The sequence below is a fragment of the Phyllobates terribilis genome, unplaced genomic scaffold (assembly GCF_046119375.1).
Source record: "Phyllobates terribilis strain yellow unplaced genomic scaffold, ASM4611937v1 Scaffold_4__5_contigs__length_816908805, whole genome shotgun sequence".
Lineage (NCBI taxonomy): Eukaryota > Metazoa > Chordata > Amphibia > Anura > Dendrobatidae > Phyllobates > Phyllobates terribilis.
In genome coordinates, this window is record NW_027362764.1 from 599,930,549 (window position 1) to 600,074,727 (window position 144,179).

The following is a 144,179-nucleotide window of genomic DNA, read 5'->3' on the forward strand; positions in this document are numbered from 1 at the left end:
GACCAAGCCTCTCGCCCTCCAAGGCTACTGGTATCTCAAACACAGGGGGGGGATCCAGCCTCTGCCTTCCAGGCTTCACCAGGCCTCTCTCTCTACGCCTCACCAGGCCTATACATATATACACACACACACACACATATACATATATATATATATATATATATATACAGTACAGACCAAAAGTTTGGACACACCTTCTCATTGAAAGATTTTTCTGTATTTTCATAACTATGAAAATTGTACATTCACACTGAAGGCATCAAAACTATGAATTAACACATGTGGAATTATATACTTAACAAAAAAGTGTGAAACAACTGAAAATATGTCTTATATTCTAGGTTCTTCAAAGTAGCCACCTTTTGCTTTGATGACTGCTTTGCACACTCTTGGCATTCTCTTGATGAGCTTCAGGAGGTAGTCACCGGAAATGGTATTCACTTCACAGGTGTGCCCTGTCAGGTTTATTAAGTGGGATTTCTTGTCTTTTAAATGGGGTTGGGTCCATCAGTTGTGTTGTGCAGAAGTAAGGTGGATACACAGCTGATAGTCCTACTGAATAGACTGCTAGAATTTGTATTATGGCAAGAAAAAAGCAGCTAAGTAAAGAAAAACGAGTGGCCATCATTACTTTAAGAAATGAAGGTCAGTCAGTGCGAAAAATTGGGAAAACTTTGAAAGTGTCCCCAAGTGCAGTTGCAAAAACCATCAAGCGCTATAAAGAAACTGGCTCGCATGAGGACCACACCAGGAAAGGAAGACCAAGAGTCACCTCTGCTTCTGAGGATAAGTTTATCTCAGTCACCAGCCTCAGAAATCGCAGGTTAACAGCAGCTCAGACTAGAGACCAGATCAATGCCACACAGAGTTCTAGCAGCAGACACATCTCTTCAACAACTGTTAAGAGGAGACTTTGTGCAGCAGGCCTTCATGGTAAAATAGCTGCTAGGAAACCACTGCTAAGGACAGGCAACAAGCAGAAGAGACTTGTTTGGGCTAAAGAATAGAAGGAATGGACATTAGACTAGTGGAAATCTGTGCTTTGGTCTGATGAGTCCAAATTTGAGATCTTTGGTTCCAACCACCGTGTCTTTGTGCAACGCAGAAAAGGTGAACGGATGGACTCTACATGCCTGGTTTCCACCGTGAAGCATGGAGGAGGAGGTGTGATGGTGTGGGGGTGCTTTGCTGGTGACACTGTTGAGGATTTATTCAAAATTGAAGGCATACTGAACCAGCACAGCTACCACAGCATCTTGCAGCAGCATGCTATTCCATATTCCATCCGGTTTGTGTTTAGTTGGACCATCATTTATTTTTCAACAGGACAATGACCCCAAACACACCTCCAGGCTGTGTAAGGGCTATTTGACCAAGATGGAGAGTGATGGGGTGCTACGCCAGATGACCTGGCCTCCACAGTCACCAGACCTGAACCCATTCGAGATGGTTTGGGGTGAGCTGGACCGCAGAGTGAAGGCAAAAGGGCCAACAAGTGCTAAGCATCTCTGAGAACTCCTTCAAGATTGTTGGAAGACCATTTCCGGTGACTACCACTTGAAGCTCATCAAGAGAATGCCAACAGTGTGCAAAGCAGTCATCAAAGCAAAAGGTGGCTACTTTGAAGAACCTAGAATATAAAACATATTTTCAGTTGTTTCACACTTTTTTGTTAAGTATATAATTCCACATGTGATAATTCATAGTTTTGATGCCTTCAGTGTGAATGTACAATTTTCATAGTCATGAAAATACAGAAAAATCTTTAAATGAGAAGGTGTGTCCAAACTTTTGGTCTGTACTGTATATATATATATATATAAATATATGGCAACTATTAATTTGCAGAATTATTGTGCAATCTAAATTGTTTATTTCTATCTGTTCAAGTGAGAATAATAACCAAACAATTCAAAATGTGCATAAATACATTTCTGACATAAAATAAAATATTAGTGACCAATATAGTCATCCTTCTTTCCAATACGTTGTAAGCCTTCCATCCATGAAGTCTGTCAGCAAGTCAGTCAAGAGTCACTGTGATCTCATCAGTCCATAAAACCTTTCAAAAATCTGTCTTCATACATTTCTTGACCCAGTTTTGACATTTCAACCTACGTACAGTACAGACCAAAAGTTTGGACACACCTTCACATTTAAAGATTTTTCTGTATTTTCATGACTATGAAAATTGTACATTCACACTGAAGGCATCAAAACTATGAATTAACACATGTGGAATTATATACTTAACAAAAAAGTGTGAAACAACTGAAAATATGTCTTATATTCTAGGTTCTTCAAAGTAGCCACCTTTTGCTTTGATGACTGCTTTGCACACTTTTGGCATTCTCTTGATGAGCTTCAAGAGGTAGTCACCGGAAATGGTTTTCACTTCACAGGTGTGCCCTGTCAGGTTTAATAAGTGGAATTTCTTGCCTTATAAACGGGGTTGGGACCATCAGTTGTGTTGTGCAGAAGTCTGGTGGAAACACAGCTCATAGTCCTACTAAACAGACTATTAGAATTTGTATTATGGCAAGAAAAAAGCAGCTAAGTAAAGAAAAACGAGTGGCCATCATTACTTTAAGAAATGAAGGTCAGTCCGTCTGAAAAATTGGGAAAACTTTGAAAGTGTCCCCAAGTGCAGTTGCAAAAACCATCAAGCACTACAAAGAAACTGGCTCACATGAGGACTGCCCCAGGAAAGGAAGACCAAGAGTCACCTCTGCTTCTGAGGATAAGTTTATCCGAGTCACCAGCCTCAGAAATCGCAGGTTAACAGCAGCTCAGATTAGAGACCAGGTCAATGCCACACAGAGTTCTAGCAGCAGACACATCTCTACAACAACTGTTAAGAGGAGACTTTGTGCAGCAGGCCTTCATGGTAATACAGTTCCTAGGAAACCACTGTTATGGACAGGCAACAAGCAGAAGAGACTTGTTTGGGCTAAAGAACACAAGGAATGGACATTAGACCAGTGGAAATCTGTGCTTTGGTCTGATGAGTCCAAATTTGAGATCTTTGGTTCCAACCACCGTGTCTTTGTGCGATGCAGAAAAGGTGAATGGATGGACTCTACATGCCTGGTTCCCACCGGGAAGCATGGAGGAGGAGGTGTGATGGTGTGGGGGTGCTTTGCTGGTGACTCTGTTGGGGATTTATTCAAAATTGAAGGCATACTGAACCAGCATGGCTATCACAGCATCTTGCAGCGGCATGCTATTCCATCCGGTTTGTATTTAGTTGGACCATCATTTATTTTTCAACAGGACAATGACCCCAAACACACCTCCAGGCTGTTTAAGGGTTATTTGACCAAGAAGGAGAGTGATGGGGTGCTACGACAGATGACCTGGCCTCCACAGTCACCAGACCTGAACCCAATCGAGATGGTTTGGGGTGAGCTGGACATCAGAGTGAAGGCAAAAGGGCCAACAAGTGCTAAGCATCTCTGGGAACTCCTTCAAGATTGTTGGAAGACCATTTCTGGTGACTACCAGTCATCAAAGCAAAAGGTGGCTACTCTGTAGAACCTAAAATATAAGACACAATTTCAGTTGTTTCACACTTTTTTGTTAAGTATATAATTCGACATGTGTTATTTTGTAGTTTTGATGCCTTCAGTGTGAATGTACAATTTTCATAGTCATGAAAATACAGAAAAAATCTTTTAATGAGGAGGTGTGTCCAAACTTTTGGTCTGTACTGTATGTGTCTTGTTCAGTGATGGTTGGGTTTCTATATATTCTTAATTTTGAGAATAGTATATATCAATATGCATCATTGAGATATGTTTTGTTATATTTTAATTTTTTAGAGTGATACATTTTGAGGTATTTAAATTTGTTAGTATGTATCCACCATCTCAGTTACAGTGGGGGAAATAAGTATTTGATCCCTTGCTGTTTTTGTAAATTTGCCCAAAAAGACATGAACAGTCTATAATTTTAAGGGTAGGTTAATTTTAACATTGAGAGATAGAATATCCCCAAAAAATCAAGAAAATCACATTGTATAAATTAGATAATTTTTTTTGCATTTTGCAGTGAGAAATAAGTATTTGATCCCTCCGTCAAACAGCACTTAATACTTGGTGGCAAAACCCTTGTTGGCAAGCACAGCAGTCAGACTTTTTTGCAGTTGATGATGAGGGTTGCGCACATGTCAGTAGGAATTTTGGTCCACTCCTCTATGCAGATCATCTCTAAATCATTCAGATTTTGTGGCTGTCACTTGGCAACTCGAAGCTTCAACTCCCTCCATAAGTTTTCTGTGAGATTAAGGTCTGGAGACTGGCTAGGCCACTCCATAACCTTAATGTGCTTCTTTTTGAGCCACTCCTTTGTTGCCTTGGCTGTATGTTTTGGGCCACTGTCATGCTGGAAGACCCAGCCACGACCCATCTTCAATGCTCTTACTGAGGGAAGGACGTTGTTGGCCAAAATCTCGCGATACATCTTCCAGCAAGACAATGACCCAAAACATATATAAAATCTGAATGATTTAGAGATGATCTGCAAAGAGGAGTGGACCAAAATTCCTCCTGACCTGTGCACAAACCTCATCATCAACTACAAAAAAAAGTCTGACTGCTGTGCTTGCCAACAAGGGTTTTGCCACCAAGTATTAAGTGTTGTTTGCCAGAGAGATCAAATACTTATTTCTCACTGTAAAATGCAAATAAATTATCTAATTTAAACAATGGGATTTTCTTGATTTTTTTTTAATATTCTCTTTCAATGTTAACATTAACCTACCCTTAAAATTATAGACTGTTCATGTCTATGTCAGTGGGCAAACTTACAAAAACAACAAGGGATCAAATACTTATTTCCTCCACTGTACATAAATTATATTTAATTGTCATGAACAAGCCTCTCTTTATTTAATGGTGACTGATGTTAGAGTAAGAGACAGATTCCTTTAAATTTTAATATTCACACTTGTCTAATTTGTGTATGTGATTTTATTTTAGCCCCTCTCAATGAAAAATGGTGAGTATATAAAATATCTGTTTATTATTATTCTATTTATTATTATTATATAGTATTAAAGCGGATCTATCCTCAGAATTCACAATATAAACGTCATACATTATTAATTAGATCTCTTTGATCTCAAAAAAGGTTGATATACTAACTATCCATTGAGGAATGGCTGGGATATTTCTTTTTGAAAATTTTACTGCCTAAAATTAAAAGAAGAGATCTATTTAAAACTGTATGCAGCTTATACTGTGAAATCTGGATACAGATCTGCTTTAAACAGAGACATATTTCAGTATTATTGAATAGCTTTATCAAATTCTTGCAGATTTAAATTCATAAATTCAATGAATGGAGCCGCCGTAATCATTACACAAGTACTACACTTAAAGACAAGTACAGCATTCATTATTTCTCTTAAATTGGTACTGTATTCCCATCTCAAACATTTACTGTATATCCACAGGATGGAGATGTGGCTAAGCCCTTTTACATTTTTGGAACTCCTTTCGAAGTGAGTTGAGAGGGCTGTGCATGTACTGACTATAGAGATCATAAACTAAAACTCTTATGACTCCCTCCTGCCCCGGAAAACACCCCAAAATGATGACCGAGATAACGATAACCTTTGATAGATGTGATTAGCGACAGCTTTTGTTATTCTCATAATGAATTTGTAACCAGGCATTATAATATGACAAATCAGGGAGTCCGAAAAACATTATGCCACCACCGGATTCCCATTGGGCAAGTCCGCCTCCATCCTACCAGTTTTCCATTAATTTTTTAACTGTCAGCTGTGGCTTGAGGTTCTAAAAACAATTAGAATGAAACAAAAAAATACCAATATGAAAGGACTGTTCATGATGCAACAAGACAACGTTTTTCAGATCCAGAAGCTGGAATTCCAGGAAGAGGAGGGACAGGCAAAGAGATTCAAGACTCATCTGAAGGGGCATATCATCAAACTAAACGATAAGGGTGGGGGGGGGTGAAAGGGGCAGTATCACATTAGATTGACAAAACTTGAGGGACTTAAGTGATGACAAAGGGAGAAAAAGAGGGATTAACCCCTCTCAGAGCGCAATGCACAATCTAGAATAGACTCAATAGGGAAGGGGGGAGGCATTAACTTGCTGAAATAAAAGACCAGTTAGGAAGAGCTCCAAAAGTTGAAAGTGATAAAGCTAAATTACTCTGTGGTCAAAGACCCCTTCCGTATGTGATTTGCTGCCAACTAGTAACCTCGGCATTTATAGTGGTGCAAAATGGGGCCCTATCCTGAAGATAGGTTAGAGTCCAAGAGGATCCTGTGAGTATGCCCTAAGTGTTTGATATAGATAAACTCTTAACATTTTTTTATAAGCTGTAGGGTCATATTGAAGTTTTTGTATTGATTTTGTGAAAATAGTATCAGAACTCATGATAAGACTGCAATGTATGAATAATCCCTTTGAGTCACTGACATTCTTCCTATTTCTTCTTCTGCTTATTTCTTCAACAGTAAATTACACACTTCCGAAAGAATATTTGGATATTACCAAGATAAATCAAGGTGAGAAGCTTATTTTATTATTTTAGTTTAAAATATTTTTGTTTGATTTTTCAGTGTATTTTATCGTATATTTTTCACCTCTAGGACTGAATTTGTTTGAAGGCGATATTGTACTCCATGACGTGAGTACTTAATTAAAATGTACTTGTCCTTTCACAAAAAAACTGGTCTTGGTTTCCTTATCTTCCATAAGAAGCTAAGACTGCTTTTGGTTCACATACAGTGACAGTCAAACAAGTCCAGGACCTGTTCCAATTTTGACGCTCTGTACATTGCGATACACTACTTTTCAGTGGGTAGTTTCACTTCATCAGCATTCTCCCAGCACTATAGGTGTAAGAACGTCCTTGGCTTTATTTCCCAATAGGCATTACACCTGCCATTGTCCGGTAGCTTGCCTGTCCTATACTGAAAGTCTACCTCTCTGTTAAGCCACTATGCAGGTTGATAGACAGGTGAACAGGAGCATAAAGACAAAGAATCCCCCCCCTTACTTCTTGTAATCCAGTGATGAGCGTGTTAGACAGAAGGAAGACACCTAGTGGATGGCACCTTGAAGTGTGTTTTTAAATAATTTTTAAATAAAATAATTTGTAAATTACATTACACATGAGAGAAGGACGACATAATTGAATAATTTTAATATGAGTTAGGGTGTTTCTATCACAAGGAAATTATCAACTGTTTTTCTTTTTTAATAATTATAAAAACAATCATGTCCCCTTAAAAAATCCTTTCGTGCAAAAGTTGGATCTACTACCACTTTTTAAATCATAAAATTATTTTCATGGAAATGTTTGGATAAAAGAGGTAACAGAAATCAGAAATTATATAAAGACAAGGTATAAGAGGTAAATTGCATTAAAAAATGTTTTCTTTTTTTTTTATTAATTACATTATCACTATGTTGATCCATGACTATCATTTACTTATCGACTTAGGTAAAAGGAAGAAATACAATCATTGGAGAAAACTATAGATGGCCAAGAGTAGTACCTTATTACTTAGAGGATAGCCTAGGTAAGAATATTTTTACACTACTATAACTATTTGACAACCCTTCCTTTATGAATTGCATAAACAGATATTATTAACTATCATGCATCAATATTCTGAATCATTTCCTTTACATGTGCGATCAAAAGGGACAAGCGGCATAATTTAGCTTTCCATGTTTTTTTTGGCTTTTATAAACTGCTTCTTTGGAAAATTAGACTATTGTTAAAATCAAGGCTTTTTATGTCAAATGAACACATTTTTAATCATGTTTTTTTTTCTTCTAAATTTTCATATTGCAAAAATCTGAAATCTTGTAATTTTTAATACTGGTCATAAGGTGTAATATTAGATTCATACTTCCTATTCTGTTCATCATGCATGCACATAAACAGCAATGCATGAGCTCAGACCTAATTGACTAGAATAGAAGTTTTTCTGGGCAGGCACTGATCTGGACAAAGGTCATTGTAAAGAGGGGAGGAGGTGAGCTGTAACATCACCTTTTGTGAATGGTGGATCCTGTGTTTTCTACTATATATTGAGGTATTGCCTTTCATTGTAATCCTGTCAGTGACTTCTGTAAAGAACAGAAAGTGTGAGTATAGTATTATGCTTAGAGGCCTGTGTGAAAATGTCCGGATTTCAGATATTTTTTCAAAGCTAAAAGTATAGAAAAGTATTATCAAACTCTTTTTAGAAAATACATTTAACATAAAAACCTGATTCAAACAAAATACCATTTTTAAGGGAATCTGTCACCAGGCTTTTGCCACCTATTCTCAGAACAGCATAATATAGAAACAGAGACCCTGATTCCAGCAATTTGTCACTTATTCGGGTGCTTACGATCAGGCAAAATTTGAATTTGCGCAGATTTTCCCACTTCATTCAGTAAAAATATTAAACTTCCACAAAGATATAATGAGGTAAAGAATCCTACCGCACTTCTCAGTAGTTACACATTAAAAGCAGCTGTGTGTCTGAGTATGATAGAAAGAAATCTGCACGCTTTTCAACCAAACAAGAGACAGGGTGAGAAAACTAGTGAAGTGATAAGATCAAGTTACAATTGCATTCTATGGAAAAAGCACTTATCTTAATGGACAACAGTGTAATCTCAGAGGTAATGACTGTTGTCCATTACCAGTCACATTGTATTGTAAGATCACTCTTCATCATGTGATTAACAATGCAAATACCTTCGAACTACGTCTAAATCAGTTTTAAGTTATTAAAAAATGGCAACTAAAATCTATCACATTTACAAGGGCTCATAAAATAGAGGGGTATATTGTAGCCTGGAGGGGTGTCGTTTGGCCGACACTGTTTAATCTGGACAGGGGTTAATTTGGCCTATTACACTGGCTCTGATGAGGCATGGGACAGTTTTTGACATGTAAGGTCAAGCCATGACTTAGCACTCACATTCCCAGAACCGTACTGAGTCTCATTAGAGCCTAGCATGAAGACGCCCGGGATTTCAGCATAAACGGCCGTGATAAGAAGATGTGACGACGACTGGATGGGGGGAGATGAAGACTGTAGGGGCGGAAAATAGTGAGCAGTAAGGTGACTTTCAAAACTGTAGTAAGCAGCACAGTAAGTGATATATCACTGGAATTGGGGTCTCTGCCCCTACATTATGCTGCTTTTTATCTTTCCTCTCAGAGATATTAGCTTGTAAAGTTTAGGTTATAGTTTATGTTAAAGTGCAACTGGATGAGATTTGGAAGTGTTTGCAACGATACATAACTCAGCTCTGCAGAGTAACTTCAGAGATCAGTAAGGAGAGGAGGGCATATTCTTTTTTCCCCCTGTATGCTGCTGCCTGATTATGACTGGTAAACCTCATGCAGGGGAAGAAGTACAAGCCCAGAAACAAACCTCTGATAACGCTCAGTTGAACTATAACATAAATTATAACCTAAACTTTACAAGCTATTCTGTCCGAAACAGAGAGAAGAAATTAAAAACGAAATTTTGCTCAGCCATGCAGGTACTATTCCTTGATGTGGTCAGTTAAACATGCTCAAACTGGTAAAAGGTCCCCATTAAGACTGTCTAGTCTAAGTTTGAACAATTTATGAATTAGGCATTTTTGATAAATCGTTCCCATATTGTAGTATTTGTCTCACTTATGCAGTAGCAGAATGGGCGGCAACGGCCATTTTTACATATTATTAATCAAACCAGCAGGAGCGCTAATATTATAAATATCACATGGTATATGGTGGTCCGCTTATATACAGTATTTTGTATTGGGCTCAAGTACTTTTCATGTTACAACACACATTCAATAATAATGCATAAATAATGTATGGCGAATACATTGTCATGTGTTGCTATCTCACCATCTTTTTGGAATTACAGAAATGAATGCAAAAGGAGTCATTCTGAAAGCATTTGAACGTTTCAGGGTAAAAACCTGTATTAATTTCCAACCTTGGAAAGGTGAAAAGAATTATTTATCAGTGTTTAAAGGAAATGGGTAAGGAATATCATTGAAGATTGAATCACATTTACAAAATCATTAAGATTTTTGAAATTGAATACATTATGTTACTCTACATAAAAAAGTTTTCAGGGTCTCCACCAGGCTTGAACTGAACCTCAGAGGAGCAGGTGAAGCCCCCGGTGGGCTCGTGTGCAGAAGTAAGCCACTTATCCCTCAAAATGAGCAGTAGTTAGCCTAGTACATTTGATTCACTATATCCAGAAAAAAGCAGCATCTCATCATTCATCCAACAAACTACCCAGTTTATGATTATATAGAGGCAGAGTAAATTTGTGAATGAGGGTAATGTAAATATAATGTAAATATTTGCATATAGCTGAACAATGGGCGTCAAGAATCAATACTACTGGTGGGCCCTAGCCACCTGTGTCTGACACTGGTCCTCATTATAATATAGCAGTATTACAAAGGATTTTTAAATATTATTTTCTTTAATGGATTAAAATAAGGATAATTTAACAAGACAAGCTTTGCAAGCAGCCTGAATAATAACAGACACCGGCACAACACACCTCTGGTTCCAATAAGGTAACCCCAACAAACACCCCCCCACACACACCTTACTTGGCCTCAGGATGGCCCTTTTCTTGTTACTGCCTCCTATCAGACTTTGATCTGACTTCAATGGCTTCTCCCTGTAATGACCAGTGTTGTTACTAATATAAGAGCCCCCCCAAAAAATGAACAGACGTATCAGTTGGTATGCATGCAAAATATGAGCATATTCATACTGGCCATTAAATAGACAAAACCCAAGACAGAAACAAAATGAACATATACCCTGCTGTAAGTTTATAAGTAAAAACAATAGTGCATATAAATAACTTAGGGTACTTAGCAAACACCGTTTTTGATTACAAAAAGCGCAAACTCCATCCCACCAGTGTCAAGGTGTACCCAAATTATGTTTATATAGCTTCCCATTTGATGGGTACTCATATTCGGGACCCGGTCCTGCTCGGCCCTTATTGACATGGACGTCACTTTGACACATAATAAGGTTTTAATACTAGAGGTTAGGACCATCCCTATTGTGGTACACCTTGATGTTGGTGGGATGGCTTTCATGCTTTTTTTCGATCAAAAACAGTGTTTACTGAGTACCCTATGTGATTTATATGCACTATTGCTTTTACTTAATTACTTACAGCAGAGTATATGTTCATTTTGTTTCTGGCTTAGGTTTAATACAAGAGCCAGTACACATCGTGGCACTTCTTCCCCAAGATATGTCGGGGGGAACCCTGACTTTCAATACCTCTTTAGCAGACTCGCCAATGTCAGCTGTCTCAGCCTCTGCAGTACACACCTTTCCTGGCATGTCACACTGCCACACTCACTTTGTCTGTTATGTGACCTATTTTTTCACACTCCACCTCATGTCATGGACAATTCCCTCATTAACCCCTTGCAGTGAAGATCCAGCACTGGTCGTAAAGCAGAACACACTTATAATAAAAGTACTAAGGTGCAATTCAGTAGCCAACAAGATTACAATACAACATTTAGAAGTCATGAACTAGACTTTAATGTACATAAAACAGCAATATATGATCTTAAGTCAGCGTCACACATTGAAAAACAATATGGCATAAGAACCAGGAAGACCGACAATTCTCTCAATGGGGCTTTCTGATGCCACTCATTTCCGCATTGAATACAATTGTTATTTTATGGTTTCAGCCACCCCAGTCTCTCTATATACAATGTTCATACCAGTATTTTGTATATGATGGAGGCAGTGGTTCTTCGTCTACTTCCATTAATCAGCAATCATATGATAGCTGAGGAGAGGTTACATGCCCATGCTGCTGGGTCTACATTTTTAGTGCTCTCTTAACCTGTAACTGAAGTCTCTATAGTTATAGGGAAAACAAGTAATAAAAGAAATAAATAAAAAAAATCAAGTTCTTTAAAAGTCTTCTCCGACCTTTTGGGGGAAACAAATAAGAATCAAGTAAAAAATGTACAATATAAAAACATAATTAATCATGATTAATAAAACTAGTTTGATAAAAAAAAGCAACTGCTGGTTAGTTAAACATGGTAAAATAATAATGTCCTGTTTTCCATAACATCAAAAAAAGCAAAAATCACTGGAGTAGCAAAAAAAAGTAAACAAGTAATAGCCAATTGATAAGTACATGCAAAAAATGGAAATTGGCCAGTATCAGAGACCGTCACTACCAATCCCACCGCTGGCACCAATTTGTCAGGGAGATCAGGAAGATTTCACTCCAATGCCACCAATTGTCAGGACCATCACACAATGGACTGACTATTGATGGGCGATGCTACTATAGCTACTAGACAGGTTACTGGGCGCTTTCACAGTGAACATATAGTATATACTCATCCAGATCCACCATTGACCAGCAACCTTCCAGGAAGAATCCAACACATGAGTATACAGTCATATGAAAAAGTTTGGGCACCCCTATTAATCTTAAGCTTAATGTTTTATAAAAATTGGTGTTTTTGCAACAGCTATTTCAGTTTGATATATGTAATAACTGTTGGACACAGTAATGTTTCTGCCTTGAAATGAGGTTTATTGTACTAACAGAAAATGTGCAATCTGCATTCAAACAAAATTTGACAGGTGCATAAGTATGGGCACCCTTATCATTTTCTTGTTTTAAATACTCCTACCTACTTTTTACTGACTTGCTAAAGCACTTTTTTTGGTTTTGTAACCTCATTAAGCTTTGAACTTCATAGCCAGGTGTGTGCAATCATGAGAAAAGCTACTTAAAGTGGCCACTTTGCAAGTTGTTCTCCTGTTTGAATTTCCTCTGTAGAGTGGCATCATGGGCTCCTCAAAAAAAACTGTCAAATGATCTGAAAACAAAGATTATTCAACATAGTTGTTCAGGGGAAGGATACAAAAAGCTGGCTCAGAGATTTAACCTGTCAGTTTCCACTGTGAGAAACATAGTAAGGAAATGGAAGAACACAGTGACAGTTCTTGTTAAGGCCAGAAGTGGCAGGCCAAGAAAAACATCAGAAAGGCAGAGAAGAAGAATGGTGAGATCAGTCAAGGACAATCCTCAGACCACCTCCAGAGAGCTGCAGCATCAACTTGCTGCAGATGGTGTCACTGTGCATCGGTCAACTATACAACGCACTTTGCACAAGGAGAAGCTGTATGGGAGAGTGATGCGAAAGAAGCCGTTTCTGCAAGCATGCCACAAACAGAGTCCGCTGAGGTATGCAAAAGCACATTTGGAGAAGCCAATTTCTTTTTGGAAGAAGGTCCTGTGGACAGATGAAACCAAGACTGAGTTTTTTGGTCATACAAAAAGGCGTTATGCATGGTGGCAAAAAAAACACAGCACTCCAAGAAAAACACTTGCTACCCACAGTAAAATTTGGTGGAGGTTCCATCATGCTTTGGGGTTGTGTGGTCAATGCTAGCACTGGGAATCTTGTTAAAGTTGAGGGACGCATGGATTCCACTCAGTATTAGCAGATTCTTGACAATAGTGTTCAAGAATCAGTGATAAAGTTGAAGTTACGCAGTGGATGGATCTTTCAGCAAGACAATGATCCAAAACACCGCTCCAAATCTATTCAGGCATTTATGCAGAGGAACAATTGCAATGTTCTGGAATGGCCATCCCAGTCCCCAGACCTGAATATCATTGAACATCTGTGGGATCATTTGAAGAGGGCTGTCCATGCTCAGCGACCATCAAACTTAACTGAACTGGAATTGTTTTGTAAAGAGGAGTGGTCAAAAATACCTTCATCCAGGATCCAGGAACTCATTAAAAGCTACAGGAAGCAACTAGAGGCTGTTATTTTTGCAAAAGGAGGATCTACTAAATATTAATGTCACTTTTCTGCTGAGGTGCCCATACTTATGCACCTGTCAAATTTTGTTTGAATGCAGATTGCACATTTTCTGTTAGTACAATAAACCTCATTTCACGGCAGAAACATTACTGTGTCCAACAGTTATTACATATATCAAACTGAAATAGCTGTTGCAAAAACACCAATTTTTATAAAACATTAAGCTTAAGATTAATAGGGGTGCCCAAACTTTTTCATATGACTGTATATATACCTTGGCAGAGTCACTGTCAAGCTCCAAAATAGCCAAAGAAAATTAGCTGCCACCACCAATCGTTTATTACAGGTCAGTTGGACGCCCATAACTGGTAATGTTGAGCCTCACAATGCTTCAGAGGTAAGGTTTATATAGCAAGAGGAACAAAGCTATTACATTTTATATATTTAATCCAACAATTAGGCAGTGCTTATAAAAACATACAAGAAATGTTACATAGAGGACAATACAATACAGTATTTATAGTAATATAAATAAAGAGTTCAACAAAACAAAGTTACTAGACCTGTTGTCATAGGAATGGTACTGTTAGAACCTTGCTGTTAGGTTTTTTTTCCTTTGCTGGTCACATGACCTTGTTGGCCTATTTAATCCTGCTCCGCCCTTCTGGCTTTGCTGGACTTCATTGTATATCTACTTTCTAGCTAGCCTGTGCTCTGTATCTAACTCTGTCAGTTTGCTTGGTCTACGGACCTCTATGTTCTTTCTATTTTGTTTGTTCGTCTGTCTGCTACTATTTCTGTTAGGAGGTGTCCCATATTCCTCCCAGTCCTTAGTACTTGTAGGGATTCCCTCCCCACATCTATAGGTCTCCGTACAGACTAGATTAGGACTTTAGCAGGTCTGATCGCAGGATCAGGTTCCCTGTTACATCGTAGGGATTCAGCTGAGTCCTATAGTAGGGACAGATTTCCTCTCTTTCCTTAGCTTTGGTAGCAGAACATAACAGTAAGTCCAGCAAGCAAATTCTCTAAGGAAAGATTTTTCTGTTCCATCATGGTGTCGGTTCAGGATTTGGCTCATCGCCTGCAGGGACTCTCTCTGGAGGTGGCCGAGCTCCGTCAGCACGTGAGTAACTGTCCTGGAGCACATTTCTTGGAGCTTAAGGTATGTTTGCCGGATTTATTTTTTGGTGAACACCGAGAATTTTTTTCATTTAAAAATGCTTGCTTATTGTATTTTCGTTTGAGACCTAAGTCCTCTGGGGATGAATCCCAGCGCGTAGGGTTCATAATGTCACTTTTGCGCAAAGAGCCTCAGGAGTGGGCCTTTTCTTTGCAACCTAGTGATTCATGCTTCAGATCAGTGGATAGTTTTTTTTCTGCTTTGGGACTATTATATGATGATCCTGACCGTGTCGCATCAGCTGAGACTGAGTTGAGACGTTTAAAACAAGGATCGGGTAATGTGGAAAAATATTGTACACATTTTCGTCGTTGGTCCACTCAAACAGGGTGGAACGATTCTGCTCTGAAAAGTCTATTTCTTGCTGGGCTCAGTGAAAGGGTTAAAGACCTGCTAATTGCTTATCCTACACCTGAGGATTTGCAACAGGCTATGCAATTAGCTATACGGGTGGATAGAAGACTGCGTGCTAGGGTTAATGAGAGCAAATCCTCTGCTATGTCAGTTTCTGGTTATGATAATGTGTGTATTAACAGTGGTGAACCGATGGAGATTGGATCGGTGGCACCTCGCTCTCAAGAAAAAGACCGTCGTTTTTCGGAAGGCTTGTGTTTCTATTGCGGAAAATCTGGTCATTTGATTAAAGGCTGTGAGCTTCGTATGAAGAAAGAAAAAAAAAATGGTCAGTCACGCCCGTATTGCCTGTTTAAATTCCAAGGGTATATTTTTAGCTGCTTCCACGATTGCTCAGGAAAAATTGATGGAATTTCGGGTGTTTGTTGATTGCGGGTCTACACTGAATGTAATTGATGGGGGATTCGTGGAAAAACTCAATTTAAAACCTGAACCTTTATCATCCCCCATTGCTGTGGTTTCTGTGGATGGCTCCCCTTTGAAGAATATTACTCTCAAGGTCAGTGAATTTCCTCTCACTATTAATGGTGTTCACCATGAGAAATTGGATTTGGTAGTGTTGAATAACTTGCCTTCTCCAGTAATATTGGGATTGCCCTGGTTAAAATTTCACAATCCTGTACTGGATTGGTCTACCAGTGAAATTAAATCCTGGAGCCATAAATGTTATGACAAGTGTTGTAACGGGCGTATTGCAGCTTTGGATAGGGGAGAATTGCCTGTTCCTATTCAGGATTTTTGGAGAGTTTTTTCTGAGAAAGAATCGCAGGTTTTGCCTCCCCATAGAGACTATGATTGTTCTATTGAATTTGTCCCTGGAGCGACTCTTCCTAAAAGTCGTTTATTTAACCTTACTATTCCTGAGAGGAAGGCTTTGGAGGAATACATACAGACAAGCTTGGCCGCCGGTCACATTAGGCCCTCTAAGTCTCCTGTGGCGGTTGGATTTTTTTTTGTAAAAAAAAAGGACGGCGGTTTACGTCCTTGTCTGGATTTTCGTGAGATTAACAAAATTACGGTACGCAATCCTTACCCACTGCCATTGATTCCTGATCTGTTTAACCAGTTATTGGGGGCCAAGTGGTTCTCTAAAATTGACCTTAAGGGGGCATACAATCTGTTGCGCATGAAGGAGGGTGATGAATGGAAGACTGCTTTTAACACTCGTGTGGGTCATTTTGAGAATCTGGTTATGCCTTTTGGTCTTACTAATGCTCCTGCATTTTTTCAGAATCTGATTAATGACATCCTTAGACCTTTGATCGGTAAAAATGTGGTTGTGTATTTGGATGACATTTTGATTTATTCGCCAGATCTGGAGTCTCATTGGCGGAGCGTGCGTGAGGTATTACAGTTATTAATGGACAATTCGCTTTTTGCTAAGCTGGAGAAATGTGAGTTCGCTGTACAGAGAATTAGTTTTTTGGGCTACATTATCTCCAGCAAAGGTTTTGAGATGGATCCGGTTAAGGTTCAGGCTGTGCAGGAATGGCATAGGCCTATTGGTTTGAAATCGATACAGAGGTTTTTGGGTTTCGCCAATTACTATAGAAAATTCATAAAAAATTTTTCTAGTATTGTCAAACCTCTGACTGATCTCACCAGGAAAGGTGCTGATGCGGTTCAGTGGTCTTCTGAGGCCATTGAAGCTTTTGTGTATCTCAAGGAGAGGTTCACCTCTGCTCCCATCCTTATGCAGCCTGATGTTACTAGGCCGTTTTTGGTTGAGGTTGATGCTTCCTCTGTGGGGGTTGGCGCAGTATTGTCTCAGGATAACGGGGATGGATTACATCCCTGTGCCTTTTTTTCAAAAAAATTTTCGGAGACTGAACTGAATTACGATATTGGTAATCGGGAATTATTGGCTATTAAACTCGCATTTGAACACTGGCGCCACTTCTTGGAAGGTGCGGAATTTCCCGTTCAGGTTCTTACGGATCATAAAAATCTGATATATCTTGATGCTGCCAAGCGCCTGAATGCCCGTCAGGCTAGGTGGGCACTGTTTTTCTCGCGGTTTAATTTCTCCGTTACTTACATCCCTGGTACTAAGAATGTTAAGGCGGATGCCTTGTCTCGCAGTTTTTCTCCCATAGTTGGTGCTGAGAAAGAGGAAAACATTTTACAAGAAGGTGTTGTGATAGCTGCTTTAGACTCCGTTTTGGAAGATGAGATTCTTAAAGCTCAGGAGAATGCCCCATCTAACACTCCTCATGGGAGGTTGTTTGTGCCTGGGACCTTTAGGAGAGATTTGTTTGTTGAGTGTCACAAATCTCGGTTGGCAGGTCATCCCGGAATCTCTGAGACCAAGAGACTGGTGGGTCGCAGTTTTTGGTGGCCTGGATGGCAGAAGGAAGTCATTAAGTGGGTGCGCCAATGTACTATATGTGCTAGATCTAAGTCCTCACATACTCCTGCTGCGGGGTTGCTTTGTCCTTTGGAGGTCCCCAGTGCACCTTGGACACATTTGGCTATGGACTTTATAACTGACCTTCCCCCCTCTGAGGGTTTTACTGTCATCTGGGTGGTCGTGGACCGTTTTAGCAAGATGTGTCACTTGGTTCCCTTCGTCAAACTGCCCTGCGCTAAAACTCTCGCTAAGGCCTTTGTCAAGGAAATTGTCAGACTTCATGGCGTTCCTACTGACATTGTTTCTGATAGGGGTCCCCAGTTCGTGGCTCGTTTTTGGCGTGCCTTTTGTGACAGGTTGGGAGTTCATTTGTCGTTTTCGTCCGGATATCATCCTGAATCTAATGGCCAGACAGAAAGGAAAAACCAGGATGTTGAGCAGTTCTTGCGTTGTTTTGTGGCAGACAATCAAGAGGGGTGGTCTGAGTTTCTGCCACTTGCCGAATTTGCTCTGAACAATCATACATCTTCTTCTGCTGGTTGTTCGCCTTTTTTTTGTTGTTCTGGGAGACATCCGTCGTTTGGGTCGTTCTCCAAGTTGGGATCTGCCGTGCCTGAGGAGGAGAATTTTTCCGGTGATTTGGAAAGAGTTTGGACGGATGTGCGTGGTAATCTTCAGGAGGCCAACAGAAAATCTAAAGACTACTTTGATAGGAAACGACAGGAGGTTTTGTTCGCTGTTGGTGACATGGTTTGGTTGTCCTCTAGGAATCTGCGGTTGAGGATTCCTTCTAAGAAATTGGGTCCCAAGTTTGTAGGGCCCTTTAAGGTGCTTCAGGTTGTCAACCAATCTGCTGTTAGGTTGGAGGTTCCTACCTCCTGGAGAATTAATCCGGTCTTTCATGTCTCTCTGTTAAAAAAAGCTGTTGTGTCGGATGGTGACGCCTCTGCCTCTGTTCCTCCGGTGGTGGAGGACGGGGAATATGAAATTTCTCGCATCCTTGACTCTAGACGGTATAGAGGTAGTTTGCAGTATCTTGTGGCCTGGAAAGGTTTCGGACCCGAGGATAATTCTTGGGTGAGGTCAGATGATGTTTCCGCGTCCAGACTTATCAGAGCGTTTCACAGGAGATTTCCTGATAAGCCTGGTCCTAGGGGATCCGGAGGATCCTCTTAGAAGGGGGGGTACTGTTAGAACCTTGCTGTTAGGTTTTTTTTCCTTTGCTGGTCACATGACCTTGTTGGCCTATTTAATCCTGCTCCGCCCTTCTGGCTTTGCTGGACTTCATTGTATATCTACTTTCTAGCTAGCCTGTGCTCTGTATCTAACTCTGTTAGTTTGCTTGGTCTACGGACCTCTATGTTCTTTCTATTTTGTTTGTTCGTCTGTCTGCTACTATTTCTGTTAGGAGGTGTCCCATATTCCTCCCAGTCCTTAGTACTTGTAGGGATTCCCTCCCCACATCTATAGGTCTCCGTACAGACTAGATTAGGACTTTAGCAGGTCTGATCGCAGGATCAGGTTCCCTGTTACATCGTAGGGATTCAGCTGAGTCCTATAGTAGGGACAGATTTCCTCTCTTTCCTTAGCTTTGGTAGCAGAACATAACAGGTACAGATCTTGCGAAGGGGAGCACTTCGATTAGAAAATAGTGCAGTCCTTACAGCACAGGTCAGAACCTGCTTTTGTTAGGTACCAGCCACTCCGACCTACCTCCCCTAGTAAGAGATGGGAGTCAGTAAATAAGATACGGGCTTAAGAACAAAAATTATGAGATCCCTGATCTTAAGGACATCTGACCCCTCGGAGGTCCCAGGTGGAAGATATTAATGACATATTTCCTATCACAATTTTATCATTCTATACATATGAGATATGGCATATACAAATTTATCCACATGGCTGATGTTAATTCTGGCCTGATAGGCAGCAATGCAAGTGAGTGCATTCTGTTTGGCACTACACAACAATGCCGGAAATAGGTCTACCGTTTTTTAAAACCTATGACTGTCACAAAACAACAATATTCATATCTGATTCATGGCCTGGCAGAGTTTGTGACATTGCCCTGTGTTGTTTTGAAGTCAGTAAAAGCCTAATAACACAAAGACAGAAAAATGTCACACAAACCTGTTGTTTCATATTCGTACTGACCACTTAAAAGGATTTGGCTGCACACAAACCCTCTGCCCAGCAGGTGGTCATCGAGCAAATGGGAGGAAGAGATTGTCAGCTCATTTTATCATGGACCTGATTAAAAATTTATAATGAAGCCTTGCTCTTACGCTCTATATGAGGCTGTCAGTAATTAAGTCCCAGAGTTCTTCTGGGTGTGAATGGTTTAAGTTTAGCTGAGTGTAGAATAAAATTTCATGTTTACAAGACAAGTCAGTGGAAAGAAGCGGAATTTTTTAAATAGAAATTTGTCAGGTATGCAGAATTTTCTCAGGAAATTCAATTCACGGCGAATCAATTAGTTGCAAATCCAAAATACTCCAAGCTTCCAGTTGCCTTGAAAATTGTGTATGACACTATTCTGTTTTCCTCACATACTAATCTTCACTGCTGTCCTGCCAGACTTATATGTACAGTTTCTTCAGTGTTTTATGTTTTTTAGGGGAGTTTCTCTGACTTATGTCAGTTCTGTGAAGGAGTGACCCTGGTGATATATTGACCCTTTAAGGTACGTGCCAACGATCAGGAATAGAAGCGTTTTGGATGCAGCGTATTTTCGCTGTATCCACAACGCTGTGTTCTACATTGCAAACACAGTGGATGGGATTTATAGTAATCCCATGACCACTGTGCTTCTATTTAACGCTGCTTAAAATCACCCGCTGTGCGGGTTTACGAGTCATTAGATGCGGTAAATCTGCATAATTCCCTAAACACATGGTGATTTAAGTGCATGATTAGAACTCAGCATTTTGGACGCTGCTATTCCTGATCTTGGGCACGTACCCTTATACAAACTTTAAAAAATGAAAAGAAAAAACGGTAAAAATTATTCAAATGGTGGCTAAGTTAACACAAAAGTCTTTAACTTGACATTAAAAAATAGAAAAAATGGGGGCTCTACCATATATGGGGGCTCTACACTGTATGAGGGCACAATGTATGCCCCATCTGATAAAAGTAACTGCCCTAACAGTGCTCACATTAGACACTACACACTAATGACTGCACTAAACAGTGAGCTCTGGTGATTAATGATTAATGTCAGCGCTATTGGGGGGCCAGAGGTGTTACTCTCACTTTATCAGTGCCTGTCTGTATGCTCCACAGCAATTTACTCTCCTCAAGTTTGAGAACCACTGTGAAAACTGACACTGAGGGCTCATTCACACTAGTGTATAACTCAGTGTTATGCAATGTTTTTTTCAGATAGCACTCAGACTAATGTTATACTATGGGGCAGTGCAGATCTGTGATTTTTTTGTCATGCCGATTTGGCATGATTAAGTAATCGCAGCACACTGCGAGTGGCTCAGCAAATCGAACACAGCACTCATAAAAGTCTATGGGTGTGTGTGAAACATCGGATTGTGTAAAGTTGCCAAGAGTGGTAGTCATGACCAAGCTGCTGTCTGGTTGCGCTCTGGCACTTTACAGGAAAACAGTGTTCCAGTCCCAGTGTGCTGTCAAAACACAGTAATTCATGTCTCTTACTTCCTTAATAGAACGCATCTTCAGTTCTACCTCTCATTTGTCCTGGACTATCTCTAAGCCCACTGACTCTGCCAGCCTCAGGAATTTCCTGTCCACTTCAACAGTGCACCCGGGACCATCCACCTGCCCTTCATGCAATTCCACGTCCACTGACCTCTGTATGTCAGAAGATAAGGCACCCTCCTTAGTACCTGGACCGAGCCCTTGGCTCCAGACATTGCAAGAATGTCCACAAGGAATATCAGTATGGCCTCCCACTGCCTCGAACGATTGGCACATGCTGGCCCTATCAGCCCACTGCACTGGAATTTGACCTTGTCACGGTACTTCCCTATCTGACCTACTATCAGGAAGTGCCCCCTTTTCACTAACATTAGTCCCCACCCACTTAGCTAGTTCTTTCTATTAGCTATATCCTATCCTATAGACCAGGGGTCCCCAACCTGTAGCTCGGGAGCCACATGTGGCTCGCGGTCCCATGAATTGTGGCTCACGGCTGTCTGATAGCTTGGTGCATTAGCTCTTGGCCTAGCAAACAGGTATAAAGAGCACATCTCAAAATTGTTAATTTTGTGAGTAGCCCTGCACAGAATAGCAGATCTGGATGCATATATACTGGTCTTAGGGGTTTAGAGATAATTTAAGTATGGTACGCTGGAGACAGGATGATACTACCTGTCAGAAGAGGTGCTTGAAGCAGGATGCGGCACTGTGTTGGGAGTGCTTAATGGGAGAATACTAAATGAGGGTATTGTGGGAACCCCTGGATCACAGCATACTTCTTCAGGGTGATTTCTGTGTAAAAGTTTTGGTTATCACTATACCCGTAATGGGGGCTTTGGTTGCCACTACTGTGAGAGGGCTCACAGAGCTGAATGTGGCGCATGACCCTCTCTCAGAGCTGAATGTGGCTCTCAAGGTCAGAAAGGTTTGGGACCTCTGCTATAGACTAAACCTATTGTCCTTATTTTATGTCCTATGCTACACCACTTAAAGGAGTTTTCCCACAAACAAAAGTTATTATTATTCCCATATTTATTGATTAAAATCAAGTTCCACAATTGGATGTGTTTAAATAAAATGTTCCTGTGCTGAGATAATCTTATAAATGTGCCCCTGCTGTGTACTGTGTAATGGCTTTGTCTAACTGTGCAGGAACACGGTCCGATCATACCACATCTCCTGGACAGGGGAGGAAGCAAAAGAGTATACAGACATTACAGAACAGGATCACAATTGATTCTTTGTGTGAGGTAAAACATTTCCCTGCCTGGTTTTAAACAATGTTTTACATCAAAGAAAGAATCAGCTGTGATCCTCTGCTGAAATGTCTGTATACTCTTTTGCTTCTGCCCTGCCTAGGAACTGTGATATGATCAGACAATGTCCCTGCACGGTCAGACACAGCCATTACACAGTACACTGTAGGGGCACATTTATAAGATTATCTCAGCACAGGAACATTTTATTTCAATACATCCAATTGTGGAACTTATTATTATTCAAAGATCTATTGATTAAAATTAACTTTTGTTCTTGGGAAAACCCCTTTAACCCGAAGGTGGTTTGCATGTTAATGACCAGACCAATTTTTGCAATTCTGACTACTGTCACCTTATGAGGTAACAACTCTGGAACGCTTCAACGGATCCCACTGATTCTGAGACTGCTATTTTGTGACATATTGTACTTCATGATAGTGGTAAAATTTCTTTGATATGATTTGTGTTTATTTGTGAAAAAAATCAGAAATTTGCAACAGTTTTGAAAATTTCGCAATTTTCATGCCCTAAATCAGAGATATATCACATAAAATAGTTAATAGATAACATTTCCCACATGTTTACTTTACATCAGCACAATTTTGGAACCAAATTTTTTTTTGTTAGGAAGTTATAAGGGTTAAAAGTTGACCAGCGATTTCTCATTTTTCCAACAAAATGTACAAAACCATTTTTTTAGGGACCACATCATATTTGAAGTGACTTTGAGGGGCCTTTGTGACAGAAAATACCCAAAAGTGACACCATTCTAAAAACTGCACCCATCAAGGTGCTCAAAACCACATTTAAGAAGTTTATTAACCCTTCAGGTGCTACACAGGAATTTTTGGAACGTGAAAGAAAAAATGAACATTTAACTTTTTTCACAAAAATGTTACTTTAGACCCCAATTTAGCATTTTCATAAGGGTAACAGGAGAAATTGCACCATGCAACCCTAGCACAACCCTAACCATAGAGTGATTAGACGACTTTATTCTTCGGGTCAGTGCGATTACAGCGATACCAGATTCATATCAGGTTTTTATGTTTGCCAGCTTTTACACACTAAAAGACTTTTTTTTTGCAAAGACTAGTTTTTGCAATCATTTTTCCATATTTCGGCTGACAGAGTCATGTAAGGTCTTGTTTTTTGCAGGAATAGTTGATGTGTTTATTGGTACCATTTTCATGACGACATTGGGTCAGCACGGCAACGATTGGGACCCCGCACACAGAGCGCATGGTTTCCGATCCAAATAAGAGGGGCGCTCTTACCGCTGCTTGCCCCTTAAATGCTGCGATCAACTTTGATCGCAGCATATCGGGGGTTAATGTGCCGGGAGCGGTGCGGGACCGCTCCTGGCACATAGTACCAGGTGTCAGCTGTTAGAATCAGCTGACACCCCGCAGCGATCGGGCCCGCACAGCCTCTGTGCAGGCACGATCGCCAGGGTGTAATAATCCGTACCTGGTCATTAAGGCCCAGGGCTCAGGTACGTATTATTACGCCCCACGTCAGAATGCGGTTAACTATACGAACAGTACTTATACTATCCCAGGTCTAACCCTGTGCTTACCCTGCACTATGGCTTACTCACATTGCACATTAACCCTTTACATTGTTATACGCTGTACATTACCACAATACAATATGAAAGACGTACAGCACTATTCACATTACATGTAAAACAGCATGACACTGTACACATAGGATAAGTAGCCAAATTAGTGAAATCTCTCATTTATTGCAGGATCATGCTGCTTAGTGTAGAGTGATGAACGATTAGAAGCCCTCACAAGATGGCAGCGCGCTTCTAGAAACTTTTAGTCATAAAAAATAAGGTTGTAGTGTTAATATAGTTAATTTTTCTTCAGGTGTTATTCAAATGTTGGAAATTTGCAAATTGGAAAACAGCAGATTTCCATTGGCCTTGGCTGTGATACTGTAGAAATTGTTCAACATGAATTCCTGCATGCTCTGGGATTTTTTCATGAACAGTCACGATCGGATCGGGATGACTATTTGACTATTATGTGGGAAAATATTAATTCTAGTAAGTACATTGTCAGTTTTTATGTAACTTAACTATACTACTTTTAAAATATTATGTATACTTGCAATGCTTGTTAGGCAGTATCTGAATGTGTTTGTAGAGCTGCCTAAAAAGGCAGAGGTGACCAGAGGTGAGAATAGCCCCAGTGCTGGAACAGATCTGGTTATATAAATAGAGCAAAAACAAAAAAACATGAAAATACAAGTGAATAAACAGGTTATACACTATGTCAGACCTGGGCAAAGTGCAGCCCGCAGGTCACATGCTGCAATTTGGCTGTGCCAATGTGTCCCACGTTCCAGGACAAAGGGCAGGATACAGTGGCATTCTGCACCACATGGCCTCCCCCTGCACAGTGCCTCACTTCCATACTATCAGCATACATCATAGCTCCCAACCGTCCCAGATTCAGCGGGACTGTCCCGATTTGAGGGCTCAGTCCCGTCGTACCAGCAGTCAGAGCTTTTGATCTGACTTCTAATACTCACCTGACGTTTTCATCTCTTCTCTCTGCATAAATTAAATTATGTACTCACCTTTTTTCTTCTGTGATCAGGTCACAGAACTTGCCTCTCCAATTTCTTAGGCAGCAGCTCTACCTAGGAGCCACAGCCCACAGTGATAAACATAGGAGAATTTGGTAATCTTGACCTCTATTGCAGGCAGAGAACCCAGAAGCAGATTATATATGTACGTTGTACACAGCAGTGCATTTCTTTGTACTTGTTTACTTGGGTGAAGAAAAAGTCTGATTTTTTTGTTCCTTTAAAACTACTAAAAATAATAAAAAGCAATTACAAAAATGTTGCTTTCTTTTTTTTTGTGAGTCTCCCCAGATCTCAAACTCACAACCTTCAATGTGTTCGACCCCAAGGCTGTAGGTCTGGTGGGGGGAGAAACAAAAAACAGGCGCAGATCTAAGTGTAGATGTATATATATATATAGAAACAGAAAAAAATGAACTGCTCACCTTTAGTAGATCTTGTACCAAGGCTTATCGACCAATTCTGGTCTAATGTGGGTAGCTGGTCCACTGGTATGCAGCTTCTATCTGGATTAAAGGGATCTCCCAGCTGGAGTCCGTAAGAATAGGGTTCAGAGTATGTATCCAGCCAATTGAGCGCTCCCAGGGTCACAAGGAATGATTATCCAAAAAAAGGATTTAATTCTTCAGAAGATTTATTCAGGTTGGTAAATAGATAAAACTTATAAATAGAACAACGCGTTTCGGCTATTAAAATTCAAGATATATAGTCTTCCTCAGGTCTAATGTAAGAGAGTCAATAGTGGTGGTTATATAATCACTATAAAAACCTACCTAGTGAAATAATTATCCTAATCACATGTAAATTGGTTTGAGTTGGAACGCCCAAATCCCATTCAATAGAGACTCAGCTTTCTCAGAGTTAGGATTTTCCAGCTTTTTCCTCTGATTATAGAATAAACAAATTATAGAGCAGCTAAATTTGTCATAATAAAATTTGTCATAATAAAATTTTCCATAATAAAATTTTGGTAATGAAGATATTATACTTTCTCCTTCTCTTTCTTTCCTTTCTTTTTCTATCCCTTTAAGAGGAGAAAATAAGTGCATTAGTAGAAAAATCTATACCATGAACCTGAATTTAAGAAGATTTTCATTCAATAGGTATATCAATGAAATTCAGATAAGGGGAGCTTAATTCACATGGATATATATGCCAAAGGTAGTAAAACGGAGAGAGAGAGAAGAAAAAACAAAACAAAAAAAAAAACGCATAAAAACGCAACAAAAAATGCAAGAGAAAAAAAAAAAATAACTAAAAAAATAAATAAAAAATTAAAAAATAAAAAAACGCATAAAAACGCATCAAAAAACGCAACAAAAAATGCAAGAGAAAAAAAAAAAAAAATAATAACAAAATAAAAAAAAAATAAAAAAAATAAATAAAAAATTAAAAAATAAAAAAACGCATAAAAACGCATCAAAAAACGCAACAAAAAATGCAAGACAAAAAAAAGAGAAAAAAAAAAAAAAAAAAAATTAATAAACAAAATAACAAAATAAATAAAAAATTAAAAAAAAAAAAAAACGCATAAAAACGCAACAAAAAACGCGGGGAAAAAAAAAAGGAGAGAGGTTATTATTATACATAGTGAATGAAACATTAATTGTGGAGATATCTCCGTGAACTCTATACATTCTCCAATTTATCATTGAGGCCATCAGGATACAAACAACGTAGTCTATATATCCAGAAGGCCTCCTTCTTGTTGAGTTGTTGGATCCTGTCAGGAATATCAGCTGGGATCTGCTCCACCGGTGTAAGTCTCACTTTAAATTTTTTGTTGTGGGTAGTAAGAAGATGTCTGGAGAGGCTGTGTGTTAATAAGCCATTTTTGGCATTGTATCTGTGGGCATTGAGTCGGGATCTCACCATTTGTGTGGTCCTACCCACATACTGGAGACCGCAATCACATGTAATAACATAGATTACATAGTCACTAGTACAGGTCAGGTGATCCTTGATATTAAAAGTCTCTCCTGTGCTATTCGATGTAATGGAATGGGACCCATGAGTAATTATATGACAGCACTGACATTTTTTCTGAGAGCACCTATAAGTGCCATTCTGTGTGAGTCTATTTGTACTAATCAAGGGACAAATGTTTTTAGATTGAGAGAACACTGGTTGGCCTCCTGGTTTCCGTTTTTTTAAACGGTTAGGTGCGAGGAGGTTTCTTAGAGTTTTTCCTCTCCTAAATGTAATGCCAGGTATTTTTGGCAATATATCTCGTAGGAGAGGATCTTGTTTCAAGATATGCCAATGCTTTTGCAAAATATTCCTAATCAATTGGTTCCCCTTATTATAAGAGGTGATAAAATTATGATTCCATTTATTCATATTCCTAGTGTCACTATCCCTGGATTCCTTATGGGGCAATTCATCCCCATTCCCCAAACAATCAGTTTGGGTTTTAGTCAAATTTATACGGTATGCCTCATCAATAATTTGCTTGGGGTACTTTTTCTCTTTAAATCTCTTCTTGAGTATATCCGATTGTCTGATATAATCTGAATCCTTAGTATTATTTTTTCTAATTCGATGAAATTGGCTGAAAGGGATGTTATTTTTCCATTTGATGTAATGGGCACTTTGATAGTCTAAGTAGCCATTCACATCAACAGATTTGAAATGAGTTTTCGTTATTATTTTTTTTTCTTCATGTGAAATTTCTAAATCAAGAAAAACAGCTATTTTTGGTTCGATACTAGAAGAAAAAGTAATGCCCCAGGTATTCTCATTCAATTCATTGACTAGAGACTGAGCATCCTCTCTACTGCCCCTCCATATCACGAATAGATCATCTATATAGCGCTTGTACAGTACTATATTATTGCTATATTTAGGGGAGCATAGGGGCGACTGGGACTCGAATAGCCCCATGAATAAATTAGCAAAACTTGGGGCTACCCGAGTCCCCATCGCGGAACCAAGCCTCTGTAAATAGAGGTGTCCCTCAAATTCAAAAAGATTATGTTTGAGGATAAAATTCAAGCCTCTCAAAAGGAAATCTACCTGACCTTGTGGCATATCTTTATCCTGCTGTAAAAAAAATTTCACTGCATTTATACCTAAATCGTGACCAATATTTGAATAAAGTGCATTAACATCCATTGTAATCATGAGATAATTATCTTCCCATTGTAGTGCATTCAATTCAAAAATAAGTTGAGTAGAATCCTTTAAATAGGAGGCGAGAGATTTTACATATTGCTGAAGGTACAGATCTATAAAGTGGGAGAGTGGACTAGTAAGGGAATTAATTCCTGAAATGATAGGTCGTCCAGGAGGACTATTACAATCCTTGTGAATTTTCGGCAAGTGATAAAAGAATGCCAATGATGGTTCTTTATTGTTTAAAAAGGTTTTTTCTTTTTTTGTAAGGATACCTGCTGTGTAGGCATAATTGATCAGGTCATGGTATTCCCTTGTGAAATCCTTTGAGGGATCCACCTCTAGCCTTTCATAATATTTAGTATCTGATAAAATGTTATATGCTTCCTTAATATAGGTCTCCCTATCTTGGACCACCACGCCCCCTCCTTTATCAGCTTCCCTAATAATAATATCCCCATTGTTTTTTAATTTAGTAATGGCTATTCTCTCTCTTTTAGTAATATTTGGTCTCCGCATTTGTGTAGCACCCTGAGGATTCGGCTGCTACAGGGGTATTGCACCTCAACCCAGAGGTGTGATATTCCACTCCCGGGTAAGGAAGGAGTGTGGAACTGAGCTCAGATAGACTGCATGCACTACATACATCCCATTCCAGAGGAGCAGGCCGACGGTACTCCCACTTAGAAATGTGCAGGTACAACCGAGCCTGTTCCTGGCTGGAGTGGGAGGGGGGTGGTACATCCCATGTAGTGTAGGGGCAGATAGGGGGAGCAGTCTGGGTAGTGATAGGAGCTCATTGGGTGCTGGTCACCTGAGCTCACACATAGAGGGATATATAAGGAGGGCACCAACTTAGATCAGGGTCAGACGCTGAGAACAAGTCAGTTGGAGAGGAGAGAGAAGGAAACAGCAGCCCTGGAGAGAGAGAGAGTGGAGCAGAGAAAGACCCAGAGGGGGAAGACTGAAGGGACCCAAGAACCCAAATTAGAGCACCGGGTGAGGAGTCAGCAAGAGGGTACCGGAACCCAAGCTGGTGGGGGCAAAGACATTCCCCAGCCAGAGACCGGAGACCGTGGGCAGTGTCTGTCACGGTCACCCACCATATTCACCCCGAAGGCACACCACATGAAGGGTCAGGGAACCCAGGGCCAAGGGTGTCCCAAAAGAAGGCCCGAGGGAGCTGGACCTAGGTGAATCACTGGTGGGGACGGCTGAAGAAAGGACAGAGGGAGAGCTCAGGGCCACGCTCCGGACTTGTTTGGGGGTTGGCCGGATCCAGGACCTGGTGGACGCAGCACGGCTCGGGTGGTCACTAGCAGCTGGAGTGACCAGTACAACATCAGCAGTAAGTAAACACCCTTAACTGCACAACCCGAGTCTGTCTTCATTGCCGGCTGCATCGCACCACCACAACCCCCATCCTCTGCGCCTGTCCCCTCTGAGGCTATACCCCTCCCGTTGGGGGTTATCTCACCAAGCTGCGCACCCACCATCAGCCTCAGCGGACCCTGCAGCAGCGGCGGCCACAGTGACCGCATCACAACGGGTGGCGTAGTCGACACAAAAGAACTTTAGTAACATCTGTAAAGCTGCCACATAACACTTAGCTTGACGCCCTGGGCACGGGACCGGGTCACAGCCGCTCGGAGACTACAACCCCCCATCTGATCCGGTGCCGGGTATTCCCCTCAAAAAGGAATATGTCCCAGGGGGCGCGTCAACTTTGGCGTAGTCGGCAGGATTACGTGCCCGCAACACCCGGGTACTGCGTGCCTGAAGAAAAGTGCAAGTTTACCTCAGAAAGAAGTCTCCTGCCGGTTCCGGAGGGTCCCCGCCATCGGACTCCATCACCAGTCGTTTCCCGCCGATTGTCCGCCATTTCCAACTTGTTCCCGCCATCTGCAGAGTTTCCCGCCACTGGGCGACGCTTCCCGCCAAAACCGCAGATTTCCCGCCTTGGAAGAGCAGCGGACGCCATTATGGGCGTGCCAAAGGAGGGCAGGAGGCCACCTCCCATCGTGGGCCAGGACAGAAAATGGCGCCAAAAGTGGAAACCGCCCCCACCAACTGAGACTGTGATGCTGGAGGTGTCTGTCAGCGTGAAAGAACTCCCCCTGGAGCTGACAGTCACCGAGTTGCCCCGGGACCGCCCTCGAAGTGGGAGGAGACGAAAGAGAAGAGAAAAGATGGGTGTCGCTTGGAGCAGTCTGGAGCGAGCGCACCCGGAGGCAAGAGGTCTAACAAGGAGTAGCGGAGAAGCTCACCCGGAGATGGAAAGAAAGCAGAACAGCACCGGCCCGCTGGCCAGGAGTCTGCTAGAGACCGAGGAAGGAGGGCAGAGCAGCACCGGCCCGCTGGCCAGGAGCCTGCCGGAAGCCGAGCAGAGCAGCACCGACCCGATGGTCAGGAGCCTGCTAGAGTCTACCACCCCGCTAGGTCTAGCGGAGATACTAGCGCAGCTTCCCCGAGACCGGGAGTGTGCACAGACTGCCCTGGAGGGCCTCGCACGGAGGATGGCCCGGGTACAGCGCGAGATATTGGCGGAATGGAGCCGGGAGATGGCCCAGCAAGCTGAAACCAAGACGCAAGCTGAAACCAAGACCCGGAGCACGCCAGCCGAGATGAGGAAGGAGACCGCCTCTGAGGATGGCGCGGGAGGACCCAAGGCCGGAGACGGCGCCGAGGAGGGAGCCGAACGCATGGAGGCAGGTAAAGGGGATGCCTATACCCCAAGCCGTGACACCGCTTACCTGCCCCAGCTCCCCGTCGCAGAGCCCGAAAGTCCCCCTGCTGTGCCCGTAGCCGCCAGGTCACCGCCATGGACTAGGCCCCGACCGGAAGCCGCCGCAGCGACCCCTGTGACGTCACGCGCCTCGACCCGGAGCGTGACAAAGCAGGAAGTACCACCAGCCTGGTCGCAAGGCCTAGTACCCCCGGGCGCCGCACCACCAACAGCGCCCCCTACCTCCGCGGAGCCTCCGGCCTGGCCGCAAGGCCAGGTAGCCCAGGGCGCCGCCGTCCTAACGGTGCCCTTCACCTTCCAGGTGCCCCAGGCCTGGCCGCAAGGCCTGGGCAACCCGGGCGCCACCACCACCGCGCCCGCGCCCGCAATACCTAGGGTGCCACACCTGGGGGAGGACCTCTTCGGCCAGCTCACATGGCCGGACGGGCGGCCCTTCATCTGGCCCGAAGGGTACCCTGAGCTGGAGCGGCAGCAAAGACTAGGGCCCTTGTGTGAGCCCCTAATCCCGGCTCCGAAGCCCGTGGCTCGGGTCTCGCCTCCTCTAGCAGAAGCCCAATTCGTGTGGGACCCCACGGGAGAAGATTTGATGGGGTTCACCGGAGAAACTCGGGCAGCCGCAGCTGAACGTACAGAGTGTTGCCGTCAACAGCTGGCAGAGTTTAAGAGAGAACGGGAGGAGAGGCGGGTCAGAGAACAACAGGCCCAAATCCAGAGCGCGGAGCAGAAGAGCCGGACTAGGAGGAACCCCCCGTGCAGCGCATTGTCCCCGCACCATCGGGACAGTGATAAAGTTCAACCCGCAGCATGGGTGGGGCTTTATTCGGGACCGTAACAACCGCGGTGACGTTTTTGTGACCCGCAGAGACGTCGAGTCCCACCTGCCGGAAGGTCACAAAGGCCGTGACCTCTACGTCGGAGACGAGGTCACTTTCACCCGGCACAAGTGTGCCAAAGGACCTTACGCCCTCCACGTACACCGCTTGACGGAGGAGGAGTTGCGGTACGGGGAGGAGGAGTCAGAGGACCCGGACGGGTCTGAAGAAACATCATATCAAGAAAGAGCAGGAGGAAGACGCCGTTGAGTGCGGCAGAGCAGGAGTTGTAAATAGTTACCCAATCGGGGTATAAAGGAACTGAAACTGGAACTGCTGCTGCTAAAATAGTCCCCGTTGGGACCAGTGAACTGTTTTACCCGTTAACCCCTTCATCCTACAGGCTGAGGACTGTGAGCAGCCATTCCCTTCCCTCTACCTGGCCGAGGACTGAGAGCGGCCAACTTCCAACTTCCCTGTATATAGTTGCGCGTCCTAAAGCGCCCCCTACCGGTTTTATAAGAAAACCAGATTTTTCTAAGAGACTGTCGCACTTTTCCCGGACACACGTTGCACAGTGTCCGGAGGAGGAACCAGAGACAAGAGAAGTCTACGAGAATGTTTATATAAAAAGTTTTATATATATATAATGTTTATATGTTTTATATGTTCATATAAAAATTTTGTATGTTTTGGTGTTTTATGTCTTACAGCCCGAGGACGTGCTGTGATTTACCAGGGGGGAATGTAGCACCCTGAGGATTCGGCTGCTACAGGGGTATTGCACCTCAACCCAGAGGTGTGATATTCCACTCCCGGGTAAGGAAGGAGTGTGGAACTGAGCTCAGATAGACTGCATGCACTACATACATCCCATTCCAGAGGAGCAGGCCGACGGTACTCCCACTTAGAAATGTGCAGGTACAACCGAGCCTGTTCCTGGCTGGAGTGGGAGGGGGGTGGTACATCCCATGTAGTGTAGGGGCAGATAGGGGGAGCAGTCTGGGTAGTGATAGGAGCTCATTGGGTGCTGGTCACCTGAGCTCACACATAGAGGGATATATAAGGAGGGCACCAACTTAGATCAGGGTCAGACGCTGAGAACAAGTCAGTTGGAGAGGAGAGAGAAGGAAACAGCAGCCCTGGAGAGAGAGAGAGTGGAGCAGAGAAAGACCCAGAGGGGGAAGATTGAAGGGACCCAAGAACCCAAATTAGAGCACCGGGTGAGTAGTCAGCAAGAGGGTACCGGAACCCAAGCTGGTGGGGGCAAAAACAATCCCCAGCCAGAGACCGGAGACCGTGGGCAGTGTCTGTCACGGTCACCCACTACATTCACCCTGAAGGCAAACCACATGAAGGGTCAGGGAACCCAGGGCCAAGGGTGTCCCAAAAGAAGGCCCGAGGGAGCTGGACCTAGGTGAATCCCTGGTGGGGACGGCTGAAGAAAGGACAGAGGGAGAGCTCAGGGCCACGCTCTGGACTTGTTTGGGGGTTGACCGGATCCAGGACCTGGTGGACGCAGCACGGCTCGGGTGGTCACTAGCAGCTGGAGTGACCAGTACAACATCAGCAGTAAGTAAACACCCTTAACTGCACAACCCGAGTCTGTCTTCATTGCCGGCTGCACTGCACCACCACAACCCCCATCCTCTGCGCCTGTCCCCTCTGAGGCTATACCCCTCCCGTTGGGGGTTATCCCACCAAGCTGCACATCCACCATCAGCCTCAGCGGACCCTGCTGCAGCGGCGGCCACAGTGACCGCATCACAACGGGTGGCGTAGTCGACATAAAAGAACTTTAATAACATCTGTAGGACTGCCACATAACACTTAGCTTGACGCCCTGGGCACGGGACCGGGTCACAGCCGCTCGGAGACTACAACCCCCCCCCATCTGATCCGGTGCCGGGTATTCCCCTCAAAAAGGAATATGTCCCAGGGGGCGCGTCATATCTAAGCTACTGCAATGCCCTGCACATGGGGTAAGCGACATAGCGAATCAGAAGAACTATACTACATTTCTAATTGGAAGTGTTTGGTAATATTATTATTATTAAACCTACTACATATTGGGATAGGATCTTGGAGATGGAAATACCCCTTTATGTCAAGAGTTATCTTATAAAGACAATATCATAGCTGCTAGGCATGTGAGGAAACATGACAGCTTTGGAAAGGACAGCTTTCACAAAAAAAAATCACTGAGAAATGTCTGTTTTTGATCCGTGTCAAGGATCAAAATTACCAATACAAGTCTATGGTGGTGAAAATCACTGACAGCACACGGATGGCATCAGTGTACAATCCGTGTGCTACCCATGATTAACGGTGTAATGAATAGGAGAAGCTTTGCAATTTATTTATCCATATGGGAAAATCACTGGCAAAACACAGATGGTAAAAAGTGACACTGACCAAACACTGATGAAAATCTGATCCAAAACACTGATGAGATGCGGATCGTATTTTGTGGATGAGAAAAATCAGTGACGTCTGAATGAGGCCTTAAAATGGGTATTAGAGTGCCCAGCATTCAATAAACTAATTCATGCTGTCTGGGTTAAAGTGGCGTTAATGTGCTGACAGCTTGTCAGTTTGTTACCATCTATAATATTGTCACTTTTAATTGATGTATAATACTAAAAGAGGAGTCCATATTTTTTACCATCCTTTTAATTATTTTTTTTTCAAGTAGACTGAAAAAGTATTTATTGGATATTCATGTTCTTTTTTATCACTGTAATTACTATTATTATTGCAGATTTATGTTATTACAAACTTTTGGTTTGATCGTGACTGTTTCGCCTAATATAATTATATCAACATATTGGCGACGCTAATATTTTGTATTTATTGCAGGTAATTCCGATAGTTACTGGAAAATTCATCACACTCAGTTTTATGCTAAAAACAAATTCAGATAAGTATTTCAAGGAAAGAAAGGTTCCGGAGTGTCCGCCGGGGGATTTTCACTTGATGACATTAACTTATCAGAAACTGAATGTCCAGAAAATGTTTGGCACATCAAAACTGAAGACGTTTTAAATCTGCCATATTTGCTTAGCCCCCCATATTACTCAAAAGATGGCTATGCATACCAGGTGCAGCTCTATGAGGAGCTAGGTTCTGTAATATTGAGCTTGTATTTGATATCAGGAGCAAATGATGCTACTCTTCAGTGGCCATGTCCGTGGAGGCAAGTCACGGTAGAGTTCCTGTATCAAAATCCAAATGCCCAACAACGGACATCAAATATGAAGAGCATTACAACTGATCCAGAATCTCTCTCAGGTAAGTTATTATATACTTGTATGTGCATTTACCATCTGTCTTACCCTCAGGGTTGTTATCTTGGCAGTATAACCAGGAAGGTAGCACAGGGCCCAAAGACACCTATAAAAAATGAAGACTGTTTTTTTTTAACATATCAAATAACACTGGACCCATGTGGTTAATAACTGCTGCGCCATGTTCTGATTCTGCACCTACCGCATGAGGATCAGCAATGTGGGAGCCAGACTAGGTGATCTAGTTATGTGAAACAATTATGTCAGACATGTTTAGTAAAGCTTCCCCACTTGCACATCTGCTTGGTCAAACTGCTGCTAAAATGAAAGGCATTAGGATTTATCCATGACAATGCTGGCCCAAAGAGTTTGAAAGGAAGGATCATGGTGATAGCTCATAATCATAGATCACAAAAATCATCATTATCAACAGCCACCGCCCTTGTGAACTAGGGATGAGCTTCCAATAACATTGGTGATTGTTCTGTTCCATCATTGGTCGTCAACCTGCGGAAACAGACAGGCAAACTAGTGCCGAGCGACTTGAATATAGTCAATCGGAGCTTGTTAATGTGCACAGACAGGCCGAAATGGGACGTCCAAATGCACCCTTAATTTTGATGGTTCTGAAGTGACTACATGTACAATTACAACATCCAGAAGCAGGAGCGGACTTAGACAGAAGAGGGCTCCTGTGCAAGAACAGTACATGGGCCCAATGCAGTCCAGTCGCTCATCATGAAGCACAATTCAACATGCTTTGGAGGTAAATGTAGACCCCCTTATCTCTTAGACCCCTATTCAGCTGCACAGATTGCACCAATGTTATGTTCCCCCATCCAGAAGGCCCCTATTGTCCTTCTTTTAGTCATAAAAGCAGCCCATTACAGTTATTGTAACACTGGACAGCAGTTTGCTGGGCACAGAGTTGCTTTCTGGCCTTTTGTATTACTCAGTTATTTAGCCAAATCTGAAGAGTCATCCAAGTAATTCATGTAGATTTTGCTGCAGATTTTCTTCTGTGTTCAACTTTTGCAGCAAATTTAGTAGAAATCACCTGATGGGAGTCAGACCTAGCGAAATCTTCCTGCTACACAATTAGAAGCCTCTTCTTGTAAGGCGTAATGTCACAGGGGCTTGGGTCTATCCTCCAGACAATTGTAGCAAACCTAGACTTCCAAATTGTACAGTTGCCTAGGAAGTAATCCAGTTCATCCTGTCCACTGTGACTCTCAGCACAGATTTTCAGTAGTGATATACACACTGCTCAAAAAAATTAAGGGAACATTAGGCTGTGTGCCCATGATGCCTTTTTGGTGCGTTTTTTTGGTGCGGATTTGCAGTGCGGAAACGCTCCGGAAACACATTGCATACCTTATCCCATAACTTCCTATGACACATGGTCAGGATTAAGTCTGCGCAGATTTTACTAGCAGAAAAAATCCAGACATGACCAATTCTTGTGCGTTTCTGCATGCTTATTTGCCTATACAATGCACTGGAAAAACACATGGCAAATCCGCATGCAAAAACACATCAAAAACGCATGTAAAAACCAAATGCATTTTTCTGCCAAGGAGATGCAGAAATGCTCAGGAAAATTTCTGCTTCATTTCTGCATCATGGACACTAAGCCTTATACATCACACTAAAATCTCCAAGTCAAGTAAACTTCAGTGATATCAATCTTTCTAATACGGGCTTGTTCACACACAGCATTATGATGCATATTTTGCTCATTGTTTTGTGCATTTTGCAGTAACAGTAAAATGGATGAGATTTCTAAAAACGTATTCAAATAGTGAGTTTTTTTTTATTGCATTTCTTGTCCTGCGGGTTGTTTTATACAAAATTAAAAATATTTTTTTCAGCGTTTTTACTAAAACGTTTCACCATTGAGATCAAAATGTCTTAGTACCACAAAGTATATCCAAAACACATAAAAATGCATAAAATAAACCCATCAAAAATGCCACAAACACTTAAATTGCATTGCAGTTTTTTGGTCATAGAATTTTTTTCTGTATGAAAACCACAAGCTATGTGTCAACATATCCTTAGGAAGTGTAAGCAATTGTGAATCAATTTAATTTGCTTTGCTGAAAATTAAAGTGACAACAGGTGCACTGGAGAGACCACAGCAAGACAAAGGGGTAAGTAACTGCAGCCAATTGCTGTTGCACAGCTCCTTCAGGATAGCATATCCAAACATGCGACAAATTGCTGTAACTCCCAGGACAATCTCAAAAGCATGGAGCAGATAAGGGGGGAATTTGGCCAACATCTATTTCCGCGCCCCTAAACACCTTGCATAGGGTTTCTTGCGTGTATGCATGTGGTTGCGTTACTGTTTCTGACACCTTCAGATTTAATTCTGCCACAATTTGTGTGGCACTGGACCCCTTTAACTTCTCGGTTAAAAAAACAGACAGGTTTGCAAAAATAAAATATTGAAAATGATAGGAAGCACTGCAATGTCACTTAATAGAAATAATAGGATATTTCCTACCTGAGAAGGATACTGAAAGTTACCAGTCTTTGTGGTGTGGTAGAATGATAGATCAGGTTTATCTATCCAATGTCCACCAGAATGGATGAGTCAGGAGCACGCCAGTCCGGCGTGTATAGCGGTGGAGTTTGAAACAGCCGGCGGGAGGTCTGGGATGGATATACAGCACTGTTCCTGTAGCGGTAGAGTGGTTAATGGATCGTGCAGGATAAATAGTCAGGAGCACGCCAGTCCAGTGTGTAAAGCGGTGGAGTATGAAACAGCCGGAATGGATATGCAGCACTCTTCCTGTGGCGGTGGAGCGATGACTGGATCGTGCAGGATAGATAGATGCAAACGATGTGCTCCTTTCAAAAAGACAGTCCAGAGAATGTGCGCACGTAGGTGGGGATTCACCTGAAGCAAGGTAGATGGGCCAGCCGGTCACACCCACGTGGCTACAAAAGTCAAGGACGAATGCGCTCAATGCCTGTGTGACGTCACAGACTCTGGACTGTCTTTTTGAAATACATGAGGGCCTGATTTCCTGTAGTGTGGCCTGTGCTCAATGCCCAGAACCGTGCAGGCCAATTGGCATTCGTCAGAGAACACCAGAATTGGCAGATCTGATGGGTTTTGTTCACAGATGAGAGTAGGTTCATATTGAGCACATGTAACAGACATGAAAGAGTTTGGAGACACCATGGTGAATGATATGCTTTGTAAAACATCACCCACAATGGCTTGGCATGGGTTAGTGATGGCCTAGGAACGCTGCTCAAACCTTAATGTAAAAGCCAATGGTATCTTGAAGGCTACTAGGTATTAGGTAAAATTCTCAGAGCCAGATCTTATGTTGGTCCAGTGAACACTGGTGCAGGAAAATGACTGGTGTTAGGCTGTTTCTGGGTGATGAAAGCTTGAATCCAATTATGAAACTTTGAGTATATGTATGAGTGCATCCAACCTGCCAAGTAGTGCCATAGACTGTCCAGAAGCTTAATATATAGTATATACAGGTGCAGCTCACAAAATTAGAATATCATCAAAAAGTTAATTTATTTCAGTTCTTCAATACTAAAAGTGAAACTCAGATATTATATAGAGTCATTACAAACAGAGTGATCTATTTCAAGTGTTTATTTCTGTTAATGTTGATGATTATGGCTTGCAACCAATGAAAACACAAAAGTCATTATCTCAGTAAATTAGAATAATTAACAAAAAAACACCTGCAAAGGCTTCCGAAGTGTTTAAAAAGGTTAATTAGTCTGTTTCAGTAGGCTCCACAATCATGGGGAAGACTGCTGACTTGACAGATGTCCAGAAGGCAGTCATTGACACTAAGTAAATGCAAAGTACATCTTTCATTTCATTTGGAAATCAAGGTCCCAGAGTCTGGAGGAAGAGTGGAGAGGCACACAATCCAAGCTGCTTGAGGTCTAGTGTGAAGTTTCCACAATCAGTGATGGTTTGGGGAGCCATGTCATCTGCTGGTGTAGGTCCACTGTGTTTTATCAAGACCAAAGTCAGGGCAGCCGTCTACCAGGAAATTTTAGAGCACTTCATGTTCCCTCTGCCGACAAGCTTTTTGGAGATGGAGATTTCATTCTCCAGCAGGACTTGGCACCTGTCCACACTGCCAAAAGTACCAATACCTGGTTTAAAAACAACAGTATCACTGAGCTTGGTTGGCCAGCAAATCCGCCTGACCTTAACCCCATAGAGAATCTATGGGGTATTGTCAAGAGTAAGATGAGAGACACCAGACCCAACAATGCAGACGAGCTGAAGGCTGCTATCAAAGCAACCTGGGCTTCCATAACACCTCAGCAGTGCCACAGGCTGATCGCCTCCATGCCATGCCGCATTGATGCAGTAATTGATTCAAAAGGAGCCCCAACCAAGTATTGAGTGCATTTACTGAACATACAGTCATCGCCAAAAGTATTGAGAATGAGACAAATAGTAATTTTTCCAAAGTTTACTGCTTCATTTTTTGTAATGGCAATTTGCATATACTCCTGAATGTCAAAGAGTGATCAGCTTAACAGCAATTACTGTACTTGCAAAGTCAATATTTGCCCAGAAAATGAACTTTAACCCGAAAAACACATTTCAACATCATTGCAGTCCTGCCTTAAAAGGAGCAGCTAACATCGTTTTAGTGATTGATCCATTAACACAGGTGTGGGTGTTGATGAGGACAGGGCTGGCGATCAATCAGTCATGATTAAGTAAGAATGACATCACTGGACACTTTAAAAGGAGGCTGGTTCTTGGTATCATTGTTTCTCTTCAGTTAACCATGGTTATCTCTAAAAAAACACGTGCAGCCATCATTGCACTGCACAAAAATGGCCTAACAGGGAAGAGTATCGCAGCTACAAAGATTGCACCTCAGTCAACAATCTATCGCATCATCAAGAACTTCAAGGAGAGAGCTTCCATTGTTGTCAAAAAGGCTCTAGGGCGCCCAAGAAAGACCAGCAAGCGCCAGGACCATATCTTAAAACTGTTTCAGCTGCGGGATCGGACTACCAGCAGTGCCGAGCTTGCGCAGGAATGGCAGCAGGCTGGTGTGAGTGCTTCAGCACGCACTGTGAGGCGGAGACTCTTTGAGCAAGGGCTGGTTTCAAGGAGGTCAGCAAAGAAGATACTTCTCTCCAGAAAAAACATCAGGGACCGACTGATATTCTGCAAAAGGTACAGGGAGTGGACTGCTGAGGACTGGGGAAAAATCATTTTCTCTGATGAATCCCCTTTTCGATTGTTTGGGACATCTGGAAAACAGCTTATTCGGAGAAGAAGAGGTGAGCGCTACCACCAGTCTTGTCTCATGCCAACTGTAAAGCATCCTGAAACCATTCATGTGTGGGGTTGCTTCTCAGCCAAGGGAATCGGCTCACTCACAGTCTTGCCTAAAAACACAGCCATGAATAAAGAATGGTACCAGAATGTCCTCCAAGAGCAACTTCTCCCAACCGTCCAAGAGCAGTTTGGCGCCCAACAATGCCTTTTCCAGCATGATGGAGCACCTTGCCATAAAGCAAAGGTGATAACTAAATGGCTCATGGAACAAAACATAGAGATTTTGGGTCCATGGCCTGGAAACTCCCCAGATCTTAATCCCATTGAGAACTTGTGGTCAATCATCAAGAGACGGGTGGACAAACAAAAACCAACAAATTCTGGCAAAATGCAAGCATTGATTATGCAAGAATGGACTGCTATCAGTCAGGATTTGGTCCAAAAGTTGATTGAGAGCATGCCAGGGAGAATTACAGAGGTCTTGAAGAAGAAGGGGCAACACTGCAAATATTGACTTGCTGCATTAACTCATTCTAACTGTCAATATAACCTATTGGTACTCATAATATGATTGCAATTATATTTCTGTATGTGATATAAACATCAGACAAACACTAATAAAAACCAGAGGCCAGCAGATCATGTGAAAATATAATTTTGGTGTCATTCTCAAAACTTTTGGCCATGACTGTACATTTCAGTAGGCCAACATTTCGGATTTTAAAAACATTTTTCAAGCTTTTGTTATAAAGTATTCTAATTTACTGAGATAATGACTTTTAGGTTTCATTGGCCATAAGCCATAATCATCAACATTAACAGAAATAAACACTTGAAATAGATCACTCTGTTTGTAATGACTCTATATAATATATGAGTTTCACTTTTTGTATTGAAGAACTGAAATAAATTAACTTTTTGATGATATTCTAATTTTGTGAGATGCACCTGTATATAATATATTGTAGGGATGGTACTCACTCAGGTGCGGTTTGAGGCAAACAGGAGGCATGTTCCTTTAAATGTCTGTAATAGTTTATTGACTTCATAAACCATTCAAAAGGAAAAAGCAAACAAACAGCCTTTAGTGCAGTCAAAAACAAAGAAAACAGTCCTTTTATCAAAGTCTCTGGATGGCCAGCACTGTGCTCACATAGGGTCCAGTGTCCAGGCTTGGTCTGGAGACAAAACATACGCAGGAGGCCTTCTCCCTCCAAAGACACTGACCATGTGCCTCCATTTTATAGGCTTAACAAATAAAGTAGCACACGGCAACGCTAAGTATGTAAACATGAATAGCATTACTGCTGTAGAAAATAGAAATGCAAAATCTTAGCACGTAAATTGGCCAATTCCTGTGTACCTGGCAGCCGCGTTAAGGCTTGTCTCAATGACAGGACCCTAAGTAAGATACTACTGCAATTAAAACCACCTGCGGCATAGAGGTGGAGTGCTCAGTCAAAGCTTAAACATAGAAACAGAAAAAACTGACAGCACTTCCAATACAAGAAATAGGTGTGAACAGGTGCTTACTAGGAGATGCTGCGGATGCCAGGTACACATGAATTGGCCAATTTATGCGCTAAGATTTCTCATTTATTTCTATTTTCTATAGCAGTAATGCTATTCATACTTCATACTTCATGTTTACATATTTAATGTTGCAGTGTGCTACTTTATTTTTTAATTGTATATGGAGGTAGCTTCTCCTAGTAAGCACCTGCTCACACCTATTTCTTGTATTGGAAGTGCCATCAGTTTTTTCTGTGTCCATTTTATAGGCTGTTAACCACACCCAGAGGTGAGGTATGTGGGTTGCTGGACCTGCCCATTCTCTCCTAGCAACGCGTTACCCGGCTCTTAGGTGCACCAAACAATCCTTTTAGTGATTATGTGCACTAGAGAAACACTCCGGGCTATATCACAGAGACCAGCCATCTCTGTGACATATACCTCCCATCTATGTGACCATTAGCCACCTTACATACCTCCCCCCTCTGCCTAAAGCCATGGGGCCTGGCACCTCCTACCACTAGACAGGGGATTCTCGAGAGGGCATCACCATTACCATGTAGCTTCCCTGCTCTATGTTCTACATGGAAATTGAAATCCTGTAGGGCTAAAAACCAGCTGGTGACTCTGGCATTTTCCCCCTTTGTTTCCCTCATCCATCTGAGTGGGGCATGGTCGGATACCAATTTAAATTTTCGACCTAGCAGATAGTACCGTAACGTGTCCACCGCCCACTTTATGGCCCAACAATCCTTCTCAATGACTGCATAATTTTTCTCGCAGGAGGACAGCTTCCTACTCAGGTAGAGGACAAGGGGGCTCCTCTCCGTGTATCTCCTGGGAAAGGACTGCTCTCAAACCAACATCTGAGGCATCTGTCTGGAGTATAAACTCTTTATTGAAGTCGGGGGCAACCAGGACCAGTTGCCTATATAGAACCACTTTCATCTCTAGGAAGGCCGTCTCTGCCTCTTCAGTCCACTTGGCCATGGCTGATGTTGTCTCCTTAAAAAGGTCAGTCAGGGGTGCGGCCATCATGGCGAAGTTTGGGATGAACTTTCTGTAGTATCCCACAATCCCCAGGAAGGCTCTAACCTGTTTTTTTGACAGCGGTCTCGGCCAGGCTTGGATTGCCTCCACTTTACTGATTTGGGGTTTGATCTCGCCTCTACCAAACACATAACCCAGGTATTTGGCTTCTTCTTTCCCCATGGCACATTTCTTCGGGTTTATTGAAAACCCCGCCTTCCTGAGAGCATCAAACACCGTCTGGACTTTTTCCAGATGACTCTCTCAGTCCTGTCTGAAGATAACAATATCATCCAAGTAAGCTGCTGCGTATTGATATGGGGTGCAAGAATTCGATCCTTAGCTTTCTGAAAGGTTGCAGGGGCCCCCTGCAGTCCAAACGGCATCCGGACATCCTGGAAGCATCCATCTGGCATAAAAAATGTAGTCTTCTCCTTGGCTCCCTGTGCCATAGGGATCTGTCAATATCCCTTTGTCAAATCCAAGGTGGTTATGTACCTTTCTGGCCCAAGCCTCTCGATCAGCTTGTTGTGGCCTGGGATATGTGTTGAATTTGGAGAACTCATTCAACTTCTGATAGTCCTTCATTGCAAAATCTCCACTCACCATCGGGATTTGGGACCAAGACGATCGGGCTCGACCAACTGCTCTTAGGTACGTCAATAACACCGAGTTTCAGCATACGATCCACCTCTTTGGAGATCAACTCTCGTCGGGCCTCTGGTATCTCATAGGGCTTCAAGTTCACCCGCACCTTTGGCTCCGTCAGAACCTCGTGTTCTATGACCCTTGTGCAGCCCGTCAATTCCGAGAACAGATCCCGGTTCTTCTGCAGTAACTCCCAACACTGCTGTTTCTGGGCCTTTGTTAGCATTTCCACTATTGCGACTCCTCCAATGTCACCTTCTGGCTTGCCCAGCAAGCATGGAGCTTCCACGGCCTCCCTATCTTGCTTGATGAGGTTGACGTGGTATATCTTGTATGACTTCCGTCATCCCGGTTGATGAACCTTATAGTTCACATCACCAAGCTTCTCCACCACCTCATACGGCCCTTGCCATTTGACCAAGAACTTACTCTCCACCGTAGGACTTAGCACGAGAACTCAGTCTCCCGGACTGAATTGCCTCACTCTGGCTGACCGATTGTAGACCCAGGCCTGAGCTTCTTGTGCCTGGAGGAGATGTCCTTTTACGATGGGCATCCCCTTCGCAATCCTATGCTGCATCAGTGCTACGTGCTCAATGACACTTCTGTGGGACGTGACCTCGGCTTCCCAGGCTTCCTTGGCTATAGGAGACCTCATGGATGTCGGCCATAAGAAGTTCGAATGGCAAGAACCCCGTACATGACTGTGGAACCTCTCGCATGGAGAACAACAGATACGTAGGAGACAGTCCCTATGGCCTTTCTCAGCATACTCTTTAGCGTTATATTAAACCTTTCCACCAGGCCATGTGTCTGAGGATGGTACACTTAAGTTCTCAGTGTACATTTGCAGGACCTTGCATAACTCCCTCATCACCTTACTCATAAAAGGTGTTCCCTGGTCGGTCGGGATCTCCTTTGGTAAACCTGTCTGGGAGAAAACGTGGACCAATTCGCGGGCTATACTCTTTGCGGAGGAGTTTCTCAGGGGAATTGCTTCCGGATAACGTGTGGCATAGTCCAGGATGACCAAGATATATTGATGCCCACGAACAGATTTAACCAGGGGACTGACCAAGTCCATGGCAATTCTCTCAAACGGCACTTCAATAATGGGCAATGGCACGAGGGGACTTCGAAAGTGAGAGGTGGGGACGGTTAGCTGGCACGTAGGGCAGGACCTACAATACTTTAATATTTCCTGGTGACACCCAGGCCAATAGAACCTCTGCATAATCCATTCCAGCATTTTTTCCACCCCTAGATGTCCCCCCCAAGATATTCGAATGGGCCATAACCAACACCTTCTGTCTATAGAGACCCAGTACTATTAACTGTTCCACCAGCTCTTCCCTCACTTTCGTGACCTTGTAGAGCAACTCCCCACTCATCATAAAATAGGAAAACCTTGTGTCAGCCCACGACTCCTGTGCAACCTCATTTATGACAGTGATATTATTGAAGGCTTCCTTCAGAGTTAGTTCTCTATGTTGAGCAGACCCAAAATTCTCACTGGTCACCCCTAACTCTGGAATATCAGACCCAGGGTACACTACCTCCTCATCCCCCACAAGGACACAAAAGGGAAATCTGTCTGACTCTGGGTGTGGTGCTACCTCATCAGGGTTAACTGGTTTCCTATCTGAACCAGAGAACATGGAACCCTTCCCCCACGAATCCCAAAATAAATAAAAGTTCCGGCCTCACGGCACTCAGTACCGTGGGTCATTTCAATGTCCACTTTGGCCATATGGTAGTCCTTAGCATCACCATGGATGCAGCATACGCCGACTTTTTTCCCCGGGATCAGTTGGAAAGGAATGGTGGGTCACCAGACTCCCAGAGTCTAGCAGTGCCATTACCTGCCGCCCGTTCACCTTCACGGGACATGCTTGTGGCCCCTAGCTGGATGGACAATTCACACTGCAGTCCGGATATGCATAATATGAGCAACCGCGTCCTATGCTGCAGTTCATTGGCTTGGAGGTCAGGAGACAACAGACGGCTATATGGCCTAGGCCGTGGCACCTTCAGCAAACAACATCCCCCATAGGGACCTTGGGCACCACTTCCCCCCGCCCTTTGGACTTTGGAGGCCCCACCCCCTTTTGGGCCTCCGCCCCCTGCTGGGACCCACAATATGGAGTGGGCTGCCTTCCCAAAGAACCTTTAACACCCTGGTATCTCTCGACCAGTCCGATCAGTTCATCCGCATTCCGGGGATCACCCTGGGCAACCCAAGTCCGTATGGGCCTCGGTAGGGAGTGCACAAACTGGTCCCTCACCACCCGCTCTACCATCTGCGCAGGCGTAGAGGACTATGGCTGCAGCCACTTCTGAACAAGGTGCAACAGGTCAAACATTTGGGAGTAAGGTGGTTTGTCCTGGTGATACGCCCATCGGTGAACCCGCTGCGCCTTGATAGTCATTGTCACCCCCAAGCGTGCGAGAATCTCAATTTTAGCTTGCTATACTCTTTGGCATCCTGCAAAGCTAAATCACCCTCCATTTTATAGGCTGTTAACCACACGCAGAGGTGAGGTATGTGGGTTGCTGGACCCGCCCATTCTCTCCTAGCAACCAGTACCGCGGCTCCCAGGTGCACCAATCGATCCTCTGAGAAAAATCTTTAAATGAGAAGGTGTGTCCAAACTTTTGGTCTGTACTGTATATATATATTGTTTTGCCTAAAGTACAAAGGAAATGTGTCATCTTTAACTTTAGGCCTTTTAGAGATCATTTCTTCTTCAACCTGCTTAACTGTTCAGAATAACAATAATTTTGACCAGGGATGCCTAAACTTTTACATGCCACTGTATTTACGTAAAAACAAAAATAAGCAAAAAAGTACAAATATTTGGTATCGCCGTGTCCATAACGAATCGACCTATAAAGCTGTCACACTAGTTAACCCCTTCAGTAAACACCGTAAAAAAAATAAATAGAAAACTTGGCAAAAAAACATGCTTTTTCATCAAACCAAACAAAAAGTGTAAAAGAATAAAACGCAATCAATAAGATGAATGTCAATAAAATTGCCAGCATGTCCCGCAAAAAACAAGCGGCATACAGCTCCATTATTGTGTAAAAGCGGCAAAACATAAAAAAATTATATAAATATGGTATTGCTGTAATTGTATTGACCCAAACAATAAAGCGGTCTTATTACTTTTACCACACAGTGAACAACATTAAAAAAAAATTCTTATTTGCTGTTTTTTGTCATTCTGCCTCCCAAAAATCAGAATAGAAAGTGATCAAAAAATTCCCGGAAATGGTTCCAATAAAAACGTCAACGCATGCTGCAAAAAAACAAGTTGTCACATGACTCTGTCAGCTGAAATATAGAATAATTATAGATCTCAAAATATAGAGATGCAAAAATTTATTTTATAAAGAAATCTTTTTTAGTGTGTGATAGTAGCGAAACATAAAAAAACTATATAAATCTGGTATCGCTGTAATCGCACCAATCTGAATACCAATGCCGTCTTATCACTTATACCACACAAGGAATGGCGTAAGAAATAAATAACACCAATTCTTAAACTGCTGTTGATTTGTTCATTCTGCCTCCCAAAGATCGCAGTGAAGCTCGGCTCACATTTATCCTGTGCTGAGCGCTTACACTGGGGTTTCCGTGTAAATCTCTGAAATTTGTGATTCAGATTGAAGCCCCAGTGGAAGATTCCCTACAATGAGGCAGATGGAGGTGCTGTGGACACCGTCTGGCCTGTGATCCGGCGGTGTCCGTCTTTTTAAGTGTGCATAAAGCACGGTGGCCACAGTTTTTTGCACCTCTTAAAAGAAGGGCACCACTGAATAGAGGACAGATGGAAACCCCTATGTCAGTGCTCAGCGTAGCGTGCAGGGTAAATGTGATCCAAAATGTTCCCAGTAAAAGCTTCAACTCAATCAACAAAATAAGGTCCATCACTGTCTTGTGGTTTGCTAGGCATGAGAGGGACAAAAACATATCTGTGGCTATCTTTATATATGTTGTCTGTTAAATAAGGCTGAACAATAGATATTGCCTTTTCAAGATAGATGATGCAGTTACTCTATATTTTTAATCATATCTGCAGGTTTTTGCTTAGGCATTTCCTTGGACACTTATACTAACAGAAACTATCTATTTAATTTTGTGATTTACATAAAATGGCAATATACTTTTGACAGAGACGTAAGTAATATAGTAGTGTTTGATGCCCAGGCATTACTGACTTATTTGGAGCTCTTGCTCTTACATGGGGTTGGAGTTGTACCGGTGTTGAAAAATCTCCATAGGAGATAAAAGGAGATAAATCAACACCTCAAACCCTAGTGTTGCCTGACTTGTATTTATGGTATGTTGCCTGCCTGTGTAGTGAAGTGATGTCCCGCATTTTGTTTCAATAGATCTTAAAATCTTCTGTGGCCTAATCATGTTTTGCCATATCCCTTTATTGTTATAATTTTTAAGATTAGGGATTTATAAGGGCCTCCTAGGGCCAGCCATTATTGAGCAGGGGAGCCATTTTGCTTACAAGCTAGGGTGCCAACCTCCACGGTAAGGCAGGGACCCTGCAGGACAAAACTAGGGTGAGACAGGAACTGACTGTATTTTGTATTGAGTGTGAAACTCACTTTCTCTTTTGAGCTATATGTACATGATCTAATGCAGAGAACTTTTATTGTTCTCTTGTGTATGGCATTTTCTCTTAGCCATTTTGGTTATACTATGCTTGGTTGGTCACTAAATATTTTATTGTCTATATTAGATATTTTAACATATACAGTATAACATACAAGTGCGTCTCACTAAATTAGAATATCATCAAAAAGTTAATTTATTTCTTCAATACAAAAAGTGAAAACTCATACATTATATAGTCATTACAGAGTGATCTATTTCAACTGTCCATTAATATGTTTGGATACAGCACTATGTGAACAGCCAGTTTCTTTAGCAATGACCTTTTATGGCTTAACCTCCTTGTGGAGTGTGTCAATGACTGCCTTCTGGACATCTGTCATGTCAGCAGTCTTCCCCATGATTGTGGTGCCTTGTGAAACATACTAAGGGACCTTTTTAAACACTTAGGAAGTATTTGCAGGTGTTTTTTGTTAATTATTCTAATTTACTGAGATAATGACTTTTGTTTTTTCATTGGCTGTAAGCCATAATCATCAACATTAACAGAAATAAACACTTGAAATAGATCACTCTGTTTGTAATGACTCTATATAATATATGAGTTTCACTTTTTGTATTGAAGAACTGAAATAAATTAACTTTTTGATGTTATTCTAATTTAGTGAGAAGCACGTGTGTGTGTGTGTGTGTGTGTAATATATATATATATTTTGTAAGTCTAATTTTCCATTTACTCAGCCCAATATTATACAATTCTGTTAATCGCCTGAGGGTTAAAAATGCTCACTACACCCCTACAGTAATTCCTCAGGAGGTGTAGTTTCCAAAATGCTGTCACTTGTGGGGATTTCTGCTGTTTTGGCATGTCTGGAGCTCTTCAAATAAGACATGGCATCCGCAATCTATTCCAGTCAAAATTGCGCTACAGAATTCAATTGGCGCTCCTTCCCTTCCGGGCCCTGCCATGTGTCCAAACAGTAATTTTCCACGATATATGGGGTATCGTCATACTCGGGAGAAATTGCACAACAAATTTTATGGTCCATTTCCTCCTGTTACCAGGGGAGGGCTGGGCTGAGGGGTAGGGGGACAAATGCTTCCTGGGCCGGTTGCTCAGCAGCTGTTTAGGGCCTTCTGCTACATCAGCAGGTGCATGGGGGGCACTGTACCTTATGTTTTACTGCCTGGCAGCATCAGACATGCCTACGCAGCATGCTGTATGTGGCCATTGGCCAAGTCCTGTCACAGAGTGGCTGGTTGAAGGGGATTCCCGGCTGCCTCTCTCTCTGCAATCCAGGCCCTGTGCAGTGCAGGACTGCTGGCTCCACCTCCCCCTTCCTGTGCTATGTTTCAGGCCTTCCCTTCTGCTGCATAAGGAGCTCCTGGCCCCTGAATTACTGGTAAGATGGATGTGTAGTGACAGCTGGTCACAGGGGTCAGAGTATGTTCTGTGCACTGTGGAGGGCTACATGGAGGGCTAATATTATGAGGGTCTGCAGCAATGTATTATGGGGGGGCTGCAGCAATGTATATTGTTGGGGCACTACAGTAATGTATATTGTTGTGGGGGCTGAAGCAATGTATATTGTTGTGGGGCAGCAGCAATGTATAGTGTGATGGTCTGTGGGGGTCTGCAGCAATATATTATGGGGGAGCTGCAGCAATGTATATTATTGTGGGGGCTGCAGCAATGTATATTGTTGTGGGGGCTGTAGCAATGTATAGTGCAATGGGCTGTGGGGAGTCTGCAGCAATGAATTATGGGGGAGGTTCTGCACCGTGCCAATACATTTAAACTCTGGTAGAGCAGGGAGAAATGATCTCACAGAGCTACTGCTTTCTCAGCTTCGGCAGGATGATGCAATGACCAAGACGCCGACACACGAACAGGAAGGTCAGAATCCCGATGCGGATACTTTATCACGCCGTGTTGGGACTCTTTTTCCTGTGCATGTGCCAGCACCACGGCTATTGCATCATCTTGCAGTGGCTGAGAGTGATAGTGCAGGGACATCAACATGTTGGTTTGTCCAATGAGTGTGCTCACTGGGATCCTGGATTAGGTGAATATATGACATTTTTTATTTTGCTTAAAACTTTTGGTGTAACTGTGGGAGCACCCTCATACAGTTGGGAGGGGGGCTCTTATACATTTTAGGGGTTACTGTTGGGGCCCCTCAAAGTATGGGGGCCATTATACAGCATGGGAGCTAATGTGGGGGTGATCATATAGTATGGAGACTTACTGGAGACTTATTTGGGGGCCATCATATACTATAGGGACTATTGTGGGGTGCCCTCATACAGTATGGGGGCTAATGCGGGGGCCAATATACAATTTGAGAACTAATGTGGGGACCATCATATAGTATGGGGGCCCTCATACAGTATGGGAGCTAATGTGGGGGGCCCTTAAAGTGAGGACTACTGTGAGGACCATAATAAAATATGAGGACTACTGTGAGGGCCATCATAAAATGTGGGGACTACAGAGGGGGCCAGCATACAGCGTGGGGGCCATTTTACAGTTTGGGGGCCATTATACAGTGTGAGGACTACTGTGGGGGCATTATACTCTGTTTTGGGGGAGCAGTGAGGACATCATACTATGTACAGGGGAGCAGTGAGGACATCATACTATGTATAGGGAAGCTGTGGACCTATCATACTGTGTATAGGGGACCTGTGGCCTCATCATACTGTGTGTAGGGGAGCTGTGGGCCCATCATACTGTGTATAGGGGGGCTATGGGCCCATTATACTGCGTATAGTTGAAATATTGCTAGTTTTTAACATTTTTTGTCAAAATTTAGATATTTTCCCAAATAAACGCAAATCATATTGACCAAAATGTACCACTAACATGAAGTACAACATGTCACAGAAAAAAGTTCTCAGAATCACTGTGATATGTTGAACCGTTCCATAGTTATTACCACATGAAGTGACACTGGTCAGAACTTTAAAATTTGGCCTGGTCAGTAAGTTGAAAACAGGCTCGGGGCTGAAGGGGTTAAAACCGTTAAAAACAAGCCATCTTTTCTAATAGAGACAAGAAAAGGCAGACTTGTATTTGGACTTGAAATTAATTCATAAGGCTTTTCTTTTCCTTTAATGGAGGTCTAATTCCAAGGGCAATTTAGGCACTGTATAGGTTGAGTTCCTGTCACCATTTCTCTTTAATTTACATGCAGAAGCTATTTTCAGGAAGGCTGGACTTGCCAAAAAAGAAGAAAGAATCAAAATTGCTGGACAAATAATCAACAATCTTAAATCCACAGACAATGCAACATTCATAGCAACAAGTGTATATGGAATGAAGGACTTATTACGGAGTGTCAAGATGGAAAGCTTGAACATGGGACTGCTACTCAACACAAAGAAGACAAAGATATTGACTACTGCCAAGTACGACCAGGACACATTTGAGACGGACGGCGACAAACTAGAACTTGTAAAGGACTTCAACCTACTTGGATCAATGATAACTCAAGACGCAGAGACGATAGCGGAAGTCAATAGGAGAATAGCTATGGGCAAATCAAAAATGAAGGCACTTGACAAGTTGTTCAAATCGAGGAACATTTCACTGGCAATGAAGACACAGCTTGTACATAGTTTGGTCTTTTCTGTGGTAAAATACGGAGGCAAAACCTGGACGATAAAGAAACAAGGCAGAAGATGAATCGACGCCTTTGAAATGTGGTGCTGAGGAAGGATGTTATCAATACCATGGATGGCAAGAAGAACAAACAAATCAATTTTGGAACAAATCAAGCCAGACATGTCACTTAAAGCAAGGAACATCAAGCTACGACTTGCCTACTTTGGACATTCATACAAAGAGAACAATCGCTGGAGAAGGACATTATGGTCGGAAGAATAGAAGGAACAAAGCGAAAAGGAAGACCATCAACCTGATGGCTTGATACTGACGCGCCCCTGGGCCTGTGTCGCGCTGCGTTGCGCACGCGGGAGCTTACCCGGAGCCGGATCTGTTGAGGGTTGTAGTCTCGTGGCGGTGACCCGGTCTGTGCCCAGGGAGTCAAACTGAGCTGCGATGTATCAGCGGTAGATGTTGGACGACTACGCCACCCGTTGAGTACAGCTAAGGAGCTGCTGCTGCAGGGCAGACCGCTGAGGCCGGTGGTAGGATTGTGCAGCGTGATAGTATAACCCCCAACGGGAGGGGTATGGCCTCAGGGCAGCCGACGTGGATGATGGGGGTAGCAGGAACCACTCGGAGACGGTACGGTGTAGTTCAGGGTCTTTACTGGTGACAAAGATAGACCCTCCCGGAGTACTGGCTAGCGATTGGGGCCTGGTCAGTCCTTGAGCAGATGGGATCTCCCCTGGCCAGGCGGAGTTGTAGGCCTCCCAAACTAACTGTACTCTTCTGGCTACCTTGCTAGAGGCGGGTATAAGTAGCCCACGTCCCTCAGTGTACCGTGTGGTGCTCACCCGTATGGCCGGTGACTCGGGGCCTTCGGGTTTCTTGGCCAGAGGACCTGGAATCCCCTGCCTGACGGATTCTGCTGCTGGGTAGGAGTTAGTCCCCACAGCCTCGGACTCCGGGTCCGGTAAGAAATCTTCTCAGTCAGGGCGAGCTCTGCAGCTGCCAGCCCCTGACTCCTTGTAACACTGCTCCCACAGAGCTCCTGATGTTCTGTTCCTATATTTGCTTCTTTTCTCTGTCTCTACTTCTTCTCTACTCACTAACCCTGCCTCAGCCCTAGGTTTATATAGGGGAAGTTCTTCCCCTTCCAGGACTGGGCAGGAGGTGTGGCATGCACAGGATCCCTGACCAAGAGACCTCCCACCTGCTCTCAGACATAACATTGCTGTTACTGTGGAAACCAGATCCCTGGGGTGCCACATTCCCCCCTAGTGAAATTTAGTACTCCGGGACTAAACATATTTTTAGAAAAACACAACAAGGTATAAACAATAATAATAGTACAATAAGAAAAACATATAAAGATGGTCACGGCGTGTCCGCAACCGGGTGCAGTTTTTGAAGCAAAGCAAGGTGTCCATTTCACCAAAACAGGGAGACGTAACCAGGTAGGGGTCTGTCCTGCCCCGAGTCCTTAACAGTCTTTTAGTCCATCCTGGGTTACGCTCCAACTAATTGTACAAGGATTCCCAGTAAATCCACCAAGGACTCCTAAAAATAACTAGAAACACATAATTATTTACAAGTAACAGACAGGTGACCACAAATAAAACAATTTAAACACTTCAAATCCTCCAACGTGCGGGTAACTGGCCTCTAGTGGCCCTAGTGGACCTACGGAGCTGACTGTCTGGCCCTGAACTACAGGGTGTAGGAGCTGTCAAGGGTAAACTGGGCAGCTGTTTACGGGCTCTTTGGCTCACTAGGGATATGGCAGGCTCACTGCAAGCAGAGGGTTGATCCTCCTGATCTGCTGGTGTGGGGTCTTCTGCCTCCTGGACCGGCTGTTCTTCCAGCTCTACCTGTTGCTCCGTAGGTGCTTGGGATGCTGGTTGGAGGAAGGTGAGTACGGGTACCACAACTGCACCATTGACTTGAGTCCAAGACCGAGGGAAGTCTCCGAGCACAGTACTAACCATATCTTCCCTTTCCTCTACGGGTCGATGGTCTTCTTGTTCCTCTTCAGGGTTCCTCAGTTGTTCGGGACACTTTTTCAGGTGGTCCCGGGATACAATGGCTGTGGTTTCCCCTCCGTCTTTACTGATGGTACAAACCTTCGGGTTCTCGTGGCTTGAGGGCAGTACGGTGTACGGGTCCTTCTCCCACTGGTCGTCCAACTTGTGGAGCCGTCTCTTCCTCTTCAAGACCTGCTCTCCGGGTACCAGGGGAACAGCGGGAGCATACTGGTTGTAAGTTTTCTCTTGTCTTTCCCTAGCCTGACAGAGACTTCGCTCCACGCTCTCCTGTACTCTCCGGTACTGCTGCTGCCTCTCTGTGTCCCAGTCTGCTTCTGGTGAAGTGCCCTCGGGTGTCAGGACTCCCATTTCCAGGTCAACAGGTAACTTACCAGGTCTTGCCCTCATTAGGTAAGCCGGGGTACAGTTGGTGGAACCTACCGGGATGTGGTTGTATAGGTCCACCAGATCGGGCAGCTTCTCAGGCCACAGACTGCGTTCTTCCAGGGGCAACGTTTTCAGAAGATCCATTACCACCTGGTTCATTTTCTCACAAAGTCCATTAGTTTGCGGATGATAGGGTGTCGTCCTTATCTTACGGCAGCCATACAGAGTGCAGAATTCTTGGAAGACCTCCGCTTCAAAGGCAGGTCCCTGGTCTGTCAACACTTGGTCCGGGTACCCGTGTGGACGGCAGAAATGCTGCTGGAAGGCTCTCGCTGCTGTTAAGTCCTTGACGGGGACGACAACCAAGAACCGGGAGTAGTGATCCACGATGGTTAGTGCGTAGACGTAGCCACTTCTGCTTGGGGTCAGTTTTACATGATCCAAGGCTACCAGTTCCAACGGCTGCCGGGTGACGATGGACTGCAGGGGAGTCTTCTGGCTGGCACGGTCCTTCCTTCTTAGGTTGCACGGGCCACAGTCTCTGCACCACTTCTCAATGGTTCCCCTCATGCCTACCCAGTGGAATCGCTCGCGCAGCAGGAACTCCAGCTTCTTCCACCCGAAGTGTCCAGCTCCGTCGTGGTAGGCCTCCATCACCATGGCTGCGTCTCTTCGTGGCACCACTACTTGCCAGAGTAGTTCATGCGTCCGGGAGTTAACCATTCTGCGGCACAACTTCCCCTTGTAAAGGAACAGTCGACTCCTCTCTGCCAATAGTTGTTTGGCTTCCTCCGGAGCGTCTGGTTCAAGGCAAGCCTCCGGGCGAGTCAGCATCTCCTTCACCAGTCGGACGGCAGGGTCGCTGTCTTGCGTTTCCGCCCAGTTGTAGTGAGGTAAGGGGTTCAACGTAGCAGCCTGCTTACTCCTTACCCGGTGGGAATACTGGATAGTCCCATGACGGTGGAACGCAGGGAGTTCAACTTCTTCCAGTCCCTCCGGATCTTCTCCTTCGTCCGGCAGGTTGGGCATCCTGGACAGGGCGTCCGCATTGGTATTGGAGCGTCCGGCCCGGTATTTGATTGTGAACTCGTAGTTGGACAGACGGGCCATCCACCTCTGCTCCAGGGCACCGAGTCTTGCCGTGTCCAGGTGTGTCAACGGGTTGTTATCCGTGTACACGGTGAACCGGGAAGAAGCGAGGTAATGCTTAAAGCGCTCGGTGACTGCCCATACTACGGCCAGGAACTCTAGCTTAAATGAGCTGTAATTCTCGGGGTTCCTTTCGGTGGGTCGCAGCTTTCGGCTGGCGTAGGCGATTACTCGTTCCTTCCCCTGCTGGATCTGGGACAGTACGGCTCCTAGCCCGATGTTACTGGCGTCGGTGTAGAGGATAAAGGGCTGGCTATAATCCGGGTACGCCAGGATTTCGTCCCCCGTGAGGGCCATCTTCAGCTGGCGGAAGGACTTTTCTTCCAGCTCCTCCCATTTGAAGGGCGGCTTCTGGTTCTTGGCCTTCCGGGACTGGCCTATCAGGAGGTCCTGCATAGGTGCTGCCTTTTTGGTGAAACCGGGAATAAACCTTCGGTAGTAGCCTACCAACCCGAGGAACTGCCGCACTTCTTTTACGCTGGAGGGGCTTGGCCATTCCTTAATTGCGGTGATCTTATCAGGGTCGGGAGCCACTCCGTCAGCGCTCACCACGTGTCCCAGGTACTGCACCTTTGGTTTCAGGAGGTGACACTTGGAGGGTTTCACCTTTAGGCCGTAACTCGCCAGAGCTTCGAACACTTCCGCCAGGTGTTTCAGGTGGTCCTCATACGTCTTGGAATATACGATGACATCGTCCAGGTACAACAGGACCGTCTCGAAGTTTCTGTGGCCCAGACAACACTCCATTAGTCGTTGGAAGGTTCCTGGTGCGTTGCAGAGTCCGAACGGCATGCAGGTGAACTCGCTAAGTCCCATCGGGGTGGTGAATGCGGTCTTCTCCCGGTCCGCCTCTGCTACAGGAACCTGCCAGTACCCGCTAGTGAGATCCAAGGTAGAGAAGAAGTTAGCAGATCTTAAAGCAGCCAATGACTCCTCTATCCTTGGTAAGGGGTACGCATCCTTGTGTGTGATACGGTTGATTTTCCGGTAATCTACACACATCCTCATGGTGTTGTCTTTTTTTTTCTGACTATGACTAGTGGAGCTGCCCAGGGGCTACAGCTATCCCTGATCACCCCAGCCTCCTTCATGTCTCTAAGCATCCCCTTGGCGTGTTGGTAGTGTGCAGGGGGTACGGGTCGATACCTCTCTTTTATGGGAGGATGGTCTCCCGTGGGGATGTGGTGTTCTACCCCCTTGACTCGCCCGAAGTCTAACGGGTGTTTACTAAACACTCTCTCGTACTCTTGAACCACCCGATAGACTCCCTGTTTCTGATGTGAGGGAGTGGAGTCAGTACCCAAATGTAGTTGCTGACACCAGTCCTCCATTGTTTTCTTAGAGCCGTTACCTTCCTCCGGGTGAGATGGAGGCAAGGGTTCCACAGATTGTATAGCATTTTGGTTAATGGTATATAATTTGGCTAGCGTGGCATACCGGGGCAGGTACACTTCCCTCTTCCCGATATTGATTATGCGAACGGGCACCCTCCCATGGCGTACATTAACCACCCCCCGTGCTGTCAAGATGGTGGGCCTACTGTCTGAGTAAACTGGTTCTACCATTGCCTGGTAATCTCTACCTCTCAGACCAATAGCTGCCCGGCACCAAATCATCATTTCACTTTTTGGGGGCATGGCAATAGGAAAAGGGTCACACATTCTTACGCTACCAATCTCACCGCCGGAGAGTTCCACCTGTTGCCGTCGCATCAGTGCCCGGATCTCTTTCTGGAGCACCCGCTGCTCGCCGGAGCTGGCGTTCTTGGCAACCTGCTGTAAAAGGAAAATCACCTCTGCAAGACAATTTTCAATTACATTAGTTCCTAGCGTTATCTTTGGGTGACTCTCGTGTTTGTCAATGTCTACAATAATCAGTCCCTGTGCTGCTAGTTCGACTCTACCAATTTTAATGGTCGCCTCTTTAAATCCGATCTGTGGCACGGGCTGACCATTGCTGGCGATGATTCTCAAGTCGTCGTCAGGGTAGCGGGTTATATCCGAGTCATTCCAGTACTGCTTGAAGAGCACGTACGGGATGGTGGTGACCTGTGACCCGGTGTCCAGTAGGGCACTCATAGGGATGCCATCCAGTACCACAGGCAAGACTGGACGTCCTCCGACATATTTGTCGCGCCAGTTCGATGGGCCTGGTGATCTTTTTCCTGGGGGTTGGCCCTCTACCCCCAGGTTGTGCCAGTTTAAAGGACAGTACCTTGCCATATGTCCGGGTTGATTGCAGCGGCGGCAGATGGGTCGTCCGTCCTCGTTGTACCGGTCACTGGGTCTTCCTCTGGCCGGTGGGGTCCTCCTTGGTCGACGCCACGGGATGTTCTCCGGTCCGGATGCCAGCTGGATCTTCCCTGGAGTGGAAGCCTGTAAAGACTGCACAGTTCGGGTTAACGCAGCAACGCTTTTAGCTAGCTCTTGGACCTGATGGTGCAGGTCTGGAGCCGGGTCATTGTTCAAAGCCTGCGCATCAGCCCCTACAGGCCCTGCCGACAAGGGCGCCGCCTCCTGGTGGTAAGTGATAGCTGGGCGCCTGTGGGTCACAACGCCATCCGGTGCCGGTTCTCGGAGCACCCGGATGGCTCTGTCCTTGAACTGTGCAAATCCCAGATGAGGGTCCTGTAGGGCCATTGCCCGCAACTGGGTTCGGTGGGCATTGCAATATAAACCCTCTATAAATTGTTCAGTCAACAGCCTGTCCTCGTCTCCCACGCCGTCAGGGTCGGTCTGCTTAACGGCTCTCAGGGCCTCTTGTAGGTTCAGGGCATAGTCCCTTATACTCTCATGGGCCCGCTGTTTGCACCCGTAGAATCTAAGCTTGATCTCGGCTGAGGTGCGGGTATCAAAGGTGTCCCTCAGCCGGGTTAGTATCCCTGCGACAGTCCTCCCCCCAGGTGGCCAGGACTTTACCTCCCTTCGGGCTGCTCCGGTTAATTGGGCCACCAGGATGCTCACTTTTTGCTCCTCTGTGAGGGGGTACACCTGGAAGAGGCTATCCAGCCTTTCTCTAAAGTCCTGCAGGGTATGTGACTCCCCTGAGTACTGGGGTAGCCAGGCTGCCCCCGGGATATAGGGCATGGTGAAAGGCATGACCGCGACAGCGGTGGCGCTGGCGGGGGTTGAAGCGGTGAAGCTCTCCTCCGTATCCGACATCCTTCTCCCCCCTAGTGGACCGTGGCCTACCTTGCGATGATCCTCTTCCGTAGGCCGCGGCTCCGCAGTGGATCGTCAGGGTTGAGGACCTTCCGTCGCGCTCCGGTGACGTCGGCGTCTGCTGGGCTCCTTCCAGGACCTTACGCAACGTCCGGACGTGAGACGGGGCTTCAGTTCTCGCGAGCTTTTCGGAGTCCACGCCCCTCTTGTTCCCGCGCGGCGTCCTCAAGATGGCGTCCAACGGCGGGAAAACTCCACGGATGGCGGGAAGAAGGCTGAAGATGGCGCCGGATGGCGGGAATCTTCACCGATGGCGGGAAAACTTCACGGATGGTAAGTTTTAAAAGTCTCTTTTTCAGGCACGCAGTACCCGGTGGTTGCGGGCACGAAATCCTGCCGACTACGCCAAAAGTTGACGCGCCCCTGGGCCTGTGTCGCGCTGCGTTGCGCACGCGGGAGCTTACCCGGAGCCGGATCTGTTGAGGGTTGTAGTCTCGTGGCGGTGACCCGGTCCGTGCCCAGGGAGTCAAACTGAGCGGCGATGTATCAGCGGTAGATGTTGGACGACTACGCCACCCGTTGAGTACAGCTAAGGAGCTGCTGCTGCAGGGCAGACCGCTGAGGCCGGTGGTAGGATTGTGCAGCGTGATAGTATAACCCCCAACGGAAGGGGTATGGCCTCAGGGCAGCCGACGTGGATGATGGGGGTAGCAGGAACCACTCGGAGACGGTACGGTGTAGTTCAGGGTCTTTACTGGTGACAAAGATAGACCCTCCCGGAGTACTGGCTAGCGATTGGGGCCTGTTCAGTCCTTGAGCAGATGGGATCTCCCCTGGCCAGGCGGAGTTGTAGGCCTCCCAAACTAACTGTACTCTTCTGGCTACCTTGCTAGAGGCGGGTATAAGTAGCCCACGTCCCTCAGTGTACCGTGTGGTGCTCACCCGTATGGCCGGTGACTCGGGGCCTTCGGGTTTCTTGGCCAGAGGACCTGGAATCCCCTGCCTGACGGATTCTGCTGCTGGGTAGGAGTTAGTCCCCACAGCCTCGGACTCCGGGTCCGGTAAGAAATCTTCTCAGTCAGGGCGAGCTCTGCAGCTGCCAGCCCCTGACTCCTTGTAACACTGCTCCCACAGAGCTCCTGATGTTCTGTTCCTATATTTGCTTCTTTTCTCTGTCTCTACTTCTTCTCTACTCACTAACCCTGCCTCAGCCCTAGGTTTATATAGGGGAAGTTCTTCCCCTCCCAGGACTGGGCAGGAGGTGTGGCATGCACAGGATCCCTGACCAAGAGACCTCCCACCTGCTCTCAGACATAACATTGCTGTTACTGTGGAAACCAGATCCCTGGGGTGCCACAATACTATCAAGATAAAGGCGGAGAAGACCCTGGTGGACCTATCTAGGCTATCAGAAGATCAGTCTTGCTACACCGCATTTATCCATCAAGTCACCATGGCTCGAGACCAAGCCAAAGGCCATTAAATAATAGGTTGAGTGATGCATTTAAAAATTGAATTTACCAATGCTAGTATTTACATCCTATATTGGAGTCCACATATGCTGTTCCAATGCATTGATATACTGTATATATATATTTTTCGTGTGTTACATTTAGTTAGGTAATGCTCATTTTAATAAAAACAATATTCACTTTTAGGTGGGAAACTTGTCTGGGATAAGCCTAGAACCGTTGGGTTCACGCACACGTTTGAAAATGGAACAGAATATTACATGACAGGAGGTGATATAATCTACATGTTTGTAGTCACCGACTGGATTTTTGCAAAAGAATTTTTGAAAGGAGGAAGTGCGTTCGTATTAGTATCTATGAATGGTAAGTCAATTCATATCATATTTTTATTTCAAACATGTTTATTAGCAATGTTCATAATTAGCAAAATTGACTGGTAGCCCCCATCTCCACTAATATTTCTTAACAAACAAATCAAAGAAGCCATTAAAATTGACTATAGAAATCTAGATATTTGTCTCTCTCTCTCTGTCTCCATACAGCCAGTGCCTGATACATGAAGCCCAATCTATGTCAGGCTCACCTTAAGAATCCGATGAGGACATTTTTCATTTGTACGCTGAATTTATGAGAGAGTTTATGTGAAGGTGTTGACAAAATACATCATGGCGCTGTAGCGACAAGTGGGGTTGTACATAGAAATCATGGGGCCCCATAGCATAAGTTTTATATCCCCCCCCCCCCCCCAAAAAAAAAAAAATATTTATTTATATATATAAATAAATATGATTAATTATTTTTTTGGGGGGGGATATAGAACTTATGCTATGGGGCCCCATGATTTCTATGTACAACCCCACTTGTCTCTACAGCGCCATGATGTATTTTGTCAACACCTTCACATAAACTCTCTCATAAATTCGGCGTACAAATGAAAAATGTCCTCATCTGATTCTTAAGGTGAGCCTGTCGGGGTCACAGAAGATCATATCTCACAACTTTCCAGTCTTTACGTAGTAATTTTCCTCCTGCTGTTGCCCTAGATCCCTCTTGCATTGCCCCATAAAGTATGATGCCAACAAAAGTGCCCCCCCAAACACACTATATCCCCCTGGTGAGTTCCTCCACATTAGCCTCCACATGCACAGTATGATGACCCTACTGTAACCCACCTCAACTCCCAAGAAAAAGTATGGTTTCCCCAACACAGTATGATCCCCCAACTGTGACCCCCACACAGCCCCCTTGCAGTAAAATGGGCCTACATACAGTATAATAGCCCCACACTGTATAATGGCCCGCACTTGCCCTACAAACAGTATAATGGCCCCCCATGTAAGGTGCCCAAACGAGGTAGTCGTGGGTGAGCTGTAGCCCATGCTCGCTTTGGCACCCTACAGACAAAGTGTATCCTCGCTCTGGTGTGCTGCGGTGTATGTGGTGTTTTCCACTTACTTCTGGCCAGCCAGCCTCTTCTGACTCCAGGATTTGTCTTCTGGAACCAGGGCAGCAATCAATTCAGAGGACACAGAGTTCATAACAACAACTAGAAATTTACTTGGTAACTGGCAGTATTTACAGTATTTACAGGCAGGTATAAAGGATAAGGCCCAACGGGTTGTCATCTTTCCCACAGGTACCGGATACAACTTCAGCCCTGGTTCCCAATTTAGGTGAAGCATCTCTGTTGCCTACTTCTCTAGCCCTAGAGACTCTTCATCACCAATGACAGTATACCTGGATCCCAATTCACTTTACCTCCTAGAGCTTGAGTCCTGACTTCTTCTGCAGCCTCACAGACAGAATGTGCCCCCAGGCCCCTGACGACTTTCTCGAGGTTCCCAGGCCGGCTAAGGGGATTCTTGTGGAGGGATTCTTTGGCTATCCACTGTCCAGGATACTAGGCCCACGTCTACCCTTTGAAGTACTGCACACTACTGACTGCTCACTTACTGCACTAGACACTAGCACTGAGTTCCTCCTCCCACTACTGGACCGGCTGTCACAGTTAACCCCACCTGGACCAAACTGCAGCCCCAGAGCGTTCTAACTTTGGGAACGTGCTTTTAACCCTTTTTTAGTGTCAGTAGGAGACTATCTCCTTCACCACTACTACACCCACACAAACCTTCACACTGTATAATTGCTTGCATACAGTATAATGACCCCATATAGCCCTCCAAATATTATAATACTCTCCCCATGGTCCTCCACAGAGTATAATGCACTCCCCATGGTCCCCTACAGAGTATAATGCACTCCCCATGGTCCTCCGCGCAGTATAATGCACTCCCCATGGTCCTCCACGCAGTATAATGCACTCCCCATGGTCCTCCACGCAATATAATACACTCCCCATGGTCCTCCACGCTGTATAATACACTCCCCATGGTTCTCCACGCAGTATAATACACTCCTAATGGTCCTCCACACAGGATAATATACTCCTAATGGTCCTCCACACAGGATAATACACTTCCCATGGTCCTCCACACAGTATAATACACTCCCCATGGTCCTCCACACAGTGTAATACACTTCCCATGGTCCTCCAAAGAGTATAATACACTCCCCATGGTCCTCCACGCAGTATAATAAACTCCCCATGGTCCTCCACACAGTATAATACACTCCTAATGGTCCTCCACACAGGATAATACACTTCTCATGGTCATCCACACAGTATAATACACTCCCCATGGTCCTCCACACAGTGTAATACACTTCCCATGGTCCTCCAAAGAGTATAATACACTCCCCATGGTCCTCCACACAGTATAATAAACTCCTAATGGTCCTCCACACAGTATAATACACTCCTAATGGTCCTCCACACAGTATAATACACTCCTCATGGTCCTCCACACAGTGTAATACACTTCCCATGGTCCTCCAAAGAGTATAATACACTCCCCATGGTCCTCCACACAGTATAATAAACTCCCCATGGTCCTCCACACAGTATAATACACTCCTAATGGTCCTCCACACAGGATAATACACTTCCCATACACTCCTAATGGTCCTCCACACAGGATAATACACTTCCCATGGTCCTCCACACAGTATAATACACTCCCCATGGTCCTCCACTCAGTGTAATACACTTCCCATGGTCCTCCAAAGAGTATAATACACTCCCCATGGTATTCCACGCAGTATAATAAACTCCCCATGGTCCTCCACACATTATAATACACTCCTAATGGTCCTCCACACAGGATAATACACTTCCCATACACTCCTAATGGTCCTCCACACCGGATAATACACTTCCCATGGTCCTCCACACAGTATAATACACTCCCCATGGTCCTCCACACAGTGTAATACACTTCCCATGGTCCTCCAAAGAGTATAATACACTCCCCATGGTACCCCACACAGTATAATGCGTTTTCTATGGTCCTGCACACAGTATAATAAACTCCTCATGGTCCTGCACACAGTTTGATACACTCTCCATGGTCCTCCATGCAGTTTGATACACTCCCCATGTTCCTCCACACAGTAAAATGCCCCCCCATACGGTAAAATTTGTCCCCCAGTATTATGGGAACCACGTACTCACTGATTTTAAAAATAAATAAATACAATACTCACCTCTCCCCGCTGCTTCAGTCTTTGCAGCGCATCTTCTCACCTCAGCAGCTCCACTGACTGACACAGCATGGCGCGATGAAGTGACATCATCGCACCCACAGCATCAGAAGCAGAGGAAGAATGATGGGAGAGGGAGTGTCACATGACGCTCCCTCCTCCATCATTGCTTTCAACTGTATCAGCATGTGCCGATACAGTTGAATACGGGTGGGTGGCGCTGGCTGGTCGGAGGGGGGACGCTGACACCGGGCCCCCCGGCCTGCCGCCATTGGCAGTACACCACTGGTGACAAGTTATTTTGACTTTTGGACCCTCCCAGTGCCGCAGCACTAGAATGTAGTAATAGATAAGTTCGAGAATGGAACATCGATGAGGAGAGAAACACTTTCACCACAGCGCTGATAGCACTACCTCTTCTCACTCTAGGGTTGTGACTAGTGTTGAGCCACCCCCGTAGTGTTCGAGTTCGGTTCGGTTCGTCGAACACCCGTGTGTTCGCCGAACTGTTCGTCGAGCTGTTCGTCGAACACCTTCAAACACCATTAAAACCAATGGCAGGCAAACAAAAACACATAGAAACACATAGAAAACACCTTCAAAGGCGTCCAAAAGCTGACAAACTGCTCAGAAGACACAACTAACACATGGAAAAGTGACAAGTACATATAGTCATGCGAAAAGAAAAGAGGTGGAGGAGTAAAAGGAGGGGGAGACACAAATATAGGCATGTCATGCCCTTCTAAAATCCAAAAAGTGAGAAGCCGACACGTTCAGTCCGCTCCTGCCCGTGCCACCTCCGTGTCGCTGGGTTTGTGCCAGAGCCGCGGTGAACCCTGACGGCCAGCCCCCCTCTCCCAATACTGGTGCCTGTCCGCTGGTGGGTCGAGCGAGCCCCCCTGTGGTGGAGGCAGCTCTAAGCTTTTTAATTTAAATTGTCTCTCTAATTTGAATGAATACACTTTAAATCCATTTACAAGGATCTATTGGAGGGCAAGTGTCATGCCAGCAGCCGCGTAATTCCAGCTACAGTAGCGTCCACTAAAGCTGCTGCAGTTAAAAAGCTTTTATAAGGATCGAGCTCGGCTGTCCACCGCAAGGCATCCTACTTCCAGTCCCAGCCCCTATGCCTTGGGGTGCCTCCTGATGCTCTTCACTGAGTATCCCGTGGTCCCGAAGCATTTTCTTTGAAAAAATTAAGTGTCCAAACTACAGGTGGTGTAGCTTGCTTAACAGCCGGGATAATCCGCTGACTAGCAGACACTGCTACTAGGCACAAAGTATTTCCTGGGCTAGATGCAGTTAAAAATTTGTAATTAGATACTCTCGTTGGATGCTGAGAAAGCATTCCATAGAGTCTCCTGGCACGCCATATATGATTCTCTTAGAAAGCTTGGGGTAGGGGTCTAGGGGACCCTTTTATAGCCAAAATCACGGCCCTGTATCACAATACATCACCTAGGCTGAAGATAAATGGAACTGTAGCACCCTGAGGGCTCGGTTGCTACAGAGGTATTTCACCTCACCCAGAGGTGTGATATCTCACTCTCAGGTAAGGATGGAGTGTGGATCAGGACCCGACACCTGCATGCATTACACCACATTGCCGTGGGGCAGGGCGACCAATATGCCTCTGAGATGGGCACGACAGTCCCTGTCCCTGGCTGGAGTGGGGGGAGGGAACACTGAGGAAGGGGAACCCTGTAGTGCAGGAGCAGGGAGGAAGCAGTTCCTGGGTGCATTGAGAAGGGAGTATAAAAGGTGGGCACCATCTTAGTTCAGTGCAGAGAAGTCTGAGCAGAAGTGGCAGGGAGCAGGGGCTCTGCATGAGCTCTGCTCCGGAGGCGGGCCTAGTAACAGAGGCCCAGGCCTGGAAGAGGGAGAAGGAAGGAAGAGGAGCGGAGAAGGCTCCAGGAACGAGGAATGAAGGGATCCCAGGGGTGCGGACGGGCGAGTCGCCACCGCACGCCCGAATCCACCTGCGTGGAGGGATCAGGCCAAAGGGAGAGACCGGTCCCCGAAACTAGTGGAGGCAGGAAACGACCCTCAGCTAGAAACCGGAGGCTCTGACATTTTATGTGGCGCAGCCCCTCGCTACACCCGCTAGGAAGGCACCACATAGGGTCAGGGAAACTGGCGCCAAGTTTACCAAGAGGAGGCCCGAGGCAGCCGGACAGAAGGGTTGGTAAGAAAGGCCAGACAAAGGACACACAAAGGGGGTCCTGTGAAGCGCTCCAAAGTTATCTGGGAGTTGTCTGAGCCCCTCACCTGGTGAGCACAGTACGACGTGGGCAGCCGTTACCTGCAGACGTGGTCTGGATAATAAGAACTGTGAGTAAAGGCCCTGGACTGCATCACTGACTCCGTGTCGTTACTGCTGCTGCCCTGCACCATCACCCCCATCCTCCGCATACACTGCCCTGAGGCTATACTCCTCCCGTGGGGAGTTATGCTACGCTCTGCTGCACCCACAACACCAGCCTCAGCGGTCTGCCCTGCAGCGGCGGTTCACTCTGACCGCAATCCACGGGTGGCGTAGTCGGACATTTAAACATCAAAACCACATAAATAGTTCCGCCACTGGTTTGACCACCCTGAGCCACGGAACCGGGTCGCCGCCACGAAGACTACAACCACCAGCATCCACCAAAAAGGGTCCGGCTCCGGGTGTCCCAAGGCCCAGGGGGTGCATCAGAACATTTTCATCACCTTTCACAATCACCAATGGGACAAGGCAGGGATGTCCTCTGTCCCCTCTCTTATACATCCTAGTGACGGAGCACCTGCTCTCATCAATTCGCCATAACCCCAATATTAGGTGGATTGAGGTGAGAGGCACCGAGTACAAGTGCTCTCTATTTGCTGATGATGTCCTAGTATATATCACTCAATCACATATATCCATCCATGCTGTTATGGCTGAAATAGATCACTTTGTTACATGGTCGAATTTTAAAATCAATGCAGCGAAGTCTGAGGCCCTCGATGTCTCCCTCCCCAAATCCATATAGGATTCCATCCAGTCCAACTTTCCTTTTGCCTGGCCCTCACAGGATATCAAATACTTAGGAATTCCTATTCATAGAGACCTCTCCCATCTATGTTATCTTAATTTTGGGCCCTTTATTGAACAACTCCATACAGACCACGGTTGGCAAGTTATAACTGTAAGATTCACTACGTGAACCACTTGGTGTTTTGTGGAAAAGCACATGTACACTGCGTTCCAAATTATTATGCAAAAAGTGTTTAGGAGTGATAAGGGAAGAATTTGTTTGTTTGTCAGTTAAACTCATTGATGGTGATGTGTGTCAGGGCTCTTTATATCACTGTAAGCAATTGCAGACACCTGTGCTAATTAGTTTGGCAGGTGTGTCCAATGAAAGGCAAGACTACTTAAGAAGGCTCTCTCACATTATTAAGCAGCCTACATTTTCTGCCAAAATGGGAAAGAAAAAGGATGTGTCGGCTGCTGAGAAGCAACAAATTGTGGAGTGTTTAGGTCAAGGCATGACTACAATCAACATTGTGCGATGATCAGGATGAAGTGTCTTGGCAATCAAGAAGTATGTAGCTGATTCACAGTACACACGTGTGCGTGCTGATAAGGGCAAATTGAGGACTCTTTCCTACAGGCAATTACGTCAGGTTGAAAGAGCAGCGGCAAAAAAGCCTTGTCATAGCAGCAGACAAGTTTTTGAAGCTGCTTGTGCCTCCAACGTCCCCCGAACAACAAGATGCAGGGTCCTTCAGAGGTTTGCAGCTGTGCATACGCCATCCTGTCGACCTCCTCTATCCACTTCACACAAGCAGAAACGGCTCCAGTGGGCCAAACATTACATGAAGACTGATTTCAAAACAGTTTTGTTCACGGATGAGTGCCGTGCAGCGCTCGATGGTCCAGATGGATGGAGTGGAGGATGGCTGGTTGATGGACACCCCACGCAAACACGGCTACAGCGCCAACAAGGAGGAGGTGGAGTAATGTTTTGGGCTGGAATCATGGGGAGAGAGATTGTCGGCCCCTTTAGGATCCCTGAAGGCGCTAAAGATGAACTCCATAATGTATGTGGATTTTCTCAAACAGCACTTCCTGCCATGGTTCAAGAAGAAGAACCGTGTATTTCACAGCAAGATCATTTTTCTGCATGATAATGCACCATCTCATGCTGCACATAAAACATCTGCATCTCTGGCTGATATGGGCATAAAAGGGGACAAACTTATGGTGTGACCCCCATGCTCCCCTGACCTCTACCCCATTCAGAACCTCTGGAGCATCATCAAAAGGAGTGTCTATGATGGCGGGAGGCAGTTCACATCTAAGCAACACCTCTGGGAGGGTATTCTGTCCTCATGCAAAACAATTGAAGCAGAAACCATCCAAAACCTGACAAATTCAATGGACGAGAGAGTTCAGAAGCTCCTTTTGAACAAGGGGTCCTATGTGAAAATGTAACATCACCTAGAATAAAGTTTTGAGTTGAAAACTGTTTGATTTCAGTTTCTAATAACCTGCTAATGCTTATAATTTCAAAAATGACCATTTTTTTGGTCTTTATTAAAATGAAAAGGTTGATCGAAAAGTTTGGGGGATCTAAGAGTGTGGCAACCCATTTGTCATGATTACTTCGAATTCTGACAATATGAGGGTCATGTTGCAGGTAGTGCAGCAAGAAGGCACTTATGTGTCTTGCGCATCTCGGAGCCCCAAAATTATTTTCCGGGCTAGATGCAGCTAAAAATTATTATTAATTTTAAATCTGGTGGAGCTTAGTATAGATGGCCTAATAGGATCAGTGCTGCACACTGCTACAAAGCCCAAATTATTTTCCAGCCAAGATACAGATAAACATGATTAGTAATTTTAAATCTGGTGGAGCTTATTATAGATGGCCTAATAGAATCAGTGCTGCACACTGCTACAAAGCCCAAATTATTTTCCAGCCAAGATACAGATAAACATGATTAGTAATTTGAAAGCTTAAAACGGTTGGTAGGGTGATTTTAACCAATCATCAAGCTTTTACTCTCCCCAGGATGACACAGGGGTAGAAAAGTCGTTTCGGATCCATGATTTGTTCATCTTTATGAACGTGAGTCTGTCTACATTATCAGTGGAGAGCCGCGTGCGCTTATCTGTCAGCACACCACCAGCAGCGCTGAACACACATTCAGACAGAACGCTGGCTGCGGGGCATGACAAGATCTCCAAGGCGTAAGTGGCTAGCTCCGGCCATTTATCCAGATTGGAAGCCCAAAAAGAGCAAGGGTCCAGTGACACAGTCATGGCTTCAATGTTTACTTGGAGATACTCCTGTACCATCGTCTCTAGGCGTTGACTATGTGTCAGACTTCTTGTCTCCTGTGGCCTTGCAAAGGATGGGCTAAAAAAGTGGTGAAATGATTCCGCAAAATTGATGTTACCAGCAGATACTGTGGTTCTGTTACGGTTTGAGTGCTGAACACTTGACGGTCCCACGGTTGGCAAGTTGGAACTGTGAGATTCACTACGTGCACCACTGGTGTTTTGTGGAAAAGCACATGTAAGATTCTGCAACAGTCTCTGCTGATACTCCTGCATGCGTGCATCCCTTTCTATGGCAGGAATAATTTCTGCAAATTTACTTTTGTACCGGGGATCTAACAGTGTGGCAACCCAGTAGTCAGGATTATTTCTAATTCTCACAATTCGAGGGTCATGTTGCAGGTAGTGCAGCAAGAAGGCACTCATGTGTGTTGCGCATCCAGGAGCACCAAGTCCCTGTTGTGTTGGTGGCGAGGTAACAATCATGCTTCCTTCCTCTGTCCTCTCCCCCCAACCTCGCACAACAGAAATGTGATCAAGGTCTCCCTCATCTGATGAGTCTTCCATCAGTTCGTCGTCCACTTCTTCCTGGGCTCCTGCACCTTCCTCACTAGTTTGGCTGCTACCATGCGCCCTGGTAAAACCATCTCCCCCACCCTCACATGCCTGCCGCCTTGGTGCTGCCGACCGTCTGGACCTTGCAGATGTTAGCCCTTCCGCATACAACTCCTCCTCCTCTACTTCCTCCACCTCCTCTTGTGCCACCACCTGACTCCGAATTCTGTTTAACATGTGCTCCAGCATGTAAATCACCGGAATAGTCATGCTGATAATGGCATCGTCAGCACTAAACATCTTCGTCGCCATTTCAAAACTGTGCAGAAGGGTGCATAGGACCCTGATCTGAGACCACTCCTCCAGCGTGATTTGCCCCACCTCTGGATCTCGTTGGCCCAGGCTGTACGTCAGAACGTATTGCACCAGGGCTTGTCGGTGCTGCCACAGTCGCTGCAACATGTGCAGAGTTGAATTCCACCGGGTAGGCACATCGCATTTTAGCCGGTGAAGTGGCAGGCCCAACGACTTCTGTAGAGATGTAAGTCGCTGAGCTGCGGGATGCGAACGGCGGAAGTGAGCACACAGCGACCGTGCCCTCTGCAGAAGGCCATCTAGTCTGGGATAGTGGGCTAAAAATTGCTGGACAACCAGGTTCAACATGTGAGCCATACAAGGCACGTGTGTGACATTGCCCCGGCGAAGGGCCGCACCCAGGTTTGCAGCATTGTCGCACACGGCCTTCCCTGGTTTCAGGTCCAGTGGAGACAACCATTCATGAAATTGGTTCTCCAGAGCTGACCACAACTCCTCAGCTGTGTGACTCACATTTCCCAGACATTTCAAAGTAAAAACCGCCTGATGACGTTGAGCCCTACTGCCAGCATAGTAAGGAGGTGTGCAGGATCCCTTCTGCGCAGTTAGAAAGCTTGTGGCATGACCAGACAGGCTTTGGGTGCAGGTGGAAGACCGAGAGGAGGTTGAGGAGGCAGAAGCAGTGGAGGAACTTTGACATAAAGATGATTGACGCACAACTCGTGGGGACGGCAAGACTAGGACAGCAGCCCCTTGTCCTGCTGTCACCATAGTTACCCAGTGCCCAGTCAGCGACATGTAACGCCCCTGTCCATGCCTACTAGTCCAAGTGTCTGTGGTGAAATGCACCCTGTCACACACAGAGTTTCTCAAAGAAGCGGTGATGTTGTGTGCGACATGCTGGTGGAGCGCAGGCACACCTTTCTTTGAGAAGTAGTGCCGACTGGGCATCTGGTACTGGGGCACTGCGACGGACATAAGGTCTCGAAAATCCTCTGTGTCCACCAGGCAGAAAGGCAGCATTTCTGTAGCCAAGAGCTTGCAGATGGTGAAATTCAACCTCTTAGCTTTCTCATGGCTAGGAGGAAATGGTCTTTTACTTGTCCTCATCTGAGGGACCGAGGGCTGGCTATTGTGCTTAGACGGGGTTGATAAGGGTGTCCCCGGCAAACTGCCGGTCTGTGAGGAAGATGCAGGCGGACATGTTAGGTTGCCTTGATCCAAAGGTGGTGCTATCGATGTCGGACAGCGCTCAACACCAGCTGGTGTTACCACCTCCAAAGAAAATGATGACCTGCCAATCACGCTGGCTGTTGCGGGTAAAGAGGTGGCAGGTCTGCGCCCCAAAACAGGTGTGACTGCTGTCCCTCCAGTCACAGAGGATGAAGAGGCCGCGGATGCACAAGATATGGCAGACGGTGGTTGGCCCGGCCGGCTAGGCCGCATTGTAGCACACTGAGCTTCCCACTGCAACTTATGCTTCATGTCCATGTGCCGGTTCATGCATGAAGTACTCAAACTATGTATTTTTTGGCCTCTACTTAGCTTTTGCTGACAAATGTTACAGATAACACGAGTTGGGTCATCTTTATCGATCTGAAAAAATGCCCAGGCTATGCAAGGCTTAGCACCCATGCGACCTGAAGAGCCACCACGACTTGTGGTGAGAGGCAGAGTTGTGTTTGAGGATGCAGTTGTTGACGTGCTTCCAGTACTACGTCTCTGTCCAGGAAGGCGCAACCTGACCTCGTCGTCACTAGCATCTTCCTCCACCTCCTCTGCTGACCTCATCTCTTGGCTGACTGTGGGTTGACAGTAAGTGGGATCTCCAACCTCATCATCATCACCCTGTGCGTTATCACACCCGTCGTCCTCAGAGCCAACCTGTTCTTGCCCTGACAAAAAACTAAAGTTGTCGCTCCAATCAGGTATTTGAGTCTCATCATCGTCTTCCTCATTGTCTCCACCAACAGGAGTTACAGTTTGGAAATGAGGGTCTACATTATGGTCAGAACCTTCTACGTCTGGTCCTGGATCCGACTCATAAAGATTCTGGGCATCAGTGCAGATCATTTCCTTGTCTGGATTCACAGAAGCGCTGGAGTCGACCTCTGATTCCCAGGCTATAGTATGAGTAAACAGCTCTGCAGACTCAACCATCTGTTCTACCTCATACTCAGACGGGCAGCTGGAGATTTGGGAGCTGTGAGGAAGCAAGTGCGATTGGGGTGACACCTTTGAGGACTGGAGTATTTGTGATGTTGAAGTTGATGTGGAGGAGAGCCCACTTAAAGGAGCACTTGATATCCGTTGAAGCACCTGCTGTTTTTGTGCCTCATCTGGAATTTGTAGCGATTGGCGTGGCCGTAAGAAAGGGATCTTATCACATTGTCCGCTAAAAGAAGTAGACATTTTAGTTTGTCTGGAAGATGGTCTTTCTTCTGCAGATGTTACTGTTGCTTTAACACCTACCCCACGGACACAACCTTTTTTCCCCTTCCCAACACGCCTATTCCCCTTTCCACCAGCAGCAGGCCTTTTTCCACTCATTTTGGTGGTTAACTAATTCACAACTCTGGAGTTGTTTGCACAAAAAAACAATGGATGGGAACCGAGCAGAGCTGAGTGGCCAAACTGTGGTATTAGGCCAAAACTATTGGCTGGGTTAGATGGAGAAAAAAATTATATTCGATTTGCAACCTGATGGAGGTCAGTATACATGGACTAATAGAACAAGTCCCACACACAGCTAGAAGCCCAAATATTTTTTCAGAGGTAGATGCAGAAAAAAAATATATTCAGTTTGCAACCTGATGGAGGTCAGTATAGATGGACTAATAGAGAAAGTCCCACACACTGCTAGAAGGCCAAATATTTTTTCAGAGCTAGATGCAGACAAAAAATTATTTTGAATTTGCAACCTGATGGAGGTCAGTATAGGTGGACTAATAGAACAAGTCCCACACACTGCTAGAAGGCCAAATATTTTTTCAGAGCTAGATGCATAAAAAAATTATAATCAGTTTGCAACCTGATGGAGGTCAGTATAGATGGACTAATAGAACAAGTCCCACACACAGCTAGAAGCCCAAATATTTTTTCAGAGTGAGATGCAGAAAAAAATTATATTCAGTTTGCAACCTGATGGAGGTCTGTATAGATGGATTAATAGAACAAGTCCCACACACAGCTAGAAGCCCAATATTTTTTCAGAGGTAGATGCAGAAAAAAAATTATTTTTAATTTGCAGCCTGATGGAGGTCAGTATAGATGGACTAATAGAGAAAGTCCCACACACTGCTAGAAGGCCAAATATTTTTTCAGAGCTAGATGCAGAAAAAAATTATATTCAGTTTGCAACCTGATGGAGGTCAGTATAGATGGACTAATAGAACAAGTCCCACACACAGCTAGAAGCCCAAATATTTTTTCAGAGCTAGATGCAGATAAAAATTATTTTTAATTTGCAACCTGATGGAGGTCAGTATAGATGGACTAATAGAGAAAGTCCCACACACAGCTAGAAGGCCAAATATTTTTTCAGAGCTAGATGCAGATAAAAATTAATTTTAATTTGCAACCTGATGGAGGTCAGTATAGATGGACTAATAGAGAAAGTCCCACACACTGCTAGAAGGCCAACTATTTTTTCAGAGCTAGATGCAGAAAAAAATTATATTCAGTTTGCAACCTGATGGAGGTCTGTATAGATGGATTAATAGAACAAGTCCCACACACAGCTAGAAGCCCAATATTTTTTCAGAGGTAGATGCAGAAAAAAAATATATTCAGTTTGCAACCTGATGGAGGTCAGTATAGATGGACTAATAGAGAAAGTCCCACACACTGCTAGAAGGCCAAATATTTTTTCAGAGCTAGATGCAGAAAAAAATTATATTCAGTTTGCAACCTGATGGAGGTCAGTATAGATGGACTAATAGAACAAGTCCCACACACAGCTAGAAGCCCAAATATTTTTTCAGATGTAGATGCAGATAAAAATTATTTTTAATTTGCAACCTGATGGAGGTCAGTATAGATGGACTAATAGAGAAAGTCCCACACACTGCTAGAAGGCCAAATATTTTTTCAGAGCTAGATGCAGATAAAAATTATTTTTAATTTGCAACCTAATGGAGGTCAGTATAGATGGACTAATAGAGAAAGTCCCACACACTGCTAGAAGGCCAAATATTTTTTCAGAGCTAGATGCAGACAAAAAATTATATTCAGTTTGCAACCTGATGGAGGTCAGTATAGATGGACTAATAGAACAAGTCCCACACACTGATAGAAGGCCAAATATTTTTTCAGAGCTAGATGCAGATAAAAATTATTTTTAATTTGCAACCTGATGGAGGTCAGTATAGATAGACTAATAGAGAAAGTCCCACACACTGCTAGAAGGCCAAATATTTTTTCAGAGCTAGATGCAGATAACAATTATTTTTAATTTGCAACCTGATGGAGGTCAGTATAGATGGACTAATAGAGAAAGTCCCACACACTGCTAGAAGGCCAAATATTTTTTCAGAGCTAGATGCAGAAAAAAATTATATTCAGTTTGCAACCTGATGGAGGTCAGTATAGATGGACTAATAGAGAAAGTCCCACACACTGCTAGAAGGCCAAATATTTTTTCAGAGCTAGATGCAGATAAAAATTATTTTTAATTTGCAACCTGATGGAGGTCAGTATAGATGGACTAATAGAGAAAGTGCCACACACTGCTAGAAGGCCAAATATTTTTTCAGAGCTAGATGCAGAAAAAAATTATATTCAGTTTGCAACCTGATGGAGGTCAGTATAGATGGACTAATAGAACAAGTCCCACACACTGCTAGAAGCCCAAATATTTTTTCAGAGCTAGATGCAGAAAAAAATTATATTCAATTTGCAACCTGATGGAGGTCAGTATAGATGGACTAATAGAATGATGCTATGCCCAAAAGATTTTACTTCACTAGGTGCAGTAAAAAAATTGGTATTCTATACACAGGTGGTATATCTTGCAACACAGATAGGCTACTCCACTGACTAACACACTCTGCAATAGGCCAAAAAGGATTAGCTTTGCTAGATTCAGCCAAATGCTGTGAAAAAAACTTGCACAGCACTGGCACAGACCTGCCTGGCAAAAACTGATAGGAACTGATGTAACCTAGTCCTGAAAAGGACTGCAATTACAATTAGTCTTTACTCCCACAATCTATCTATTTAAGAGCACAGACCTGCCTGATAAAAGTCGTAGGAAATGCGGTAACCTAGTCCTTAAAAGGAATGCAATCACAACTATTCCCTACTCCCAAGCTATCTGTAGATTTGTGTGAAAATTGGCTTGAAATTAACAAGGTATAGCGCACACAGCAACAGCGGTGCCGTCTAACACGCAGCTGCAGCAGTGAGAAAATGGTGGCGACGGGGAAAATGGCTTGGTCTTATAGGGCAAGGACATGTGACATACACTGCCAATGACACATGCCCTTGCTTGTGTGAAAAACAGCAGTTCGCTCCGTGTGTGCGCTGCTGATAGGCTGACAGATTGCACCTCCCCACTGTAAATGCGGGAAAGAGAAAAAAAAATGGAGATCTTCATTGTTCCTGCAGAGATCCATCCCCTGCCCCTCCCCCACCCCGCTGTACACTCAAACTGCGTATTAACATTAATTTTCATCATTACTGAGAAAAAATCCAGTTATGATTTTGGTGCACGAACAGTTATCGAACATAACCTCGAACAGCCAAATTTTTCTCAAATCGTTCGTGTTCGCCGAACGGCTCGAACACCGCCCAAAACAGCTCGAATTTGAGATTGGCGAACAGTTCGAGTAGAACAACGCTCATCTCTAGTTGTGACTCTATTATAAAAACCTAGAAGGGTTGAAACATCAAAATAAATTGTCACTACAGCACCATTATGTATTTTGAAAATGTGAGTAAAGAGAGGCATGCTCAAATTCAACCCAATAAATTCATCATAATTTACACCACAAAAATAACATAAATCGAGACAAAAATATCCTTTAGTCCATGACTGGAGTTCAGTTCTGATGCTGGCACATACATATCAGATGAAAGATGTGCCAAATTGATTGAAAGGCAAATTAAAGAGAGCCTTTCACCAATTAGCAATAAAAGTATTTGGCATCCAATCAGTTAACTTTAGTTAAGTCCAAGTAGGTGTCATTAGATACTTATCACTGGGTGGGGTGTACTTGTTCTCCCAGTATGAGTTTGCTATCTGGCAACACCCACTTGGGACATCATAAAAGTTAACTCATTAAGTGACAAATACTTTGATTGCTAATATCGCAACGGAAAGGCAAAATTAAAATAAAGTTTTATTCTGCTCTGCAGCCACTATTACAGCATGTGCCCAGTTCAACATGAATGGTCTTCTTCGGCACATATTACTCTAGCACGTTAGCTCAAAACTGGCATACAAAATGTATCCATCTATCTCCGCTCTTCTCAGACTTTAAGAAGCCACAGATATCAATAAAAAAGGGGATGGTGGAGATAAATAATAAATAAATAAAAGATAAAGGGAAAACACTTATAGGTACATCTCACTAAATTAGAATATCATCAAAAAATTTATTTATTTCAGTTCTTCAATACAAAAAGTGAAACTCATATTATATAGAGTCATTACACACAGAGTGATCTATTTCAAGTGTTTTTTTTTCTATTAATGTTAATGATTATGAATTACAGCCAATGAAACACAAAAGTCATTATCTCAGTAAATTAGAATAATTAACAAAAAACACCTGCAAAGGCTTCCTAAGTGTTTAAAAGGGTCCGTCCCTGTTTCAGTAGGCTCCACAATCATGGGGAAGACTACTGAATTGACAGATGTCCAGAAGGTAGTCATTGACACAAAGTAAATGCAAAGTAAATTTGCATTTCATTTGGAAATCAAGGTCCCAGAGTCTGGAGGAAGAGTGGAGAGGCACACAACCCAAGCTGATTGAGGTCTAGTGTGAAGTTTCTACAATCAGTGATGGTTTGGGGAGCCATGTCATCTGCTGGTGTAGGTCCACTGTGTTTTATCAAGACCAAAGTCAGCGCAGCCGTCTACCAGGAAATTTTAGAGCACTTCATGCTTCCTTCTGCTGACAAGCTTTTTGGAGATGGAAATGTCATTGTCCAGCAGGACTTGGCACCTGTCCACACTGCCACACCTAGTTTACACACAACAGTATCACTGTGCTTGATTGGCCAGCAAACTCGCCTAAACTTAACCCCATAGAGAATCTATGGGGTATTGTCAAGAGGAAGATGAGAGACACCAGACCCAACAATGCAGACGAGCCGAAGACTTCTATCAAAGCAACCTGGGCTTCCATAACACCTCAGCAGTGCCACAGGCTGATCGCCTCCATGCCACGCCGCATTGATGCAGTAATTGATGCAAAAGCAGCCCCAACCAAGTATTGAGTGCATTTACTGAACATACATTTCAGTAGGCCAACATTACGGATTTTAAAAACATTTTTCAAGCTGGTGTTATAAAGTATTCTAATTTACTGAGATAATGACTTTTGTGTTTTCATTGGCTGTAAGCCATAATCATCAACATTAACAGAAATAAACACTTGAAATAGATCACTCTGTTTGTAATGACTCTATATAATATATGAGTTTCACTTTTTGTATTGAAGAACTAAAATAGATTAAGTTTTTGATGATATTCTAATTTAGTGAGATGCACCTGTAAATGTTTTGCTTCATCATAGTGCACTGAGCGCCTGTGCTTGGTTTGAACAATCTTTCTGTACTGACAAAGTTCCTTTAAACGTTTGTCTTCTGTTACAAATTTTAATAGTTATTATTTCTTTGCTTTTATGATTGGCATTTTAGAGTTTTTCTGTTGTACATAAAACTAGATAAAACTCAAATATGGCATGATCAGTATGTATGCATTTACCATCAGAGTTTCATCAGTATTCTTGTATGCAACAAAACTCATGGAGGTTTTCCAAGTTTCTCCTATTAGTCAGTAAAAAACAGACTGGATTTAGGCTATGTGCACACAGCACGTTTTTGGTGCGTTTTTTCAATTTTTTTTCTGCGCGGAAATGGGCCAAAAACGCTAGGGATTCCTTGTGACAGCTAATGCAACGACAATCCTGAAGTGTTGTGCACATGATCAGGAATTTTCCTGTCAGGATTGTCATTGTGTTTAAATCTGCAGCATGTCAATTCTTTGTGCGTTTTTGCAGTATTTTTCAGCCATTGACTTCAATTGAGTCAGTCAAATCCGCACCAAAAACGCAGGTATAAAAATATTTGCGGATTTGCTGTGGATGTTTGCTGCATATTTGATGCCCATGAGAGAATACTCCTTCAATCATCCTGCGGCCGCTCCCGCTGATAATAGCGGGAGCAGGCACGGCTGAGGGGAGGAGTAGTCTCCTCAGCCGGCGTCTGTGCGCAGTATAAAAAAAAAAGTTTAAAAAAAAGTTAAAATAAATTGCTATTAAAATAAAAAACGCCATATATTCACCTGTCCGCCGTCATCACGATATCCCACGGTGATCCGATATCCCACGGTGATCCGATATCCCGGCAGCACTCTATACACTGACGGGAGCGTGATTGCTCCCGGTAGTTTATAGCGCTGAACTGCCAGGACTGAGGTCACTGAAGTTCAATCAGCTGATGATCATCTGAGGGTCCCGGTGACCTCACTTATGGCACACTTACGGCACCGATGCTGCTTGAGAATTTTCTCACGCAATACTGATCCAGCAAGTGAGATAACCAGAGCTCTTAGCTGATCATCAGCTGATTGAACTCCAGTGACCTCCGTCCCGGGAGCTCAGCACTATACACTGACAGGAGTGATTACACTCCTGTCAGTGTATAGAGTGCTGTCCTCTAGAACAGTCACACCGGTGATTGCTGATGTGACTGCTCTAGAAGTGACACAGATCGTCGTGGGACACTTTAGATTATATCATCACTGTGGACAGGTGAGGGATATGGCTGTTTTTTATATTTGTTTTACAGGTGACAATGGCTTCAGCGGATTAGGCGTTAGGTGAGTATACTGTGTTTTTTATTGTTAAATAAATGATTAAAACCATGTTTAATTTTATTTAAAATACAAAACTTTATTCTGGCCATGTCTTTATTTAAAAATTGTTAGTACGGTATTAGTAATGGGCCCCTTCATTACTAACCTGGGCTTCATGTCAGCTGCCAATACAAGGCTGAGATGAAGCTCAACCCTATTAACCCACTTGCCACTTCCCCTTCGCAAAGTGGGAAGAGTGGAGGCTAAGAGCCAGATTTGGCGTATCTTATGGATGCGCCAGTTCTGGGGTTGCTGAGAGCTGATATCATTAGTCTTGGAGGGGAACAGGATCCATGGCCCCTTACTTGGCTATTAATATCAGGCCGCAGCTGTCTGCCTAGCCTTTGCTGGTTAGATTTTATATGGGGACCCTACGTCAATTTTTTTCTGGGGTACCCCTGTAATCTAGCCAGTAAAAGCTAAGCAAACAGCTGTGGCTGTTATTAATAGCCAGGGAACATTTATGGCTAATGGCCCCTTCCCCGGCTAGTAGTATCAGCCCCAAATGGTTGGGTTTCCCTCTGCTGGTTATGAAAAAGACGCGGGAGTCCACGCCATTTTTTTTAATTTAAGAGTATGTGCCCACTATCCGGACATAGCAGCCCTTTGGACGCAGTATATTTTTGCTGCGTACAAATTGCTGTGTTCTATTGAACGCAGGTAAATCCACATGTGTTCACTGAACCATGCGGATTTACCGCATTCAATACATTCTAGTGGTCAAATTTCTGTTGCAGAGACTAGTGACTCTGCAAGAGAAATTGACATGCTGCTCCTGAAAGACTTGCCGCATGTCAGTGTCTGTAGGTGATCCACTGCCTCAGATGCACGCATAGTGAACATGGGATTTCTAGAAATAGCATACTGTAACATCTGGCCGCTGCGGGTTTGATGCTGCATAAATACGCAAACCAACAGCATTTCCTGATCATGGCCATGTACCCAAACTCACACGCAGCATGACACTAGTCTTTGCTGCAGATTTTAACCAACTGAAGTGTCATTACATGTGGTGGATCTGCATGTACTGACAAAACAAGTGCGGCATTAGAACACAGTGTTTTGGATGCAGTGAAAATGCGCTGCGTCTAAAGCGCTGCTGCTTGCTGATCGTGGCGACGTAGTGGCTAATCAAACAGCTGTGAGCTGTTATTAATAGCCAGGGAACATGTTGGCCTAATGACCCCTTCCTAGACTAAAAATAGCAGCCCTCAGCTGCCCCAGAAATTACATGAATGGGAATTAGGGCTAATGGGATTAGGGTTTATGGGATTAGGGTTCGCTGACACCAAGCCTTTTGTTTAGTGATAAAGAGGTGCCAACCAGACACCATCATTACTAAACCTGTAAGAAAAGAGTTAAATTAACACACACAGAATAAATTACTTTATTTGAAATACAACAGACACATTCTTTAATCAATTAAATTAACCAATATACTTACCCCAGGTCCGATGGTAATCCAAGGGTTAAAGCGATGTCCCACGATTCTTTTTTCAAATATCTTTATTTAGCTCCAAAAAGCATTCATTGCTGTACAAAAACGCATGCAAAAAAACGCACATTTTTTCCGCAGCATTTTTGCTGCCAAGAGGTGCAGAAACCTTGCAGAAATTTCTGCAATCAAATACTGAACATGCCCACATAACCTAAGATGCAATTAGGATGCTGTCAGTGTGCAGTCTGTTTTTCTTTTTAACCCATTCACTTGAATAAATGAATTCTGTCCTCAAAATTGACCAAAATAGGAAATTTCTTCGCTTTATGTGGACCATCAGTCAGTAAAAAACTGACGTGTGCACATTTGCATGATATATTGTGTCAGTGGCTGTCAATGTAATACACTGAGTGCACTCATACAAAAACAGTAATATACTGTTATATATATACTCTTATGAATGAATTCTAAGGCCACGTGCACACGTTCAGTATTTGGTCAGTATTTTACATCAATGTTTGTGAGCCATAACCAGGAGTGGGTGATGAATACAGAAGTGGTGACGTGTTTCTATTATACTTTTCCTCTGATTGTTCCATTCCTGACTTTGGTTTCCAAATACTGATGTAAAATACTGACCAAAAACTGAGTACATGAAGGTGGCCTAAGGTTCTAATAGGGCTGATGTAATAAATTGTCCTTTATTAATTAAAAAACTGAGAACTTCAACCCAAGGAAAGATTGGGTGATATTTAATAATCTAAATGTGATTTACTGTAATTTGGCAGAAAAATTGTAGTACTACGCAGTAATAAGTCTCATTCCGATGTGTTCTGTGTTATAATCTATGGGGCTATTCACATGTCCCTTTTTTTTCCCAGTAGTGCCAATACAAGTCTATGGTCTGTGAAAAATTCATCACACACATGGCATCCATGCACCATCAGTGTATGGGTCTATGAAAATCCAGGACAGCACACAGAAGTCATCAGTGTGCAGTCTGTGTGCTGTTCTTGATTAACACTGTAATGGATAGGAGACGATTTGCCATTTATTTATTTTCAATTTGTGAAAATCACTGATGAAACACTGAAGATAACATCTGACACACTGACCAAACACTGATGAAACTCAGATGAAAAACACTGATGAAACTCATGCCGTAAAATTACTGATGTCTGAAAGAGGTCTAAGGCCATGGCCCCACTATCAGTATTCGGTCAGTATTTTTTCTCAGGAGTGGGAGCCAAAACAAGGAGTGGATGATAGATGCTGAATTAGTACACTTCTGCCATCTCCTATCTCAGTAATGGGAAAGTCTCTTCACTGAATGCAGATTTTACCTCAGAATAGAGACTTTTGATAATGACTGATCAATTTTGGCAGAGAAAGAAGCAGATTTCTCTGATAAGATATATTACAAAGTTGCTTACTTTCACGTGTAGTATTGATTTATGAAATATAAATTAAAATGACTGTTACGCTTTAAAGAAATTTATTATCAGAAAATGGCCTATTGTTTAAATTCAGTTTTTGTGTTAAAAGGAACTTGTTACCATGAAAATGCAGTCCAATCTGCAGGTGACTCGCCCCCTGGGCCTTGGGGTACCCGGAAACGGGCTTCTGTACGATGCTGGGGGTAGTAGTGGCAACCCGATCCCATGGCTCAGGGTGGTCAGACCAAATTGTGGCGGTCTATTTATCAGTGTTTTAAATGTCCGACTACGCCACCCGTGGATTGCGGTCAGGGATAACCGCCGCTGCAGGGCAGGCCACTGGGGCTGGTGTTGGTGTGCAGCACAGAGGTAGAATAACTCCCCACGGGAGGAGTGTAGCCCCAGGGCAGTGTAGGTGGATGTTGGGGGTGATGATTCCGTCCGCGACGGTCAGAATGCAGAGTCCGCTTAAACAGTTCAGGGTCTTTATTATAACAGATGGTAATGACCCAACAACAGTACCGGCTAGAAGGGGGCCTGGATGTCTGAGAACACTCGGGAAGCCCCTCTGGTCAGGGTGAGGGAGTAGGCCTACTGTGCTCTCTATGCTCTTTCTGACTAGTTCCCCCTTTAGTAGTAAAATAGCCCACGTCCCTGAATGTGCCGTGTATTCTCACCCGTATGGCTTGCAACTTGGGCTCCTTTTACCTCTGGCCTCTCTTGGCTTTGCTGGTCCTTTCTGTTGTGGCGGAGCCTCCGGGCTTTTTAGGCCAAGGACATGAAATCCCTCGCGGATTGGTTCTCTGCTGCTGTACTTAGTCTTTACAGCCTCGGACCCCAATGTCCGGTAGATTATTCTCCCTTTCTGCCAGGACAGGCTCTCGGCACCATACGTCCCTGGCTAGCAGTTCCTCCACTGCCTCACGACCTCCTCAGCTACAGCTGAACTGTCGCTCCTTCTCTGGGACTAGTGTCACTCCTGAGCTAGGTCGTCCAGTTCTCACTAACCCTGCCCCCAGTTCCAGCTTTTATAGGGGCTGCCAGCTCCCACTACTGGCCTGGGACAGGAGGTGCTGTATGCTAATTGTCCCTAACCAGGGAACCTCTCTCCTGCTCTCAGACACAGCCTTTATTATTTGTGGCATCCAGGCCTGGGGTGACACACAGGCACCATATTACAAAGCAGGGAGAGCGGAGTGTTTGATATATAGTTTTGTGAGAAAAGATTCAGTATTCCCGCATTTTCATCATTTAATCCTCTGCTCTTACCTGGGATTTTCGGTCCAGTGGGCGGTCCTATCAGTGATTGACAGCTGCTTTGCATAAGAGTGCAGTCAGTGATAACTGTCAGTCACTGATAGGACCGGCCAGTGGACTGAAAATACCTGAAAATGATGAAAAAGCAGGTTATACAGAATCCTTTCTCAGAAAAATAGATATCAATCTCATTCGATCTTCCTGCTTATAACACGGTGCCTGCAGATTGGACTGTAATTTCATGATGACAGGTTCCCTTTAAATTTATTTTTTTATATTTGACATTACATTTTTGTTTAAATATCACAATTCTGTACTAGAAAAAAATGTATCATCATGCAATTTTTATAGTGCTGTCTAGGGCTATATTAAACTTTTGATCATTAAGAAGAAACACATTTTGGGACGTGGTAATTCAACAAAATATTTATACATTCCATTCTACTTTTAATCTAATATAATTGTATATTACTTTTAAAATCTCCCAACAGACATCTCCAATCTAACAAAATCACAGCCTATACCTTCACCAATTAGTACTCCAGCACCAAAACCTGAACTTTGTAAGGAGAATGTGTGCTACAATGATGGCGTTTGCATTTTGGAGAATTCCAACAGAGTTTGCAGGTAAAGTGAAGATCATGAATGTACTTTTATATTGGCAAAAAGGTTTACCAAATTATCCTTGTTACTTATTCTGTGATCAGGCATATTGTTTTGTTGCTTCCTGTAAATTCAGGAGAATCCCTGAAATTTCCTGCGCTGGGGCTTATTACAAATTTATCTGCCTAGGTCTATGAGCCACCCAAACCTAGTTTGGCCATGCACAGTGTCACTATCTATCCTTCAATTTTGTATGTTGCTTTTTGTGTATAACATTGTGTCCAGAACACAGGGGACAAAGTGTCAGGGTTTAATTACAGGTTGGATTACCCTAAACATGTGAGTTAATGATGAAAAAAATAAATCTACAAGTCTTTTATGTTCCCAATCCTGGCCAGTGGCCATACCCTTGACAAGGGCCTACCCAGGGAATTTACACTAGTCAAGGCACCAAATATATTAATTTTATCAGAAAATACTAATATAATAATGACAGAAGCTCACAAATTTTTATTATGCAAAATTCTGCCTTTTGTGCCCAGCACAGGGGTCCAATACTGCTCAGCATCCTACCAATGGAATTCAAACCTATCAATGCAAATAAAATACACATTTTTACAGAAAATGACGATGATGGTATGAAAAATTGACAAAATCATGAATTTTTACTGCACCGAGTTCTACTGGGGTAATTCACACTACTTGATCCCCAAAAAGAAACTTCTTTTTACGAAGTTGTAATCATGGAAGGCAATTAATTTTTATTTGAAAACACTTTTTGCCTTTTTATGAACAATTAAATTGAGGACGTGTATAATGCAGCGAGCATGTGTTACATTATAGAAACTAATGGCAGCCATGACGTTTCTGACATTATCGCTTACTAACTTGCCCAGTTGTAGTGGACACAGAGCCATCGTGTGACATTCCACATTCTCCCCTATCGCTGATGGGGACAGGGAGAAGTCCATTCAGGAAGATGTGGAGGAGGTGAATGTGTTGCTTTTAATGGAGGTGTCACCATTAAATACCTGGCCCTCATGAAGTACATCACTGCCATTCAAAAAATTTACTGATTGGGCTATGAAAGACATATGAAATCCAATCCCTGGCCTCAATAGCTTCTGTCGATGGTAATGTGTACTTTGCCGAGCCACATCAAATGAGCAGATAATATTGTTTCATGTACCGATGGAGTGCCTTAGATCCTAGACTATTTAGGCCTGGATGTAGATGGCTTATTTTCCTCCTGCAAAGTCTGCACACTGCAAAAATATCATTGGCCAACAGAATTGGAAAGAATTCTCACAACAGATATGCCTACATGTTACACGCACGCCGCTGGGTTCAGATAGGGCAAGCCGGGTTTCATGAATTCGTTGGAATCCTGGGAGAACCGTTACTCAGGGCAATCATAGGCTGCAGCTTCTCTCAGGCGCACGATAGATTCAGTTGCTGACCAGACACATCTGACAAGAGTCTTTTTCAACAGTTCAACAGTGGAATTTAATCTGAAGCATGGCCAGTGCAATTCAGGGATATTACAGCATCAATTTTCATTACAGACAGTCTCATAAAGCAGGCACAGTAACGTCAATCTCTTCAGTAGCATAATTCAGCACAGAATAGATCTCTTGGCAGCACACTTCTATGCATAAACAGCAGGCTTTTCCTTCACAAGGACTCACTAGGACACAGCATTCTTTATCCTGCATGAAGATGGCGGGGGCGAGGGTTTGATGAGGGAGATGATGCATGTGTCACGACTCCTTCCAGTCCTTATCATTCTGCTGTGTTTAGTTTCTCTCCTGATCTGAATCCTGTTCAGTTTCCTTCTGTCAGATACAGATAACACACCACCTTTCTCTAAGGCTCCAGCCAGAACAGTAAACAACTCCTCCACAATCCCTCTGGGGCTCTACTAAAACACTCCCTGTCTCCTGTGACTGTGTTAACCCCTCCAGTTGCTGGATGCTTCTGAAGCACAACACTTCCTGTCTCTTGTGACTGTGTTAACTTTTATAGTTGCTGGATGCTTTTGAAGCAACAGCACTACTTCTGCATATCAAATACACATAGGACTCGCTACCACCACAACACACTGTTGAGCCTTTTCTGCCAATAGCTGCAACATCACCTGCTCCTGAGCTGACCACAGAAGAAGCAGAAGAACTTTTTATTGCCGATGCCACCACCTTTCTCATATAATCACATCACCCTCTTGTCACCCCAATATAGTTCCTAATCCTTGTCCACCGTACCACCATCATAATCCCTGATTTCTCTGACAGATGCCTGAGTTCTTTGCCTTTATCACTGATTCCTATGTCGAGATTTGCCCTCAATCAGACTGCCACTTTAAGGCCGCTTTATTGGTTTTGCATGTATGGTTGTCAAATTTGAAAAAAAATTGTTTGCAACACGCACTCTTTATTTTAAAAAAGGATTGCACAAGAAATGCAAAAACTCAGTACTGTTGGTTGCTTGTGACAACCACACTTCTGACTGACACGCATATAATTGCGCTAAAAATATTGCCATTCCTGACCTCCATTGAAATTTTGCTGCAGTGTCAGTGAACTTATTGACACTAGGTCGGCGCTGTTAAAAACAATTACCTACAGCCCAGCTATTTAAAACTGTGGTTTGTCCATCAAACGGATCACATATAAGTTCGCTCCAACTTCAGCCATTTGTAGTGAGTGTGGAAGATCTTGTCCTCCATTTAAAATGGGCAAGACACGTGGCAAGGGACGAGGAACTGGACGTGATGGTGATGGTGCATGCAGAAGCCGAGGCCGTGGGCAAGCTGAAATTGTGCCACAACAAACACCCACATTTTCTCGCTCGACCTTCCTGTCCCAATTAATAGGGGACCGCAGAACACCACTATTGAACACAGAGCAGTGTGAAAAGGTTATTGGTTGGATAGTGGATAATGCTTCCAGTCACTTAGCCACCACCCTGTCTTCCACACGGTCAGGTCTCAGTAGCCATAAGTCTGGACCGCATATTCCTCACCCTGATCCTCCTTCCTCCCACCATGCCGAGTGCCCGGATACAACTGATCGCACACTTTGACACTCTGAAGAGCTGTTCACTTTTCCATTTATAGATTCGAGCCTCTCGCCTGGTCCATCTGAAGGAAGGCAAGAGGAGATCCCATGTAGCGATGCCCAAATATTTGAGCTGCCACGGTCATACGAAGACGACGGTGGGAAAGTGTCACAAGAGGTGGACGATGATGAGACACAATTGCCAGAAAGTCAGGAGGAGGACCAGGGTGCGGAAGTGGAAGACGAGGTGGTGTATGATCTAGAAACTGACCCAACCAGGCAGGTGTACATGCAGAATGAGGACACCAGCACACTGGTGGAGGGAGGCAGAGCACCCCAACAGGCAGTAAGAAACAGTGTGGTGGCCACAGACAGAAGGCAGGCAACCATTCCCCGTAACACCAACACGACGGAAGTTGCCAGTACAACTGTTAGGGCTTCCCGAGTCTGGTTGTTTTTTAAAGACTCTGCCGATAACCCCAAAAAGGCCATTTGCACCACCTGCCAGGACAACATCAGCAGGGGTAGAAAAACTACCAGCCTGACCATCACCAGCATGATCAGGCACATGGCAGCAAAGCACCCGACTTTGTGGGCCGAACCCCAGGGTCCAGCAACAGTGTCTGCGGGTGACACCACTGCTTCTTCCGGTCTTGTGCGTGCAAGCCAATCCCCTGTCCATAGTGCATGCGAAGATGCCTCCTGCCCTGCACCTGTCGTTGCACACTCTCAACTAGCACCATCAGCAAGCACGTCCTTGTCCCAGCGCAGCGTTTAAGTTGTCCATACCCCAGTCCTTGGGACGCAAGCGCAAATACGCAGCCAACGACCCACAGGCCACACTACTAAATTCCCACATTTTGCGACTGCTTGCGCTCGAAATGTTGCCTTTTAGGCTCGTGGAGACAGAAGCTTTCCATAACCTGATGGCAACGGCCATCCCTTGGTACTTGGTCACCAGATGCCACAATTCCTCCCAGTGTGCCGTCCCCGCATTACACAAGCACATGTCCCACAACATTAGCTGTGCCCTCAACAATGCAGTTACAGGGAAAGTCCACCTAACCATGGACATGTGGACAAGTGCTTGTGGGCAGGGACAGTACATCAGCTGACGGCACACTGGATTAACATAGTGGAAGCCGGGACCCAGTCAGACCTTGGGACGGAACACATCCTCCCGACGCCGTGGATTGCGGGCCCTAGGTCAATTAGGGTTGCCCCCACAGTCTACAGCTCCTGCACCTCATCCTCCTCAGCCTCCTCTTGAGCCTCCATCTCCAAAATGACCACATCAGTCACAAGCTGGAAGCACTGCATCACTGCCTCAGCCAAGCGGCAATAGGCTGTGCTGAAGCTAATATGCTTAGGTGACAAACCGCACAATGCTGAAGAGTTGTGGACAGCTCTGAAAGAGCAGGCAGATCTGTGGCTCACACCACTGAACCTACAGCCAGGCATGGTCGGCTGTGACAATGGCCGGAACCTGGTGGCGGCTCTGAGGTGAGGCGAGCTCATACATGTACCATGCCTTGCCCATGTGCTTAACCTCGTGGTTCAGCGGTTTCTCAAAACCTACCTGGAGCTGCCAGATCTGCTTTTCAAAGTACGCCGCCTGTGTGCTCATTTTAGAAAGTCAGCTACAGCTTCCGCCGCCCTTGCTGTGCTTCAGCAGCGTTTGCAGCTTCCGGCTCACCGACTGGTATGTGAAGTCCCCACACGTTGGAACTCTACATTGCAGATATTGGGAAGGATTTCTGAGCAGAAGAGGGCAGTTGTTGAGTACCAGCATCAACAATGCCGTCGGTATTCAGTTCAGACTCCACACATAAAACTTCAGGAGTGGACATGGATGTCAGACATATGTACCATCCTCCAAAACTTTGAGGACTCCACCAAGACGGTGAGCGGCGATGACGCCATAATTAGCATCACCATCCCGCTTCTCTGTCTTCTGAAACGATCTCTGCTCACAATCAAAGAGGATGCATTGTAGGCAGAGCATGATGAGATGGAGCAAGGAACCATACAGGGTGATTACACAAAGCCCTGCCTCATCTCATCCCAATGAGGAAGAGGAGGAGGAGGACGAACAGGAGCTAGTTTCATGCACTATAGACAGTACTACCTGCACAACTTTCATACCGTCTGTTCAGAGTGGATGGCCTGAGGACAGAGAGGAGGAGGAAAAGAAGGAGGATGAGGAGAGTGTAAGGTGCCCCAGCGAGGTAGTCGTGGGCGAGCTGTAGCCCCCTCTCGCTATGGCACCCTACAGACAATACGTGTCCTCTCTCTGAAGTGTGGCTGTGTATGTAGTGCTCTTCACTTACTTCACGCCATCCGATCGCGGCTGTCTCCAGGCAATTTTCTTCTGGGACCAGGGCAGCAATAATTTCAGAGGACACGAGGTTCTTAACCAGAACTTGGACTTTACTTGGGGAAGAGGAATATTTACAGTCAGATATAATGGATAAGGCCCGACAGGTAATCATCTCCCTCACAGGCGCCGTTAACTGCTTCAGCCCTGGTTCCCTCTTTAAGCGGAGCATCTCTGTGGCTATAATTCCTGGCCCTAGAGACTCCTCTGTATTAACAGTGAACGGATCCGATATCTCTCCCCCACGTCTTGGCTTGGAGTACTGTTTAGCTTCCTCTGCTGCCTGCAGACCAGAAGTGCCCCGTGTCCTCACTACGCTTTGGTGAGTTTCTACGGCGAGCGAACAGGACTCGTGCTCTTGCGTGGGGAGAACTGCGCACTGGGATCTCACTGTCTGAGGGTTCGGAGCTCCCGTCTACCCTAGCAGTCACTATAGTAAGGCTGTCTCATCAGGTCGCAATCCCTTCTTGTACTACTCTATCACTTCCTGATTCAGGAAATTAAAACAGAGACTTTCCTAATATGCCCACCCTCAGTGAGCTGTCATCACAGAACCTTAACCCATCACTGTCTATAGCTCGGCTAGCAGACTCATCCTGACATCTGCACCCCCGAACAGTGGCATCTTGTGGCTGTTTTCAGGTACTACAGCCCAGAAGGAACTATACCAGGAACAAGCTCTATATCTCTCTAGGCTTGATAAGGGCACTAAGTTCCCCCTCTGCTCTACCAATCGGACCACTAAAGCTAACCCCCTTAGCTTGGCCTACCACAGTTGGGGAGGTCTGTCTTCAGGAACTCTTCCTTTTACTCTCTCAGTCTCAAGGGAAGGCTACGCCCTTCCCCACTATTACATTCCCCGACACTTTAATGTTGGTCGTCCCTGACCACACTAGGCAATAAACATCAATCAACAGTTATAAAATTACATTACTAAATTTTACTAAAACATTGTTAGTAAGCGACTGGTCCTGAGGTCATCTTCTTGGCTGGAAGACCGGCCCTTCTCGGTTAAGGGCCCTGGAACAGCAATTCAGGACAGTCCACTATCAACTTTTTCAGAGGCACCGGTCCTTCTTGGTAAGGACCCTGGAACCGAAGTGTCCATGTCCACATTTTTAAATCAGGTCAACTCTTCAATAGCCCTTAATCCCCTCCTGGGGCTACATTCTGAGGCACACCGTCACAGGTAACACCCTGTGAGTCTCTTTTCTTCTTGGCCCTAGCGGGGGTCACCGGTTCTTCCCGCTAGGCCACAAGTCTCTTAGATTCGGAGGATATCCATCCTCAAGGTGTGCCTCAGCAATTTAAATTCCAGCAGAAAAAGGCGCAACAAGCGCAACAAAAAGAAAACAAAAATAAAAACAAAAAGAGCAGCTCTCCCGGGCACGCAACTTTTGGGTGCTGCTTAAGGCCTTCCTGGCCTAGGAGGTAGGGGAACAGTCCTCCATTTTTTTTTTTTTGTTTCAACTGAAGTCAACATGGGGCACTTCGCCCCCACTGGGTAACAGTCCCAAACTACAGAAAGGACCACCACCGATGGGTCCTAGTAGGAGAAGAAGTGAAAGGTCAACGGACCTTTTAGCCCACTTAGCTCACTTCTTCCGGGCCTCCCTCTGTTCCCTCATGAAGGCGGCCCATGCTGCAGATGAAGGTGGCTTCCTCCACTTCCACGGCTGATCGGGGTATCTGCTAGGCCCGGGGTCCTCGTCCGAGGACGTAGCACTGCCACAGCCGACCTGGGTAGGGCCGTAGCTGGTGACAGAAAAATGATGGACCTCCTGGCTAACACCAGTCTGAGTCTCTCTGGCAGCTCCCTGCTCAACTGCCTCAGCCCCTCCTGGGTGTTGTGGTGCCGACTCCTTCTCTGGCACCTCACTAAGGAAATCGGCTTCCTTGCTGCTGGCGACATCCTCCTCCTCGTCGCTCACAATATCTCCCCACTGCCGCCTCCCAGGCTCCTCTGTCGGTGGAGTACTGGCCTTAGGTGGGGACAGAAAGCCTTTAGGGGCTTCCCTAGCCCAGCGTTGCTTAGCCTCTCTTTTGGCCCTCCTCTCGAAGACCTGTCGGTCCTTCTCTAGGACGTCTTCCCATTTATATGGGCGGGTGACCGCAGCCGCATACCACCCGTTTTGGCACTCACATTTTACAAAGTGCACGATGTCCCCCACGTGCAGGTTGTGTAAACGGTCAGGCAGATAGTCCCGTTTTACCGCCTCGCGGGACACGAACACCTCGTGCCCGGTCCATTCTTCTTCCAGAAACCCGTACCCCTCATGGATACGGAATTCTATGACCCGCCCCCGGGTCTGAGCTTCCTCCACTGACTCCCTTCTTGCCGCGTTGGACCCCTCCAGCCAGCCTCTCAGGAAGGTATCGGTCCATCGCCGCTGTTCTCGCGCGGTCATCGGGGGGTCCCGGGTAGCCCACTTAGGACTCCTGGGCTCGGCGTACCGCTCTGCCGAGGGGGAATGTAGGGCCTCCAAGGCCAACGACCAGAAATTCTCCCGCGGGGCCTTTCTTTTAGGGGGCTTCCCTTCCGCACCGTCCCCTGAAGGCCTGGGGGCCTCTGTTGCCACGGAAACTACTGGGGCAGGTACCGCAGATGTGACCGGCCGCTGGGGCATGGACCGCTCACCTTCTGTAAGCTTCACTGCAGCTATTGCTCCGGCCCCACCTGGATGTTCTCCTCCCTCAGCCGAGGGGGACGTTTCCTCCGGCATCCGGCTCCAGCACCACATGTGAAGCTCGTGGACTAGCAGGCCCAGCTCCGGATCAGGCCTAGTGGCCCACTGAACAGCCACTGGGGGTAAAGGCAGCGGATCGCGGGCAGCGCCCGCCGGCGGACGACTTCCAGCCGCGGCCCCTGGTGTAGTGATCTTCAGGGGTTCCTCCTCACCGCTTGCCTCGCGCACGTTGTCAGGCTCTGGGGCTGCCATCCTCTCAGGACGTCTGCTGCCGCACCTCCTTCTCCTTACGTGCCGGACAGAAAATGGCGCCGGTCGCTTACCGGTGACGCGCGTCCTGCGCGTCCAGCTGCGCCTCTTCCTGGGCCGGACCTCTGACGCGACCGCCGCGTCACTCGTCACTCTCGGCCGCTCCGCCTTCAGCCGCGCCCCCTCTCTGCGCGCGCTGATACTCACGGGGCCGGACTTCACTTTGCGCCGCACCCTCTTCCTCACTGGACGTCCCATCCTGGGGCGCATCTTCACCGCTGGGCCCATCCCTCTTCGGGCCGGAACTCGTAGGGGCTGGACATCTTTTCGCGCTCTCCAGCGCCGTCCACTCCCACGATGGGCGGTTCTTCTCCCAGACTTTACCGCCGTCGTCACCATCTTGGAATCCATGCTTCGGGCCGCCATCTTGGGCCGCATGCCTTCCAACACTTTCTCCTCAGTGTTCTGTGTCGGCTCTTCCCCGCTTTCTTCATGCGAGGAGCTCGCATCCTGCCGACTACGCCAAATGTAAGGTGCCCCAGCGAGGTAGTCGTGGGCGAGCTGTAGCCCCCTCTCGCTATGGCACCCTACAGACAATACGTGTCCTCTCTCTGAAGTGTGGCTGTGTATGTAGTGCTCTTCACTTACTTCACGCCATCCGATCGCGGCTGTCTCCAGGCAATTTTCTTCTGGGACCAGGGCAGCAATAATTTCAGAGGACACGAGGTTCTTAACCAGAACTTGGACTTTACTTGGGGAAGAGGAATATTTACAGTATTTACAGTCAGATATAATGGATAAGGCCCGACAGGTAATCATCTCCCTCACAGGCGCCGTTAACTGCTTCAGCCCTGGTTCCCTCTTTAAGCGGAGCATCTCTGTGGCTATAATTCCTGGCCCTAGAGACTCCTCTGTATTAACAGTGAACGGATCCGATATCTCTCCCCCACGTCTTGGCTTGGAGTACTGTTTAGCTTCCTCTGCTGCCTGCAGACCAGAAGTGCCCCGTGTCCTCACTACGCTTTGGTGAGTTTCTACGGCGAGCGAACAGGACTCGTGCTCTTGCGTGGGGAGAACTGCGCACTGGGATCTCACTGTCTGAGGGTTCGGAGCTCCCGTCTACCCTAGCAGTCACTATAGTAAGGCTGTCTCATCAGGTCGCAATCCCTTCTTGTACTACTCTATCACTTCCTGATTCAGGAAATTAAAACAGAGACTTTCCTAATATGCCCACCCTCAGTGAGCTGTCATCACAGAACCTTAACCCATCACTGTCTATAGCTCGGCTAGCAGACTCATCCTGACATCTGCACCCCGAACAGTGGCATCTTGTGGCTGTTTTCAGGTACTACAGCCCAGAAGGAACTATACCAGGAACAAGCTCTATATCTCTCTAGGCTTGATAAGGGCACTAAGTTCCCCCTCTGCTCTACCAACCGGACCACTAAAGCTAACCCCCTTAGCTTGGCCTACCACAGTTGGGGAGGTCTGTCTTCAGGAACTCTTCCTTTTACTCTCTCAGTCTCAAGGGAAGGCTACGCCCTTCCCCACTATTACAAGAGCATGGTCAGTCGTCCTCTTGGTGAGGACATGGAAGTTTTGCCTGTTAAGAGTCTGGCACGCATGGCTGAGTTTATGTTACACTGTCTTTCTCGTGATCCTCGCATTCTCAAAATTTTGGGTGACAGTCATTACTGGTTGGTGACACTTCTAGACCCACGCTACAAGGAGAACTTTATATCTCTTATTCCTGAGGCGGACAGGTCTACAAAAAAGGGTCAGTACCAGAAGGCCCTTGTTGCGGAACTATTAAAAAAATTCCCATCTGAAAATGCTGGCGGCAGAGGTCACAGTTCATTGGACAACCAAGGAGTACAGCCGAGAGAGACACAACTCCAATCCTGCAGAGGCAAGGGAACACTGTCAAAGTTCTGGGAGAGTTTTCTCAGCCCCTCCCATCGCACAGGCCTTGAGGCGCAGGGCACTCTCACAAGGAGTGCAAAGTTTGGGAAGATGCTGAGGGAGTACCTTGCCGACCATACCAACGTCCTCCGTGATTCCTCTGTGCCTTATAATTATTGGGTATCCAAACTGGACACGTGGAATGAACTGGCTCTCTATGCCTTAGAGGTCCTGGCCTGCCCTGCCGCTAGAGTTTTGTCAGAGCAGGTTTTTAGTGCCACTGGTGGAATTATAACCGATAGGCGCATCCGCCTGTCAACTGAAAATGCTGACAGGCTGACTAAAAATGAACAAGGGCTGGATTGGGCCAGACTTGTGAACACCACCGAATGATAGCAGCATAACAAACTCAAATCCAGTGTCTATTTTTGGGAGGTGTATTCCCATGCACCTTTTCACACCCACACATGGGTATACGCTTCCTGATTTTGGCTATTTGCTCTTGTCCTCCTCCTTCTCCTCATCCTCCACCACCATATCACCAGGGTGTCCGTGGTCCGTAATGCAACACCCACCTAATTTTTTTAAAGGGTGTTTATGATGCCCGTAAAAAAATTTTTTATACAGTATGTTCATGAATAACCCCCAGGGGTAAATGTCTGTCAGCCCAAACGCTTAGTGCATGGACATTATAAGTAGAGGAGACCCGCTCCTTTCTAATGGGAACATTTTTTATGAGGCCCTCCTCTACATGTTTTCCAAGGTGCATTGGAGTGCCTCCCAATTTTTGGCAACCCTTGCATTCACTGCATAGGCAAACACAATGGAAGACCCACTTCCTAATAGTGGGAACATTGTTTTCAGGAGGCCCTATTCTAAGTCTCTTCAAAGGAGTATTGGGGTGTGTCTAAATTTTGGACAGATCTGCCACTCACTGCATACGCAATAACAGTATAGGAGACCCACTCTTTAGTAATGGGAACAACAATGCATAGGCGGCTGATGGCTCTCTAACAATAGTGGGGGCCGACTGCTGGCCCTATAAAAATAGGCTTTGTGACTTTCAGAGTCCCTCCTTCATAAATAAAACAGGATGTGTCTGATTATGTCTCACACACCACATGAACAGATAAGGCTGTAAAATGTTAAAATGACATTTCCCGGTGAATGTATTTGTCACGGTTGAAAGCATTGCAAAAGTGCAAAAACGTATCAAAAACGCTATGTCTGAACATAGCCCAAGGTGTGGAGGAGTATTTTTGGTTTTGGTTATTTATTTTGCCTTATATACAAGTCATTACCCTGGAAAGGATGTTCCTTAACATATTTCCAGGAAAATCCATTTTGGTTTCGTTTTTGTATGTTTTATTGTGAGTCCGTAAATGTGGCGTAATACCTCTGACAACGTTGTTCACAGCAGTGACCTGGGAGTCAGAAATGCTTCCAGGGGTCTTCCCCATGCTGTTTCCATGTAATTTGAGCACTGTTCCCATCGATTTGGGCAATTTTTAGGCCTCTGCAGAACGCCGGGAGGAGCCGCCTGAAAAATGCTTGAGTTTCCCATAGACTTATATTGGGCTCGTTGCTCAGGTCGAGCACCCGAGCATTCCAATTTGCTCGACCCGAGCATCGAGCATCCGAGCATTTTAGTGTTCGCCCATCACTACACCCAGCTCATTTAACCCTTGAATCCTCATGCTGCGCAGCATGATTACTGCCTAGCTTTTATTTCAATTTTATATATGCAAATAAGGTCCCCTGACTGACCAGTGGCTTTAAGCAGACCAATTGCAAGTAGAATTTGGTGGTCAATGAGGGTACACTGCATCCTATTTAGACCTCTAAAGTTTCCATCTGCAGTTAGTATAAAACCTATAACTCTCTATTGTGCTCTTATTTGTTTCTGGATTCTGATACCTGACCATGAATTCCTGACCAGGATTGAATTCACTACCTTTTATGTCTTAGGCTATGTGTCCACGATGTAGAAATGCTCCGGATTTTTTCCTGAGCATTTCTGCATCTCCCTGGCAGAAAGAACGCATGCGGATTGTACATGCGTTTTCCTGCCACGGACATGCGGAAGTGAAGCGTTCTTCACATGCATTTCCGCATGCGGGTTGACAAGCGCTTTCCAATTGATTTTACCATCACTTGGAAAGTGCTTGACAACTTGATCACACTATATAAATCCATGCAACCGGCATGGATTTATATAGTGTGACCGAAAGAATGGTAAAAAATAAAAAATAAATATTATACTTACCTTCTGATGGCCCCCAGTGTCTTTAATCGATGCGTCTCGGCTTGCCGGCAGCTCGCGGTAGACTAAAGGACCTGTCGACGTCTGCGGTCGTGTGACCCGTCACATGACTAAATGACGTCACCGTGGGTCCTTTAGTCTACCGCCAGCTGCCGGCAAGCCGAGACAAGGACACCGGGGGCCATCAGAAGGTAAGTATAATATTTATTTTTTATTTTATTCTTTTTTTTTACAGGTACTATGGTACCCAGGTCCGGAGGAGAGTCTCCTCTTCTCCAGACCCGGATCCGCACATTGAAACGCATGTAATCCGCATGTACAGATTCAGTGATGCGGATTCCCTGTGTTCCAATGCAAGTCAATGGCTGTGAAAACGCAGCGCTTCGGCAAAATAATTGGTAGTGCTGCGGATTTTTCCGCAATGATAATCCGCAGCGGAAATTTCCGCAGCATGTGCACAGCACATGTGGATTATCATTGGGGAACATAGCAGACCTGCTACAAAGCGTTTTTTAAGCGTTTCTGCAGTGGAATTGCTGCTGCGGAAACGCTTACAAAACGCATAGTGGGCACACAGCCATACTCTTGGATCGGTACCTGTTGCTGACCCTAAATGATTTAACCTTTTGCTTGCCTTTTTATTGACCCATCCTTCTTGTATTGGCCATTTATCTATCAGTTTTCTGATTTTGCTCTTCATTCCAATGTTCTGGTGTTGACCCAACTCAACAACTACCTCTACCAACCCTTTCAATCAGCCAGCAGCTACTTTGTGGACCCAATCAAGATCGCTATGTAGATGTGAAAGGATGAAGATCAAAGCATTCTCTGGGACCAAACAAGCAGAGTGGCTGGCGCTAAAACTGTGCATGGAAGCCTTGCCCTTTTGGAGTTGTCAAAAATCCACATACAATCCCATAAAAACATACTTCTCTTTTTAGGACTTATGGTAGATATCATATGTTAAAAGTATCATATCTGATGACAGCCTACCCTTAAGAGAACGTACTGTATCACTTTTCTGTTTTCTTCCTTTTCTGATTTTTTTTAATCCAACCAACATTTTTTTTGCTAAAATTGATGAACCATCCCCTACACACCTCTATTTCAAGATCTTAGAAAACAAATGGTTATGTCTTTGTCAGGTGGACCACAAACATTCCTATATATGTATCGTAGACTTCTGTTTAAGCGCCTCTGCCCAGCAGCATTTTTTATTTATTAGTTATTCATTATTCATAATAATTGTAATCACTGTCACATTTGTTTTCTACACAGATGCAAAAACTCTGAATCCTGGTGGTATGGAGGTGAATTTTGTGAAAAGAAAATTTCCAGCAGTGGTTCTTTGGTGACAATTAACTTATCAGTGATATTACTTGCTGCACTTGTTATCATCATCATATTTTAGATATGAGATTATGTGTGAAACCAAGGACAAAAATAATGCCACAACCTTTCAGAATCGTTAAAAAAATATTTTCTGCAGTACATCTACTAATTATTTAAATAAAGTTTGTTTGAGCTATCAGTGTACATTATTCTCATCCTCTCCAATCCAACTGTGCTGTTTATACAGTACAGACCAAAAGTTTAGACACACCTCATTTAAAGATTTTTCTGTGTTTTCATGACTATGAAAATTGTACATTCACACTGAAGGCATCAAAACTATGAATTAACACTTGTGGAATTATATACTTAACAAAAAAGTGTGAAACAACTGAAAATATGTCTTATATTCTAGGTCCTTCAAAGTAGCCACCTTTTTTGCTTTGATGACTGTGATGCGCCCCCTGGGCCATGGGGTACCCATTGCCAGGCTGGTAGATGCTGGGGGAGAAGTCATAGTGGCGGTGACCCGGTCCGTGACCCAGGGCGGTCAATAAAAGGGGGCTATTGATAGGGGATTTATAGTGATTGTATAAAGTTCGTGACGCCACCTGTGGTATGCGGCTAAGGGAGCCGCCGCTGCGGAGCAGGTCCTCTGGAGCTGATGTTACTACAGCAGGGATGGTGTGGCTCTTCACAGGTAGAGTTTAGCTCCAGGGCAGTGTAGATGTTATAGGTTATGCTGGGCGTTGTAGTGCAGGGGTTGATGGCGCAGCAATAATCAGTCCACAACTTAATGGCTGTTTCCTCTTATCTTTACTGGTGGTGGTAGACAAGCCGGGACTAGGGTACTGGCTAGAAGTGGAAGTCCGGGCAGCCTGGAATCAAGTAAAGAATCCTCCTTGCCAGGTGAAGTTGGAGGCCTTCCTTTTCCACTAAACTCTTTGGCCCTGCTGCTTGTAGCTGTGGCCCTCGTCCCTGAGTGCAACGTTTCTGTGCTCACCCGTATGGCAGGCAGCTCGGGCCTTGCTGGTGCGTCGCTCCCACGTGGCGGTGCTGCACCCTGCGGTGCTGCTGAGCCTCCGGCGTCTGATGGGGCCAGGAGACATGCAGTCTCCTGCCCTCCAGTTTCTACTGCTGGGCCTTTGGTGCCCCACAACCTTGGACTCCGGTGTCCTGTTCTTCTGTGTTGGTGCTTCTGGGGTCAGCTGTCCCCAGCTCCTCTCTCTTCGACGTCCTGACTTCAACTCCTCACACTAAGACTAACTAACCCCGCCCCAAGATCCTAGTTGCCAAGGGGAGGTGCTCCCCTTGCTGGTCTGGAGCCAGGAAAGTGTTGCATGTTTAGTATACCTGACTAGGGGATCCCTGCTTGCTTCCTGGCATGGCATTACCTCTTTTGAGGGAAGCAATGCCACTGTGGCAACCGGACCCCTGGGGTGCCACAACTGCTTTGCACACTCTTGGCATTCTCTTGATGAGCTTCAAGAGGTAATCACCGGAAATGGTTTTCACTTCACAGGTGTGCCCTGTCAGATTTAATAAGTGGGATTTCTTGCCTTATAAATGGGGTTGGGACCATCAGTTGTGTTGTGCAGAAGTCTGGTGGATACACAGCTGATAGTCCTACTGAATAGACTGTTAGCTGCTTTTTTCTTGCCATAATGCAAATTCTAAGAAAAGAAAAATGAGTGTCCATCATTACTTTAAGAAATGAAGGTCAGTCAGTCCGAAAAATTGGCAAACTTTGAAAGTGTCCCCAAGTGCAGTTGCAAAAACCATCAAGTGCTACAAAGAAACTGGCTCACATGAGGACCGCCCCAGGAAAGGAAGACCAAGAGTCACCTCTGCTTCTGAGGATAAGTTTATCTGAGTCACCAGCCTCAGAAATCGCAGGTTAACAGCAGCTCAGATTATAGACCAGGTCAATGCCACACAGAGTTCTAGCAGCAGACACATCTCTACATCAACTGTTAAGAGGAGACTTTGTGCAGCAGGCCTTCATGGTAAAATAGCTTCTATGAAACCACTGCTAAGGACAGGCAACAAGCAGAAGAGACTTGTTTGGGCTAAAGAACACAAGGAATGGACATTAGACAAGTGGAAATCTGTGCTTTGGTCTGATGAGTCCAAATTTGAGATCTTTGGTTCCAACCACCGTGTCTTTGTGCGACGTAGAAAAGGTGAACGGATGGACTCTACATGCCTGGTTCCCACCGTGAAGCATGGAGGAGGTGTGATGGTGTGGGGGTGCTTTGCTGGTGACACTGTTGGGGATTTATTCAAAATTGAAGGCATACTGAACCAGCATGGCTACCACAGCATCTTGCAGCGGCATGCTATTCCATCCGGTTTGCGGTTAGTTGGACCATCATTTATTTTTCAACAGGACAATGACCCCAAACACACCTCCAGGCTGTGTAAGGGCTATTTGACCAAGAAAGAGAGTGATGGGGTGCTACGCCAGATGACCTGGCCTCCACAGTCACAAGACCTGAACCCAATCGAGATGGTTTGGGGTGAGCTGGATCGCAGAGTGAAAGCAAAAGGGCCAACAAGTGCTAAGCATCTCTGGGAACTCCTTCAAGATTGTTGGAAGACCATTTCCGGTGACTACCTCTTGAAGCTCATCAAGAGAATGCCAAGAGTGTGCAAAGCAGTCATCAAAGCAAAAGGTGGCTACTTTGAAGAACCTAGGATATAAGACATATTTTCAGTTGTTTCACACTTTTTTGTTAAGTATATAATTCCACATGTGTTAATTCATAGTTGTGATGCCTTCAGTGTGAATGTACAATTTTCATAGTCATGAAAATACAGAAAAATCTTTAAATGAGAAGGTGTGTCCAAACTTTTGGTCTGTATTGTATATGAATTTTATGTATTTGTATAAAAATTGTAGTTGTGTTCAGAATTAGCCAATGACATTTACACTCATTTTAAATAGTAGTCAGTACACATCTGACATAATTTACATTGATTCTGATTAACCGCATATAAAGTTTAGCTGCTCTAGTAGGATTTTCCTGCCATTTTCTTAGTTGCATTTTACACCAAAAGCCATGGTCCATAAACAGCTTACAACACAGCAGGGATCTCTTTGTTCAAAGTTATCAGTAACAGGAAGGGTGCAAAAAAATTCCAAGGCATTAGATATACAGCGGCATGTAAAAGGTTGGGCACCCCTGGTCAAAATTACTGTTATTGTGAACAGTTAGGCAAGTTGAAGATAAAATGAGAGTGAAAAAAAGACAGAGAAAAAAAAGAGAGAAAAAAAAGAGAGAGAGGAAAAAAAAAGAGAGCAAGAAAAAAGAAAGAGAAAGAGGAAAAAAAAGAAAGAGAAAGAGAGAGAGAGAAAGAGAAATAATTATTTGATCCCTTGCTGTTTTTGTAGGTTTGCCCACTGACAAAGACATGAACAGTCTATAATTTTAAGGGTAGGTTAATTTTAACATTAAGAGATATAATATCCAAAAAAAAACAAGAAAATCACATTGTATAAATTAGATAAATTTATGTGCATAGTCACCTGTATAAAAGACTCCTGTCCACAGACTCAGTTAATCAGCCAGACTCTAACCTCTACAACATGGGCAAGACCAAAGAGCTTTTTAAGGATGTCAGGGACAAGATCATAGACCAGCACAAAGCTGGAATGGGCTACAAAACTGTAAGCAAGACGCTGGGTGAGAAGGAGACAACTGTTGGTGCAACAGTAAGAAAATGGAAGAAATACAAAATAACTGTCAATCGACATCGATCTGGGGCACCATGCAAAATCTCACCTCATGGGGTATCCTTGATCATGAGGAAAGTGAGAGATCAACCTAAAACTACACGGGGGGAATTTGTTAATGATCTCAAGGCAACTGGGACCACAGTCACCAAGAAAACCATTGGTAACACATTACGCCTTAAAGGTTTAAAATCCTGCAGTCCCTCTGCTCAAGAAGGCACGTGTGCAGGCCCATCTGAAATTTGATTCTGTGAGTTATTGGGAGAAGGTGCTGTGGTCAGATGAAACAAAAATTGAGCTCTTTGGCATTAACTCAACTCGCCATGTTTGGAGGAAGAGAAATGCTGCCTATGACCCAAAGAACACCGTCCCCACTGTCAAGCATGGAGGTGGAGACATTATGTTTTGGGGGTGTTTCTCTGCTAAGGGCACACGACTACTTCACCGCATCAATGGGAAAATGGATGGAGCCATGTACCGTAAAATCCTGAGTGACAACCTCCTTCGCCAGGACATTAAAAATGGGTCATGGCTGGGTCTTCCAGCAAGACAATGACCCAAAACATACATCCAAGGCAACAAAGGAGTGTCTCAAAAAGAAGCACATTAAGGTCATGGAGTGGCCTAGCCAGTCTCCAGACCTTAATCCCATAGAAAACTTATGGAGGGAGTTGAAGCTCCGAGTTGCCAAGCGACAGCCTCAAAATCTGAATGATTTAGAGATGATCGGCAAAGAGGAGTGGACCAAAATTCCTCCTGACATGTGCGCAACCCTCATCATCAACTGCAAAAAACGTCTGACTGCTGTGCTTGCCAACAAGGGTTTTGCCACCAAGTATTAAGTGTTGTTTGCCAGAGAGATCAAATACTTATTTCTCACTGCAAAATGCATATAAATTTATCTAATTCATAGAATGTGATTTTCTTGATTTTTTGGGGGGGATATTCCATCTCTCAATGTTAAAATTAACCTACCCTTAAAATTATAGACTGTTCATGTCTTTGTTAGTGGGTAAACTTACAAAAACAGCAAGGGAACAAATACTTATTTCCTTCACTATGTACACACATACACACACATATTTATATTTTAAAAATTACAAAAAGGAAAATGAGCCAATGCAAACGTTTGGGCACTCTTGGAGATTTGCGTGCTCACATAACTTTGACCAAGGTTTCAGACCTTAATTTAGCCTGTTATGGTTATGACTTGTTCACTATCATAGTTAGGAAAGGCCAGGTGATGCAAATTTCCCATCTTTATAAAAACCCAGCCTCCACTAACCTTGTGCCAAAAAACAGCCCATTGGGGTCTTCTAATCAGCTGTCTAGCACTCTGAAAATAAAAATGGTGGAGGCCCACAAAGCAGGCGAAGGCTATAAGAAAATAGCAAAGAGTTGTCAAGTTGCCCTTTCCTCACTTTGAAATGTAATTAGAAATGGCAGTTAACAGAAACAGTGGAGGTCAAGATAAGATCTGTAAGACCAAGCAAAATTTCAGTGAGAGCTGCTAGTAGGATTGCCATTGAGGCAAATTAGAACCCCTGCTTGACTGCAAAAGACCTTCAAAAAGATTTAGCAGACTCTAGAGTTGTAGTACATTGTTCTACTGTTCAGAGACAGCTGCACAAATATGACCTCAAAAGGCGCAAGCTAAAGGTCTTACAATGACCCTCACAGTCCCCTGATCTGAACATCATTGAAAATCTGTGGCTAGACCTCAAAATAGCAGTGCATGCAAGACAACCCAGGAATCTCACAGAACTGGAAGAATTTTCCAAGAAGGAATGAATAAAAATCCTTCAAATAAGAGTTAAAAGACTCTTGGCTGGCTACAAAAAGAGTTTACAAGCTGTGATACTTACCAAAGGGGGTGCTACTAGGTACTAACCATGCAGGGTGCCCAAACTTTGCATTGGCCCATTTTCCTTTTTGTAATTTTTAAAATGTAAAATATGAAAAAAAAAAAAACAGCAATGTTATGGGGGGGATCTGTGGATGATGCGCTGATATGGGGGGGATCTGTGGATGACACCCTGTTATGGGGGGGATCTGTGGATGACGCCCTGTTATGGGGGGATCTGTGGATGACACCCTGTTATGGGGGGGGATCTGTGGATGACGCCCTGTTATGGGGGGATCTGTGGAGGACGCCCTGTTATGGGGAGGGATCTGTGGATGACACCCTGTTATGGGGGGGATCTGTGGATGACGCCCTGTTATGGGGCGGGGGGATCTGTGGATGACGCCCTGTTATGGGGGGATCTGTGGATGATGCTCTGTTATGGGGGGATCTGTGGATGACATCCTGTTATGGGGGGGGATCTGTGGATGATGCACAGTTATGGGGGATACAGTGCTTGGGCAGTGTTTACAGTATATTAAATGTGACTGCGACGCCTATCATCCTTCAGAATACACCTACTATATGTACTGCACGGTCTGGATGCATTCTTAAGGATGACTGGAGTTATTATCATATTAAAATACAGTAAACATTTTGACTAACCGTACAGTGCTGTCCCTGTTTGATTACCAGCCCCCTCATCCTTAGGAATACACCCACGTATTGTATATGTGGCACCCCAGGGGTCTGGTTGCCACAGTAATAGAAATATTATGTCTGAGAGCAAGTGGGAGGTTTCTTTGGTCAGGAGCCCTAAGCATGCAACACTGCCCGCCCAGACCTGGGAGGGGAGGAATCTGCCCTTATAAACTGGGTCTGGGGCGGGATTAGGGAGTGAAGTCCCAGACAGAGTCGGAGTCAGAGTCTGGGAGTCAGAGCCTGGAGAGGGAAAGCAAGAACTAGGAGCTCTGTAGGAGCAGGAGCGAGTGCCAGAGGCTGGAAGCTAGAAAGCTCACCTTGGCTGAAGACACTAAACCCAGACATGGAGTCAGAGGCTGTGGGGACATCCAGGTCCAGCAGCAGAATGGAGGATTCCGTGGCCCTGTGCCTGCGCACCGCCAGCCCGCCGCCATGATGCACAGCCTGCACCTCCCGCATGCTGTCTCACATTACCGCCCGCTGTATGGACTGCCCCAGGGCCGCAGTGAGTGATAGCGCGGTTTGCACTTTCATGTAAATGTGTCTGTTCGCTTTATAAAACTCACTTTGAAGGGAAAAAAGTGCTTTTTATATAATGAGAAATACGGTAATTCATTAACTTTTTTATCATTTGTCCCCCGTGTACGAGGGATCTCTGTGTCTCTTATTCTTTGTATGTTTTTAATTTTATTATATTTATTTATTTTACTCACTTATATAGCGCCATTAATTCCACAGCGCTTTACAGACATTATGGGTAGTGTCCCCATTGGAGTTCACAATCCACATTCCCTATCAGTATGTCTTTGTAGTGTGGGAGGAAACCAGAGAACTCAGAGGAAACCCACGCAAACACGGGAAGAACATACAAACTCCCTGCAGATGTTGTCCTTGGTGGGATTTGAACCTAGGACCCCAGTGCTGCAAAGCAACAGTGCTAACCACTGAGCCATGATATATCTGTTATTTATTTAACTAATTAGTAAAGATTGTAATTTTAATTTGGGCTTTTTGCTTCCATTTTTATTGGATGTTGAGGACTTTTTGGAAGTGCCCCTTCATATTTTGGTCTGATATACTGTAGGTGTTCATGTGTGGCACCCTGCTGTTCACAGGTACCACAGGACCCAAAAGGGTGCATGGATGGACTTCTCCACAAGAGGCCCCCATTACATACAAACACCTCCACCCTTCCACCTCATACCACCAGAAGGAGCCCGTTAGGGATATATATATGGAGGGTGGAGTTAGGCAGTTCAGTTTAGTCAGAGTCAGTTTAGAGTGTGCTGCCACTGAGAGCAGTGAAGACGCAGCACTGCTGTGTTCTGAGGGCCCCTGTAACATACCTGGCGGCGTCCTTGCATGGTGGTCCATCTCCCACTGTGCAAGAGGGCGCACTTGATCTCCTGTCCAGAATGTCTCTCTGGCTTCCCTCCATGCTGTCTGTTTGTGTCTGTTTCTGCTGCTTAAGGGCGGCGCCCGATCACTTCCTGCCTTTTGTACCTGCTGTGGGTCACACCCCTTGTGCGTCCTCAGCCTATTGCTGTCTGTCACTTGGTATATAGCTCAGCAGCTCCCTTCTATCCCTGCCTGAGCATAGTGTTTCCTTCAGTGTGTGCTTGCACTCTGAAGGTGCCAGGTCCCGTCTCTTGTCTCCTGCTTTTTGTATCAGTTCCCGTGTCTGAACTTAGTCCTGTATGTCTCCTGCTTTGCGGTATCAGCTCCCGTGTCTGAACTGTGTCCTGTATGTCTCCTGCTTTGCGGTATCAGCTCCCGTGTCTGAACTGAGTCCTGTATGTCTCCTGCTTTGCGGTTTCAGCTCCCGTGTCTGAACTGAGTCCTGTATGTCTCCTGCTTTGCGGTATCAGCTCCCGTGTCTGAACTGTGTCCTTTTTGTGTTCTCTGGTCTGTCCTGTCTGAACACGCTCCTTGCCTGTTCGTTCCGCCTTCTAGTGGCCGATTTCCTAGACCCGCTCCTGTGTCTGGTCTGTCCTGTCTGAACACGCTCCTTGCCTGTTCGTTCCGCCTCTCTGGGGGCCGTATTCCCAGACCCGCTCCTGTATCCCTCTGCAGTGTCGGTCTCCTCCGTACACTCAGTTCCAGTCTGAACTCTCTCCTGTCCTTTACCTGTTTTGCCTCTATGTCCGTTCCCTTCCTTTTTCTGCAGAGTCTGAACTCGTACCTAACTCCTGCTTGTTGTCTCTGCAAGTACTGTGTGAGTATCTGGCTCTGTCTTTCCCTTCCTGTCTGTTCCGTGTGAACAGAGCCCTGTCCTCCCTGCTCAGCCTTGTCTGCACTCTAGCTGTGCTTGCCTGTAACCCTCTGCCTGTATTGTTCCTGAGTCCCGGTGTGTACTGGGTCCTATCCCGCCTGTGTTTCTACCTGCTAGTGCCTCCCTGTCTGCACTCTAGCTGTGCTTGCCTTTACCCGCCTGCCTGCATACCAGTCGTGCCTGCCTATACCCACCAGTCTGTGTGCCAGCCTACCAGCCTGTTCCTGTATTCCCCTGTGTGGGTCAACAGCCGTGTCCGGGGTCTGTCCTGGAGTAGCACCTGGTCCCTCTGCTCGGTTCCTCCTTGGTGCACTGGCGTCGTATGCCGTCGTGCGACCCTGGTCGGATCGGGTGAATACTTAGTCACGCCCCTCCAGGCATTCACTCTCCGGCACGGTCCAGTGGAATCACTACCAATCACACGCACACGCCGCTTAGCCCGGGCGTGTGCATAACAGCATGCTCAGGCCATGGTTCCCGTTGAGCCCCACGGCCTTCGCTCTTTGAGAAGTTTTTCCAGCGAATACATGCATTAAAATAAATAAATAAATTTTTTTTTCCCCCTTTAGCTGAGTTCCAGGCGAATTACGCACCCGTCCAGATGGATCTATCTGCTCTTGTTCCTGCGGATCCGCCACGTTACTATGGGGATCCAAGACAGTGTCGTGCATTTGTGGAGCAATGCATGCTACACTTTAAGGCCTACCCTCTCTATTTTCCTTCCGATTGGGCTAAAGTGGCCTTTATGATTGACTACCTAGCGGGTGATGCCTTGAAATGGGTCACCCCCCTATGGGAAGCATGGGATCCTGTCATCCTTGACCTGCAGGCCTTCCTGGTGGCCTTTCGTATGGTCTTCGAGGACCCTAACTCTGAAGCCCCTGCTGAAGCTTCACTTCCCAATATCCCGGAGCAGCCCCGACGGGTAATGTGTGTGGGTAGCGCAATAGTCCTCCAGCCCAATGAGACTACTGCCCACCCAGAATCCTCACAGGGTGACTACGCTTTCCGGAATACTTCTCTCAACCTCAAGAGGCAGTCCAGACGTGCTAGACTTAGAGGCAAGCCGTCACGCCAGGGTCTGTCCTCCCTGAGACCTCCTGACCCCAACCTTGAAGTCCCTACTGAAGCTTCATCTCCCTGTATCCCGGAGAAACCCCAATGGGTAATGTGCGTGGGTAGTGCACCAGTTCTCCTGGCCGAAGAGACTTCTGCCCATCCAGACTCCACACAGGAGAACTTCCTGCACCCGGCATCAGATGCTTCTTTCTCTTTAACCGGTGTGCATGTCCAAGGATGCTCCAAAGCTGTGGTTACCTCAGAGTCTGTGCACCTCTACTACCTGGCGGAGGATCCCCTGTTGCCTCCTGAACCCTCCGGGATACCACTCGATGACAAATGGAGAGAGACATCTCTACACCCGGTACTCAATACTTTGTCCGCTTCGTCCTGTGAGCCTGACAATGGGTACCCCAAAGTGGTAGTTACCTCCGAGTCTCTACACCCCTCCGACCAGGCGGAGGATCTCCAGTTGTCTCCTGAACCCTTCGGGGTGCTACCTGGTAGCGAAAGGACAGAGACTCTCCTATACTCTGTACCTGATACCTCGCTCGCTTCGTCCAGTGAGTCCAACCTAGTGTACTCCGAAGCAGAGGTTACTCCTGAGTCTCTACACCCCTCCGACCAGGCGGAGGACCTCCAGTTGTGTTCAGAATCCTTCGGGGTGCCACCTGGTGGTGAATGGACAGAGACTTTCCTATATCCTGGATCTGATACCTCGCTTGCTTCGTCCAGTGAGTCCGACCTAGTGTACTCTGAAGCAGAGGTTACCCGTGAGTCTCTACACCCCTCCGACCAGGCGGAGGACCTCCAGTTGTGTTCAGAATCCTTCGGGGTGCCACCTGGTGGTGAATGGACAGAGACTTTCCTATATCCTGGATCTGATACCTCGCTTGCTTCGTCCAGTGAGTCCGACCTAGTGTACTCTGAAGCAGAGGTTACCCGTGAGTCTCTACACCCCTCTGACCAGGCGGAGGACCGCCAGCTGTCTCCAGAACCCTTCGGGGTGCCACCTGGTGGTGAATGGACAGAGACTTTCCTATGCTCGGTACCCGATACCTCGCCTGCTTCCTCCAGTGAGTCCGACCTAGTGTACTCTGAAGCAGTTGTTTTCTCTGAGCCTCTGCACTCTTCTGACCCGGCGGAGGACCTCCAGTTGTTTCCTGAATCCTCCAGGATACCACCAGATAACAAAGAGACAGTGACTTTTCCTCATTATGTACCTGATAACCCGTCTATTTCTTCCTGTGAGCTTGACAAGATGTACCTCGAAGCAGAGATTACCCTTAAGTCTCTGTCCCCCTCCAACCCAGTGAACGACTGGCCCTCGAATTCCCTGCGGAAGATTCTGGCAGGCCTGAAGAAGAGGGGGCGTAAGGGGGGAGGTACTGTAACATACCTGGCGGCGTCCTTGCATGGTGGTCCATCTCCCACTGTGCAAGAGGGCGCACTTGATCTCCTGTCCAGAATGTCTCTCTGGCTTCCCTCCATGCTGTCTGTTTGTGTCTGTTTCTGCTGCTTAAGGGCAGCGCCCGATCACTTCCTGCCTTTTGTACCTGCTGTGGGTCACACCCCTTGTGCGTCCTCAGCCTATTGCTGTCTGTCACTTGGTATATAGCTCAGCAGCTCCCTTCTATCCCTGCCTGAGCATAGTGTTTCCTTCAGTGTGTGCTTGCACTCTGAAGGTGCCAGGTCCCGTCTCTTGTCTCCTGCTTTTTGTATCAGTTCCCGTGTCTGAACTTAGTCCTGTATGTCTCCTGCTTTGCGGTATCAGCTCCCGTGTCTGAACTGTGTCCTGTATGTCTCCTGCTTTGCGGTATCAGCTCCCGTGTCTGAACTGAGTCCTGTATGTCTCCTGCTTTGCGGTTTCAGCTCCCGTGTCTGAACTGAGTCCTGTATGTCTCCTGCTTTGCGGTATCAGCTCCCGTGTCTGAACTGTGTCCTTTTTGTGTTCTCTGGTCTGTCCTGTCTGAACACGCTCCTTGCCTGTTCGTTCCGCCTTCTAGTGGCCGATTTCCTAGACCCGCTCCTGTGTCTGGTCTGTCCTGTCTGAACACGCTCCTTGCCTGTTCGTTCCGCCTCTCTGGGGGCCGTATTCCCAGACCCGCTCCTGTATCCCTCTGCAGTGTCGGTCTCCTCCGTACACTCAGTTCCAGTCTGAACTCTCTCCTGTCCTTTACCTGTTTTGCCTCTATGTCCGTTCCCTTCCTTTTTCTGCAGAGTCTGAACTCGTACCTAACTCCTGCTTGTTGTCTCTGCAAGTACTGTGTGAGTATCTGGCTCTGTCTTTCCCTTCCTGTCTGTTCCGTGTGAACAGAGCCCTGTCCTCCCTGCTCAGCCTTGTCTGCACTCTAGCTGTGCTTGCCTGTAACCCTCTGCCTGTATTGTTCCTGAGTCCCGGTGTGTACTGGGTCCTATCCCGCCTGTGTTTCTACCTGCTAGTGCCTCCCTGTCTGCACTCTAGCTGTGCTTGCCTTTACCCGCCTGCCTGCATACCAGTCGTGCCTGCCTATACCCACCAGTCTGTGTGCCAGCCTACCAGCCTGTTCCTGTATTCCCCTGTGTGGGTCAACAGCCGTGTCCGGGGTCTGTCCTGGAGTAGCACCTGGTCCCTCTGCTCGGTTCCTCCTTGGTGCACTGGCGTCGTATGCCGTCGTGCGACCCTGGTCGGATCGGGTGAATACTTAGTCACGCCCCTCCAGGCATTCACTCTCCGGCACGGTCCAGTGGAATCACTACCAATCACACGCACACGCCGCTTAGCCCGGGCGTGTGCATAACAGCCCCGAGTGTGGCCAAAGGAAAAGAGGAGAGGAGAGAGGAGTTGAGGGGGCAGAGGAGCATCATAGGCTCACCCCGAGTATACAAACCGGACACCGGGTCTGTGCCTACAGGGTCCCTTTATACCCAGTAGGGATCACCGGCATACCAGGAGGACTACAAGTCCCTGGCAGACCTGAAGCTAAACCCATTACAGGACTAGGAACCACGAAGGCCCTGGCGCCCAGGGATAGTGGTTGCCAGCGGAAGGTCCTACTACCAAGCGACAGGTGAAGAGAGCAACACGACACAGAAGCTAGGCCCAGTTGTAGGCTGGCCAGGAGCTTAGAGAGAGGGAGACACGGACCAGGAGGCCCTATACCCGCTCACTGGGGAGAAGTCCTGAAGTGCACCCTTCCTGAGTACCCTGGACCGTACCTGCCATCCGCACCAGTAAAGGTATTGAAGCAAAACCCCTGTCTCTGTCAGTTACTCCTGCTGCGCCATCCCGACTGCACTACAAGCCCCAGCATCTCCACCCACCGTCGAACTCTACACTGCCCTGAGGCCCGCTCTACCTGTGGGGAGCTGTTCCATTCTAGCTGCCTATCAACTGCCTCAGAGGTCTGCAGCAGCGCTGGTAAAAATTACCAGAAACCACAAGTGGCGTCACGATCAAACTACAAATCCCATATAAACTATCCCCTTTTTGTTGACCGCCCTGGGCCACGGACTGGGCCAGCCACTGTGACATATTCCCCCCCAGCATCCATAGGCCCGGACACCGAGTACCCCACTGCCTGGGGGTGCGTCATCTCTGGCGTCATGAACAGGATTTCGTGCCGTTGCCACCGGGTACTGTGTGCCGTATTTGAACTGTGTTTAAACTGTGGTGAACATCGCCGCCATTACCGCGTCACCGCGCGGGAAGAAGAGGGGCGTAACCGTGGGAATCGGAGAGGCGTGACTGCTAGAAGCGAGCGAAGCTCAAGCCCCGCCTCGCGCTCTGACGCAGGACCCGGAAGCGTCAGGTCCTGGAAGGAGACCGTCGTCTGCGGAGCTGCAGCCTACCCGATTAAAGAAACAGGAGGTAGGCTACGGTTCACTAGGGGGGCGCAACCATGGCCAACGACCAGCGAGATGCCGGAGCACCGGATAACGCTCCTGATGCTCAACTTGCGCCCGGCGCTGCTCAGGCCGGAGCGGCCGCCCAACCAGCAGCGGTCATGATTCTGTTAATACCCATGGCCCTGCCGTATATCCCTGGAGCAAAATGGCTTCCCCAGTATGATGGCAAACCAGACACCTTGTCTGGATTCAAGAGAAAGATATGCGGTGTATTGGACATGTATTCAATGACTGGTAAGCAGAGAGCCGCTGTTGTGCTGGGACAATAGACTTGGGCTGCAGAGCGGTAAGTTGAAACCTGGCCAGCCGCAGACCAGGAATCAGTATTCATTATCTTTAAGAGACTGCAAACTGTCTTTGAAAACCGCACTGAGACAGATCTCCGGATGAGGTTCTACCACTGTGCCCAGAAACCTGAGGACAGTATCCGGGACTATGCCTGGCGCTTACAGGAAGCCCTGCGGGCCCTGAAACAGGTTAGTCCAGCCAGCATACATGCTGAGAATAAAATGCTGACAGAACAATTTATCCGAGGGTTGAGGTCCTAGGAGGAGAGCAGAACCGTACGGTGGTGGGCCTTAGATCATCCAAATGCCACCTTTGACACCCTGAAGGACATGGCTATTAAGGGCCTTCAGCCCCTGGAAACATCAGGGACTGCTATCCAGCGTTATCAGGGTGGGGCCACCCCAGTGCCCGCAGCACCCACTGCTCCTTCATTAACGGCTGAAACAAAGATGCAAACAGTGCCCCCTAGCGAGCTGGACAGCCTGCACTCTGAAGTGCGTCAGCTAAGTAAAACCCTGGCCACTGTCCTGAGCACCCTGCAGCTACAGACGGATTCCAAGCCGGAAAGAAGGATCCTACTCGCCGACAGTCCTGAGGATGTCCCCTGGATGAGGAGAAGAAGGAGGACAACGCCGCCCCATAGGAGGACAACGCCACCCCGTGGGAGGACCAACGACCAACGTCGCCCTCCAGGAGACTTCATCTGCTACCGTTGCCACAAGGCAGGCCACACCGCGCGGAACTGTCCTTTAAATGGGCAAACCCTGGAACCGAGGGCCGACACCCAGGAGTAACCCAACCAGGCCCATCAAGCTGGTACCACCGGTTTGTAGGAGGAAGGCCTTTCCTGTCCATCGTGCTGGACGGAATAGCAACAACTGGGTGGGGCTGGCGAAGACCCAGCGGTCATGGTCCACATCGGCACCAATTACAAAGTGAGTGGTAGATGGAGGGTCCTTAAAAATGATTTCAGGGACCTAGGTAGGAAGCTTAGGGCAAGGACCTCCAAGGTAGTTTTCTCAGAAATACTACCAATCCCGCGAGCCACACAGGAGCGCCAACGGGAAGTTAGGGAGGTGAATAAGTGGCTAAAGAGTTGGTGCAAGGCAGAAGGGTTTGGGTTCATGGAGAACTGGGCTGACTTCGCAGTCGGCTACAGGCTCTACCGTAGGAACGGGCTGCACCTCAATGGGGAGGGTGCAGCGGTGCTGGGGAAAAAGATGGCTAATAGGTTGGAGGAGTATTTAAACTAGAGACGGGGGGGGGAACCAAGGAAATAGGTGGGATGTGAGGCAAGCAAGGGGGAAGTGGAGAAGTGAATATAATGAGGGTGGAGAGGGGGGTGGGGATAGTACAGTTAGATCGTTAGAGAAGAATAGGATGCTAAATAACCAAAAAGTTTTATCTTGCATGCTGACCAACGCAAGAAGCCTGACCAATAAGGCGGATGAGCTGCGGGCGCTTATATCGGAGGAGAGGTATGACATCGTAGGTATAACAGAGACTTGGTTAGACGATAGCTACGACTGGGCGGTAAATTTATTAGATTATAGTTTATTTAGAAGGGACCGGAAACAGGGGAAAGGCGGAGGAGTCTGCTTATATGTAAAGTCATGTCTAAAGCCCAGACTAAGGGAAGATATAGGAGAGGGAGAAGAGGAGGTCGAGTCCATTTGGGTAGAGATAGAGGGGGCAAAAAATAATAATAAAATATTACTGGGGGTCTGCTATAAGCCACCAAATATAACAGAGGAGAATGAGAATCTGCTATTAGGACAAATAGACAAAGTAGCAAAACATAATGAAGTGATTGTAATGGGGGATTTCAACTACCCGGATATTGACTGGGAAACAGAAACCTGTAGATCTCAGAAAGGAAAAAGGTTCTTGACAAATATTAAGGATAATTATCTCTCCCAACTAGTGCAGGAACCAACGAGAGGGAAGGCCGTGTTGGACTTAATATTGACTAATAGGCCTGATAGAATAACTGAGGTACAGATAGGGGGGCACCTAGGTAATAGCGATCATAATATTATCGATTTCAAAATGCCCTTCAGTAGGGTTATCAATAAGGGAACAACAAAAACATTAAACTTTAGGAGGGCGAAGTTTGATCAGCTGATAGAAAACCTCCAACTTATTGACTGGGACAAAGTTCTTAATCAAAGGAATACGAATAGTAAATGGGAAACCTTCAAAAGAATTCTGAATACTCAGTGCGAGAGATATATACCGTATGGGAATGAAAGGGCCAGAAATAAGAGGAAACCAATATGGTTGAACAAGAACGTAAAAGGGGCGTTAAATAGCAAAAAAGAGGCATTCAAGAGGTTAAAACAGGAAAACAGTAAGGAGGCACTAAAGTGTTACAAGGAAAAAACGAGAACCTGCAAAAAACAAATAAAAATAGCGAAGGAGGAAACAGCGAGACGTATTGCTAGGGAAAGTAGATCAAATCCCAAACTGTTCTTTACGTATATAAATAGTAAAAGGATTAAATTGGATAATATTGGACCGATAAAAAGTGATGAAGGCAAAATCATAGAGAAAGATGAGGATAAAGCTAATCTATTAAATAATTTTTTTTAGACAACTTTCACAAAGGAAATAGAACTAACAGGCGAAATGAGAAGTGACAAGCATAATCCTCCACTAAGTATGACAAATCTAACCAAGTTGGGGTACAGAAACGCCTCAGTAACATTAAAAAAAACAAATCACCAGGACCTGATGGCATACCCCCACGGGTACTAAGGGAACTAAGTAATGTGATAGACAGACCGTTATATCTTATATTTAAGGACTCTGTTGAGACTGGGTCTGTACCACTTGATTGGCGACAGGCGAATGTAGTGCCAATATTCAAAAAGGGAGCAAAAAGTGACGCCGGAAACTATCGGCCGGTGAGTCTGACGTCCGTTGTGGGCAAAATTTTTGAAAGCTTCATTAAAGAGGCGATTACGCAGCATCTTGATGCTAATAATCTTTTAACCCCGAACCAACATGGATTCATGAGGAATCGCTCCTGCCAAACAAACCTGATTAACTTCTACGAGGAGATTAGCTCTCGAGTAGATCACGGGGAACCAGTGGATGTCGTGTATCTCGACTTCTCAAAAGCGTTCGATAGCGTGCCACATAATAGGTTGGTATACAAAATGAGAATGATGGAGCTGGGGGAAAATGTTTGCAAGTGGGTAGCTAACTGGCTAAAGGATAGAAGGCAGAGGGTGGTTATAAATGGAATATACTCAGATTGGGTAAGCGTCACTAGTGGGGTACCACAGGGGTCTGTACTAGGCCCAATGTTATTTAATATCTTTATTAACGACATAGTCAACGGGATAAATAGTAAAATATCAATATTTGCAGATGACATAAAGTTATGTAAAACAATTAATACAAAAGAGGACAGTGCAGACCTACAGAGGGATTTGGATAAGCTGGGTAGGTGGAGCATTAAATGGCAAATGAGGTTTAATGAGGAGAAATGTAAGGTCATACATATGGGAAGGAAAAATGGAAGTCACCAGTACTCACTGAATGGGAAATCATTGGGGAATTCAGAGATGGAGAAGGACTTGGGCATCTTGATTGATAGCAAACTAAATTGGAGTGCCCAAAGTCAGGCCTCTGCTGTAAGGGCAAACAGGGTAATGGGATGTATCAGAAGAGGTATAGCTGCAAAGGATGAGAACATTGTTCTTCCACTGTACAAAGCACTGGTCAGACCACACTTGGAATACTGTGCTCAGTTATGGGCCCCAATATATAGAAAGGATATAAATGAGCTTGAAAAGGTACAAAGGAGGGCAACAAAATTAATAAAGGGAATGGAGGGACTGCAATACCCAGAGAGGTTGGCAAAACTAGGACTATTCAGCCTGGAAAAGGCAAGGTTGAGGGGGGACATAATAAATGTGTACAAATATGTTAGGGGACAGTATAGAGATCTTGCCCGGGATTTGTTCAAAAGGAGGGATATTACGGTAACAAGAGGGCATTCACTAAGACTGGAAGAGAAAAGGTTTCAGCACCAGCATAGGAAGGGGTTCTTTACGGTAAGAGCAGTGAGAATATGGAATTCACTGAGTGAGGAGACGGTAATGTCGGATTCACTACACCAGTTCAAGCGGGGACTGGATGCATTTCTAGATACCAGGCAGATTTCAGCATATACTAAAAAATAAAATAAAATAGTAGGTTGATACAGGGATTTATTCTGACTGCTGGTTTCAGAGTCGGGAGGGAATTTTTCCTCAGGTGAAGATTGGCTAAATCATTTGAGGTTTTTGCCCTCCTCTGGATCAACTTTAGCAATTACAGAACTAATAGGTCGAACTTGATGGACGCAAGTCTTTATTCGGCTTTGAAAACTATGTTACTATGTTACTATGTATGTTACTGGACACCGGCTCACAGGTAACCATCATACCTGATGTTCTCTACAAAAGGTACTGGTCCATAGATGAACTCCACCCGCCAGTCCCGGACCTCTCTGTGTATGCCTCTAACGGCCTTCCTCTTAACCTAGTAGGGGTTAAGGACGTGACAGTGAAGGTGGGGAGAGTGGAACTAAAGGACCAAGGACTAATTGTTATAGAATCTAACCCTGGTGATACCAATCCGTATATGATACTTGGTACAAATATTGTTGGTAACTGTTTGGGAGAAGTGTTGTTTTTACTCCAACAGATTGCTGACACTGCCAAACCAGGGCAGAGGAAGGTGCTCCAGAGAGAGATTCGAGCCCTCCTGTACCAGCAACAGGTAAAGCTAACAGGTGGTGAGATTGGTAATGTACGGGTGACAGACCCGATACCCATTGTGATTCCCCCAATGAGTGAGATGCTGATTTGGTGTAGGGCAGCAATAGGTCATTACATAGTTACATAGTTACATAGTTTATCAGGCCGAAAAAAGACAAGCGTCCATCGAGTTCAGCCTATTTCTTGTGCACTGCAGCTATTCCGCAGCGTTGATCCAGGGGAAGGCAAAAAAAAAACATGCGGTATAGGCCAATTTACATCATTGAGGAAAAATTCACTTCCCGACTCCAATCTGGTAGTCAGATTAAATCCCTAAGGTCTCAAGGGACAGAACTACCAGGCGGTAGTGGAGCCCATTAGCTCAGAGCACAGACCCACACTCTTAACTGCTAGAGGGGTAGTTGATGTACGCAATGGGAGGGTACCCATACGTCTCTTAAATTGTGGGGAGGAGGAAGTTAAATTGCCAAGATACGCCACTGTTGCCAGATTGTATACTGTGGATAATGATGCCATACACACAGTGGAATCCTTGACCTCACCAGATACAGTGGAGGACAATGACTCCGAAGCTCAGCTGGAGGATTGGTGTCAACAGCTCCATGTTGGAACTGACGCCACTTCTGTCCATCAAAAACACGGTGTCTACAGAGTGGTTCAGGAATATGAACAAGTGTTTAGTAAACACCCACTTGATTTTGGAAGAGTTAAAGGGGTACATCACATACCCACCGGTAACCATCCACCCATTAAAGAGCGTTACAGACCCATACCACCAGCACATTACCAAAAAGCCAAGGAAATGTTGCAGGATATGAAAAAGACAGGGGTAATAAGGGATAGCTGTAGCCCCTGGGCAGCTCCCCTGGTCCTGGTCAGGAAAAAGGACGATAGCATCAGGATGTGTGTAGATTATAGACAAATTAATCGAATAACACATAAAGATGCATACCCTTTGCCCCATATAGAGGAAACCCTGGCTTCATTAAAATCTGCCAATTACTTCTCTACATTGGATCTCACTAATGGGTACTGGCAAGTCTCTGTTGCTGAGGAAGACCGGGAGAAGACAGCCTTCACCACCCCGATGGGACTGTGCGAATTCAACAGCATGCCGTTTGGACTCTGCAACGCACCTGGAACGTTCCTGAGGCTGATGGAGTGTTGCTTGGGACACCGGAACTTTGAGACAGTGCTGCTGTACCTGGATGATGTTATCGTGTACTCGAGGATGTATGAAGACCATCTGAAGCACTGTCCCGGTATGGGAAGAAACTAAAACCTTCTAAATGCCACTTGCTCAAGCAGAAGGTTCAGTACCTGGGACACGTAGTCAGCTCAGTGGGAGTAGCGCCAGACCTGGAGAAGGTCACTGCCATCCAGAAGTGGCCTGAACCGAGAAGCATCAAAGAGGTACGGCAATTCCTGGGACTGGTCGGGTACTACAGGAGGTTCATAAAGGACTATACCAAAAAGGTAGCACCTCTACAAGACCTCCTGGTAGGACAGTCCAAAAGAGGAAAGAGTCCCCCATTCCAGTGGGGCAAAGAGCAGACTGAGTCCTTTGCATCAATGAAGGAAGTCCTAACCGGTGAAGAAATCCTGGCTTACCCTGACTACAGCCAGCCTTTTCTGCTGTACACCGACGCCAGCAATGAGGGACTGGGAGCTGTGTTGTCCCAGAAGCAAAATGGCAGAGAAAAGGTAATTGCGTATGCCAGTAGGAAGCTTCGCCCTACTGAGAGGAACCCCGGAGAATTACAGTTCCTTCAAGCTGGAGTTCCTGGCTTTGGACTGGGCTATCACTGAAAGGTTCAAGCATTACCTAGCCTCAACGAAATTCACAGCCTTTACTGACAATAATCCCTTGACACACCTGGAAACAGCCAGGTTGGGAGCCATGGAACAGCGTTGGGTGGCCAGACTGTCGAATTATCAGTTCACCATCAAGTATCGGGCAGGTCACAAGAACACCAATGCCGATGCCCTGTCAAGGATGCCCCACCAGTCAGACACCGAGGATGAAGTGGATGATTTAGAGGAAGTTGAATTACCTGCTTTCCACCGAAGCGGAGTGGTCCACGAGCAACACGCCACCAGAAGACGTCATGGAAGGACGCTGAACCCTCTACCTCATCACAGCTGGAAGGAGACCCAGGACAGTGACTCGGTTGTCAGCCCCATCAAAAGACTGATAACGGAAGAAGGTTCTCACCTGAAGAAGGGTGCTCCCCTACAAGCTAAACACCTGTGGAATGACAGAAGCCGGCTGTTCATCTACAGAGAGAAGCTGTGCAGGAGGTATGTCAACCCCAAGACTCGTGAAATGGTGTGGCAGATTGTTGTACCCAGGACGGATATCCAGATGGTGTTGGAGGCCTACCACGACCAAGCAGGTCACTTTGGCTGAAAGAAGCTGGAAACCATGCTGAAGGACTGGTTCTATTGGGTTGGAATGCGGAGCTCCATAGAGAGGTGGTGCCGGAATTGTGGGCCCTGTAGCCTCAGAAGGATAGACTACGGCAGCCAGAAAGCACCCTTGCAGTCCATCAAAACAACACAGCCCCTGGAGATTGTCGCTCTGGATCACGTCAAGCTGTCACCCAGCAGGTCAGGCTATTCCTATGCACTGACCATGGTGGATCATTATTCCCGATTCCTGGTGGTAGCCCCTGTCAAGGATCTGACAGCAGAAACTGCAGCAAGAACGTTCCAAGCATACTTCTGCGTGCCCCATGGATACCCGGACAAAGTGCTGATGGATCAAGGCCCTGCCTTTGAAGCCGAGCTGTTTAAAGAATTCTGTCATCTGTATGGGTGCAAGAAGATTCGGACTACGCCATATCACCCTCAGACCAATGGTTTGTGTGAGAAAATGAACAACATTGTCATAGACCTACTGAAAACCATACCCTTGGAAGAAAGGAACCAGTGGCCAGACAAACTACCTGACCTGGTAGATCTGTACAATCACATACCTGTGAGTTCTACTAATTGTACCCCAGCGTACCTCATGAGAGCAAGGCCCGGAAAGTTGCCCATGGACCTGGAACTCGGAGTTGTAGAACCTGCAGCAGATATGTCCACTGAAGACTGGGATACAAATCGGCAAGAGCAGTACAGGAGAGTAAAGGCCTGTGTCGAAGACAGTCTAAACAGAGTAAGAGAAAATCAAGAAGAACAGTACAATAAGCATGCACCAGCAGAACCCTTGGCACCTGGAGAGATAGTGCTAAAGCGGAAAAGAAGAGGTCACAAGCTCGATGACCAGTGGGAAAGAGAGCCCTACACTGTGCTAAACTCAAGATTAGACAACAGTGAAACCTGCCTGATCAGTAAAGATGGAGGTAAAACGACCGCAACAGTCTCAAGAGATCATTTGAAAGTGTGCCCAGGTCTACTGAAGACAACGGAGGAAGAAGTACCTCCTATAGCACCGGAGGAACCCAAGGAAGAAGTGCTTCACACAGTTCTAGGAGATTTCCCTGCGGACTGGCCTCAACTTGATGGAGCAGATATTATACCTGTAATACACTTCTATCAGCCACAAGAAGAACCTGTGAGCGCTCTGGAAGAACCTGCTCAGGAACAAGAAGAGTCCCCACTCAGAGGAGGATCACCCGTTGAAGCAGAGCCTGAAGGCCCAGTGGACAGTGCACTTGCCAGTCCCATAGAGAGATTAAGGCAGTTTTATAATCTACCAGCACGTACACCTGCTAGATTAACAGAAAGTGCATGCACAGACACTAGTGACACCCCAGTGCTACAAAGGTCCACACGCAGCACACAAGGCCAAATCCCTGCTAGGTTTAGGGAATAAGCACAAAGTGCCTACATTATAAATAGTTACCCAGTTGGGTATTGCCTATTGTTTAATGTATGAACTGAAATAATATGTGCATTTAGTTACCCGTCAAGGTACAGAGACTTGTAGGCTGAGGACTGTGAGCAGCCAAAAACTGTCCTTGTAAATAGTTGCACTCATCAAAAGAGCCCCCTTATAAGACCACAGAACAAAAACCCGTTTGCGTGGCCGAAGACGTGATCCAGCACCTGGATCACTTATGCCCAGTTGCCACGCCCAGGACCTACGCTGAGGGTTTTCAGGCGGGTCCCTCATGTTACCCTTGTTACACTTTCTTCGGTGAAATGGACACCGGGTTACGGGACTTACTGTAACTTTATTATTATTATTATTGTTATTATTGTTATTGTTGTTACCTGTTTTGAAAAAAAAAATGCTTCAGTCCAGGAGTACTGAATTGTACTAGGGGGGAATGTGGCACCCTGCTGTTCACAGGTACCACAGGACCCAAAAGGGTGCATGGATGGACTTCTCCACAAGAGGCCCTCATTACATACAAACATCTCCACCCTTCCACCTCATACCACCAGAGGGAGCCCGTTAGGGATATATATATGGAGGGTGGAGTTAGGCAGTTCAGTTTAGTCAGAGTCAGTTTAGAGTGTGCTGCCACTGAGAGCAGTGAAGACGCAGCACGTCTGCTGCTGTGTTCTGAGGGCCCCGAGTGTGGCCGAAGGAAAAGAGGAGAGGAGAGAGGAGTTGAGGGGGCAGAGAAGCATCATAGGCTCACCCCCGAGTATACAAACCGGACACCGGGTCCGCGCCTACAGGGTCCCTTTATACCCAGTAGGGATCACCGGCATACCAGGAGGACTACAAGTCCCTGGCCGACCTGAAGCTAAACCCATTACAGGACCAGGGACCACGAAGGCCCCGGCGCCCAGGGATAGTGGTTGCCAGCGGAAGGTCCTACTACCAAGCGACAGGTGAAGAGAGCAACATGACACAGAAGCTAGGCCCAGTTGCAGGCTGGCCAGGAGCTTAGAGAGAGGGAGACACGTACCAGGAGGCCCTATACCCGCTCACTGGGGAGAAGTCCTGAAGTGCACCCTTCCTACCGAGTACCCTGGACCGTACCTGACATCCGCACCAGTAAAGGTATTGAAGCGAAACCCCTGTCTCTGTCAGTTACTCCTGCCACGCCATCCTGACTGCACTACAAGCCCCAGCATCACCACCCACCGTCGAACTCTACACTGCCCTGAGGCCCGCTCCACCTGTGGGGAGCTGTTCCATCCTAGCTGCCTATCAACTGCCTCAGAGGTCTGCAGCAGCGCTGGTACAAATTACCAGAAACCACAGGTGGCGTCACGATCAAACTACAAATCCCATATAAACTATCCCCTTTTTGTTGACCGCCCTGGGCCACGGACTGGGCCAGATACTGTGACATATTCCCCCCCCCAGCATCCATAGGCCCAGACACCGAGTACCCCACTGCCCTGGGGGCGCGTCACATGTAATCTGAGAGCAGCATACTGTAGGGGCTAAGAGCCTGATCCCAGTGATGTATCACTTATTAGGCTGTAATTTGCTGTTTTAATAAAATCAGTGTCTTATCAGTACGAGATGTTAACTATAGTACTAGTTGATTCGTGCCATCTAGTCAACTATTCTGTGTAACTTCACCCTCACCACTGATTAGCAGCTTTCTGTAAATGTACAGTATACACAGAAAGTTGCCAATACAATACTGTATGATTCCCAAGTCGTGAGACATGACACTCCCCGTCTGAAATCTTTAAATTTCACGATAATCCAATCTTGACACGATGTTGTTCGATAATTTCCTCTGCCGTTCTTGGAACCTGAAAGACAAAAAAGAAACACACAAACATAAAACTATAAACAACTGTAAGGTACAAAAATATGGTTGGTGGCCTGTAGTCCAAAATAGTAAGATAGTCCAAATTACAACTAGAAACCCATCTTCGGATTGTGGAAGCCGCAACATGCAAACACTTCCACCAACCCAATAATTATTTAAAAAAATAAGTTCCCGTTATTAAGGAGCGGGTTTCCTATACTGGTAATGCCCATGCAGTGACTGTAAGGCCTGCACAAAATTTAGAAAAATCTCAATACATCTTTGAAGACATAGAGGGCCTGATTTAAAGAAATAATTTCCCATTATTAAGGAGGGGGTCTCCTATACTGTTATAGCCAGGGGCTGGCTGGCAAATTTTGGCCTTGGGGGCAAACTCACAGCAGTGGCCCACAAGTTGTCAAACCCACAGCGGCCAGCTGTTACAGCATAGTGGATGGGATTTGGAGAAATCCCATGCCCACTATCGTCTCCTTGCACCTGCGGATCACCCGCGGAGACTTACATGCAGCACGTCTTTCCAGACCGCAGCATGTCAATTTCTCTTGCAGAGTTGCAAGTCTCCACAAGAGAAATTAGATCACTACAAGGTATTGAATGGGGTGAATCCTCATGGTTCAATGAACACATGCGGATTCACCTGCGTGCAGCGTTTGGAATGTAGCATAAAGTATACTGTGTTCAAAGTGCTGACAGTACGGATCGGGTGCACATACCCTTATTGGGATTGAGCACACATGTGCAATCCTATATACGGTACATTATTGATTTGTTAATAACATCGTAATCATTCAGAAACAAGAATTAGTTTTACTTATTTTCTATTAGTTGTAGGTGATGCAGAACAAATCCATCTGAAACATAATTTACATACCCTTATTTGTAAAAAAACTTGGCTACATTAACATACATGCTACGAATCTAGAATAAGGCGTTCTCTATATTACAACTGCAGCATCAGCCAAAATACTTAAAGGAGTTGTCCACTACTAGGACAACCCCTTCTTGAACTAAATGTTTGGCCCCGATAAGATAAAAAAAAAAACTATACTCACCTCCTATGTCGGCTCTGTTCCAGAGGTGTCAGCATTCGCGGTCCCGGGGCTCTGGTGCGGTAGAATGACACATGATGTCCGGTGCCCAATCAGCGCTGGCGTCACTGTCCCCGCCTTTGTGCGGATTGAACATGAAGAGGATGCCAGGGCTGCTGCTAATCCCGGACTTCCTCTTCATGTTCAATCCATATGAATGGCTGGGACAGTGACGCCAGCGTTGATTGGGCACCGGGCACCACGTGTCATTCCACTGCACCAGAGCCCCGGGACCGCGAGTGCTGACACCGTTGGAACAGAGCCGGCACGGGAGGTGAGTATAGGGTTTTTTTTATCTGTATCTTTTCCATTTTTACCATCAGTGTTTTTCACAGGTGGATAAATAAATAAATTTCCAAGCTTCTCCTATCCATTGCAATATTAAGGGCACTGTCCACTACTCGGACAATCCCTTCTGAATACCTATGTTTCTCCCCAGTAAAATAATAATAGCTACCGACCTCCGGTGCCTGCACCGTGTCTGCGGTGTCAGCACTGGCTCTCCCGGCTATCGTGTCACATTATTATGTCACGCAATCGCTGCAGACAATCAGCGCTGACTTCACTTTCCCCTTCTTAGGACAAATCCAGACATCTGGAGGAAGTGAGAGCAGCTGAAGCAATGGCGCCGGCACAGGAGGTGAGTATAGGTGTTATTGTTTTACTGGGAAGAAACATAGTAATTTAGAAGGGGTTGTCCGAGTAGTGGACAATCCCTTTAAACAAAGGCAGCACACTGATGCCATTTATGTGCTGTACGTGTTTTTCACAGACCCATAGACTTGTATTGCCACTTTTCATTCATGTTGCTGGAAAAAAAACAGAAAAAAAACACATGTTTCTGTGAGTTTTGCATGGACGACACAAGGTCCATGAAAAAACATGGACATGTAAACTGCCCCATAAACTATAATGGGTATTTTTGTATCTGTGAAAAACACAGAACATGCTACACTGATGTCTGAATGAGACCTTACAAATGCACACAGACACACATTATATATATATATATATATATATATATATATATATACACAGTACAGACCAAAAGTTTGGACACACCTTGTCATTTAAAGATTTTTCTGTATTTTCATGACTATGAAAATTGTACATTCACACTGAAGGCATCAAAACTATGAATTAACACATGTGGAATTATATACTTAACAAAAAAGTGTGAAACAACTGAAAATATGTCTTATATTCTAGGTTCTTCAAAGTAGCCACCTTTTGCTTTGATGACTGTTTTACACACTCTTGGCATTCTCTTGATGAGCTTCAAGAGGTAGTCACTGGAAATTGTTTTCACTTCACAGGTGTGCCCTGTCAGGTTTAATAAGTGTGATTTCTTGCCTTATACATGGGGTTGGGCCATCAGTAGTGTTGTGCAGAAGTCAGGTGGATACACAGCTGATAGTCCTACTGAATAGACTGTTAGCTGCTTTTTTCTTGCCACAATACAAATTCTAAGTAAAGAAAAACAAGTGGCCATCATTACTTTAAGAAATGAAGGTCAGTCAGTGCGAAAAATTGGGAAAACTTTGAAAGTGTCCCCAAGTGCAGTTGCAAAAACCATCAAGCGCTACAAAGAAACTGGCTCACATGAGGACTGCCCCAGGAAAGGAAGACCAAGAGTCACCTCTGCTTCTGAGGATAAGTTTATCCGAGTCACCAGCCTCAGAAATCGCAGGTTAACAGCCGCTCAGATTAGAGACCAGGTCAATGCCACACAGAGTTCTAGCAGCAGACACATCTCTTCAACAACTGTTAAGAGGAGACTTTGTGCAGCAGGCCTTCATGGTAAAATAGCTGCTAGGAAACCACTGCTAAGGACAGGCAACGAGCAGAAGAGACTTGTTTGGGCTAAAGAACATAAGGAATGAACATTAGACCAGTGGAAATCTGTGCTTTGGTCTGATGAGTCCAAATTTGAGATCTTTGGTTCCAACCACCGTGTCTTTGTGCGACGCAGAAAAGGTGAATGGATGGACTCTGCATGCCTGGTTCCCACCGTGAAGCATGGAGGAGGAGGTGTGACGGTGTGAGGGTGCTTTGCTGGTGACACTGTTGGGGATTTATTCAAAATGGAAGGCATACTGAACCAGCATGGCTACCACAGCATCTTGCAGCGGCATGCTATTCCATCCGGTTTGCGTTTAGTTGGACCATCATTTATTTTTCAACAGGACAATGACCCCAAACACACCTCCAGGCTGTGTAAGTGCTATTTGACCAAGAAGGAGAGTGATGGGGTGCTACGCCAGATGACCTGGCCTCCAAAGTTACCAGACATGAACCCAATCGAGATGGTTTGGGGTGAGCTGGACCGCAGAGTGAAGGCAAAAGGGCCAACAAGTGCTAAGCATCTCTGGGAACTCCTTCAAGATTGTTGAAAGACCATTTCCGGTGACTACCTGTTGAAGCTCATCAAGAGAATGCCAAGAGTGTGCAAAGCAGTCATCAAAGCAGAAGGTGGCTACTTTGAAGAACCTAGAATATAAGACATAATTTCAGTTGTTTCACACTTTTTTGTTAAGTATATAATTCCACATGTGTTAATTCATAGTTTTGATGCCTTCAGTGTGAATGTACAATTTTCATAGTCATGAAAATACAGAAAAATCTTTAAATGAGAAGGTGTGTCTAAACTTTTGGTCTGTAATATATATATATATATATATATATATCGTAAATATTGTTTTACTTGTTCATTTACCCAGAAACAGATAACTTCAAGCAAAAGAAATAGATTAATTAGATAAAGAGCTAAAGAGCTTTGCTATCTCTGGTGCTCCCATTGAGAATGAACGGAGCAGAAATGCACACGCTCAACTTTTCAGTGATTCTTGGGATCATTGGGGGTCCCATCTGGAAATTATCCCCTACTCTGTGGCACAACAGCTTTAAAGGGAACCTATGAGCTGATTCATGCTGCCCAAACTGCAGGCAGCAACCAGATCCTGGCGGCACGATTGCAGCTAGATATATTTTTCCTGTTAATATAGTTGGAAGATCCAGCTAGAGACAACAGGGAGAGATGGGACTAGTCCAGCGCCGCCCCCAGCCGTGGTTTGGGCAGCATGAATCAGCTGACACGTTCTCTCTAACCGCTTCACAAAGAGGCAAACTTTCATTTTTGAGTTTTCGGTTTTTCCTCTTCTTCTTACCAGAGCCATAACTTTTTTATGTTTCTGTCCACATCGCCATATGAGGGCTTGTTTTTTGTAGGACAAATTTTATTTTTGAATAACACCATTAATTTTACCACATAGTATGCTGGAAAGCGGGAGAAAATGCCAAGTGAAGTGAAATTGTGAATGAAACGCAATTCTGACATTGTTTTTTGGGAATTGTTTTTACTGTGTATATTGTGTGGTAAAAATGACCATGCAATATGATTCTGCTAATCAGCACAATTACGGCGATGCCAAACATGTCCGGTATTTTTATTATCTTAGTAGTAGAAAAAAAATCTGAATTTTGAAGAAAAAAAATTTTGATTGTGTTGCCATTTTCTGAGACTCGTAACATTTTTATTTTTTGGCCTATGGAGCTGTGTGATGGCTTACTTTTTGCGGGGTGAGACAACGTTTTTAATGATACCATTTTGGGATCGATATGACTTTTCAAGGTTCAAGGTTTCAAGGGAGCTCCGGAATGACAAGAATGCAGGTCTTCAACAGACCCCTACCTGCCATAGCAACCCATCGGCGACCCACGATCATGTCACGGGCACAAAGAATGATGTGGTACTGTGCAGGCGCGTGTTAAATGCCGCTGTCAGAGTTTGACAACTGCATATGTGCACACGATCTGTAGAGGCAGCGCTTTGAACGCAGTATACTTTATGCTGCATCCAAAGCGCTGCACACAGGTGAATCCGCATGTGTTCATTGAACCATGAGGATTCACCGCATTCAGTACATTGTATTGATATAATTTCTCTTGTGGAGACTAGCGACTCCGCAAGAGAAATTGACATGCTGCGGTCTGGAAAGATGCGCTGCATGTCCGTGTCCGCGGGTGATTGGCAGGAGCTCAGAGACACATAGTAGACATGGGATTTCTACAAATCCCATCCACTATGCTGTAACAGCTGGCCCAGCGGGTTTGATGCTGCATAACACGCAGCGTCAAACTGGCAGACAATCCTGACCGTGGGCACATACCCCTAAGAGGCAGGTCCTGGCCATAACACACAGCCATCACCTTCTCGGTATGAGGAGAGCTCACCTCATGAGCCCGCTTCATACACCCGCTACCGGCTTGCACCATACATGCACTGCGGATGTTGGTAAGGGGTTAATAGACATGGCCATGGTTTCATAGGAGGAGACTGATGCTCTTTCAGATTAACCTTTGCATGTTGTCATCCAGATCCATAAAGCTGTCCATCACTATGAGACAATCTTCCAAACGCCTCTCACACAGTATACATGGTAATACACACATTCCGTCAAAAGTTCACCGCCGCTCCCAGTACACAGTGTTGAATTGATCCCCATGTCCTTCAAAGTATAGAGTGCAAGACACAGTACGGTATAATATTACCTCAGACCCTAACAGAACCAGTGTAATACAGGCTATAAAGTGTAGCAGACCCTGGAGCCCCCAACCTCAGAGGGTAACATTAATCTGTAGCCCCCATAACAGTAAACTGTGCAGCCCCCAGGGTGTCATATCCTGGAACCTATAGCAGCTTGCAGCCCCCAGGGTAAAATAAAAGACCTTATAAAGAGTACCCAAACAAGGGGTCAAAAGTGCAATAAACATCCAGATGTTAGTAATAGGGACATACCACAACCCCCTCACACCACTCTGCGAGGGGGTTGTGGTATGTCCCTATTACTAACATCTGGAAGTTTATTGCACTACTGACCCCTTGTTTGGGTATTTGTATTATGTTAAGGCGCTCTGCATTTTTATCATTGGGATACCTCACTTGAGGACTTTATAAGCTGAGTTGCTTTATTTACTAAGAGTTTACTGACCTCTAGTGGTTTATACATGCAATTTCTATGGTCCAGCTTTTTGATGAAATATAATACAACATGTCAGCATTGCACTTTATCTTAAAGACATCTGCATTATTTACTATATCTGAATGACTAAACTATATGTGTTCATTATGAATTAATTTGGAATTGACCAAAATTACATATATAGCTGTGTAAGTATATAGCTGTAAGTACATCTGAATTTATGAAATTGATGATATAAATTACGGACCTAGTGTATTGATCTTATGTTGTATAATCATGAAGTGCAATTATTAATTTATCTATTGCGGACATACTCATCCCCCTCTTACATCAATTTTTAATTTGTTTGTTGTATTTTTAATGTCCTTGTCTGTGTATTTTTTAATCTTCTTTGCTTAATAAAGATTATTGCATTATATAAAGCCTGTTGGGTACTCTTTGTAAGGTCTTTGGTTAGTTGGGTAATCCTGGGTATGTGATTATGTTTAATTATTGTTATTTCCTTCATTGATAGGATTCCCAGGGTATAATAGCCTTCAGCACCCAGGTTGAAATAGCCTGCAGCCCCCAGGCTAAAATAGCTGGCAACCCACAGGGTAAAATAGCCGGCGGCCCATTGCAACCTGCAGAGCATAGCAGCCCCCAACACTCAGGGTAACATACCCACATCCCATTTACCATCAATTCTCTGGCCAGGAACTGCCAGCAGGAAGGAAGCCCTGAAAAGCAGCACAGGAAGATGAGCAGGAGGCAGAGCCAGCACCGATCATCGCACAGGTCCTGAGCTGCAGGAAAAGAAGACAGCCAGGAATCCCAGGGCCTGTCATGTGAGTAAAGGAGACATGGCCATGCAGAGTGCATTGACTGTTCCGTCTGCTGTCTTGTCAGGCTGCTGAATTTAAAAACATACAGTGCAACCCAGCGGCCAGTCCTGAACAGCTGTAGGAGGACCGGCCTGGGGGGCATTTGCCCCTCTGCCCCCCAGCCTAGCCCGCCCCTGGTTATAGCTTATGCAGTGACTGTAAGGCCTGCCCAAAACTTAGAAAAACCCCAATACACCTTTGAAGACACATAGAGGGCCTGATTTAAAAAAATAATTTCTCATTATTAATTAGTGGGTTTCCTATAGTGGTAATGCCCATGCAGTGACTGTAAGAGGGCCTGATTTAAAAAAATAATTTTCCATTATGAAAGAGCGGGTCTCCTACATTGTTATAGCATATGCAGTAACTGTAAGGGCTGCCAAAAATTGGGACGCACTCCAATACCCCTTGTAAGGCAGCGCTAGTCATCATAATGGGGGATACTCGCTGCACCGGGTAAATTAAGTACACGTGCAATGTCCTTCCGGTATTTTCTCAATACAGCAATTTATTATGTTATCATAAACCGCTGTTCACATACATAATGTCCATCTTAGTTTGTCACCGGCATGTTTACACACTTAACATCCGGGAGTCTCTCAAATAGCAGACAGGCCCAAATGGCCCAGGTCACAGCCTTCAGCAAGGTAATACTATAGCAATGTCCATAACACAGTCCATGTAACAAAGTGTATTACCTTTGCCGGGTTTAGTTGCTGCAGTCCCTTTAATCCGCCACCACTGTGGCTTTGTGGCTTCCCAGGTGGGGGTCTCTAGCCGTCGTCCCGTCTAAGGCTACTGGAATGTTTCACTCACACACATCCAGTCTGCGCCTTTCCGGACTCTTCACCAAGCCTCTGCCTTCCAAGGCCACTGGCATCCACTCACAGGATCCAGTCTCAGCCTTTCAGGCTGCCAGGCTTCACTCAGCCTCACTAGGCAGAACGGTGTCCCACACACATGGGGAACAGGCCTCATGTCTCTCACACCGAACACCTGTCTTAAATTACCAGGGTTTATATATCCTGTGCACACACACACACATACTGACAGGACCTTAACTGTGTGCATAAGGACCTGTGTGATGTCACGGTCATGTGACCAGTCAGTTAAAGGGGAAGGTACATGGTCAGGTAAAACACATCCTGGACCATTTACAGTAATGCTAGCAAGCTGCTGCATTACACCCTTTAAAGAGACCTAGAGGAGGGCCTCAGTAAAAAAATGTTCCCATTAAAAAGGAGAGGGCCTCCTATACTGTTATTGCTTATGCAGTGACTGTAATGGCTGCCAAAAATTAGGACGCACTCCAATACCCATTTGAAGAGACATAGAGGAGGGCCTCAGTAAAAAAAAAATATTCCCATTATAATGGAGAGGGTCTCCTATACTATTATTGCATATGCAGTGACTACAAGGGCTACCAAAAATTAGGACGCACTTCAATACCTTTTTGAAGAGACGTACAGGAGATCCTCATTAAAAAAAATGTTACCATTGTTAAGGAATGGGTCTCCTATACTGGTAATGCCCATGCAGTGACTGCAAGGACTGGCAAAAAAATGGACGCACTCCAAAACCCCTTTCAACAAACAGAGGAGGTTCTCATTAAAAAAATTGTTACCATTGTTAAGGAATGGGTCTCCTATACTCGTAATGTCCATGCAGTGACTGCAAGGGCTGACCAAAAATTGGACTCACTTCAAAACCCATACTCGTAATGTCCATGCACTAAGTGCATGGGGCTGAAAAACATTTACCCCTGGGGGTATATATGAACAGGAAATACTGTATAATATACAGAATGTTAGAGGTAGGCCTCTTAAAAAATGTCCTATGGGCATCATAAACACCCTCACAAAAAAATTATGTGGGTGTTACATCACGGTCACCCTGGTGATATGGTGGTGAAAGATGAGGAGAAGGAGGAGGAGGACAACAGAAAATAGACAAAATCAGGAAGCGTATATGTGGCACCCTGCTACCCACAGGTACCACAGGACCCAAAAGGGTGCATGGACGGACTTCTCCACAAGAGGCCCTTAGTACACACAGACACCTCCACCCTTCCACCTCATACCACCAGAGGGAGCCTGTTAGGGATCTATATATACAGGAGGGTGGAGTTAGGTAGGTAGAGTGTGCTGGCACTTGAGATCAGTGAAGAGGCAGCACCTGCTGTGCTGCTGTGCTGAGGGCAAGCCAGGGCCCAAAGCACGTGCTGAAGCCCGAGGGCCTCGAGTGCGGCCCATAGGCAAGGAGAGGAGAGAGGAGTTAAGGGGGCAGAGGAGCATCTTAAGCTCACCCCAGGACACAAGCCGGACACCGGGTCCGCGCCTACAGGGTCCTCTACACCCAGTAGGGATAACCGGCATACCAGGAGGATTACAGACCCCTGGTCAACCTGAAGCTATAATCATTTACAGGACTAGGAACCACGAAGGCCCCAGCGTCCAGGGATAGTGGTTGCCAGAGAAAAGTTCTAATACCAAGCCGACAGGTGAGAGAGTGAAACAGCACAGAAGCTAGGCCTAGTTCCAGGCTGGCCAGGAGCTTTAGAGCGAGGAAGAAACGGACCAGGAGGCCTACTACCCGCTCACTGGGGAGAGTCCAGAAGTGCACCCTTCCTACTGAGTACCCTGGACCATACCTGCCGTTTACACCAGTAAAGGTACTGAAGCGAATACCCTGTGTGCGTGTCTGTCATTCCCCCTGACCCGACCGGGCCACCTCTCACCTGCATCCCTTCCATAAACCCTGCCACGGGGGCCCGCTCTGCCTGTGGGGAGCCGAAGCATCCCAGCTGCCATCCCATCACCCCTGGAAGTCTGCAGCAGCGCTGGTACCCATTACCAGAAACCACAGGTGGCGTCACGAGACAAAACTGTTATTCATCCCTTCAAGTGACAAGCCCCTTTTAAAGAGTGACCCCAGAGTACGGGCCCGGGAGCCGACTGCCGTGACCTCCCAAGAAGGTAAAGGCCCGGGTACCGAGCCCCCCATATCCCCCTGGGCGAGTCATACTCTTCCTGGCGTCACGAACAGGATTTTGTGCCCATTGCCACTGGGTACTGTGTGCCGTAATTGAACTGTGTTTGAACTGTGATGAACATCGCCGCCATTACCGCGTCGCCGCGCTGGAAGAAGAGTGGCGTAACCGCGGGAACCAGAGAGGCGTGACCGTTGGTAGCGCGCGACGAGCAAGCCCCGCCTCGCGCTCTGACGCAGCACCCGGAAGCGTCAGGCCTGGAAGGAGACCGTGATCTGTGGAGCTGCGGCCTACCTGATAAAAGTAAAGGAGGTAGGCTATGGTTTACTAGGGGGGCGCAACCATGGCCGACGACCAGCAAAACGCCGGAGCACCGGTTAACGCTCCCGATGCTCAACTCGCGCCCGACGCTGCTCAGGCCGGAGCGGCCACCCCACTAGCAGGGGTCGTGACTCCAGTGATACCCATGGCCCTGCCGTACGTCCCCGAAGCGAAATGGCTTCCCCAGTATGACGGCAAACCAAACACCCTGTCTGGGTTCAAGAGAAAAATATGCGGTGTATTGGACATGTACTCAATGACTGGTGAACAGTGAGCCGCTGTTGTGCTGGGACAATTGGCTGGTGCCGCAGAGCGGGAAGTTGAAACCTGGCCAGCCGCAGACCAGGAATCAGTATCTATTATATTTAAGAGACTGCAAACTGTCTTTGAAAACCGCACTGAGACAGATCTTCAGATGAGGCTCTACCACTGTACCCAGAAACCTGAGGACAGTATCCGGGACTATGCCTGGCGTTTACAAGAGGCCCTGCGGGCCCTGAAACAGGTTAGTCCAGCCAGCATACAAAATAAGGTACAAAATGCCTACCGTGTAAATAGCTACCCGGAAGGGAATAGCATTGTTTGTGTGAACTGAAAAAGTTATATGTGTGCATTTAGTTACCCATAAGGGTATAAAGACTTGCAGGCTGAGGACTGTGAGCAGCCAAAAACTGTCCGTTGTAAATAGTTGCACTTATTAAAGTGCCCCCTATTGGTTTTATATTAAAAGACCACTGAACAAAAGCCCGTTTGGCGTGGCCGAAGACGTGGTCCAACACCTGGATCACTTATGCCCTGTAGCCACGCCCAGGGCCTACGTTGGGGTTTTTCGGACGGGTCCCTCATGCTGCTCATATTGCACCTTCACCAGTGAGATGGAAAACTGGTTATGGGACTCACTGTAACTTTGATATGTGTTATTGTAATTGTTGTTGTGACCTGTTTGCAAAAATGCTTCAGTCCAGGAGTACTGAATTGTACTAGGGGGGAATGTGGCACCCTGCTACCCACAGGTACCACAGGACCCAAAAAAGTGCATGGACGGACTTCTCCACAAGAGGCCCTTAGTACACACAGACACCTCCACCCTTCCACCTCATACCACCAGAGGGAGCCTGTTAGGGATATATATACAGGAGGGTGGAGTTAGGTAGGCAGAGTGTGCTGGCACTTGAGATCAGTGAAGAGGCAGCACCTGTTGTGCTGCTGTGCTGAGGGCAAGCCAGGGCCCAAAGCATGTGCTGAAGCCTGAGGGCCTCGAGTGCGGCCGGAGGCAAGGAGAAGAGAGAGGAGTTAAGGGGGCAGAGGAGCATCTTAATCTCACCCCAGGACACAAGCCGGACACCGGGTGCGTGTCTACAGGGTTCTCTACACCCAGGGATAACCGGCATACCAGGAGGATTACAGACCCCTGGTCAACCTGAAGCTATAATCATTTACAGGACTAGGAACCACGAAGGCCTCAGCGTCCAGGGATAGTGGTTGCCAGAGAAAAGTTCTACTACCAAGCCAACAGGTGAGAGAGTGAAACAGCATAGAAGCTAGGCCTAGTTCCAGGCTGGCCAGGAGCTTTAGAGAGAGGAAGAAACGGACCAGGAGGCCTACTACCCGCTCACTGGGGAGAGTCCAGAAGTGCACCCTTCCTACTGAGTACACTGGACCATACTTGCCATTTACACCAGTAAAGGTACTGAAGCGAATCCCCTGTGTGTGTGTCCGTCATTCCCCCTGACCCGACCGGGCCACCTCTCACCTGCATGCCTTCCATCAACCCTGCCACGGGGGCCCGCTCCGCCTGTGGGGAGCCGAAGCATCCCAGCTGCCATCTCATCACCCCCGGAGGTCTGCAGCAGCGCTGGTACCCATTACCAGAAACCACAGGTGGCGTCACGAGACAAAACTGTTATTCATCCCTTCAAGTAACAAGCCCCTTTTAAAGAGTGACCCCAGAGTACGGGCCCGGGAGCCGACTGCCATGACCTCCCAAGAAGGTAAAGGCCCGGGTACCGAGTCCCCCATATCCCCCCCGGGCAAGTCATATACCCATGTCTGGGTGTGAAGAGGTGCATGGGAATAGACCCCCCCCCCCAAAAAAAGCCACCGGATTTGACTTTATGTTCCCCTGCTATCATCCGATGGTGTTGAGAAGTCTGGCCCAATCCAGCCCTTGTTCATTTTTATAATAGTAAAATAATAGTCAGCCTGTCAGCATTTTCAGTTGACCGGCGGATGCACCTATTAGTTATAATGCCCCCGGCCGCACTAAAAACCCACTCTGACAAAATGCTAGCGGTAGGGCAGGCCAGGACCTTCAAGGCGAAGAGAGACAGTTCTTGCCATGTGTCCAGCTTGGATACCCAATAATTATAAGGCACAGAGGAATTATGGAGGACGTTGGTACGGTCAGCATCTTCCAAAACTTTTCCTTCCTTGTCAGAATACCCCACGCATCAGGGCTTGGCTTAGAGCACTGGGAGGGTCTGAGAAAACAGTCCCACTCCTTTGACAGTGTTCCCCTGCCTCTGCTGCATCGTATTTGTATCTCCCTCGCCCATATTCCTTGGTTGTCCAAGGAACTGTGACCTCTGCCGCCAACGTTTTCAGATGAGAATTTTTTTAAGAATTCCGTAACAAGCGCCTTCTGGTACTGCAACATTTTAATAGACCTCTCCGCCACGGGAAGGAGAGATACAAAGTTCTCCTTGTAGTGTGGGTCTAGAAGTGTGACCAACCAGTAATTACTGTTGGCCAAAATGCGTACAACATGAGGGTCACAGGAAAGGCAGCGGAACATAAAGTCAGCCATGTGTGCCAGACTGCCACCAGCCAAGACTTCCCTGTCCTCACCAAGAGGACGACTGACCATGCTCTCCTCCTCATTTTCCCTTGTCCCAGGCCATCCATGCTGAACAGACATGAATGTGGTGTGAGTAGTACCATCTGTAGAGCAGGAAACCAGCTCTTGTTCCTCCTCATCCTCCTCCTTCTCATTAGCACCCAATCCGCTTTGGGATGAGATGAGGCTGGGCTGCTGTGTGGCATCACCCTGTATGGTTCCTTGCTCCACCTCATCGTGCTCTGCCTGCAATGCCTCCTCTTTAATTGTGAGCAGCGAGCGTTTCAGTAAACAGAGAAGTGGGATGGTGACGCTAATTATGACGTTATTGTCGTTCACCATCTTGGTGGAATCCTCAAAAGTTTTGGAGGACGACACAGATGTCTGACATCCATGCCCACTCCTCCGTTCTTATGTGCGGAGGCTGACCTGAATGCCGACGGGCGTATTGAAGCTGATACTCAAAAACTGCCCTGTGCTGCTCACAAATCTTTCCTAACATCAGCAAGGTTGAGTTCCGATGCGTGGTTACTAGTGATGAGCGAGCACTAAAATGCTCGGGTACTTGTTGTTCGAGTCGAGCAAACTGGAATGCTCGAGTGCTCGGTCCGCGTAACGAGCCCAATGTAAGTCTATGGGAAACTCGAGCATTTTTCTCGTGGCTCCCCCCGGCGGTCTGCAGAGGGCCTAAAAATTGCCCAAATCGATGGGAACAGTGCTCAAATGACATGGGAACAGCATGGGGAAGACCCCTGGAAGCATTTTTGAAAACCAGGTCAATGCTGTCAACAATGTTGTCAGAGATATTATGTCACTTTTATGGACTCACAATAAAACATACAAAAGGAAAACTGAAATGGATTTTCCTGGGAAATATGTTAAGGAACATCCTTTCCAGGGTAATGACTTGTATATAAGGCAAAATAAATATACAAAAACAAAAATGCTCCTCCACACCTTGGACTATGTTCACACGTAGCGTTTTTGATGCGTTTTTGCACTTTTGCATTGCTTTCAACCAAGACAAATGTTTTCACCAAGAAATGTTATTTTAACATTTTACAACCTTATCTGGCCATGTGTTGTGTGACACATCATCAGACACATCCTGTTTCATTTATGATGGCGGGACTCTGAAAGTCACAAAGCCTATTTTTATAGGGCCATCAGGCGGCCCTTACTATTCTTAAAGGATCAGCAGTCGGCCCTCGCTATTGTTAGAGAGTAGTGTTGAGAGAATTTGTTCGGCATTTCAAATTCGGGTTCGTGTTCGGAGTTCCGGCCTGCTCGCGCCAAAAAATCGGCTCCACCCACAAACATCCCTGATTTGCCATGCTGTCACGCAGATAACATCTTCGTGACAGAGTGGCAAATCAAGGATGTTCATGGGCGGAGCTGTTTTTTTGGCACGAACAAGCCGGATCCCCGAACACGAACCCGAATTTGAAATGCTGAACAAATTCGCTCAACACTATTAGAGAGCCATCAGCCAGCTATGCTTTTTTGTTCCCATTATTAACAAGTGGGTCTCCTATACTGTTATTGCGTATGCAGTGACTGCAAGGTGTAAGGCAGCGCTAGTCATCATACTGGGGGATACTCGCTGCACCGGGTAAATTAAGCACACGTGAAATGTCCTTCCGGTATTTCACAATTCAGCCGTTTATTATTGTCATAAACCGCAGTTCACACCCATAATGTCCACGAGCCTTTCCAGTGGCAGCTATGCCCACTTGGCTCCAGGTAAACTATAACACTTGGCTTCAGCAAACTATAACAATGTCCATATATCACAATGTCCATATAACGTACCGCTTTTACCTTTTGCAGGGTCTTAACGGTTCCAGGTTTAGTTTGCCACCACTTTCACTTTTAGGCTTCCCAGGTGGGGGTCTCCAGCCCTCGTACCGTCGAAGGCTACTGGTATGTTTTCACTCACATCCAGCCTGCGCCTTTCAGGACTCTTCACCAAGCCTCTGCCTTCCAAGGCCACTAGCATCCACTCACAGGATCCAGTCTCGGCCTTTCAGGCTGCCAGGCTTCACTCAGCCTCACTAGGCCTCACACGAACGGTGTCCCTCACACATGGGGAACAGGCCTCATGCCTCTCACAGAACACACCTGTCTCCCATCAAGCAGGGTTTATATATCCATCCCGTGCACACACACACACACACACACACACAGACAGGACCTTGCTGATGTCACAGTCATGTGATCAGACAGACATTCTGTGCGCGCAGGACCTGTGCTATGTCACAGTCATGTGACCAGTCACCTGAGGGGGAAGGTACATGGTCAGGTAAAACACATCCTGGACCATTACCATAATGCCAGCAAGTCGCTGCATTACAAAGGGCTGCCAAAAATTTGGACGCAACCCAATACCCCCTTGAAGAGATATAGAGGAGGGTCTCAGTAAAAAAAATGTTCCCATTATAAAGTAGCGGGTCTCCTATAGTGGTAATGCCCATGCTGTAACTGCAAGGGCTGCCAACATTTGGGAAAAACCCCACTAACAATTTAAAGACACATAGAGCTGGGCCACAGTAAGGAGTACGACATGTTCCCATTAAAAATGAGAGGGTCTACTATACAGTTATAGGGTATGCAGTGCGTCCAACGGCTGCCAAAACTTAGGAAAAACCCTACTAACAATTTAAAGACACATAGAGGTGGGCCACAGTAACGACATGTTCCCATTAGAAAGCTGAGGGTCTGCTATTCAGTTATAGGGTATGCAGTGAGTCCAACGGCTGCCAAAATTTAGGAAAAACCCCACTAACAATTTAAAGACACATAGAGCTGGGCCAAAGTAACAAGTACAACATGTTCCCATTAGAAAGGAGAGGGTCTGCTATTCAGTTATAGGGTATTCAGTGAGTGCAATGGCTGTCAAAATTTAGGAAAAAGCCTACTAACAATTTAAAGACACATAGAGCTGGGCCACAGTAACGACATGTTCCCATTAGAAAGGAGAGGGTCTGCTATTCAGTTATAGGGTATGCAGCGAGTCCAATGGCTACCAAAATTTAGGAAAGAACCCACTAACAATTTAAACACACATAGAGCGGGCCACAGTAATGAGTACGACATGTTCCCATTAGAAAGGAGAGGGTCTGCTATACAGTTATAGGGTATGCAATGAGTCCAAAGGCTGCCAAAATTTAGGCAAAACCCCACTAACAATTTAAAGACACATAGAGGTGGGCCTCAGTAACAACATATTCCCATTAGAAAGGAGAGGGTCTCCCATACTATTTGCCTATGCAGTGACTGCAATGGCTGTCAAAAATTTGGAGGCACTTCAATGCCCCTTGCAAGAGACGTAGATGTCGGAGGGCCTCCTGAAAACAATGTTCCCATTATTAGGAAGTGGGTCTCCCATACTGTTTGCCTATGCAGTGAAGCAACGGCTGCCAAAAATTTGGAGGAACTCCAATGCCCCTTGCAAGAGACATAGAGTTCGGAAGGCCTCCTGAAAACAATGTTCCCATTATTAAGAAGTGGGTCTCCCATACTGTTTGCCTATGCAGTGAAGCAACAGCTGCCAAAAATTTGGAGGAACTCCAATGGCCCCTGCAAGAGACATAAAGGTCGGAGGGTCTCTTGAAAACAATGTTCCCATTATTGGGAAGTGGCTCTCCCCTACTCTTTGCCTATGCAGTGAAGAAATGGCTGCCAAAAATCTGGAGGAACTGCAATGACCCTTGCAAGAGACGTAGAAGTCGGAGGGCCTCCTGAAAACAATGTTCCCATTATTAGGAAGTGGGCCTCCAATACTGTTTGCCTATGCAGTGAAGCAACGCCTGCCAAAAATTTGGAGGAACTCCAATGTCCCTTGCAAGAGACATAGATATGTTGATATGGTACATATGGTGGTGATATGGTGGTGGAGGATGAGGATGCGAAGAAGGAGGAGGACAAGAGCAAATAGACAAAATCAGGAAGCGTATACCCATGTCTGGGTGTGAAGACAGAGGTGCATGGGAATAGAGTTAGAACCAAAAAAAGACACTGTATTTGAGTTTATGTTACGCTGTATATCATTTGGTGATGTGGAGAAGTCTGGCCCAATCCAGCCCATGTTCATTTTTATAAGAGTCAGCCTGTCAGCATTTTCAGTTGACAGGCGAATGCCCCTATCAGTTAGAATTCCACCAGCGGCACTAAAAAGCGGCTCTGACAAAAAGCTAATAGGCAGGGCAGGCCAGAACCTCCAAGGCGTAGAGAGACAGTTCATTCCACGTGTCCAGCTTGGATATCCAATAATTATAAGGCACAAAGGAATCACGGAGGACGTTGGTACGGTCGGCAAGGTACTCCCTCAGCATCGTCCGCAATTTGTCCCTCCTTGGGAGAGTACCCCACGCATCAGCGCTTGTGCGATGGGAGGGTCTGAGAAAACTGTCCCAGAACTTTGAGGGTATATGCACACGATCAGTGTTCACTACGGATTGGATGCAGCGCAAGTGCGCTGTGCGCAATCCACAGCAGCCAGATGTTACAGCATAGTGGATGGGATTTATACAAATCTCATGCCCACTATGGGTCTGCGGTACACCCGCGGAAACTGACATGTGGCGCGTAGTGTTGAGCGAGCATGCTCGACACTGCTCGATACTCGCCCGAGCATCTCACTACTCGGGATGTTCGGCGAGCACCGAGCATTTCCGGGTTACTTGGGCAGGAGCTCGGGTCTCCGCCCTGCATGTTTGGCGCTCTTTACAGAGCCAATGAACATGCAGGGATTGCCAGCCAGTTACTGTAATGCCGCAGCCATGTTGGTTGTGGGCATTACAGTGATTGGCTGGCCGCACAGCGTCACCTCGAGTATTTAAAACCGGGCGCCGCCATCTTGGACACAGTCGCCCGGGATCAGACAGTGTAGGGTCAGTGCTGCTGAGTTAGGGAGAGAAATATAGGGCGAAATAGGTAGTGTAGGGTCTCTAAAGCCTGCCAAATCAAAAATCAAACAAACAGTCCTTCTCAGGACTAATATCCATCCCAGATATCAGGCAGGCAGGCTGTATAAGAGACGCAGTGGTTATACCAACAAACAGTGCATTACAGTCCTGTGTGCTCCTGCTGGTCAAATTGCTAGACTTATCCCCCGGTCTCAGGGGCCAGGAAAAAAATTTTTTTTTTCTCATCTAAATCCTGTATATTTTTTTTTTCCTTAGTCAGACTGTGCAAATACACGTCTTATTAACCTTTTGGTATTCCCCCCCCCCCCAACAAAAAAAAAAATTGAGTGTGTCTGTGACTGTTGAGACACAAATATATCTGTTTAAAAGAGTCTGATGTAGGCCATATAACTATAACTGTGGTTTTGCAGTTCCACGGTTCAAATCTCTGTATTATCCAGCTCTTGGCCGCTTTTCCGTAAAAAAAAACCCAGTAATAGTGTCTCGCTGACTGTTCAGACACAAATATATCTGTTTAAAAGATTCTGGTGTAGGCCAGATAACTAGAACTGTGGTTTTGCAGTTTCACGGTTCAAATCTCTGTATTATCCAGCTTTTGGCATTTTTTCCGTAAAAAAAAAACAGTAATAGTGTCTCCCTGACTGTTCAGACACAAATATATCTGTTTAAAAGATTCTGGTGTAGGCCAGATAACTAGAACTGTGGTTTTGCAGTTCCATGGTTCAAATCTCTGTATTATCCTGCTTTTGGCATTTTTTTCGTAAAAAAAAACAGTAATAGTGTCTCTCTGACTGTTCAGACACAAATATATCTGTTTAAAATATTCTGGTGTAGGCCAGATAACTAGAACTGTGGTTTTGCAGTTCCACGGTTCAAATCTCTGTATTATCCAGCTTTTGGCATTTTTTCCGTAAAAAAAAACAGTAATAGTGACTCCCTGACTGTTCAGACACAAATATATCTGTTTAAAAGATTCTGGTGTAGGTCACATAACTATAACTAAGGTTTTGCAGTTCCACGGTTCAAATCTCTGTATTATCCACCTTTTTGCCTTTTTTACATAAAAAATAAAAAAATTGAGTGTCTCGCTCAGTGTTCAGACACAAATATATCTGTTTAAAAGATTCTGGTGTAGGCCAGAGAAATAGAACTGTGCTTTTCCTCTTCCACGGTTCAAATCTCCTTTTTATTACCCTTTTTCCATTGATAGTGCGAGTGTAAGCTATTTTACTTCATTTACAATGGGCAAGGCGCGTGGCAAGGGACGTGGAACTGGACGTTCTGGTGATGGTGCGTGTAGAGGACGGGGCCGTGGCCAAGGTGAAAATGTGCCACAACCAACAGCCACATCTTCTCGCTCCCACTTCTTGACCGAATTACTAGGGAAGCACACTACAACACCAGTATTGCGAACTGATCAGTGTGAACAGGTTATTAATTGGATAGCAGATAATGCTTCCAGTTACCTGGGCACCACTACCTCCGGTCTGTCTTCCACACGGTCAAGTTTTAGTAGCCGTGAGTCTCGACCGCATACTCCTCCTCACCCTGATGCTCCTTCCTCCCACCATGCCGAGTGTCGTCAGACAGCAACTGATCCCACACTTGGACACTCCGAAGAGCTGTTCACTGGTCCATTTCCATATTTGTGCCCCTCGCCTGCTCCGCTTGAAGTGGTGGAAGAGGAGATCCCATGTAGCGATGCCCAAATATTTGAACAGCCACAGCCACAGGAAGTCGACGCTGGCAATTTGTCACAAGAGGTGGACGATGACGAGACACAATTGCCACGAAGTGAGGAGGAGGATCGTGGTGCGCAAGTGGAAGAGGAGGAGGTGGTGGATGATCTAGTAACTGACCCAACGTGGCAGGAGGACACGCAGAGCGAGGCCAGCAGCACACAGGGGGAGGGAGGCAGAGTACCCCAACAGGCAGGAAGAAGCAGTGTGGTGGCCGCACACAGAAGGCGGGCAACAGTTCCCCGTAACACCAACACGAGGGACGTTGCCAGTACAACTGGTAGGTCTTCCAGAGTCTGGAATTTTTTTAAAGACTCTACTGATAACCCCAAAAAGGCCATTTGTACCACCTGCCATGCCAGCATCAGCAGGGGTGACAAAACTACCAGCCTGACCACCACCAGCATGATCAGGCACATGGCAGCAAAGCACCCGACTTTGTGGGGCGAACCCCAGGGTCCACGACCAGTGTCAGCGGGTATCACCACTGCTTCTTCTGCTGTTGTGCGTGTAAGAGAACCCCCTATTGTGCGTGCAAGGCAATCCCCTGTCCATACTGCATGCAAAGATGCCCCCTCTTCTCAGTCTTCACTTGGTATGACAGTTTCTCAAGAAACAGCATCAACGTCCACGACCCACCACAGCGTTCAATTGTCCATATCCCAGACCTTTGAACGAAAGCGCAAATTCGCAGCCAATGCCCCACAGGCCTCAGTCCTAAATTCACACATTTCACGACTGCTTGCGTTGGAAATGCTGCCTTTTAGGCTGGTGGAGACGGAATCCTTCCGCAACCTTATGGTGGTGGCCGTCCCTTGGTACTCGGTCCCCAGCTGACACTATTTTGCCCGGTGTACCATCCCCGCACTACACAAACACGTGTCCCAAAACATCTGCCGTGCCCTCAACAACGCAGTTACTAGGAGAGTCCACCTGACAACGGACAGGTGGACAAGTGCTTGTGGCCAGGGACGGTACATCTCCCTGATGGCACAATAGGGTAAACATAGTGGAAGCCGGGACCCAGTCGGACCTTGGGACGGAACACATCCTCCCCACACCGAGGATTGCGGGCCCTATGTCAGTTAGAGTTGCCCTCACAGTGTACAGCTCCTGTGCATCATCCTCCTCCTCCTCCTCATGTTCAGCCTCCATCTCAGATATCACCACATCAGTTACAAGCTGAAAGCACTGTAGTACTGCCTCAGCCAAGCGGCAACAGGCTGTGCTGAAACTCATAAGCTTAGGTGATAAACCTCACACTGCTTGTGAGTTGTGGATAGCTGTGAAAGAGCAGGCAGATCTGTGTCTGAGACCGCTGAACCTACATCCAGGCATGGTCATGTGTGACAATGGCCGTAACCTGGTGGCGGCTCTGAGGCGAGGTCACACACGTACCATGCCTGGCTCATGTGCTTAACCTCGTGGTTCAGCGGTTTCTTAAATCGTACCCCGAGTTGTCAGATCTGCTCGTCAAAGTACTCCGCCTGTCAGCTCATTTTCGCAAGTTGGCTACAGCTTCTGCCGCCCTTGCTGTGTTGCAGCAGCGTTTGCAGCTTCCGTCACACCGACTGGTGTGTGATGTCCCCACACATTGAAACTCTACCGTCCACATGTTGCAAAGGATTTGTGAGCAGAAGAGAGCAGTTGTGGAGTACCAGCTGCAACAAGGCCGTCGATATTCAGGTCAGACTCCACACATAAGACCTCAGGAGTGGACCTGGATGTCTGACATATGTACCATCCTGACAAACTTTGAGGAGTCCACCAAGATGGTGAGTGGCGATGATGCCATCATTAGCGTCAGCATCCCACTTGTCTGTCTTTTGCAACGCTCTCTGCAGGGAATTAAAGAGTAGGCATTGCAGCCAGAGCATGATGAGATGGATCAAGCCATAACGGGCGATTACACACAGCCCAGCCTCATCTCATCCCAACGTGCATTGGGGTACAATGAGGGAGAGGAGGAGGAAGAACAGGAGCTGGTATCATGCGCTGTAGACGGTAGTACCTGTACAACTGTCATACCGTCGGTTCAGCGTGGGTGGCCTGAGGACAGGGGGGGAGGAGGAGGAGGAGGAGAGCATGGTCAGTCATCATCTTGGTGAGGACACGGAAGTCTTGCCCGTTACCAGTCTGGAACGCATGGCTGACTTTATGTTACGCTGCCTTAACAGTGACCCTCCCGTTGTCAAAATGTTGGGTGACAGTCATTACTGGTTGTTGACACTTTTAGACCCCCGCTACAAGGAGAACTTTCACTCTCTTATTCCTGAGATGGAGAGGTCTACAAAAATGGGGCAGTACCAGAAGGCCCTTGCTGCAGAACTGTTAAAAAAATTCCCATGCGAACACGCTAGCAGCAGAGGTCACAGTTCATTGACCAACCAAGGCGTACAGGCGAGAGAGACGCAACTCCAATCCAGCAGAGGCAGATGAACACTGTCAACATTCTGGGACAGTTTTCTGAGACCCGCCCAGCTTACAGGCCCTGAGGCG

The 144,179-nt window shown here is 45.8% G+C and overlaps 1 pseudogene; it reads left to right on the forward strand.

Moving 5' to 3' along the window:
- The first annotated feature begins 5,837 nt into the window (after window positions 1–5,837).
- Window positions 5,838–84,012, forward strand: LOC141264698 (meprin A subunit beta-like; annotated as a pseudogene).
- Window positions 84,013–144,179: the final 60,167 nt, after the last annotated feature.